At 39.2% G+C, this 121,784-nt stretch overlaps 5 non-coding genes and 1 pseudogene across 5 annotated transcripts; all 6 read right to left on the reverse strand.

Moving 5' to 3' along the window:
* Positions 1 to 3,967: 3,967 nt before the first annotated feature.
* On the reverse strand, positions 3,968 to 4,049 carry TRNAL-UAG (transfer RNA leucine (anticodon UAG)). The gene has a single exon. It is a non-coding gene; the product is annotated as a tRNA-Leu (tRNA).
* Positions 4,050 to 10,897: 6,848 nt separating this feature from the next.
* On the reverse strand, positions 10,898 to 10,979 carry TRNAL-UAG (transfer RNA leucine (anticodon UAG)). Its single transcript has one exon. It is a non-coding gene; the product is annotated as a tRNA-Leu (tRNA).
* Positions 10,980 to 21,290: 10,311 nt separating this feature from the next.
* TRNAL-UAG (transfer RNA leucine (anticodon UAG)) lies at positions 21,291 to 21,372 on the reverse strand. Its single transcript has one exon. It is a non-coding gene; the product is annotated as a tRNA-Leu (tRNA).
* A 10,310-nt stretch (positions 21,373 to 31,682) lies between these two features.
* On the reverse strand, positions 31,683 to 31,764 carry TRNAL-UAG (transfer RNA leucine (anticodon UAG)). Its single transcript has one exon. It is a non-coding gene; the product is annotated as a tRNA-Leu (tRNA).
* Positions 31,765 to 34,625: 2,861 nt separating this feature from the next.
* TRNAF-AAA (transfer RNA phenylalanine (anticodon AAA)) lies at positions 34,626 to 34,707 on the reverse strand. Its single transcript has one exon. It is a non-coding gene; the product is annotated as a tRNA-Phe (tRNA).
* Positions 34,708 to 42,510: 7,803 nt separating this feature from the next.
* LOC148541848 (nicotinamide N-methyltransferase-like) lies at positions 42,511 to 105,769 on the reverse strand (annotated as a pseudogene).
* Between the last annotated feature and the right edge of the window lie 16,015 nt (positions 105,770 to 121,784).

The following is a 121,784-nucleotide window of genomic DNA, read 5'->3' on the forward strand; positions in this document are numbered from 1 at the left end:
GTGGGATTTGCACCCACGCCTCCAAAGAGACTGGAGCCTTAATCCAGCGCCTTAGACTGCTCGGCCATGCTACCACATGTGCATGTTGTTAGGGTAGCTCACAGATCTAGAACATCAAAATTAAAGGGTTTTTTTGTTTTAAAGTATTAATTGAAAAGATGTCAGCAAAGGTTAAAAGAAAGTTCATTATTAAACATAAAACCGATGAGAATTTCATATTTTTTATTGAATTGCATTTTGTTTATTTTCATTGAAATAACAAAAGAAATTGAGATGCATGAAGTAATAAAATATTAGTTCTGATAGGGCACATAATTACTTCATGCAAAATTAAAATTTGAACATCTTTTTTGTTAGCAGATATCATTATTTTAAAGGTTTGAGAAGACTGTTGCAACTATGATGAACTGTTTAGAACTTGGTGGCTAATGCAGGGTACTATCACCAACCTTTTTCAGTTGGTTAATATCTGATCAATCATCAATTCTTTGGAAAATAAGCTTGGCAGCAGTGCGTTTTGAACCAACGCCACCGAAGAGACTGGAGCCTAAATCCAGTGCCTTAGACAGCTCGGCCATGCTACCACTGGCGCACATGGAGTTCTTATCTCACAGATCTTTCATATAATTAAGATTGCTGCAAATTAAATGTTTAATTTTGTTTTAAAGCGACACTTGGAAAGAAGTGTCATGTTAAAAGTCTATGAAATGATAAACAATACGCTAATACAAGAATTCAATGAAAGGTAAAAACATCCATGTTTTACTTGGTAATATTTAAGAGAACTGATTTTCTAATTTTCTCAGTTACTTTTTGTTTGTTTTAACTGACATATTTCAAAAATTGAGATGCTTGCTAGATGCATAATGTAGATCGCAGAGATATTCAAAGCCACTTTTTGAGAGCAACAATACATTTTCGATAGTTCTAAAAAAGGTTTGAGAAAACTATTAAAAACATGATAACTTGTTTTGAGCTACTGCATGTGACAGCTTATGGTGTGCTTCCATCAACCAAATTTAGCTTCTTTTATACCTTATCTACTTTAGGAAAGCACTTTGATATATATCACTGGATCTTCTCCTTGGAGAATAAATATGGCAGCAGTGGGATTTGATTCCAGCAGCTTGAATAGCTCTGTCATCCTACAACCTGCTGTACACTTTAAAATGTTTTAGCTCTCATATCTGGAATGTCATTCAAAACTTTACCCAAAGTCAGGAAAAGCTGAGATAAAATGCAAAAGAAGCCAGGTACATTTAACAAGTAATGATTATATTTGTCTTCAGATTTCCTTCATTTAGTGCAACTGATGTATCCAAACAATGTTGAAGTACTATTCAAATGCCTAAAATAGACAGCTGTGAGATTAAAATCCACAAAGATAGGAAAGTTAGAGAAATTGGAATATAAATCCATCAATTTATACCAATGAGTCACGTTGCCAACATTTCCATCTCTAATTGTATGATAAGACCACTCAGTAATTAAATATTAGTTATGATATTACTTCTAATTACTTCATGCCAACTTAATTTTGTCTCATCTTTACACTTAGCAGATAACATTTTTAAAACATTTGGGAAGTCTCTTGTAACAATGATGAACTGTTGAGTAGCTATAGGAAACTTCCACCAACCAACTTCAGCTGGGTAATATCCTATCAAAAGGAACAAAAGAATCACTTTGCCATCAATAACTGGCCTACTCTTTGTATAATAAAGATGGCAGTAGTGGGATTTGCACCCACGCCTCCAAAGAGACTGGAGCCTTAATCCAGCGCCTTAGACTGCTCGGCCATGCTACCACATGTGCATGTTGTTAGGGTATCTCACAGATCTAGAACATCAAAATTAAAGGGTTTTTTTGTTTTAAAGTATTAATTGAAAAGATGTCAGCAATGGTTAAAAGAAAGTTCATTATTAAACATAAAACCGATGAGAAATTCATACTTTTTATTGAATTGCATTTTGTTGATTTTCATTGAAATAACAAAAGAAATTGAGATGCATGAAGTAATAAAATATTAGTTCTGATAGGGCACATAATTACTTCTTGCAAAATTAAAATTTGAACTTCTTTTTTGTTAGCAGATATCATTATTTTAAAGGTTTGAGAAGACTGTTGCAACTATGATGAACTGTTTAGAACTTGGTGGCTAATGCAGGGTACTATCACCAACCTTTTTCAGTTGGTTAATATCTGATCAATCATCAATTCTTTGGAAAATAAGATTGGCAGCAGTGGGATTTGCACCCACGCCTCCGAAGAGACTGGAGCCTAAATCCAGTGCCTTAGACAGCTCGGCCATGCTACCACTGGCGCACATGGAGTTCTTATCTCACAGATCTTTCATATAATTAAGATTGCTGCAAATTAAATGTTTAATTTTGTTTTAAAGTGACTCTTGGAAAGAAGTGTCATTTTAAAAGTCTATGAAATGATAAACAATACGCTAATACAAGAATTCAATGAAAGGTAAAAACATCCATGTTTTACTTGGTAATATTGATGAGAACTGATTTTCTAATTTTCTCAGTTACTTTTTGTTTGTTTTAACTGACATATTCAAAAATTGAGATGCTTGCTAGATGCATAATGTAGATCACAGAGATATTCAAAGCCACTTTTTGAGAGCAACAATACATTTTAGATAGTTCTAAAAAAGGTTTGAGAAAACTATTAAAACCATGATAACTTGTTTTGAGCTACTGCATGTGACAGCTTATGGTGTGCTTCCATCAACCAAATTTAGCTTATTTTATACCTTATCTACTTTAGGAAAGCACTTTGATATATATCACTGGATCTTCTCCTTGGAGAATAAATATGGCAGCAGTGGGATTTAATTCCAGCAGCTTGAATAGCTCTGTCATCCTACAACCTGCTGTACACTTTAAAATATTTTAGCTCTCATATCTGGAATGTCATTCAAAACTTTACCCAAAGTCAGGAAAAGCTGAGTTAAAATGCAAAAGAAGCCAGGTACATTTAACAAGTAATGATTATATTTGTCTTCAGATTTCCTTCATTTAGTGCAACTGATGTATCCAAACAATGTTGAAGTACTATTCAAATGCCTAAAATAGACAGCTGTGAGATTAAAATCCAGAAAGATAGGAACGTTAGAGAAATCGGAATATAAATCCATCAATTTATACCAATGAGTCACGTTGCCAACATTTCCATCTCTAATTGTATGATAAGACCACTCAGTAATTAAATATTAGTTATGATATTACTTCTAATTACTTCATGCCAACTTAATTTTGTCTCATCTTTACTCTTAGCAGATAACATTTTTAAAACGTTTGGGAAGTCTCTTGTAACAATGATGAACTGTTGAGTAGCTATAGGAATCTTCCACCAACCAACTTCAGCTGGGTAATATCCTATCAAATGGAAAAAAAGAATCACTTTGCCATCAATAACTGGCCTACTCTTTGTATAATAAAGATGGCAGTAGTGGGATTTGCACCCACGCCTCCAAAGAGACTGGAGCCTTAATCCAGCGCCTTAGACGGCTCGGCCATGCTACCACATGTGCATGTTGTTAGGGTAGCTCACAGATCTAGAACATCAAAATTAAAGCGTTTTTTTGTTTTAAAGTATTAATTGAAAAGATGTCAGCAATGGTTAAAAGAAAGTTCATTATTAAACATAAAACCGATGAGAAATTCATACTTTTTATTGAATTGCATTTTGTTGATTTTCATTGAAATAACAAAAGAAATTGAGATGCATGAAGTAATAAAATATTAGTTCTGATAGGTCACATAATTACTTCTTGCAAAATAAAAATTTGAACTTCTTTTTTGTTAGCAGATATCATTATTTTAAAGGTTTGAGAAGACTGTTGCAACTATGATGAACTGTTTAGAACTTGGTGGCTAATGCAGGGTACTATCACCAACCTTTTTCAGTTGGTTAATATCTGATCAATCATCAATTCTTTTGAAAAAAATATTGGCAGCAGTGGGATTTGAACCCACACCTCCGAAGAGACTGGAGCCTAAATCCAGTGCCTTAGACCGCTCGGCCATGCTACCACTGGCACACATGGAGTTCTTATCTCACAGATCTTTCATATAATTAAGATTGCTGCAAATTAAATGTTTAATTTTGTTTTAAAGCGACACTTGGAAAGAAGTGTCATGTTAAAAGTCTATGAAATGATAAACAATACGCTAATACAAGAATTCAATGAAAGGTAAAAACATCCATGTTATACTTGGTAATATTGATGAGAACTGATTTTATTAATTTTCTCAGTTACTTTTTGTTTGTTTTAACTGACATATTCAAAAATTGAGATGCTTGCTAGATGCATAATGTAGATCGCAGAGATATTCAAAGCCACTTTTTGAGAGCAACAATACATTTTCAATAGTTCTAAAAAAGGTTTGAGAAAACTATTAAAACCATGATAACTTGTTTTGAGCTACTGCATGTGACAGCTTATGGTGTGCTTCCACCAACCAAATTTAGCTTCTTTTATACCTTATCTACTTTAGGAAAGCACTTTGATATATATCACTGGATTTTCTCCTTGGAGAATAAATATGGCAGCAGTGGGATTTGATACCAGCAGCTTGAAGAGCTCTGTAATCCTACAACCTGCTGTACACTTTCAAATATTTTAGCTCTCATATCTGGAATGTCATTCAAAACTTTACCCAAAGTCAGGAAAAGCTGAGATAAAATGCAAAAGAAGCCAGGTACATTTAACAAGTAATGATTATATTTGTCTTCAGATTTCCTTCATTTAGTGCAACTAATGTATCCAAATAACTTTGAAGTACTATTCAAATGCCTAAAATAGACAGCTGTGAGATTAAAATCCAGAAAGATAGGAAAGTTAGAGAAATCGGAATATAAATCCATCAATTTATACCAATGAGTCACGTTGCCAACATTTCCATCTCTAATTGTATGATAAGACCACTCAGTAATTAAATATTAGTTATGATATTACTTCTAATTACTTCATGCCAATTTAATTTTGGCTCATCTTTACTCTTAGCAGATAACATTTTTAAAACGTTTGGGAAGTCTCTTGTAACAATGATGAACTGTTGAATAGCTATAGGAATCTTCCACCAACCAACTTCAGCTGGGTAATATCCTATCTAATGGAAAAAAAGAATCAATTTGCCATCAATAACTGGCCTACTCTTTGTATAATAAAGATGGCAGTAGTGGGATTTGCACCCACGCCTCTGAAGAGATAGGAGCCTTAATCCATCGCCTTAGACTGCTCGGCCATGCTACCACATGTGCATGTTGTTAGGGTAGCTCACAGATCTAGAACATCAAAATTAAAGGGTTTTTTTGTTTTAAAGTATTAATTGAAAAGATGTCAGCAAAGGTTAAAAGAAAGTTCATTATTAAACATAAAACCGATGAGAAATTCATATTTTTTATTGAATTGCATTTTGTTTATTTTCATTGAAATAACAAAAGAAATTGAGATGCATGAAGTAATAAAATATTAGTTCTGATAGGGCACATAATTACTTCATGCAAAATTAAAATTTGAACATCTTTTTTGTTAGCAGATATCATTATTTTAAAGGTTTGAGAAGACTGTTGCAACTATGATGAACTGTTTAGAACTTGGTGGCTAATGCAGGGTACTATCACCAACCTTTTTCAGTTGGTTAATATCTGATCAATCATCAATTCTTTGGAAAATAAGATTGGCAGCAGTGCATTTTGAACCAACGCCACCGAAGAGACTGGAGCCTAAATCCAGTGCCTTAGACAGCTCGGCCATGCTACCACTGGCGCACATGGAGTTCTTATCTCACAGATCTTTCATATAATTAAGATTGCTGCAAATTAAATGTTTAATTTTGTTTTAAAGCGACACTTGGAAAGAAGTGTCTTGTTAAAAGTCTATGAAATGATAAACAATACGCTAATACAAGAATTCAATGAAAGGTAAAAACATCCATGTTTTACTTGGTAATATTTATGAGAACTGATTTTCTAATTTTCTCAGTTACTTTTTGTTTGTTTTAACTGACATATTCAAAAATTGAGATGCTTGCTAGATGCATAATGTAGATCGCAGAGATATTCAAAGCCACTTTTTGAGAGCAACAATACATTTTCGATAGTTCTAAAAAAGGTTTGAGAAAACTATTAAAACCATGATAACTTGTTTTGAGCTACTGCATGTGACAGCTTATGGTGTGCTTCCATCAACCAAATTTAGCTTCTTTTATACCTTATCTACTTTAGGAAAGCACTTTGATATATATCACTGGATCTTCTCCTTGGAGAATAAATATGGCAGCAGTGGGATTTGATTCCAGCAGCTTGAATAGCTCTGTCATCCTACAACCTGCTGTACACTTTAAAATATTTTAGCTCTCATATCTGGAATGTCATTCAAAACTTTACCCAAAGTCAGGAAAAGCTGAGGTAAAATGCAAAAGAAGCCAGGTACATTTAACAAGTAATGATTATATTTGTCTTCAGATTTCCTTCATTTAGTGCAACTGATGTATCCAAACAATGTTGAAGTACTATTCAAATGCCTAAAATAGACAGCTGTGAGATTAAAATCCACAAAGATAGGAAAGTTAGAGAAATCGGAATATAAATCCATCAATTTATACCAATGAGTCACGTTGCCAACATTTCCATCTCTAATTGTATGATAAGACCACTCAGTAATTAAATATTAGTTATGATATTACTTCTAATTACTTCATGCCAACTTAATTTTGGCTCATCTTTACTCTTAGCAGATAACATTTTTAAAACATTTGGGAAGTCTCTTGTAACAATGATGAACTGTTGAGTAGCTATAGGAATCTTCCACCAACCAACTTCAGCTGGGTAATATCCTATCAAATGGAAAAAAAGAATCACTTTGCCATCAATAACTGGCCTACTCTTTGTATAATAAAGATGGCAGTAGTGGGATTTGCACCCACGCCTCCAAAGAGACTGGAGCCTTAATCCAGCGCCTTAGACTGCTCGGCCATGCTACCACATGTGCATGTTGTTAGGGTAGCTCACAGATCTAGAACATCAAAATTAAAGGGTTTTTTTGTTTTAAAGTATTAATTGAAAAGATGTCAGCAAAGGTTAAAAGAAAGTTCATTATTAAACATAAAACCGATGAGAAATTCATATTTTTTATTGAATTGCATTTTGTTTATTTTCATTGAAATAACAAAAGAAATTGAGATGCATGAAGTAATAAAATATTAGTTCTGATAGGGCACATAATTACTTCATGCAAAATTAAAATTTGAACATCTTTTTTGTTAGCAGATATCATTATTTTAAAGGTTTGAGAAGACTGTTGCAACTATGATGAACTGTTTAGAACTTGGTGGCTAATGCAGGGTACTATCACCAACCTTTTTCAGTTGGTTAATATCTGATCAATCATCAATTCTTTGGAAAATAAGCTTGGCAGCAGTGCGTTTTGAACCAACGCCACCGAAGAGACTGGAGCCTAAATCCAGTGCCTTAGACAGCTCGGCCATGCTACCACTGGCGCACATGGAGTTCTTATCTCACAGATCTTTCATATAATTAAGATTGCTGCAAATTAAATGTTTAATTTTGTTTTAAAGCGACACTTGGAAAGAAGTGTCATGTTAAAAGTCTATGAAATGATAAACAATACGCTAATACAAGAATTCAATGAAAGGTAAAAACATCCATGTTTTACTTGGTAATATTTAAGAGAACTGATTTTCTAATTTTCTCAGTTACTTTTTGTTTGTTTTAACTGACATATTTCAAAAATTGAGATGCTTGCTAGATGCATAATGTAGATCGCAGAGATATTCAAAGCCACTTTTTGAGAGCAACAATACATTTTCGATAGTTCTAAAAAAGGTTTGAGAAAACTATTAAAAACATGATAACTTGTTTTGAGCTACTGCATGTGACAGCTTATGGTGTGCTTCCATCAACCAAATTTAGCTTCTTTTATACCTTATCTACTTTAGGAAAGCACTTTGATATATATCACTGGATCTTCTCCTTGGAGAATAAATATGGCAGCAGTGGGATTTGATTCCAGCAGCTTGAATAGCTCTGTCATCCTACAACCTGCTGTACACTTTAAAATATTTTAGCTCTCATATCTGGAATGTCATTCAAAACTTTACCCAAAGTCAGGAAAAGCTGAGATAAAATGCAAAAGAAGCCAGGTACATTTAACAAGTAATGATTATATTTGTCTTCAGATTTCCTTCATTTAGTGCAACTGATGTATCCAAACAATGTTGAAGTACTATTCAAATGCCTAAAATAGACAGCTGTGAGATTAAAATCCACAAAGATAGGAAAGTTAGAGAAATTGGAATATAAATCCATCAATTTATACCAATGAGTCACGTTGCCAACATTTCCATCTCTAATTGTATGATAAGACCACTCAGTAATTAAATATTAGTTATGATATTACTTCTAATTACTTCATGCCAACTTAATTTTGTCTCATCTTTACACTTAGCAGATAACATTTTTAAAACATTTGGGAAGTCTCTTGTAACAATGATGAACTGTTGAGTAGCTATAGGAAACTTCCACCAACCAACTTCAGCTGGGTAATATCCTATCAAAAGGAAAAAAAGAATCACTTTGCCATCAATATCTGGCCTACTCTTTGTATAATAAAGATGGCAGTAGTGGGATTTGCACCCACGCCTCCAAAGAGACTGGAGCCTTAATCCAGCGCCTTAGACTGCTCGGCCATGCTACCACATGTGCATGTTGTTAGGGTATCTCACAGATCTAGAACATCAAAATTAAAGGGTTTTTTTGTTTTAAAGTATTAATTGAAAAGATGTCAGCAATGGTTAAAAGAAAGTTCATTATTAAACATAAAACCGATGAGAAATTCATACTTTTTATTGAATTGCATTTTGTTGATTTTCATTGAAATAACAAAAGAAATTGAGATGCATGAAGTAATAAAATATTAGTTCTGATAGGGCACATAATTACTTCTTGCAAAATTAAAATTTGAACTTCTTTTTTGTTAGCAGATATCATTATTTTAAAGGTTTGAGAAGACTGTTGCAACTATGATGAACTGTTTAGAACTTGGTGGCTAATGCAGGGTACTATCACCAACCTTTTTCAGTTGGTTAATATCTGATCAATCATCAATTCTTTGGAAAATAAGATTGGCAGCAGTGGGATTTGCACCCACGCCTCCGAAGAGACTGGAGCCTAAATCCAGTGCCTTAGACAGCTCGGCCATGCTACCACTGGCGCACATGGAGTTCTTATCTCACAGATCTTTCATATAATTAAGATTGCTGCAAATTAAATGTTTAATTTTGTTTTAAAGCGACTCTTGGAAAGAAGTGTCATGTTAAAAGTCTATGAAATGATAAACAATACGCTAATACAAGAATTCAATGAAAGGTAAAAACATCCATGTTTTACTTGGTAATATTTATGAGAACTGATTTTCTAATTTTCTCAGTTACTTTTTGTTTGTTTTAACTGACATATTCAAAAATTGAGATGCTTGCTAGATGCATAATGTAGATCACAGAGATATTCAAAGCCACTTTTTGAGAGCAACAATACATTTTAGATAGTTCTAAAAAAGGTTTGAGAAAACTATTAAAACCATGATAACTTGTTTTGAGCTACTGCATGTGACAGCTTATGGTGTGCTTCCATCAACCAAATTTAGCTTATTTTATACCTTATCTACTTTAGGAAAGCACTTTGATATATATCACTGGATCTTCTCCTTGGAGAATAAATATGGCAGCAGTGGGATTTGATTCCAGCAGCTTGAATAGCTCTGTCATCCTACAACCTGCTGTACACTTTAAAATATTTTAGCTCTCATATCTGGAATGTCATTCAAAACTTTACCCAAAGTCAGGAAAAGCTGAGTTAAAATGCAAAAGAAGCCAGGTACATTTAACAAGTAATGATTATATTTGTCTTCAGATTTCCTTCATTTAGTGCAACTAATGTATCCAAACAATGTTGAAGTACTATTCAAATGCCTAAAATAGACAGCTGTGAGATTAAAATCCAGAAAGATAGGAACGTTAGAGAAATCGGAATATAAATCCATCAATTTATACCAATTAGTCACGTTGCCAACATTTCCATCTCTAATTGTATGATAAGACCACTCAGTAATTAAATATTAGTTATGATATTACTTCTAATTACTTCATGCCAACTTAATTTTGTCTCATCTTTACTCTTAGCAGATAACATTTTTAAAACGTTTGGGAAGTCTCTTGTAACAATGATGAACTGTTGAGTAGCTATAGGAATCTTCCACCAACCAACTTCAGCTGGGTAATATCCTATCAAATGGAAAAAAAGAATCACTTTGCCATCAATAACTGGCCTACTCTTTGTATAATAAAGATGGCAGTAGTGGGATTTGCACCCACGCCTCCAAAGAGACTGGAGCCTTAATCCAGCGCCTTAGACGGCTCGGCCATGCTACCACATGTGCATGTTGTTAGGGTAGCTCACAGATCTAGAACATCAAAAATAAAGCGTTTTTTTGTTTTAAAGTATTAATTGAAAAGATGTCAGCAATGGTTAAAAGAAAGTTCATTATTAAACATAAAACCGATGAGAAATTCATACTTTTTATTGAATTGCATTTTGTTGATTTTCATTGAAATAACAAAAGAAATTGAGATGCATGAAGTAATAAAATATTAGTTCTGATAGGTCACATAATTACTTCTTGCAAAATTAAAATTTGAACTTCTTTTTTGTTAGCAGATATCATTATTTTAAAGGTTTGAGAAGACTGTTGCAACTATGATGAACTGTTTAGAACTTGGTGGCTAATGCAGGGTACTATCACCAACCTTTTTCAGTTGGTTAATATCTGATCAATCATCAATTCTTTTGAAAAAAATATTGGCAGCAGTGGGATTTGAACCCACACCTCCGAAGAGACTGGAGCCTAAATCCAGTGCCTTAGACCGCTCGGCCATGCTACCACTGGCACACATGGAGTTCTTATCTCACAGATCTTTCATATAATTAAGATTGCTGCAAATTAAATGTTTAATTTTGTTTTAAAGCGACACTTGGAAAGAAGTGTCATGTTAAAAGTCTATGAAATGATAAACAATACGCTAATACAAGAATTCAATGAAAGGTAAAAACATCCATGTTATACTTGGTAATATTGATGAGAACTGATTTTATTAATTTTCTCAGTTACTTTTTGTTTGTTTTAACTGACATATTCAAAAATTGAGATGCTTGCTAGATGCATAATGTAGATCGCAGAGATATTCAAAGCCACTTTTTGAGAGCAACAATACATTTTCAATAGTTCTAAAAAAGGTTTGAGAAAACTATTAAAACCATGATAACTTGTTTTGAGCTACTGCATGTGACAGCTTATGGTGTGCTTCCACCAACCAAATTTAGCTTCTTTTATACCTTATCTACTTTAGGAAAGCACTTTGATATATATCACTGGATTTTCTCCTTGGAGAATAAATATGGCAGCAGTGGGATTTGATACCAGCAGCTTGAAGAGCTCTGTAATCCTACAACCTGCTGTACACTTTCAAATATTTTAGCTCTCATATCTGGAATGTCATTCAAAACTTTACCCAAAGTCAGGAAAAGCTGAGATAAAATGCAAAAGAAGCCAGGTACATTTAACAAGTAATGATTATATTTGTCTTCAGATTTCCTTCATGTAGTGCAACTAATGTATCCAAATAACTTTGAAGTACTATTCAAATGCCTAAAATAGACAGCTGTGAGATTAAAATCCAGAAAGATAGGAAAGTTAGAGAAATCGGAATATAAATCCATCAATTTATACCAATGAGTCACGTTGCCAACATTTCCATCTCTAATTGTATGATAAGACCACTCAGTAATTAAATATTAGTTATGATATTACTTCTAATTACTTCATGCCAATTTAATTTTGGCTCATCTTTACTCTTAGCAGATAACATTTTTAAAACGTTTGGGAAGTCTCTTGTAACAATGATGAACTGTTGAATAGCTATAGGAATCTTCCACCAACCAACTTCAGCTGGGTAATATCCTATCTAATGGAAAAAAAGAATCAATTTGCCATCAATAACTGGCCTACTCTTTGTATAATAAAGATGGCAGTAGTGGGATTTGCACCCACGCCTCTGAAGAGATAGGAGCCTTAATCCATCGCCTTAGACTGCTCGGCCATGCTACCACATGTGCATGTTGTTAGGGTAGCTCACAGATCTAGAACATCAAAATTAAAGGGTTTTTTTGTTTTAAAGTATTAATTGAAAAGATGTCAGCAAAGGTTAAAAGAAAGTTCATTATTAAACATAAAACCGATGAGAAATTCATATTTTTTATTGAATTGCATTTTGTTTATTTTCATTGAAATAACAAAAGAAATTGAGATGCATGAAGTAATAAAATATTAGTTCTGATAGGGCACATAATTACTTCATGCAAAATTAAAATTTGAACATCTTTTTTGTTAGCAGATATCATTATTTTAAAGGTTTGAGAAGACTGTTGCAACTATGATGAACTGTTTAGAACTTGGTGGCTAATGCAGGGTACTATCACCAACCTTTTTCAGTTGGTTAATATCTGATCAATCATCAATTCTTTGGAAAATAAGATTGGCAGCAGTGCATTTTGAACCAACGCCACCGAAGAGACTGGAGCCTAAATCCAGTGCCTTAGACAGCTCGGCCATGCTACCACTGGCGCACATGGAGTTCTTATCTCACAGATCTTTCATATAATTAAGATTGCTGCAAATTAAATGTTTAATTTTGTTTTAAAGCGACACTTGGAAAGAAGTGTCTTGTTAAAAGTCTATGAAATGATAAACAATACGCTAATACAAGAATTCAATGAAAGGTAAAAACATCCATGTTTTACTTGGTAATATTTATGAGAACTGATTTTCTAATTTTCTCAGTTACTTTTTGTTTGTTTTAACTGACATATTCAAAAATTGAGATGCTTGCTAGATGCATAATGTAGATCGCAGAGATATTCAAAGCCACTTTTTGAGAGCAACAATACATTTTCGATAGTTCTAAAAAAGGCTTGAGAAAACTATTAAAACCATGATAACTTGTTTTGAGCTACTGCATGTGACAGCTTATGGTGTGCTTCCACCAACCAAATTTAGCTTCTTTTATACCTTATCTACTTTAGGAAAGCACTTTGATATATATCACTGGATCTTCTCCTTGGAGAATAAATATGGCAGCAGTGGGATTTGATTCCAGCAGCTTGAATAGCTCTGTCATCCTACAACCTGCTGTACACTTTAAAATATTTTAGCTCTCATATCTGGAATGTCATTCAAAACTTTACCCAAAGTCAGGAAAAGCTGAGATAAAATGCAAAAGAAGCCAGGTACATTTAACAAGTAATGATTATATTTGTCTTCAGATTTCCTTCATTTAGTGCAACTGATGTATCCAAACAATGTTGAAGTACTATTCAAATGCCTAAAATAGACAGCTGTGAGATTAAAATCCAGAAAGATAGGAACGTTAGAGAAATCGGAATATAAATCCATCAATTTATACCAATGAGTCACGTTGCCAACATTTCCATCTCTAATTGTATGATAAGACCACTCAGTAATTAAATATTAGTTATGATATTACTTCTAATTACTTCATGCCAATTTAATTTTGGCTCATCTTTACTCTTAGCAGATAACATTTTTAAAACGTTTGGGAAGTCTCTTGTAACAATGATGAACTGTTGAATAGCTATAGGAATCTTCCACCAACCAACTTCAGCTGGGTAATATCCTATCTAATGGAAAAAAAGAATCAATTTGCCATCAATAACTGGCCTACTCTTTGTATAATAAAGATGGCAGTAGTGGGATTTGCACCCACGCCTCTGAAGAGATAGGAGCCTTAATCCATCGCCTTAGACTGCTCGGCCATGCTACCACATGTGCATGTTGTTAGGGTAGCTCACAGATCTAGAACATCAAAATTAAAGGGTTTTTTTGTTTTAAAGTATTAATTGAAAAGATGTCAGCAAAGGTTAAAAGAAAGTTCATTATTAAACATAAAACCGATGAGAAATTCATATTTTTTATTGAATTGCATTTTGTTTATTTTCATTGAAATAACAAAAGAAATTGAGATGCATGAAGTAATAAAATATTAGTTCTGATAGGGCACATAATTACTTCATGCAAAATTAAAATTTGAACATCTTTTTTGTTAGCAGATATCATTATTTTAAAGGTTTGAGAAGACTGTTGCAACTATGATGAACTGTTTAGAACTTGGTGGCTAATGCAGGGTACTATCACCAACCTTTTTCAGTTGGTTAATATCTGATCAATCATCAATTCTTTGGAAAATAAGATTGGCAGCAGTGCATTTTGAACCAACGCCACCGAAGAGACTGGAGCCTAAATCCAGTGCCTTAGACAGCTCGGCCATGCTACCACTGGCGCACATGGAGTTCTTATCTCACAGATCTTTCATATAATTAAGATTGCTGCAAATTAAATGTTTAATTTTGTTTTAAAGCGACACTTGGAAAGAAGTGTCTTGTTAAAAGTCTATGAAATGATAAACAATACGCTAATACAAGAATTCAATGAAAGGTAAAAACATCCATGTTTTACTTGGTAATATTGATGAGAACTGATTTTCTAATTTTCTCAGTTACTTTTTGTTTGTTTTAACTGACATATTCAAAAATTGAGATGCTTGCTAGATGCATAATGTAGATCGCAGAGATATTCAAAGCCACTTTTTGAGAGCAACAATACATTTTCGATAGTTCTAAAAAAGGCTTGAGAAAACTATTAAAACCATGATAACTTGTTTTGAGCTACTGCATGTGACAGCTTATGGTGTGCTTCCACCAACCAAATTTAGCTTCTTTTATACCTTATCTACTTTAGGAAAGCACTTTGATATATATCACTGGATCTTCTCCTTGGAGAATAAATATGGCAGCAGTGGGATTTGATTCCAGCAGCTTGAATAGCTCTGTCATCCTACAACCTGCTGTACACTTTAAAATATTTTAGCTCTCATATCTGGAATGTCATTCAAAACTTTACCCAAAGTCAGGAAAAGCTGAGATAAAATGCAAAAGAAGCCAGGTACATTTAACAAGTAATGATTATATTTGTCTTCAGATTTCCTTCATTTAGTGCAACTGATGTATCCAAACAATGTTGAAGTACTATTCAAATGCCTAAAATAGACAGCTGTGAGATTAAAATCCAGAAAGATAGGAACGTTAGAGAAATCGGAATATAAATCCATCAATTTATACCAATGAGTCACGTTGCCAACATTTCCATCTCTAATTGTATGATAAGACCACTCAGTAATTAAATATTAGTTATGATATTACTTCTAATTACTTCATGCCAACTTAATTTTGTCTCATCTTTACTCTTAGCAGATAACATTTTTAAAACGTTTGGGAAGTCTCTTGTAACAATGATGAACTGTTGAGTAGCTATAGGAATCTTCCACCAACCAACTTCAGCTGGGTAATATCCTATCTAATGGAAAAAAAGAATCAATTTGCCATCAATAACTGGCCTACTCTTTGTATAATAAAGATGGCAGTAGTGGGATTTGCACCCACGCCTCTGAAGAGACAGGAGCCTTAATCCAGCGCCTTAGACTGCTCGGCCATGCTACCACATGTGCATGTTGTTAGGGTAGCTCACAGATCTAGAACATCAAAATTAAAGGGTTTTTTTGTTTTAAAGTATTAATTGAAAAGATGTCAGCAAAGGTTAAAAGAAAGTTCATTATTAAACATAAAACCGATGAGAAATTCATATTTTTTATTGAATTGCATTTTGTTTATTTTCATTGAAATAACAAAAGAAATTGAGATGCATGAAGTAATAAAATATTAGTTCTGATAGGGCACATAATTACTTCATGCAAAATTAAAATTTGAACATCTTTTTTGTTAGCAGATATCATTATTTTAAAGGTTTGAGAAGACTGTTGCAACTATGATGAACTGTTTAGAACTTGGTGGCTAATGCAGGGTACTATCACCAACCTTTTTCAGTTGGTTAATATCTGATCAATCATCAATTCTTTGGAAAATAAGATTGGCAGCAGTGCATTTTGAACCAACGCCACCGAAGAGACTGGAGCCTAAATCCAGTGCCTTAGACAGCTCGGCCATGCTACCACTGGCGCACATGGAGTTCTTATCTCACAGATCTTTCATATAATTAAGATTGCTGCAAATTAAATGTTTAATTTTGTTTTAAAGCGACACTTGGAAAGAAGTGTCTTGTTAAAAGTCTATGAAATGATAAACAATACGCTAATACAAGAATTCAATGAAAGGTAAAAACATCCATGTTTTACTTGGTAATATTTATGAGAACTGATTTTCTAATTTTCTCAGTTACTTTTTGTTTGTTTTAACTGACATATTCAAAAATTGAGATGCTTGCTAGATGCATAATGTAGATCGCAGAGATATTCAAAGCCACTTTTTGAGAGCAACAATACATTTTCGATAGTTCTAAAAAAGGCTTGAGAAAACTATTAAAACCATGATAACTTGTTTTGAGCTACTGCATGTGACAGCTTATGGTGTGCTTCCACCAACCAAATTTAGCTTCTTTTATACCTTATCTACTTTAGGAAAGCACTTTGATATATATCACTGGATCTTCTCCTTGGAGAATAAATATGGCAGCAGTGGGATTTGATTCCAGCAGCTTGAATAGCTCTGTCATCCTACAACCTGCTGTACACTTTAAAATATTTTAGCTCTCATATCTGGAATGTCATTCAAAACTTTACCCAAAGTCAGGAAAAGCTGAGATAAAATGCAAAAGAAGCCAGGTACATTTAACAAGTAATGATTATATTTGTCTTCAGATTTCCTTCATTTAGTGCAACTGATGTATCCAAACAATGTTGAAGTACTATTCAAATGCCTAAAATAGACAGCTGTGAGATTAAAATCCAGAAAGATAGGAACGTTAGAGAAATCGGAATATAAATCCATCAATTTATACCAATGAGTCACGTTGCCAACATTTCCATCTCTAATTGTATGATAAGACCACTCAGTAATTAAATATTAGTTATGATATTACTTCTAATTACTTCATGCCAACTTAATTTTGTCTCATCTTTACTCTTAGCAGATAACATTTTTAAAACATTTGGGAAGTCTCTTGTAACAATGATGAACTGTTGAGTAGCTATAGGAAACTTCCACCAACCAACTTCAGCTGGGTAATATCCTATCAAAAGGAAAAAAAGAATCACTTTGCCATCAATAACTGGCCTACTCTTTGTATAATAAAGATGGCAGTAGTGGGATTTGCACCCACGCCTCCAAAGAGACTGGAGCCTTAATTCAGCGCCTTAGACTGCTCGGCCATGCTACCACATGTGCATGTTGTTAGGGTATCTCACAGATCTAGAACATCAAAATTAAAGGGTTTTTTTGTTTTAAAGTATTAATTGAAAAGATGTCAGCAATGGTTAAAAGAAAGTTCATTATTAAACATAAAACCGATGAGAAATTCATACTTTTTATTGAATTGCATTTTGTTGATTTTCATTGAAATAACAAAAGAAATTGAGATGCATGAAGTAATAAAATATTAGTTCTGATAGGGCACATAATTACTTCTTGCAAAATTAAAATTTGAACTTCTTTTTTGTTAGCAGATATCATTATTTTAAAGGTTTGAGAAGACTGTTGCAACTATGATGAACTGTTTAGAACTTGGTGGCTAATGCAGGGTACTATCACCAACCTTTTTCAGTTGGTTAATATCTGATCAATCATCAATTCTTTGGAAAATAAGATTGGCAGCAGTGGGATTTGCACCCACGCCTCCGAAGAGACTGGAGCCTAAATCCAGTGCCTTAGACAGCTCGGCCATGCTACCACTGGCGCACATGGAGTTCTTATCTCACAGATCTTTCATATAATTAAGATTGCTGCAAATTAAATGTTTAATTTTGTTTTATAGCGACTCTTGGAAAGAAGTGTCATGTTAAAAGTCTATGAAATGATAAAAAATACGCTAATACAAGAATTCAATGAAAGGTAAAAACATCCATGTTTTACTTGGTAATATTGATGAGAACTGATTTTCTAATTTTCTCAGTTACTTTTTGTTTGTTTTAACTGACATATTCAAAAATTGAGATGCTTGCTAGATGCATAATGTAGATCGCAGAGATATTCAAAGCCACTTTTTGAGAGCAACAATACATTTTCAATAGTTCTAAAAAAGGTTTGAGAAAACTATTAAAACCATGATAACTTGTTTTGAGCTACTGCATGTGACAGCTTATGGTGTGCTTCCATCAACCAAATTTAGCTTATTTTATACCTTATCTACTTTAGGAAAGCACTTTGATATATGTCACTGGATCTTCTCCTTGGAGAATAAATATGGCAGCAGTGGGATTTGATTCCAGCAGCTTGAATAGCTCTGTCATCCTACAACCTGCTGTACACTTTAAAATATTTTAGCTCTCATATCTGGAATGTCATTCAAAACTTTACCCAAAGTCAGGAAAAGCTGAGTTAAAATGCAAAAGAAGCCAGGTACATTTAACAAGTAATGATTATATTTGTCTTCAGATTTCCTTCATTTAGTGCAACTGATGTATCCAAACAATGTTGAAGTACTATTCAAATGCCTAAAATAGACAGCTGTGAGATTAAAATCCAGAAAGATAGGAACATTAGAGAAATCGGAATATAAATCCATCAATTTATACCAATGAGTCACGATGCCAACATTTCCATCTCTAATTGTATGATAAGACCACTCAGTAATGAAAGATTAGTTATGATATTACTTCTAATTACTTCATGCCAACTTAATTTTGTCTCATCTTTACTCTTAGCAGATAACATTTTTAAAACGTTTGGGAAGTTTCTTGTAACAATGATGAACTGTTGAGTAGCTATAGGAATCTTCCACCAACCAACTTCAGCTGGGTAATATCCTATCAAATGGAAAAAAAGAATCACTTTGCCATCAATAACTGGCCTACTCTTTGTATAATAAAGATGGCAGTAGTGGGATTTGCACCCACGCCTCCAAAGAGACTGGAGCCTTAATCCAGCGCCTTAGACGGCTCGGCCATGCTACCACATGTGCATGTTGTTAGGGTAGCTCACAGATCTAGAACATCAAAAATAAAGCGTTTTTTTGTTTTAAAGTATTAATTGAAAAGATGTCAGCAATGGTTAAAAGAAAGTTCATTATTAAACATAAAACCGATGAGAAATTCATACTTTTTATTGAATTGCATTTTGTTGATTTTCATTGAAATAACAAAAGAAATTGAGATGCATGAAGTAATAAAATATTAGTTCTGATAGGGCACATAATTACTTCATGCAAAATTAAAATTTGAACATCTTTTTTGTTAGCAGATATCATTATTTTAAAGGTTTGAGAAGACTGTTGCAACTATGATGAACTGTTTAGAACTTGGTGGCTAATGCAGGGTACTATCACCAACCTTTTTCAGTTGGTTAATATCTGATCAATCATCAATTCTTTGGAAAATAAGATTGGCAGCAGTGCATTTTGAACCAACGCCACCGAAGAGACTGGAGCCTAAATCCAGTGCCTTAGACAGCTCGGCCATGCTACCACTGGCGCACATGGAGTTCTTATCTCACAGATCTTTCATATAATTAAGATTGCTGCAAATTAAATGTTTAATTTTGTTTTATAGCGACTCTTGGAAAGAAGTGTCATGTTAAAAGTCTATGAAATGATAAAAAATACGCTAATACAAGAATTCAATGAAAGGTAAAAACATCCATGTTTTACTTGGTAATATTGATGAGAACTGATTTTCTAATTTTCTCAGTTACTTTTTGTTTGTTTTAACTGACATATTCAAAAATTGAGATGCTTGCTAGATGCATAATGTAGATCACAGAGATATTCAAAGCCACTTTTTGAGAGCAACAATACATTTTAGATAGTTCTAAAAAAGGTTTGAGAAACCTATTAAAACCATTATAACTTGTTTTGAGCTACTGCATGTGACAGCTTATGGTGTGCTTCCATCAACCAAATTTAGCTTATTTTATACCTTATCTACTTTAGGAAAGCACTTTGATATATATCACTGGATCTTCTCCTTGGAGAATAAATATGGCAGCAGTGGGATTTGATTCCAGCAGCTTGAATAGCTCTGTCATCCTACAACCTGCTGTACACTTTAAAATATTTTAGCTCTCATATCTGGAATGTCATTCAAAACTTTACCCAAAGTCAGGAAAAGCTGAGTTAAAATGCAAAAGAAGCCAGGTACATTTAACAAGTAATGATTATATTTGTCTTCAGATTTCCTTCATTTAGTGCAACTGATGTATCCAAACAATGTTGAAGTACTATTCAAATGCCTAAAATAGACAGCTGTGAGATTAAAATCCAGAAAGATAGGAACATTAGAGAAATCGGAATATAAATCCATCAATTTATACCAATGAGTCACGATGCCAACATTTCCATCTCTAATTGTATGATAAGACCACTCAGTAATGAAAGATTAGTTATGATATTACTTCTAATTACTTCATGCCAACTTAATTTTGTCTCATCTTTACTCTTAGCAGATAACATTTTTAAAACGTTTGGGAAGTCTCTTGTAACAATGATGAACTGTTGAGTAGCTATAGGAATCTTCCACCAACCAACTTCAGCTGGGTAATATCCTATCTAATGGAAAAAAAGAATCAATTTGCCATCAATAACTGGCCTACTCTTTGTATAATAAAGATGGCAGTAGTGGGATTTGCACCCACGCCTCTGAAGAGACAGGAGCCTTAATCCAGCGCCTTAGACTGCTCGGCCATGCTACCACATGTGCATGTTGTTAGGGTAGCTCACAGATCTAGAACATCAAAATTAAAGGGTTTTTTTGTTTTAAAGTATTAATTGAAAAGATGTCAGCAAAGGTTAAAAGAAAGTTCATTATTAAACATAAAACCGATGAGAAATTCATATTTTTTATTGAATTGCATTTTGTTGATTTTCATTGAAATAACAAAAGAAATTGAGATGCATGAAGTAATAAAATATTAGTTCTGATAGGTCACATAATTACTTCTTGCAAAATTAAAATTTGAACTTCTTTTATGTTAGCAGATATCATTATTTTAAAGGTTTGAGAAGACTGTTGCAACTATGATGAACTATTTAGAACTTGGTGGCTAATGCAGGGTACTATCACCAACCTTTTTCAGTTGGTTAATATCTGATCAATCATCAATTATTTTGAAAATAAGATTGGCAGCAGTGGGATTTGAACCCACACCTCCGAAGAGACTGGAGCCTAAATCCAGTGCCTTAGACCGCTCGGCCATGCTACCACTGGCACACATGGAGTTCTTATCTCACAGATCTTTCATATAATTAAGATTGCTGCAAATTAAATGTTTAATTTTGTTTTAAAGCGACTCTTGGAAAGAAGTGTCATGTTAAAAGTCTATGAAATGATAAACAATACGCTAATACAAGAATTCAATGAAAGGTAAAAACATCCATGTTATACTTGGTAATATTGATGAGAAGTGATTTTATTAATTTTCTCAGTTACTTTTTGTTTGTTTTAACTGACATATTCAAAAATTGAGATGCTTGCTAGATGCATAATGTAGATCGCAGAGATATTCAAAGCCACTTTTTGAGAGCAACAATACATTTTCGATAGTTCTAAAAAAGGTTTGAGAAAACTATTAAAACCATGATAACTTGTTTTGAGCTACTGCATGTGACAGCTTATGGTGTGCTTCCACCAACCAAATTTAGCTTCTTTTATACCTTATCTACTTTAGGAAAGCACTTTGATATATATCACTGGATTTTCTCCTTGGAGAATAAATATGGCAGCAGTGGGATTTGATACCAGCAGCTTGAAGAGCTCTGTAATCCTACAACCTGCTGTACACTTTCAAATATTTTAGCTCTCATATCTGGAATGTCATTCAAAACTTTACCCAAAGTCAGGAAAAGCTGAGATAAAATGCAAAAGAAGCCAGGTACATTTAACAAGTAATGATTATATTTGTCTTCAGATTTCCTTCATTTAGTGCAACTAATGTATCCAAATAACTTTGAAGTACTATTCAAATGCCTAAAATAGACAGCTGTGAGATTAAAATCCAGAAAGATAGGAAAGTTAGAGAAATCAGAATATAAATCCATCAATTTATACCAATGAGTCACGTTGCCAACATTTCCATCTCTAATTGTATGATAAGACCACTCAGTAATTAAATATTAGTTATGATATTACTTCTAATTACTTCATGCCAATTTAATTTTGGCTCATCTTTACTCTTAGCAGATAACATTTTTAAAACGTTTGGGAAGTCTCTTGTAACAATGATGAACTGTTGAATAGCTATAGGAATCTTCCACCAACCAACTTCAGCTGGGTAATATCCTATCTAATGGAAAAAAAGAATCAATTTGCCATCAATAACTGGCCTACTCTTTGTATAATAAAGATGGCAGTAGTGGGATTTGCACCCACGCCTCTGAAGAGATAGGAGCCTTAATCCATCGCCTTAGACTGCTCGGCCATGCTACCACATGTGCATGTTGTTAGGGTAGCTCACAGATCTAGAACATCAAAATTAAAGGGTTTTTTTGTTTTAAAGTATTAATTGAAAAGATGTCAGCAAAGGTTAAAAGAAAGTTCATTATTAAACATAAAACCGATGAGAAAATCATATTTTTTATTGAATTGCATTTTGTTTATTTTCATTGAAATAACAAAAGAAATTGAGATGCATGAAGTAATAAAATATTAGTTCTGATAGGGCACATAATTACTTCATGCAAAATTAAAATTTGAACATCTTTTTTGTTAGCAGATATCATTATTTTAAAGGTTTGAGAAGACTGTTGCAACTATGATGAACTGTTTAGAACTTGGTGGCTAATGCAGGGTACTATCACCAACCTTTTTCAGTTGGTTAATATCTGATCAATCATCAATTCTTTGGAAAATAAGATTGGCAGCAGTGCATTTTGAACCAACGCCACCGAAGAGACTGGAGCCTAAATCCAGTGCCTTAGACAGCTCGGCCATGCTACCACTGGCGCACATGGAGTTCTTATCTCACAGATCTTTCATATAATTAAGATTGCTGCAAATTAAATGTTTAATTTTGTTTTAAAGCGACACTTGGAAAGAAGTGTCTTGTTAAAAGTCTATGAAATGATAAACAATACGCTAATACAAGAATTCAATGAAAGGTAAAAACATCCATGTTTTACTTGGTAATATTTATGAGAACTGATTTTCTAATTTTCTCTGTTACTTTTTGTTTGTTTTAACTGACATATTCAAAAATTGAGATGCTTGCTAGATGCATAATGTAGATCGCAGAGATATTCAAAGCCACTTTTTGAGAGCAACAATACATTTTCGATAGTTCTAAAAAAGGCTTGAGAAAACTATTAAAACCATGATAACTTGTTTTGAGCTACTGCATGTGACAGCTTATGGTGTGCTTCCACCAACCAAATTTAGCTTCTTTTATACCTTATCTACTTTAGGAAAGCACTTTGATATATATCACTGGATCTTCTCCTTGGAGAATAAATATGGCAGCAGTGGGATTTGATTCCAGCAGCTTGAATAGCTCTGTCATCCTACAACCTGCTGTACACTTTAAAATATTTTAGCTCTCATATCTGGAATGTCATTCAAAACTTTACCCAAAGTCAGGAAAAGCTGAGATAAAATGCAAAAGAAGCCAGGTACATTTAACAAGTAATGATTATATTTGTCTTCAGATTTCCTTCATTTAGTGCAACTGATGTATCCAAACAATGTTGAAGTACTATTCAAATGCCTAAAATAGACAGCTGTGAGATTAAAATCCAGAAAGATAGGAACGTTAGAGAAATCGGAATATAAATCCATCAATTTATACCAATGAGTCACGTTGCCAACATTTCCATCTCTAATTGTATGATAAGACCACTCAGTAATTAAATATTAGTTATGATATTACTTCTAATTACTTCATGCCAACTTAATTTTGTCTCATCTTTACTCTTAGCAGATAACATTTTTAAAACGTTTGGGAAGTATCTTGTAACAATGATGAACTGTTGAGTAGCTATAGGAATCTTCCACCAACCAACTTCAGCTGGGTAATATCCTATCTAATGGAAAAAAATAATCAATTTGCCATCAATAACTGGCCTACTCTTTGTATAATAAAGATGGCAGTAGTGGGATTTGCACCCACGCCTCTGAAGAGACAGGAGCCTTAATCCAGCGCCTTAGACTGCTCGGCCATGCTACCACATGTGCATGTTGTTAGGGTAGCTCACAGATCTAGAACATCAAAATTAAAGGGTTTTTTTGTTTTAAAGTATTAATTGAAAAGATGTCAGCAAAGGTTAAAAGAAAGTTCATTATTAAACATAAAACCGATGAGAAATTCATATTTTTTATTGAATTGCATTTTGTTTATTTTCATTGAAATAACAAAAGAAATTGAGATGCATGAAGTAATAAAATATTAGTTCTGATAGGGCACATAATTACTTCATGCAAAATTAAAATTTGAACATCTTTTTTGTTAGCAGATATCATTATTTTAAAGGTTTGAGAAGACTGTTGCAACTATGATGAACTGTTTAGAACTTGGTGGCTAATGCAGGGTACTATCACCAACCTTTTTCAGTTGGTTAATATCTGATCAATCATCAATTCTTTGGAAAATAAGATTGGAAGCAGTGCGTTTTGAACCCACGCCACCGAAGAGACTGGAGCCTAAATCCAGTGCCTTAGACAGCTCGGCCATGCTACCACTGGCGCACATGGAGTTCTTATCTCACAGATCTTTCATATAATTAAGATTGCTGCAAATTAAATGTTTAATTTTGTTTTAAAGCGACACTTGGAAAGAAGTGTCATGTTAAAAGTCTATGAAATGATAAACAATACGCTAATACAAGAATTCAATGAAAGGTAAAAACATCAATGTTTTACTTGGTAATATTTATGAGAACTGATTTTCTAATTTTCTCAGTTACTTTTTGTTTGTTTTAACTGACATATTCAAAAATTGAGATGCTTGCTAGATGCATAATGTAGATCGCAGAGATATTCAAAGCCACTTTTTGAGAGCAACAATACATTTTCGATAGTTCTAAAAAAGGTTTGAGAAAACTATTAAAACCATGATAACTTGTTTTGAGCTACTGCATGTGACAGCTTATGGTGTGCTTCCATCAACCAAATTTAGCTTCTTTTATACCTTATCTACTTTAGGAAAGCACTTTGATATATATCACTGGATCTTCTCCTTGGAGAATAAATATGGCAGCAGTGGGATTTGATTCCAGCAGCTTGAATAGCTCTGTCATCCTACAACCTGCTGTACACTTTAAAATATTTTAGCTCTCATATCTGGAATGTCATTCAAAACTTTACCCAAAGTCAGGAAAAGCTGAGATAAAATGCAAAAGAAGCCAGGTACATTTAACAAGTAATGATTATATTTGTCTTCAGATTTCCTTCATTTAGTGCAACTGATGTATCCAAACAATGTTGAAGTACTATTCAAATGCCTAAAATAGACAGCTGTGAGATTAAAATCCACAAAGATAGGAAAGTTAGAGAAATTGGAATATAAATCCATCAATTTATACCAATGAGTCACGTTGCCAACATTTCCATCTCTAATTGTATGATAAGACCACTCAGTAATTAAATATTAGTTATGATATTACTTCTAATTACTTCATGCCAACTTAATTTTGTCTCATCTTTACACTTAGCAGATAACATTTTTAAAACATTTGGGAAGTCTCTTGTAACAATGATGAACTGTTGAGTAGCTATAGGAAACTTCCACCAACCAACTTCAGCTGGGTAATATCCTATCAAAAGGAAAAAAAGAATCACTTTGCCATCAATAACTGGCCTACTCTTTGTATAATAAAGATGGCAGTAGTGGGATTTGCACCCACGCCTCCAAAGAGACTGGAGCCTTAATCCAGCGCCTTAGACTGCTCGGCCATGCTACCACATGTGCATGTTGTTAGGGTATCTCACAGATCTAGAACATCAAAATTAAAGGTTTTTTTGTTTTAAAGTATTAATTGAAAAGATGTCAGCAATGGTTAAAAGAAAGTTCATTATTAAACATAAAACCGATGAGAAATTCATACTTTTTATTGAATTGCATTTTGTTGATTTTCATTGAAATAACAAAAGAAATTGAGATGCATGAAGTAATAAAATATTAGTTCTGATAGGGCACATAATTACTTCTTGCAAAATTAAAATTTGAACTTCTTTTTTGTTAGTAGATATCATTATTTTAAAGGTTTGAGAAGACTGTTGCAACTATGATGAACTGTTTAGAACTTGGTGGCTAATGCAGGGTACTATCACCAACCTTTTTCAGTTGGTTAATATCTGATCAATCATCAATTATTTTGAAAATAAGATTGGCCGCAGTGGGATTTGCACCCACGCCTCCGAAGAGACTGGAGCCTAAATCCAGTGCCTTAGACAGCTCGGCCATGCTACCACTGGCGCACATGGAGTTCTTATCTCACAGATATTTCATATAATTAAGATTGCTGCAAATTAAATGTTTAATTTTGTTTTATAGCGACTCTTGGAAAGAAGTGTCATGTTAAAAGTCTATGAAATGATAAACAATACGCTAATACAAGAATTCAATGAAAGGTAAAAACATCCATGTTTTACTTGGTAATATTGATGAGAACTGATTTTCTAATTTTCTCAGTTACTTTTTGTTTGTTTTAACTGACATATTCAAAAATTGAGATGCTTGCTAGATGCATAATGTAGATCACAGAGATATTCAAAGCCACTTTTTGAGAGCAACAATACATTTTAGATAGTTCTAAAAAAGGTTTGAGAAAGCTATTAAAACCATGATAACTTGTTTTGAGCTACTGCATGTGACAGCTTATGGTGTGCTTCCATCAACCAAATTTAGCTTATTTTATACCTTATCTACTTTAGGAAAGCACTTTGATATATATCACTGGATCTTCTCCTTGGAGAATAAATATGGCAGCAGTGGGATTTGATTCCAGCAGCTTGAATAGCTCTGTCATCCTACAACCTGCTGTACACTTTAAAATATTTTAGCTCTCATATCTGGAATGTCATTCAAAACTTTACCCAAAGTCAGGAAAAGCTGAGTTAAAATGCAAAAGAAGCCAGGTACATTTAACAAGTAATGATTATATTTGTCTTCAGATTTCCTTCATTTAGTGCAACTGATGTATCCAAACAATGTTGAAGTACTATTCAAATGCCTAAAATAGACAGCTGTGAGATTAAAATCCAGAAAGATAGGAAAGATAGAGAAATCGGAATATAAATCCATCAATTTATACCAATGAGTCACGTTGCCAACATTTCCATCTCTAATTGTATGATAAGACCACTCAGTAATTAAATATTAGTTATGATATTACTTCTAATTACTTCATGCCAACTTAATTTTGTCTCATCTTTACTCTTAGCAGATAACATTTTTAAAACGTTTGGGAAGTCTCTTGTAACAATGATGAACTGTTGAGTAGCTATAGGAATCTTCCACCAACCAACTTCAGCTGGGTAATATCCTATCAAATGGAAAAAAAGAATCACTTTGCCATCAATAACTGGCCTACTCTTTGTATAATAAAGATGGCAGTAGTGGGATTTGCACCCACGCCTCTGAAGAGACAGGAGCCTTAATCCAGCGCCTTAGACTGCTCGGCCATGCTACCACATGTGCATGTTGTTAGGGTAGCTCACAGATCTAGAACATCAAAATTAAAGGGTTTTTTTGTTTTAAAGTATTAATTGAAAAGATGTCAGCAAAGGTTAAAAGAAAGTTCATTATTAAACATAAAACCGATGAGAAATTCATATTTTTTATTGAATTGCATTTTGTTGATTTTCATTGAAATAACAAAAGAAATTGAGATGCATGAAGTAATAAAATATTAGTTCTGATAGGGCACATAATTACTTCATGCAAAATTAAAATTTGAACATCTTTTTTGTTAGCAGATATCATTATTTTAAAGGTTTGAGAAGACTGTTGCAACTATGATGAACTGTTTAGAACTTGGTGGCTAATGCAGGGTACTATCACCAACCTTTTTCAGTTGGTTAATATCTGATCAATCATCAATTCTTTGGAAAATAAGATTGGCAGCAGTGCGTTTTGAACCCACGCCACCGAAGAGACTGGAGCCTAAATCCAGTGCCTTAGACAGCTCGGCCATGCTACCACTGGCGCACATGGAGTTCTTATCTCACAGATCTTTCATATAATTAAGATTGCTGCAAATTAAATGTTTAATTTTGTTTTAAAGCGACACTTGGAAAGAAGTGTCATGTTAAAAGTCTATGAAATGATAAACAATACGCTAATACAAGAATTCAATGAAAGGTAAAAACATCAATGTTTTACTTGGTAATATTTATGAGAACTGATTTTCTAATTTTCTCAGTTACTTTTTGTTTGTTTTAACTGACATATTCAAAAATTGAGATGCTTGCTAGATGCATAATGTAGATCGCAGAGATATTCAAAGCCACTTTTTGAGAGCAACAATACATTTTCGATAGTTCTAAAAAAGGTTTGAGAAAACTATTAAAACCATGATAACTTGTTTTGAGCTACTGCATGTGACAGCTTATGGTGTGCTTCCATCAGCCAAATTTAGCTTCTTTTATACCTTATCTACTTTAGGAAAGCACTTTGATATATATCACTGGATCTTCTCCTTGGAGAATAAATATGGCAGCAGTGGGATTTGATTCCAGCAGCTTGAATAGCTCTGTCATCCTACAACCTGCTGTACACTTTAAAATATTTTAGCTCTCATATCTGGAATGTCATTCAAAACTTTACCCAAAGTCAGGAAAAGCTGAGATAAAATGCAAAAGAAGCCAGGTACATTTAACAAGTAATGATTATATTTGTCTTCAGATTTCCTTCATTTAGTGCAACTGATGTATCCAAACAATGTTGAAGTACTATTCAAATGCCTAAAATAGACAGCTGTGAGATTAAAATCCACAAAGATAGGAAAGTTAGAGAAATTGGAATATAAATCCATCAATTTATACCAATGAGTCACGTTGCCAACATTTCCATCTCTAATTGTATGATAAGACCACTCAGTAATTAAATATTAGTTATGATATTAATTCTAATTACTTCATGCCAACTTAATTTTGTCTCATCTTTACACTTAGCAGATAACATTTTTAAAACATTTGGGAAGTCTCTTGTTACAATGATGAACTGTTTAGTAGCTATAGTAAACTTCCACCAACCAACTTCAGCTGGGTAATATCCTATCAAAAGGAAAAAAAGAATCACTTTGCCATCAATAACTGGCCTACTCTTTGTATAATAAAGATGGCAGTAGTGGGATTTGCACCCACGCCTCCAAAGAGACTGGAGCCTTAATCCAGCGCCTTAGACTGCTCGGCCATGCTACCACATGTGCATGTTGTTAGGGTATCTCACAGATCTAGAACATCAAAATTAAAGGTTTTTTTTGTTTTAAAGTATTAATTGAAAAGATGTCAGCAATGGTTAAAAGAAAGTTCATTATTAAACATAAAACCGATGAGAAATTCATACTTTTTATTGAATTGCATTTTGTTGATTTTCATTGAAATAACAAAAGAAATTGAGATGCATGAAGTAATAAAATATTAGTTCTGATAGGGCACATAATTACTTCTTGCAAAATTAAAATTTGAACTTCTTTTTTGTTAGTAGATATCATTATTTTAAAGGTTTGAGAAGACTGTTGCAACTATGATGAACTGTTTAGAACTTGGTGGCTAATGCAGGGTACTATCACCAACCTTTTTCAGTTGGTTAATATCTGATCAATCATCAATTCTTTGGAAAATAAGATTGGCAGCAGTGGGATTTGCACCCACGCCTCCGAAGAGACTGGAGCCTAAATCCAGTGCCTTAGACAGCTCGGCCATGCTACCACTGGCGCACATGGAGTTCTTATCTCACAGATCTTTCATATAATTAAGATTGCTGCAAATTAAATGTTTAATTTTGTTTTATAGCGACTCTTGGAAAGAAGTGTCATGTTAAAAGTCTATGAAATGATAAACAATACGCTAATACAAGAATTCAATGAAAGGTAAAAACATCCATGTTTTACTTGGTAATATTGATGAGAACTGATTTTCTAATTTTCTCAGTTACTTTTTGTTTGTTTTAACTGACATATTCAAAAATTGAGATGCTTGCTAGATGCATAATGTAGATCACAGAGATATTCAAAGCCACTTTTTGAGAGCAACAATACATTTTAGATAGTTCTAAAAAAGGTTTAAGAAAGCTATTAAAACCATGATAACTTGTTTTGAGCTACTGCATGTGACAGCTTATGGTGTGCTTCCATCAACCAAATTTAGCTTATTTTATACCTTATCTACTTTAGGAAAGCACTTTGATATATATCACTGGATCTTCTCCTTGGAGAATAAATATGGCAGCAGTGGGATTTGATTCCAGCAGCTTGAATAGCTCTGTCATCCTACAACCTGCTGTACACTTTAAAATATTTTAGCTCTCATATCTGGAATGTCATTCAAAACTTTACCCAAAGTCAGGAAAAGCTGAGTTAAAATGCAAAAGAAGCCAGGTACATTTAACAAGTAATGATTATATTTGTCTTCAGATTTCCTTCATTTAGTGCAACTGATGTATCCAAACAATGTTGAAGTACTATTCAAATGCCTAAAATAGACAGCTGTGAGATTAAAATCCAGAAAGATAGGAACGTTAGAGAAATCGGAATATAAATCCATCAATTTATACCAATGAGTCACGTTGCCAACATTTCCATCTCTAATTGTATGATAAGACCACTCAGTAATTAAATATTAGTTATGATATTACTTCTAATTACTTCATGCCAACTTAATTTTGTCTCATCTTTACTCTTAGCAGATAACATTTTTAAAACGTTTGGGAAGTCTCTTGTAACAATGATGAACTGTTGAGTAGCTATAGGAATCTTCCACCAACCAACTTCAGCTGGGTAATATCCTATCAAATGGAAAAAAAGAATCACTTTGCCATCAATAACTGGCCTACTCTTTGTATAATAAAGATGGCAGTAGTGGGATTTGCACCCACGCCTCCAAAGAGACTGGAGCCTTAATCCAGCGCCTTAGACGGCTCGGCCATGCTACCACATGTGCATGTTGTTAGGGTAGCTCACAGATCTAGAACATCAAAAATAAAGCGTTTTTTTGTTTTAAAGTATTAATTGAAAAGATGTCAGCAATGGTTAAAAGAAAGTTCATTATTAAACATAAAACCGATGAGAAATTCATACTTTTTATTGAATTGCATTTTGTTGATTTTCATTGAAATAACAAAAGAAATTGAGATGCATGAAGTAATAAAATATTAGTTCTGATAGGTCACATAATTACTTCTTGCAAAATTAAAATTTGAACTTCTTTTTTGTTAGCAGATATCATTATTTTAAAGGTTTGAGAAGACTGTTGCAACTATGATGAACTGTTTAGAACTTGGTGGCTAATGCAGGGTACTATCACCAACCTTTTTCAGTTGGTTAATATCTGATCAATCATCAATTCTTTTGAAAAAAATATTGGCAGCAGTGGGAGTTGAACCCACACCTCCGAAGAGACTGGAGCCTAAATCCAGTGCCTTAGACCGCTCGGCCATGCTACCACTGGCACACATGGAGTTCTTATCTCACAGATCTTTCATATAATTAAGATTGCTGCAAATTAAATGTTTAATTTTGTTCTAAAGCGACTCTTGGAAAGAAGTGTCATGTTAAAAGTCTATGAAATGATAAACAATACGCTAATACAAGAATTCAATTAAAGGTAAAAACATCCATGTTATACTTGGTAATATTGATGAGAACTGATTTTATTAATTTTCTCAGTTACTTTTTGTTTGTTTTAACTGACATATTCAAAAATTGAGATGCTTGCTAGATGCATAATGTAGATCGCAGAGATATTCAAAGCCACTTTTTGAGAGCAACAATACATTTTCGATAGTTCTAAAAAAGGTTTGAGAAAACTATTAAAACCATGATAACTTGTTTTGAGCTACTGCATGTGACAGCTTATGGTGTGCTTCCACCAACCAAATGTAGCTTCTTTTATACCTTATCTACTTTAGGAAAGCACTTTGATATATATCACTGGATTTTCTCCTTGGAGAATAAATATGGCAGCAGTGGGATTTGATACCAGCAGCTTGAAGAGCTCTGTAATCCTACAACCAGCTGTACACTTTAAAATATTTTAGCTCTCATATCTGGAATGTCATTCAAAACTTTACCCAAAGTCAGGAAAAGCTGAGTTAAAATGCAAAAGAAGCCAGGTACATTTAACAAGTAATGATTATATTTGTCTTCAGATTTCCTTCATTTAGTGCAACTGATGTATCCAAACAACTTTGAAGTACTATTCAAATGCCTAAAATAGACAGCTGTGAGATTAAAATCCAGTGAGATAGGAACGTTAGAGAAATCGGAATATAAATCCATCAATTTATACCAATGAGTCACGTTGCCAACATTTCCATCTCTAATTGTATGATAAGACCACTCAGTAATTAAATATTACTTATGATATTACTTCTAATTACTTCATGCCAACTTAATTTTGGCTCATCTTTACTGTTAGCAGATAACATTTTTAAAACATTTGGGAAGTCTCTTGTAACAATAATGAACGGTTGAGTAGCTAGAGGAATCTTCCACCAACCAACTTCAGCTGGGTAATATGCTATCTCATGGAAAAAAAGAATCACTTTGTCATCAATAACTGGCCTACTCTTTGTATAATAAAGATGGTAGCAGTGGGATTTGAACCCACACCTTCAAATAGACTGGAGCCTTAACACAGTGCCTTATACCGCTCGGCCATGCTACCACATGAGTATGTCATTAGGGTAGCTCACAGATATAGAACATCACAATTAAAAGTTTTTTTTGTTTTAAAGTATTAATTGAAGAGATATCAGCAATGGTTAAAAGAAAGTTCATTATTAAACATAAAATCGATGAGAAATTCATATTTTTTATTGAATTGCATTTTGTTTATTTCCATTGAAATAAAAATTGAAATTGAGATGCAAGAATTAATAAAATATTAGTTCTGATAGGGTACATAACTACTTCATGCAAAATTAAAATTTGAATATCTTTGCTGTTAGCAGATTTCATTATTTTAAAGGTTTGAGAAGACTGTTGCAACTATGATGAACTGTATAGAACTCGGTGGCTAATGCAGGATACTATCACCAACCTTTATCAGTTGGTTAATATCTGATCAATCAGCAATTCTTTGGAAATGAAGAATGGCAGTAAGTGGAATTTGAACCCATGCCTCCAAAGAGACTGGAGCATAAATCCAGTTTCTTAGACCATGCTACCACAGGCACACATGGAATTTTTACCTCACAGATCTTTCATATAATTAAGATTGCTGCAATTTAAATGTTTAATTTTGTTTTAAAGTGACACTTGGAAAGAAGTGTCATGTTAAAAGTCTATGAAATGATAAACAATATGCTAATACAAGAATTCAGTGAAAGGTAAAAACATCCATTATTTACTAGGTACTATTGATGAGAACATATTTTTTTATTTTCTCAATTACTTTTCGTTTGTTTTCACTGACATATCCAAAAATTGAGATGCATGCTAGATGCATGATGTAGATAGCAGAGATATTCAAAGCCACTTTTTGAGAGCAACAATACATTTTAGATAGTTCTAAAAAAGGTTTGAGAAAACCATTAAAACCATGATAAATTGTTTTGAGCTACTGCATGTGACAGCTCATGGTGTGCTTCCACCAACCAAATTTAGCTTCTTTTATACCTTATCTACTTTAGGAAAGCACTTTGATATATATCACTGGATCTTCTCCTTGGAGAATAAATATGGCAGCAGTGGGATTAGATTCCTGTGGCTTGAATAGCTCTGTCATCCTACAACCTACTGTACACTTTAAAATATTTTAGCTCTCATATCTGGAGTGTCTTTCAAAACTTTACCCAAAGTCAGGAAAAGCTGAGATAAAATGCAAGGGAAGCCAGGTACATTTAACAAGTAATGATTATGTTTGTCTTCAAATTTCCTTCATTTAGTGCAACTGATGTATCCAAACAACTTTGAAGTATTATTCAAATGCCTAAAATAGACAGCTGTGAGATTAAAATCCAGAAAGATAGGAAAGATAGAGAAATCGGAATATAAATCCATCAATTTATACCAATGAGTCACGTTGCCAACATTTCCATCTCTAATTGTATGATAAGACATCTCAGTAATTAAATATTAGTTATGATATTACTTCTAATTACTTCATGCTAATTTAATTTTGGCTCATCTTTACTGTTAGCAGATAACATTTTTAAAACATTTGGGAAGTCTCTTGTAACAATGATGAACTGTTGAGTAGCTAGAGGAATCTTCCACCAACCAACTTCAGCTGGTAATATCCTAACGGAAAAAAAGAATCACTTTGACATCAATAACTGGCCTACTCTTTGTATAATAAAGATGGCAGCAGTGGGATTTGAACACACGCCTCCGAGGAGACTGGAGTTTTAATCCAGCGCCTTAGACCTCTTGGCCATACTACCAACTGTGCATATCTTTAGGGTAGCTCACAGATCTAGAACATCAAAATTAAAAGGTTTTTTTATTTTAAAGTATTAATTGAAAAGATATCAGCAAATGTTAAAAGAAAGTTCATTATTAAACATAAAATCGATGAGAATTTAATATTTTTTATTGAATTGCATTTTGTTTATTTCCATTGAAATAACAAAAGAAATTGAGATGCATGAAGTAATAAAATATTAGTTCTGATAGGGCACATAATTACTTCATGCAAAATTAAAATTTGAATATCTTTACTGTTAGCAGAAATCATTAATTTAAAGGTATGAGAAGACTGTTGCAACTATGATGAACTGTATAGAACTCGGTGGCTAATGCAGGATACTATCACCAACCTTTATCAGTTGGTTAATATCTGATCAATCATCAATTCTTTGGAAAAGAAGAATGGCAGCAAGTGGAATTTGAACCCCCGCCTCCGAAGAGACTGGAGCATAAATCCAGCTCCTTAGACCATGCTACCACAGGCACACATAGAGCTCTTACCTCACAGATCTTTCATTTAATTAAGATTGCTACAATTTAAATGTTTAATTTTGTTTTAAAGCAAACACTTGGAAAGTGTCATGTTAAAAGTCTATGAAATGATAAACAATATGCTAATTCAAGAATTCAGTGAAAGATAAAAACATCAATTATTTTCTAGGTAATATTGATGAGAAAATATTTTTTTACTTTCTCAATTACTTTTCGTTTGTTTTAACTGACATATCCAAAAATTGAGATGCTTGCTAGATGCATGATGTAGATAGCAGAGATATTCAAAGCCACTTTTTGAGAGCAACAATACATTTTAGATAGTTCTAAAAAAGGTTTGAGAAAACCATTAAAACCATGATAAATTGTTTTGAGCTACTGCATGTGACAGCTTAGGGTGTGCTTCCACCAACCAAATTTAGCTTCTTTTATACCTTATCTACTTTAGGAAACCACTTTGATATATATCACTGGATCTTCTCCTTGGAGAATAAATATGGCAGCAGTGGGAATAGATTCCAGCAGCTTGAATAGCTCTGTCATCCTACAACTTGCTGTACACTTTAAAATATTTTAGCTGTCATATCTGGAATGTCATTCAAAACTTTATCCAAAGTCATGAAAAGGTGAGATAAAATGCAAAAGAAGCCAGGTACATTTAACAAGTAATGATTATATTTGTCTTCAAATTTCCTTCATTTAGTGCAACTGATGTATCCAAACAACTTTGAAGTATTATTCAAATGCCTAAAATAGACAGCTGTGAGATTAAAATCCTGAGAGATAAGACAGTTAGAGAAATCGGAATATAAATCCATCAATTTATACCAATGAGTCACGTTGCCAACATTTCCATCTCTAATTGTATGATAAGACCACTCAGTAATTAAATATTAGTTATGATATTACTTCTAATTACTTCATGCCAACTTAATTTTGGCTCATCTTTACTGTTTCAGTATATATAACTTGACAGGAATTTCTAGTTTGTTTTTTTTCTAAAAAAATGATGTCCAATTATTTTCTTAAATTGACTTTTTTTTTACTTTCTAGGACGACAGTGAGCTGCTCTCCCCCTCCCCGGCCCACTATCCCTCCCCTGCCCACTCTTCATCCTCTGTCCTCTCCTCCTCCCCTGTCCTTTCCCCTTCCCCTGCCCACTCTCCTTCCCCTCTCCAGTCTCCCTCCCATGCCCACTCTAGTTTATCGGGGAGTCTACTTACGCCATCTCCTCCACCCCAGGACAAAGTGGTTTTTCTGAGCCATCCATGAATCTTGGAGACAACCAAAATGTGGCTTAAGGTACATGATAAAGCAGTCAAACTTTACACCACATGTATAAATAATATTTGCATTTGCAGCACTTACATTGGAACATGTATAGTGAAGATGCACACTTATCAGGCCTATCTAAGGGCCTGAGATGGACAGATTTGAAAAGCCACACACAAGCAAATCTATCCATCTCAGATGCAAATGTAGAAGGTGTCAGATACCTACTTGCTGCATCTGCCTAAGCCCATTGCTGTGACCTAGGTGGCAGCCTGGGATTACCATTGGAACACTCTCGACCATCGATTGAGATTGTTGTCCCTTTGGCCAGACTGCAGGAGCTAAAGTTTCCTGCAGCCTAGCCGGTGCCTGGTCTTGCAAGTGGCCAGGAATCTGCCTACATCAATGCAGACCCTGGCCTCTTCCCTCTTAGAAAATAAATACGACACACCTCGAATGGCACCCAGACACACCCCTATGCCGTGCCTTGTCAATCATGCTGTGGGATGGGGGGGTTCTGCAAGGAAGCTCATAGGACCTGTTGTGCACATGCACAGAACGGATCATGTGCAGACACAGACCCAAAAACATCATATATGTGTATTCATATTGGGGCGAATGTACATCTCTGAATGAGGCCCTTAGTCTATAGACAAATCATAATTTGCTCCTAAGGGCTTAAGTTATCACAGAGTTTGTAACATTCACAAGGAGTGTTCCAACTTGTTGATTATGATAATGGTGCTCCAGCTAATCAGCTACCAACTGCCATCTGTTTGCAAAATGACATTTTGTAGATGATTGCCTTCTGCACCATTTATCAATGCAACATATTTTATTACTCATTGTGAATGTTAAAAATCAATTATAAATGAGACCATAAGTTAAGTACTATACATGCACAAAAACCATTCTGAACATGTGCAGAATGGGTCCTAGCAAACTTATAATCTGTTTACACACAGCTAAATCATAGCTTTCTACTAGATATAAAAGTGGCAGCAATTTGAAGGCGGGATGTCCCAGGTCTGACCAGGTTTGGAACCTTCTTCAAATACTGGGTCTGACCCAGCAATTTAGTGTAAACCATGGATCTCAAAATTAACTGACAGACTTATTTAAACTGTGATATATATTTTTTAAAATAATCTTTCCAACAATAAATTGTATGCATAAATGTATATTTTATATTATTGTGTGCATTTGTAAATAAAATGACGAGCTTATTCCGATATTTTTTTGTTTTTTTTTCAGATGCTTAACATCATAGGCCTGAGGTGTAAAAAGCACTTTTGGCCGAAATGTTAAAAATAAAACAATATTTGAGCCAGATCCAGAATTCGGTGGACACAATTTTAAATTTAATGCAATAATTTATTTTTATGTATTTTAATAATTTTTTTACACAAAAATAATTTACAAAAATGTTGCACACTTGTTATAAATAAAGACTGTTAAATTTAATATATCATGTGTTGTGTGATTATTATAGGTTAGCTTAATATATCTTAGAATTATGGATCTAGTAACAATACACACAGCAAGAAAATAAAACATATTAGACACATAACTAATATTAAATTAATTAAAACAATATGCTTTAATTAAAAATAATATGGAGTTCTATCTACCTGTATCTTTTTTCTAGTTGTATATCATAATAACAAATTGCACACAGATTGTTCACATAAACAAATGTGCCTTTGTACAACTAGTCTTTTCATGTAGGTAATTAGGAACAATTGGTCAACTCAAAGGGCTCTAATTGCATTAATTATGTGTGCACAAACCAACAACATCAAATGTTGTTATAAAAACTGGTTCAAGTCCTCAGTTATGCAGGATCTTGATCAGTTGCTAGCATGCCTGTTTGCATTTGTATTTGCGTTCTAGTTTGCTATTGCGATTACATACGCAAGTGAGTACTGATGGGTTCTGTAGTGAGTACTGATGCAGTTCTGTGTTTGCTTGCAATTTTGTGAGATGGTTGTTGCATCTGCAAACATTGCTGAATTAACCGCTTGGTAGGAAGATATGAGGCAGGACTCGGATCAACTCAGAAACCCTAAGTTCGCTTGTTTGATTTTCTCAAAAAGTTAACCACTCATCTTTATAATAAACATAGTTCCACTTGTAATATGTCCCAATTATCTTCAGTACTGCAAAGTAGCAATAACGCAGTATTCAAATAAAATGGCTTCTACTCTTTATACTGACAAACTCAGACACTGCTTCTCTAGTATCTTAAACAAGCTATGTATCTCACTGTTCATGCAAACTTAGTCTCTTGCACAAGTATGGATTACAAAGTACTTAAGATATAGCAGATCTCAATATCTCTTAGCAAATCTCTTAGCAATTCTCAGTATCAGTCACTAATTCTCAGTATCTCATTGCACCTCAGAAGGAATGTATTCCTTTTACAGTCTTTTATGCACTCACAGTCTACATGGATCTCAACTGCGGCTCCTAGGCTGACACACTGTCTATGACTCTCAGGGGTCTATTTACTAAACTGTGTTAGGAGATAAAGTGAATGGTGATAAGGTTCCAGCCAATCAGCTCCTAACTGCCATGTCACAAGCTGTGTTTGAAAAATGGCAGTTAGGAGCTGATTGGCTGGTACGTTACATCACGTGGTGACCAATGGGTACTCAGTGGCTTCTGGCTTCTCACAACTTCAGCGATAACTCCTTATACAATTTCTTGTCTTTCCCAGCAGACCTGTGGCAGCTCACACTGGTCTGCACTCTGCTCCTTGACATTTCCCATCTGCACTGTGCATGTGCAACAACAAATACACTGTACTGACTTGTTTAAGTTTTGGCCAATAACAGCTCCACTTGGCGGCAGCCTCCTATATTGCAACATCCATTGGCGCCTTTCAGAGCCAGGGATATCACTTAAGGACATTTTTCATAATCTAAAGATGAAAGGTCAAAGATAGTCACAAGTTGAGATGTTTTCTATCTCAATTTGCGATATTTCACACTGTACATGCACATCTTGTCACATTTCATGTCTTTTGCTGTTTATTTATTTTTTCTCAATTGACTTGTAACTGTCTTTGAACAGAAGGCTGAGATCAGGGGAGAAGTGGGTATGCAAGTGTGGGAAGTGGTCATGAATTCAACTGTACAAAAGTACAGTAAAGGCATCTTCTGAATATGTAGAGTCAAGTTTAGATAAGGCTGCCAAAATGTCTCAAAAGCACCCTCCTAAATTGGTTGACTTGATCCTGGTGTAAATGTAAAGTTGTTAGTGATTACTGCAAAGCTACTAATGATAACTGCTGCCGATTGGTCAGAAAAACAGGCCTATTTATTCAAATACATGAAAACAGTAGGCGCAGTGGTTAAAAAAAATTTTTCATGACAAGGAATACTCATTTTTGAGAAATAAAGAATGATTCATGTACAATTGGGAAATTAGAAGCCTGGACATATATTTCTAAGTGTTGAAAAAAAATTGCATCTGCATCACGGAGCAATTCAGATGCTCCAAGCCACTCGGGTACTTATTAACTTCACAATCTGGCCATTAACTTTAATATATTTCCATATAGGATTTTCTGTATTGTCGGTGAAGCCATGGCTCCAGCTGTAATCCAGTCTCATCTCAGCCAGATACAACATGGAGATGGTGTTGCAGCTAAGAGGAGGGAGTTGCAGTTTGAGATCTAAGAATGCGACTGACCAGGGGTGTCTTAAGAGAGGGGGCGTCTGCATGCATTCCCCATGCAGTGCCCCCTCCTCTCTCCCCGGCGGCCAGCAGCCGACTGACGCGGCTGGCCAGCCACCACAGAACTCTGGGTGCATGCCCAGAACTCCGGAAAAATGGCTGCGGTGGCCATTTTCCGGTGTTCTCTGCAGCATTGACACCTGATGCAGGACCACAGATGGGTGAGTTTTAAGTAATATGGGTGCAGGGTGTGTGGTGCGGAGCCCCCCTGGACCCGGGGGCCCGTGTGCCCTGCACCCATTATAGAAACACCCAGGCCCGCCAAGAGCTGTGCCGGGTCCAGGTAACAGGGGGCATGGCCTAATCACAGGAGGCGTGGCCACACCCCCTTCCAAAAAGAAATTATTTTCAGGGCCATGAAGTGGCACTATGCACTGGTGAGGGGGCGCTCTGAGCCCCCTCAGCCTGGGGCAAAGCCAGGGGGGGCACGATCAGTGTGATCGCTCCCCCCCACATGCATAGGAGACTGCTGTTTCTGCTGCTCAGCAGCCACGAGCAGTCTGCCACTGCAGCTAAGCACACGCTGTGTGCTGGGCTGCTGTGAGGGAGGGGGGGCGGCGTCAGACCCGGGCCCCCACTGGTCCCCTCAGGAAGCCTGGGCCCAGGTCATTTGCACCCGCTCCCCTCCCCCTCTCAGCACCCATGGATACGCCCCTGCGACTGACCTGGAATAGGTAGAGATGCTACTTTTTGAAAAGTCACAAATTGTGATTACACTTGAAACTGACTCTAAATAAGTCCCCAAAAGATGTAATGTCCAAATATATTCTGACATTACTGCAAACATTCACACATGCTATATTTATTTTTAAAGATGGGTAACAATTTAAAATGAAACAAAACAGTATATAGATATGCCATTTTGTTTCAACATATAACTTGAACTGTCCACTCTTATACATATTGTATGTGCAAACTGATACTGTATTATACTTTTGCATGAATAAAAATTAAATACGTCACTATTTCCCTCAAAAGTTTTATAACATAAATTGATGCCTAATAAAGATCACCTAGTAAAGAAAACAAAAATAGGCATAGTTATAGGACCACAAAACCCCAAGAAATGTATTTTCAGCAATGACATCCTGTTTTTAAAAACCTTTATCTTTCTTCTTTCAGCATTAGACCCAAATCGCTCTGCTGGGAGAGAACTTTTCCCCTGACTAGATAAAAGGCCATCTTCAACTAGAGGGCCTGATTCAGATACATTATTGCATTTGCAGCTGCGATTTCACAAAGTACACAGCTGTGAAAATATGCTAATGCTTCCAAAGCTTATCCGAGCATAAAGATGCCCACTGCTGTCTTCCGATATCCGTCTGATTATATGCAACAGCATTAACATCGCTAACATCGGTGCAGATCAGGCACCCATGTAGCCTGTAAGTCAAGTCTGACCTGCCTCAAACACTACTCTCCTGACATGTAGAGGGCTCTCATTCTGTGAAGGAGATCACTATGGCTAATTTGTGCACACCCAAGAAACAGCATTTAAATGATCAGACATACCTGCATTTGCCTATCCCCCTCCATTACCTCCCCCAAACTTTGCCTACCTGTCACTCACTTTGTGAATGAATCCTCTATGTGAGTGTAATCACAAAACAACTGCTGTGTGTGCATTGTGCGGCTTACACGTGTGCGCAATGGCAATCGCTTGATTACCATAAATATTAGCATTGTGTAAATGTATGAATCAGGCCCAGAGTTAGTTGTCTCTAGAGGATGTGATATTGTGGCCAGGATAAGGTGCACTACCTTTTATCACACAAAGTATTCCAAACATGTGTTTGGGCCAGTATTGGGGAGATAGAGCACAATGTGCCCTCTCCCATCTATGGAAATTAAATGTTTCTATAGCAAAGGGTGATTTTGTCTGGTGCTAACAGATGATCACCAGACAATAGCTACTAAAGGGATTCATCATTTTGAAGAGGAGTGGTGTGCAGGTGTCATTATGAGGGTTATAGGCCCATGTACACAGGACTTATGTTTTCTATATGCAGGATAATATTGTCTGATGACAACTGATGAACAAAAGCAATAGGGAGCACATCATTTGAAAGAAGGGACCTCCCTTTTTTCACATGTGCTTGCCTCTAAATTCATGGAAACTTGGTTGGTGATAGTAGGTTTTATGGGTACACTTAGTTTGAAAGAGGGGTTACTAATAACTAATAATAAGCATGATTTAATAATAAAATAAAAATTATTAATAGGCATTAATAACAACTGTCTAGGCGCTTAGTGATTGTTAAAAGCTCTGTCACCTAAACAATGATTCCAAGATCCCTATGTGGCAAAAACAGTGTTGTTTCTAATAACACATCTCCTTCTTTCTTAGCAATTATAACATAATAAGCCATTACATCTGCTTCTTCCGTGGAATCCACTGGTTTGTTTGAAAGTATAATATTTTCAATACCAAACCCAGCTCAATTTAAAGATTCTTTAATAAAACCTTCACTCAGATGAAGAGCAGAGAACTTGCCAACCATGTAGAAGGTGTTGCCCAGAGCACCTGTGAGCACTAAGTAACCTCCAAGTTTTAATAATTTTGATAGATTTTTAAGAGCAGTAATATAGGCCACAGAATCTGGGCATGCATTTTCCAGGCGCTGACTGCTCAGGACACAGTCAGCCTGTGGGAGAACAACAGGCTTCACGGGATTGCTGTTGAAAATATCGCACTTCAGGATTTGTTTGATGGTTTTTCTCAATCGTGCTTCTTTTTCAGACCAAGTTCTCCTAGAATAGAATACAAATAAAATTAGAAAGGTTTATTTTTCCTACCATCTGGAGTGTTGTTCTGGTTGACCACATGTCTCTTACATCCTGTTCATGAGAAGAAGGATAAGAAGAGAGCACAAGAGACCAGGAGAACAAGTTTCTAATATTTGATGTAAACTGATTATAGTCTGAGCTCTCTCATGGACTCTGTAATAGAAAACTACTTATAAGTCTCAGACAATATAATGTAGCAAAACTGAATTAAAATAAAATTCTTCAAGTAAAGATAGAAGGTTCAGACTCAGTCTGGTCACTACAATTATATATGTAGCTTCCAAGTTTTAGAGCAGGGGTGGGCAATAAGTGCCCCCCCAGCTGTTTTAGGACTACACATCCCATCCACATGAGTAAAACTAGAAAAATGTATACATTTCCCCTAAAGTCTGAAAATCATTCAATAAGGGGCTGATGCACAGTTGACCACAGGTCTGGTGCATCAGCCCCTTAGTTCAGTGAAGACTTGTTGCCGGATTTGCTAGTGACGCAAAGTTATGTATATCAATGAATACATCTCTTGCACCAGAAGTAGAGTTATTGCAAAATAATGTTCAATGATGAAGACAGCTATGAAACCAAGTAGACTGAAAGGGGCAGTTTGGCTGCAGAGATGCATGCAGCATTGCACATAAATTGATACACGTATTTAATCTGTGTATGCAATGCAGGAGCATTTACGGGCTCACTTGCACCAGCCTCTAAATGTCATGTTGTGTTTCTTTTAAAATGAATCCTATCGAAAATATGACAACTGATGATAGTACATTAGTAGCAATAAATATACATATTGATACTTTATTACTATATGTTTTATTATATTTATAATTTTAATTATTCAGCAGCATCTTTTCCCAAATTGTGACCACTGCCAGCCCTCTTTAGATGCACAGACGTGGGTACCTTGTCCCTGTCCCACCACATTCTGGACACCACTGACAATACAAAACAACTATATTTGTCATGCTTTGGTATTGATGAATTAATGATAGATGTCCTACCTTTGCTAAACTAGTGAAATACATTGGTTTCAATGAAATAGCCCGGGATTGCTTTAAAACTATTTGCTGCTTTAAATCTAGTGGCTATATTGCCGAAATTGTGCTGGTACCCACAAATTGAGGGCTATTATATTCATTAATATTAAAAGCTAAAAAATTGCTTATTTGCCAAAAATATGAAAGGCAAAATTAGTACACTATAGTAAGGAGTATGTGAATCAAAAACAAAAAAATAAAATAAATTAAATCTCAATTACCAAATAATCATAGTTAATTGCATAGTCATAAAAATATTGTCCGAAATTAATTTAACTCTTGAAGAGTAATTACAAAACCATAGGTTCCAAAATCAAAAAGTGTATTGTATTCAAAATATAGATAATAATGTTTACTGTTGAGTACAAAGAAATATATATTTATTCAGCAACAAACAACAATAGAGTGAGAGACGTGGCTTGATTGGGGTCTGATGCCTGGCTCCGGCTTCTGGCATTGCAGTATACCTCTGAGTTGAAGCCATGGCCTCAAGTATGTCCCCCCACCTGGCATCCTCTGGCAGCCATTGGTGGCTTTGCAGACCCCTAGCCAGTGCTCCTTATGGTCCCCTTCTCCCCATGCTCCACTCTGGAAGACCCAGCCATTGGTTCCCTTATGATGGAGAGGATAGTGAAGACACAGCAGGACGAGGTGACCTAGCTCTGCTACCAGCTGCCATTTTGGAGTAAGGGACCCAGCTCTGCAGCAGTACAGTGGCTTCTGGTCCTTCTTCTCACAACAGACTCATCTCAGGGAGGATCCCAGCAGCAAGTATCAGTCTCTGGGAACCCTTTTAAGCCACTCTGTAGAGGGGTGCTCTTTAGCTTTACTGTCTCCTCCAGCTTCATCACCCCATCAGGTACTGGTGACTGGCTTTTTGCCCCTTAGGAATCCCTGTTAGTGGTCTGCATTTTTTTCACTCCCTCACTGAATTTCCAGCTACATCCTCCCTGACCTGCCCTGTTGTGCATCTACTTTCTATATAATATCTTTACTGCCTTCTTCAGACTTTTACCCCAAAAGGAGGCACCTGTCTTCTGGGAGTTATCTCTTGGGGTTTGTGGTGCATTCAGATGATGCCCCCATGACTCTTGGATGCACTGCTCTGTCCTGTGATGCAGGCCTAGTCACTACTTAGAAGGAAAGGAATAGTGACAGCCTTGTCTGTGGTAAACTTTGTCCTTTTTTTAACAGCCCTGGTACTTGCTTCTTTGATTTCTCAACTACATTGCCTGTTTACCTCATGAGGAAAAACAAGGGTTCCCAGTGGAGAGATTCTGCACATCCTGTCAACACACCATCTCACTCTACTATGTGTCAGTTTCTACAACCTTCTGGTGCCATTCAGGCAGGTGACTCTCAGCTCTCACAGGCTTCTGGCTTGCCTTCCCAAGCAAAGTGGCCCCCACCTGTCTCCAGATACTAATTTAGAAGTGGGGGGAATTTAACAGATTCTGCAGCTCCTGAGATCCATACCAACTAAAAAGGACTTAGAGTTGCTGGAAAGCAGAATCCAAGACATGGTCCATGCAGAAATTGCCTCTATTCAATCTGATGTGACACACCTTGGTACTCTACTGGCTTCCCTAGAAGATTTCACTGCTGATTCCATCATCTCTCACAGTACTCTTAGGGCAGATGTGCTTTGGCAGGTGATAGAATTCAAATATGTGCAGAGTTGGCTGGATGACTTGGATAACAGAGCTAAGAGGAATAACCTGCAAATCAGATTAATATTGGAGGACCTTCTGCCCCAAGGTCTCATTGAATTCCTTACTAGAGTCTTTAGTGATGTCTTAGGACAGGAACCCAGTTCATACATTATGTTTGATAGGTCTCATCAGTCCCTCCTTCCCAAAGGAGATCCTACTTATCATTCGAGAGGTGTTATTTGCCATCTGCACTACTTTGCTCAGAAGTAAGATATTCTGCACAAGACTCGACACCTGGATGACATTAATGTCGACGGACAGCACACCCAAATATTTTAAGACCTCTCCTGGGCAACCATCCAGAATCGGAGAGCATTGCAACTGCTGACCTCAGAACTTTGCAAACTAAACATCAAGCACCACTGGGGAATTCCATTTAGCCTACAGGTCTCACAATGGCATATTGTCTATTATCAAGGATACACAAAAAGAGAAGAAAAAAGCACTGTCTCTTTGTTGGCGCACGGAAAGAAAAGTAGATTAAAATATAACTTTTAATTATAAATATCTAAAATAACCTAGCCTTATTAGTGAAATATTCTGTAAAAATAAAAATCATGAAACAAACACATAAATGTATGTTATTCTGGTATTCCTTTGTCAAAATTAAACAATAACACAATAAATAGTGTGTTTGTCTCTGTGTCCTTATTGTTGTTGTTAATTGAATTATGGGAATTTCTTTTATTGATAATTCATTCTCAAGTGGATTGTGCCTATTACAAACCTACAGTTGTGGATAAATGGTAATGCTGTTGGATATCTCAAACTAATACTGCGTTCATGCAACTTATATGCTTGACCAGTCTCATATTGCCATTGATTATATAAAGTTAGTGATTGACACTGTAAACCAACAACTATTGCCACTGTAGTAATTATAGCGCCCTCTATGGGGAAAAGTGCTTCTTCAACTTGGGTTACGCCACATGGGAACATGTATCCATATCTCATTTCAAAGTATTGACTATCCCTCTTTATAAGGCTACATATTGTTCATCAATCGTATAAATTGCTACTTATAGAAATTGTATTGGGCAATTAAACATAACCCCTTAATATTTGGTATTATTCATACCATATACACGTATGGTCCATTCATCACATTGCATAAAAACCCTAGTAATACAGTACTAATATTGTGGCTTTCCCTGTGGGGTTGTGGAGTTTTCACATATATAAACGATTATGCATTTACTTATAGTTACATTATTATGTGCATGTATAGTTTATTTATTATAGCGCCCTCATATTTGAGTACTGTGTGGTTTACATTATAAACATAAGTAATATTTGTTTGCATCTTACACATGTGGATAACCCTATAACCCTACAGGGGGAGCTTTAATAATAATATTGAATCAATATAATTTCTCTGCTTTCCCATAGAGGGCGCTATAATAAATAAACTATACATGCACATAATAAACTATCAGGAGAAATTAGTCATGAGACAGTTAATTTCGTTGATTTAAAAATCAAGATGGAAACAGATGGCAGAATCTCTACAGATATTTTTAGAAAAAAGACTGCCACAAACAGTATTTTACACTCCAAAAGTGCGCACTTACCTTCCACCATTAGAGCTATCCCAAAAGGAGAATTATTGCGTACAAAACGCAATTGCTCAGACAATATGACTTATCAGGAAAGAGAAAATCAGGTATGTACAAGATTAAAACAGAGGGGTTATAGCAACCGAATAATAAAAAATGCTAAACAGAATGTCAAAGGATACACAAGAGACTCCTTACTAGTCCCAAAAATTAAATCGTACCAAGAAGAACCGATAAGATATATTGGGACATTCAACAGTGAATGGCAAGAGATAAATGCCATCCTGCAGAAGCACTGGTCGGTCCTACAAACAGACTGTAATTTGAGAAGTATTTTAACTACAAAAGTCCATACCAGTTGGAGACGCTCACAGAACTTAAAAGACCTCCTGGTACAAAGTCATCTACCATCTTTGAAAAAATCTAGTTACCCTGTCAAGGGCTCCTATAGTTGCAGAAACTGTAAAGCCTGTAAATTTATGATTCCTAAAATACATTTCCAGGATCATTATAATAAAAAGTGGACCATTGAAAATTACATCAATTGCAATTCAATTGGTGTGGTCTACCAATTGGAGTGCCCATGCTGATTACTGTATATTGGTAAGACCAAAAGAGCCTTGAAAGTGTTGGAACACATTGGAAATATAAGGAATGCTAAACGAGATAAAGCAAAATTCAAAACACTAACTTCAGTGGCAAATCACTTTTTGCAATATCATGACAGTAATCCTAATGGTCTAAAAATATTTGGCATGAGACAATTGCAACTTGGAATTAGGGGAGGAGACATTGACAGAGAATTACTTAAGTTTGAAACTAAGATGATCTTCTTAATGAACAGTTTACATCCTTTCGGATTGAATGAAAGTATCAGTTATTTACCGTTTTTATAAACTGAGTTTCTTTCTGAATGCTGAAGACCTGTCCTTACGCCTAGACCTAACTTTTAATATCATTTAAAAGAACAATATTATAAGTATTTTATGATTGAGATCACATAAAAATAGTCGGTTATGAAGAATGACCAATAGTTAACATATTGAAGTTGGATCCTAGTTATATAAGAAGGAATCCATTTAATTATGATTTTGGGTTCTTACAGTAATGAATCAACAGTATAATCATTATGTATATACCCCAATATTGGATCTATAAGATCACCAGGTGTTTCATATTTACGGGGGTTCACTCACATACCTTTATATTTGTTCACTTACGTATATCTATATACTATATAATTCATCATTATGAATATAATCATCGTAATTAATATATTTGGAGTTTATACAATCTATGTTAAACTATTGACATTTATTATTAATCAATATATCTTTTATATATGGTTTATAAGTGAGGTCGTATTCTGAAAATGAATGGTTGTTATTAACACTGAGGTAGATTTAAATTTGATATGGTGGGTCAACAGTAATGTTGACCCCTGGATTTCTTTAGATTATTCACCACTTCACCATTAACACTTTTTTATTCCTTTTTTCTTTTTTTACTTACACTTCACTTAACCCTTTTCATATCACTTTTAAGGTTGATCACTTAAGTATAAACATCCCTCCCTTTTTTCCTTAACTTGTGTTCAACAAAAATAAAAAAATTTTTTATATATTTTATATGCACTTAATTATTATGGAATTAATCACATCACCATATTACTTACCCACTTTATACTTATTACAACCATTACATTGAGAATATATATCCCACGACATACTTTTTAAATAATTCTTAATTTATAGATCATTTTATATGGGTGGAGAATTGTCTGTCTTCATGAGTGTTAATGTACACTATTTGATACACGTAACTTATAGGGGTATAATAAACACATAATATTACGTTTATTCATTTTATTAATATTATAGATAGTTTAATTATTGTCTCACATAGAGGGTTGTACAGTATAGAATTATTAGTGAATTTATATATAGCAAGCACTACAAATACAGTACTTGCTTACAATAATAATAAGAACCTATATTTGGGATCTTTAGATTGGCTATTTTGATTATATTGATGTGTAACAATTGAAATATACATAATCTGTAGGGGACAAAATAGATATTTGGTTTATCATTCTCTATATATATATTTATTATATTATACTTACCTTTAATTTTATTATAAATATTTTTAATTATATTAAATATATATAGGTAATCAATTCCCTCATATAGAGGGGCTCTAATGCAGAGATAATGATAAAATCCAAGATATACATGCTGTAAGTATTATGACTGCATTGTCTATCTGTCTGTTTATTTACTTATGCTAATGAGGAGGTGTGTCGGAGGTCCTCTGCCTGGATTGGTTAGTGGGACTGGTGATGCACGATGAGAAAACCCCGTGATATTTACTTAGCAGAGCATCCCACTGATTGGTCTAATGGTACATGTGATGACACTGATGTGTCGTTATTGGACGATACAGGGACGGTCAATGATTGGCGGCTGACACGATGATGCAGCAGCGCTCGGATTGGCTTACGAAGCACACTTAAACGGTGCTGTATTACACATTCGGGTTGCCTTGACAAAAGATTAGTGAAACGTACGTCGGCGTTGGCGGCTGTTGCCGCGTGTCATGTCCATGTTGTGACAAAATTAATAGGAAATTATCTTTTCCTTTTTTTGATTTGTATCCTCAACTAAAGTATTAAGAGATTGGCAAACCTATATGATGTGGAGATAATGATATAGGGCAGTAAAAATCCCCATAGTTTGAACACTGTATGGTTTACACGGTGAACATAAGGAATACTTGATTGCAATTTACATATGTGTAAAACCCTATAGCCCTACAGGGGGAGTCAAAACAACTAGTATTGAACCGATAGTTTTTTTGCTTTCCCATAGAGGTCATTGGAATTAACTAACTACAATATGCACAGGACAATACAGCTATGAGAAAATGCACAGTATCTAACATATATGTAAATTTCACAACCCCATAGGGGAAATTATAATACTGATATTGAATTAATACAGCCTTCTGATGCTTACGGCTGTTGCCGCGTGTCATGCCCATGTCGTGATAAAACTAATAGGTAGAATTTTTATACCCTCAACTAACGTATTGAGAGATTGGTAAACCTATATGATGTGGAGATAATGGCATGAGGCAATAAAACTCCTCATATTTGAGTACTGTGTGGTTTACATTATAAACATAAGTAATATTTGTTTGCATCTTACACATGTGGATAACCCTATAACCCTACAGGGGGAGCTTTAATAATAATATTGAATCAATATAATTTCTCTGCTTTCCCATAGAGGGCGCTATAATAAACTATACATGCACATAATAATGTAACTATAAGTAAATGCATAATCGTTTATATATGTGAAAACTCCACAACCCCACAGGGAAAGCCACAATATTAGTACTGTATTACTAGGGTTTTTATGCAATGTGATGAATGGACCATACGTGTATATGGTATGAATAATACCAAATATTAAGGGGTTATGTTTAATTGCCCGATACAATTTCTATAAGTAGTAATTTATACGATTGATGAACAATATGTAGCCTTATAAAGAGGGATAGTCAATACTTTGAAATGAGATATGGATACATGTTCCCATGTGGCGTAACCCAAGTTGAAGAAGCACTTTTCCCCATAGAGGGCGCTATAATTACTACAGTGGCAATAGTTGTTGGTTTACAGTGTCAATCACTAACTTTATATAATCAATGGCAATACGAGACTGGTCAAGCATATAAGTTGCATGAACGCAGTATTAGTTTGAGATATCCAACAGCATTACCATTTATCCACAACTGTAGGTTTGTAATAGGCACAATCCACTTGAGAATGAATTATCAATAAAAGAAATTCCCATAATTCAATTAACAACAACAATAAGGACACAGAGACAAACACACTATTTATTGTGTTATTGTTTAATTTTGACAAAGGAATACCAGAATAATATACATTTATGTGTTTGTTTCATGATTTTTATTTTTACAGAATATTTCACTAATAAGGCTAGGTTATTTTAGATATTTATAATTAAAAGTTATATTTTAATCTACTTTTCTTTCCGTGCGCCAACAAAGAGACAGTGCTTTTTTCTTCTCTTTTTGTGTATCGTTTATTACTGTCTGTGGCAGCACCCTCATGGGATAATCATACACTAGTGAGTTATCAACAAGTTGGGGTTATCTTATTTACAATTATTTTCAAATTAAACCTTGTGCAGAGATGCTTTCCAAGTTCCCCATTCCCAACTTATAACTATTATCAAGGAATCTGAGGATCTCCCATACTTTAGCACTGTCCTAGGACTCCCACAGGGACCCTGTCCAGATTGTAGAGATTATTTTCTTTGCTGTATTCCTCCTGAGCTTCTTCTCTATGGAGATGACTGCTAGCAAGTGGGCCGTAACCCAAACCCTCCCACATGTTAATGCATTTTGGCAGACTCTGCCCCACCATGAGGGACTGATTTCTTATGGCTCCTTAGCCATGTAGTTGCCTTATATTTCTGTTAAGGACATAGAGTTAGTCTTGGTCTGATGTAATTTGCATGGATTATTTGTAGACAAGAGGCTATGGGTGAGAGAAAGCCTTTGAGCTGTTGAAGCAGCCTTGAGGGCTGGTGTGCCTTGGCAGGCAGTGGCTTGAGGGCCCGGAGTAAGATGTAGCCATTGGGCTTGTGACGCAGCCTTGAGGGCTGGTTTGCCTTGGCTGATAGTGGTCTGAGGGCCTGGAGCAAGATGCAGACTTTGGGCTGGTTTAGCAGCCTTGAGGACTGATTTGCCTTGGCAAGTTGTGACCTGGGGCCCCAGGGTTAGATGCAGCCTTTGGGCTGTTGAGCCTTAGATGGTGGAAGCACAGGGACATAACACTGCTACCAATGTCATTGTGTTGACACTGGCAGTGGTGTGCCAGAATGTGCACTGGAGATGCTGAGCTGCTACCAGGGTCACCGGGATGACACTGGTGACAGTGTGCTGGTTTGCGCACAGAGGACGCTGAGTAGCTACCAGTGCCGCCGGGATGACACTGGTGATGGTGCACAGGTTTGAGCACTGGGGAAGCTAAGTTGCTACCAATGCCGCCTGGATAACACTGGCGATGGTGTGCTAGATTGCGCACCTAGAATGCTGAGTTGCAACCAGTGCCACCAGGATGACACCGGCGATGTTGCACTTGATTGCACACTCAGAATGCTGGATTGTGGCCAATGTTGCTGGGTTGACACAAGCCGCTGGGCTAGAATGGCACTTCAGGAGGAAGAAGCATACCATGCTGCCTAGATGACACAATCAACACATGCAAGTGGAATGCAGACTGTGCCGCCTGGATGATACATACGACAGGAGACAAATACAGTAAACTGGTTCAGGAACTCAACTGGGAATCAGGAGACTGGAACAACCAGAAGTACGAGAAACTCTATCATCGGCATGGAGTGAAGGGCTTGCTGAAATTTAACAGAACAGGGCCCAACCAGAGCAAGCCTTCCTTAATGACAGACTGGTGTGTATCGGGCTGTGCACAGACAGAAGAATCAATCAGTGTGCAAATGACACTACACACAGACAAGCAGTAATTAGTGCAGTGTCTCAGCAGCAAATAAAATGATCTGATAAGTGCAGACCCTAACAATTTCTTAGGTAAATTCAGCTATTCTCATTCCTTGAAGTAGAGAGACTTTTGCTTATGTATTTTTAGATTTTTCCATTCACTGCTAGTTGCTATGTTTTCTCAATGACTTATGTTTTTCTCCCATGCAATTGTATGTTATTGAGAATTAGCTGCTATGAGTTATTATGCACCTACTGCCATTGTTGGTCAGTGGTTATCTTTACTTGCTTGTTTAATAATGTATATTCTTACCTTCACTTAGTTTGAAAGATGTTATTTACTCAGTTTTCACTGTAAAAGCTGTTACTGTTACCAACCCCTAGTGAACTCTACATCACCACCATGTTTGCCCTTGATCTTTGTCATTTTTCTTTTTTATTATTTCTACTATTATTTCCTCTAGTATGCTTTTCAGTAAGTCCTGTGGGTCCTGCATTTCCTTATATCCCACCTTCCCAATTGTTGTTTCCCTTCCCTCCGCTGCATGCCTAGTGTCAATCCATTCTTTTGATGGTGTTTATTGTATGAGTAAAGACTAATAAAATAGTCTCACTTAACGGCAAAAAGGCTTAGATATCCCAGTTACATTCTTCAGGGCACTTTGTGATTCCTTTGCAGTTAAAGCAGATGTGATGTTCATCCAGGAGACCCACTTTAAAAGGGGGTAGTCCCTGTGCTACAGGACTGCAATTACCCCATCTCTTTTTTCAGTGTTTCAGCAAAGCTAAAACATTAGGTGTTGGCATTTTATTCTCTATAGCCTCCCATTTCAAGATATTGTTTGAACTACGCTGGAAGAAGGTCGGCTGTTCATGGTTAAATGGAAACTGTATGGTCAATCATATTCTTTTATTAACCTTTATGTCCCAAACAAGAATCAACCATCTTTTCTTGCCAGAGTTAAAGACCACTTGGAGCCTCTGGTGAAAGGTATTCCTGTCATTGGGGGATTTGAATTGGACTATCCAACTGGAGATGGACATTTTGGGGACCTCTGCTAGATGCTTCTGAAAATAGCATCATCAGGTGAGACACACATTACATGACCACCAACTGGTTGACACTTGGAGATTCAAATGCCCGGGAGGTAGGGACTATACATTTTATTCCAGTCTCCATTATATTTATTCTAGTATAGACTATTTCCTCATGCCACATAACATTTTACTTCTACTCCACCACACTACCATATGCCTTACCACTTGGTCCAATAACGCTCCTATCACCCTGACACTGTTGACCTCTTTTACAGGAGAAAAGTACAGAGACTTTCATCTTTTTGGGGGTACTCTTAGTAATAATAAAACTTAACCTTTATTTAGGTTATTTAAAAATTGCAATACTAGAACATACACATATACACACTTAAAGAAACATACAAAATAAAACATGCAAGCAAAATATTTTGTATAGTAGTAATAAAATTTATTGGAATAAGAGCAACAATTGTCAGCTATATCAGCAGCAAATGTATCTATCATGAGTTCTAATACTCCAATTGTAGGAATAAACTTATAAATACACATCAAAATAATGAAAAAAATGAATAAAAATAAACAAAAACCAAGTCTCTCTCTCTCCCCTCCCCCCCCCCCCGGAAGAACTCCACACCCTCCATCCTTAAACAGAGTTTGAATCAAAATCAATGGGCGGATCATTGTCGATTATACACAATAAATACCAAGAAGTACTATGTAAACCATGATAAATTTGGAATTTCATCTCTATAGATGGTGTAGAAATATAGCTTTCCCACATGTTAAAAAAAATTCTACTTTATGCTCCTTATCCATAGCTACTTCTGCCAAGTCCATGCAAAACAAATAGAAAAGCTTAGATCTACACAGGGACAATGATGGGGAAGATATAGAAATCCACTCTTGCAGAATTGCCTTATGGCCAGCTGCACTGATCGCTAAGAGCAATCGCCTTCCACCTTTACTAATCCTAGTAGTAACCGACAAAAGACCCAGTACCGCCCACTCTGCAGTGAAAGGCAAATAATTAATTAAATTGTCTTGAGCAGCCAGAACATTCTAACCAGCGGGCAGAGCCAAAAACAATGAAACAGGTATACATTTTCCTCTCCACACCGATAACATGCATGATAGGAGGAACATTCCATGAGGAAGCTCCTGCGAGGAGATAAATATGCTTGGTGAAAAATGTTTAGAAACATTTTGGTATACATAGCCGATGGTAATGTTCTACTGGAAACCACAAGCGCAGCTAACAAATCATCCACTGAAGTGAGGGGAATTGTGGCAGCCACTGTGCCATCCCCGTGGTGGAAATGGAGTGATCCATGTCCTCGCTAAAAAAATGGGAGATAGCCTTCTTCAAAACAGGAGGGTGTTACAGGAGCAAATCTAGGGGATTGTTACAATCCTTGAATGAAAAGTGCCTAACCAATGTATGAATATAATGTTTGGCCTGAAGAAAAGCCAGGGGATGACCAGTTAAAGTTGTATACTTCTCCACAGCATCTGCAAATGATAAGATTTGCTTTGTATCCATCTAAATTAAACAGCCTATACTAGCAATGCCCCAGAAAGGACTTAAATTTATCAGATTGATACAAATAAGCCGGAAAGCGCCAAAAGAATGGGCCACTCCATGCATGTCCCAAAGTAAATGTTTTGGACACTGGGGCATGATCTGACACTAGGATTGCATGGATCCCTATATCCTGAACTATAGAAACTAAAGTGTCAGAAACAAAAATGTTATCTACTGTATTTGGGACTACGAATTATGCACTGCTGAATGAAATGTAAACATTTTACCAGTTGGGTTAGAAGTCTCCAGACATCAGTGAGCTGAAGGGTTGTCGCGAGACCTTGAAATTGTTGCCATGCTGATTGCGATCTAGACAGCGGACTGGTTGTCTATCAAGAGAGGAGTTCTCCACCAAATTAAAATCTCCTGCCAATATCATCTGAAAAGTATAGCGTTGAGCCAGAATTTGTGTTAAGCATCAGATGAATTCATGAGGAGCAACATTGAGAGCATATATATTGACCAGGGTATACTTTTTCCCCAAAATCTCTATGTCCAGAATAAAGTACCTACCATCTGGGTCGGCTACCGTATTTAAAATGGAATAATGCAGATTTCTGTGGAAGAGAATGGCCACTCCCCTGACATTTCTGCAATAGCTTGCTGTCACACATTTTTCTATTCATGGAGCCCGTAATGTAGAACCACCATGTTCCAACCAGTGTGTCTCTTGAAAGAAAGTAACATCTGAATTAAACTTTTTTAAATGATTAATTACCATTTTCCTTTTATTTGGTGAGTTCAGACCTCCCACATTCCAAGAAATTAGTTTAAGTTTCGCATTTGGTATGGTTTGTACCAGTATACTCACCCCATCAGCCATGCTAAACCAATTCCTAATTTAGGGAAATTGGAAGTAGAATCTGGTACATAATTATCTAGCTGTTCTCCTTCCCAGCCCGCGGAGACAGCTTCAACCTTTCCAGCAGCCACTATGAGTGCAGGAACCCCCAGCAGAGAGCAGGGAAAAGAGAGAGAGAAAAAAGAAAAGAAAGAAACAAAAATAACAAACACATTCAATGCCTCAAACTCCTATTTCCAAATTCTCCAAAACCTACACATTGTGTAGCAAGCACCACCAGAAATAGATGGTGCATGCTAAAAACAATATAGTATAAATCAAGAGCCTAACTCTTTGTAAGTAATGTACATAACTAGAGGGTATACAAGCAGTAATTAATAGGTTTGTCATTTTTTATTTTATTTTAATAAATGAACTAAGTAAACAGTTGAGGAGACCATATGCTATGAAATATCAAAAGCTACAGGGCCCCTCCTTTATCCATTTTCATTGAACCCTAGATAGTGAGAGCCCAGAAATTACTATAACAGAATAATACGCATATTCAATAATACTATATTAAAGGAATAGTCAGAAACATATTAATAAACAGCATAGTTCCTATAGCATATCAGTCACAAATCAATCTCGTGCGGGAGACTGTGAGGGTGAGCGGTTCAGCATCAGTTTCTGTTTGGCTGTTACTGGATCATCATAGACAAATGACTGCCCATTGTCAAAAACCCTAAGTTTGGCCGGGTATAGGAGGGCAAAACGATGGTTATTGTCATGCAAAGAGAATGCCTTATGCTTCTGCGACACTGCTGCCATGAAGTCCTGAATTAAAAGGACATTGTGTTCCTTTACTGTAAGAGATTGTACCCTCCGATACCCTGTAATCCAAAAATTTTGCAATCACTGGCCTAGGTTTGCCCTGCATCGGATGAATATCTGAACCTAGTCTATGGGTCCTCTCAATTTGAGGTGTAGAGAACTCTCCTGTGATACCCAGAGCTATAGGGAGATCTACGCTCAAAAAATCCTGGAGCTGAGCACTGGTAATAGACTCTGGAATACCAATGAATCGGAGATTGTTCCGTCCATGACAGTTCTCCAAATCATTTAATTTTTCACGCATCTCCTGTATGAGAGTATGGTGAGAGGAGCCTTGTTGGTGTACCTCCTGTATCCTATTCTCCACATCACTGGTGTGTTGCTCTAATGTATTTATACGAGCTGTATGTGTATCAATTTTAGCCAGAGTCGCATCTAATTTTGCATTCATATCATCTAAATGCTTGTCAATTAGAGGCATCATGATTTTGATAATTTCTCTGGCCATATCCACAAGAGGAAGGGACTCTACAGGAATAACTGCTAGAGTAGAGGACCAGCCAGTCCCAATGTGTCCTCAGAGCTACTTGGAGGAGAAGCAGAGGAATTTTTAATGACATTAGCCTTATTCTGACCCATTGTGACTGAGGATGAATTTATAGGTGGGGACGATCTTTCAAACCATTTCTCCATGCCCCAAAGGCACCTTGTGTTTGACAATTAACAGGTCAAGGCAATTTTAAGAGAAACACTCCCCAGATGTAGATCTATTTGTGATTTTTGTTAGTGAAAATGGCAAACCAAGAAATTTGAGAAATAACCTCTCATTAGAAATTATATATCTCACATCTTACAACAGTTTTAGTAAAGGTGGGTTACTAAAAGAAAAAGATTGTATTATTAAACAGTACAATACGAGCAAATACAGTGAAAAAAGATGCAATTACTGATCTCACTACTAGATGGCAATGCAGGATCACAAATAGAAAAAGCACATTTAGGGGTAAATTTACTAAGAATCGAGTCTGGGAGAGTTTGCTTTCTTTTCAACTCGATTAGCTATACCGAAACTCGGGCAATTTGAGGCTCCTGAGACTCTCAAATTTACCAAGAAGAGTTTAGCTGAGAGTGAGATGTCCGATGGTGAAGCAGAATGAGATTTCTCCCCCAAGTAGCAGGTTTTGCAGGAGATTACTCACCCCAGATTGCAGTGTCTTCTCTCTGCAAAACTCTCTCGAGCAAGCAGCCTGCACATATCAGTGAGATATGTGAAGGCTGCTTGTATTCTAGCCTGTAAAAAAAAGGGTTGGAAGTTTAAAAAAAAAACGACATAGGCCCCCCCCTAAAGCTTAACCAGCCCCAAACTTGCCAGCCAGTCCTGGTTTCTAAAATTACTGAGAACAAAATGAGTAGGGTTCCACCATTATTTAGAAACCAACACCTGGCTGCAGGGCCAGTCTTGGTTTTAAATATAGGGGGAAAAAAATCGCAGGGTACCCCCTATATTTAAAACCAGCACCGGACCCAAAACGGCCGTGTTGTAATGCCACAGCCCGGAGACCATATTACTGGGTCTCCAGGGCCAAAGCATTATCAGTCCAAGCCACTCAGGCAAGCTGGGGATCTCAGGGGAAGTGGGGACACCCCCAAGAAGGCCCCCCCCCGAAACCCCAGGCTTGGACTGAAGCTCGGGGCATTTCCCGGCACCTCTGGAGCATTGGGAAAAGGGGTAAGAAAGTTAAAAATAGAATGAAACTATATTTTACAGTGGGACTACAGGTGCCAGCATGCCTGCCCTTTGGCACTTGTGGAACTACAAGTGCCAGCAGATGGGTGGCATCTGTACCCCCACTGTAAAAGAAATAGTTAAATAAAGACAAAACATACACACCGTGCACAAGTAAAAGTTTATTGTATACACCTACCCACTCACACATACTTACCTATACCAGCCCGAGGTGCCCAGAACAGCTCAGCAGCAGTGCTGCTGAGTCTGTAGTATTTAATCTGACCATCATCTCTGACCACCAGAGCTGACCAGCACCTGCTCACAATGGAGACAATGCTGCACCAGAAAACCAGCATCACCTAGGGTTGCCACTTTTCAAAAATACCAGGGCTGGACAATTCTTCCTGCCCACAGGCCTACTAGTGTTAACATACAGTCAGATAATGACTTTACTGTACATGCTTACTCGCATTTTTTGCAGTGCAAGTACAAACAGTCATACCACAGCCTCTAGCCAGCACCCACACTTAGCCAGCCCATGGTGGCCTGGCCTTTCCACAGGCACAGATGGTCACTCTCTCCATCCTCTCCATCAGCCTTATAGGTGGTCACTGCAGCACCACAGGTGCTGGTCCAGACCCAGTTTTAGTATCACAGTCAGTAAAGTGGGCAAGTGGCAGCAATGGGTCAAAGGTGGCAGCTGGTAGTCCAAGGCCTTTCTGGCTCTGCCTGGGGACTCAGGGAGAACACACGCACAGTGCCAGCCAGCCAGATCCAAGATGGCACCGGCCGGCATCTATGCATCTGCGTCGAGTGGAACTGCTGGAGCAGGTAGAGAGCTCCGCTCCCAGCTCACAGGCATGCACAGCACAGCAGTCAGATGATCAGTGGTATGGTTTATTGGCTAGATTAGAATCTTGCCACTAGATCTTTCGAAATCTGCAAAAGGATGGACACTATGCCCTTTGTCCGGGATCCTGGACAATGTATTAAAATCTGCGACAATCCAGCTGAACACTGGACTGGTTGTAACCACAGCACCACCCGATCCGGTAAGAAGGAGCCAGGTTCCGCCGCACTGTGAGGCAGGCAATAAAAAAACTCTCAGGAATTCCTGTAGCTCTGTTTTAAATAAAAACTATTCATTTATTGAACATTTTAGCTTATTCAATAATGCAATGTACCATAACTTTAATAATGATGAAGTGTGGAGAGCCATTAAAAAAAATACTTACCTGGGCAAGAAGCTGCGGCTCATTCTGTCTATTGGAGTAGAACTAGAGAAGTGAGTGGAAAAGAACTTAGTGGCAATCTCGTAGTATATTCATTACATTATCAAGACTGAGAGCTTTGCAGTGATTTCTCTACAAAGACAGAGGCATGGCAGCTAATTTTATTAGCCTCCAGGCCCATGGCAAAACTTCTGAGTGGTGGGACCAGTAGCAAAAATATTTTTTTGGGCCATCCAAGTCCACAGTATGCCACATGGCAGTGGGTGACAGTGAGAGGTAGAGGCTGACAGGTAGAGGCAGTAAGTGATGGGCAGAGGGAAAGTGTGATGGGGAGGCAGTGGCTGAAAGGGAGAAGCAGTGGATGACAGGGAGAAGCACTGGGTGACAGAGAAAGGTAGAGGGTGACAAGGAGAGGCAGTATGTGGGAGAGGGTGTCAAGAGATGGAGACAGGGAGAGGCAGATGGTGATGGCAAGAAACAGAGAATGTCAGGGAGAGGCAGTGGGTGACAGGGAGATGGTGACAGGGAGAGGCTGGCTGGAGATGGAAGTTAATCCAAAATGGTGGTGCCCTTGAAGTATTGCATGTAACACTGAGACTACTGCCTGGGCCCATCCAGAAGGAGCTGTAACCTGGTGAACTGTGCAGGAGAGAACAGAGGATACAGGGCCTGATTCAGCTTTGGGAATAAAGTACGATATTGCAAGTAACTGTGAACCTGGACAAACCATGTTGCAATGCAAGGGGTACAAATACATATATTTTATTTGCATGTGGGGTGATTACTGGCTGCTTTTGCATGTTCTATAGCCCACAAATACTGTACAGCTTTATTTTTACACTGCAATTTAGATTTCAGTTTGGACCCACTGCTGCCAAATGTAAATCTCTGTGCACATTTAAAATCTACCCCACCTGCAGTGCAGCATGGTTTTACCAAGATGCATAGTTACTTGCAATATTGTACTCTATTTCCAAAACTGAACAGGCCCACAGTGACCACATGGACCCAGTAAGAGATGACCATGGTCCAGCAGATCATGACACCATTGCAGTCAGAGGGTTATCTTCAGCCACTACCAGAGTGGAATTTCCATAAAACTGTAATTTTCTGTTATGAGTAGAGCCAAAGATGGTGGATGGGAGACACGGTCAATCTGGGGTGTCTGCACTGGGAGATAGGGCCTCTACCAGAGACTCATCAGGGAACAGAGAAGTCCTGGAGCAATGTGGGTCCAGATCATGACCTCAGTAATGTGAGGTCACAGCTGTAAGGTTGGCTGCAGGTGAGACTAGCACCCAGAAAGACGATGGATCCCTGGGAGCATAGCAACACAGCTCCCAGTGAGTATAGCTCTGGTTTGTATGGGAGGGTCTCTGAATCTTTGTCTATCAAGGAGGTGTGCTGGAGGTCCATTCAGATGAGACCACTCAGTATGTCCACAAGACCACATACCACAACATTGTTTTTTTATTATGTTTAGAATATGCCTTTTACCATTTGCACTGTAATGGAAATTCATACTGTAGATGAGTTAAGGAATAATACATATTAGGTTATCTCAAGTGATATGGATTATTTGTGTGCTGCATTTAGCCTGTATTTCATCTTTTCATTATCGTATTATATTTGACTAGTAATGTCAGGAAATGAATACATTTTATATAAAATATTTGCTATACTTACTTATGATTGCTGACTAATGCTGTATGCAAGCTCTGTAGCTCCTAGTGCTGTAATGGCAACACAGTCTGATTGTATTTTCTGACTAATGCCATCCCAATGTTCTCCTGCACCTTCTGATTATAATATGCTATGATAGTATAGACAATTTTAATTATATGTAGGTGACAGAGAAAACAAAAATGAAGTGTCTGTGCACGCCTATGGGCATGCTGTGTATTGCACTCTACCTGTCTCCTTCCAGGTGACATACATATTTCCCAATTGTGCTCCAGTCAAATGCTCCAGGTTGATTCATGAGCCATAAATTAAACTCCTCTCAGTTTTTATCAGTAAAGTCAGAGACAGTGATTTCCTTAAAGGCTTCACATGCTGACAGGAGCTGGTAGATGGTTGGACCGGTCCCAATATCTATCAGAGTTTCACCTGTCATTTTACCTGCACATGGGAAATTAAAAAGTTAAAAATAAATATGGATACAAAATTTTTCAGACATTGATATAACTTAATATCTTTGAAATTGAATGAAGTTAAGGGAACCTGCTTGCAGGTTCATTAAATAATTTCAGCAATTAAGGACCTTTCATCCCTTTCCTTCCACAGTGGCTAATACTTTGACCTGTTTTTCTCCCACCTTTGTGCTGTCACTTTTAATAACTGTCCTCCTCTCTCTGACAATGATCTTCTCTCCTTCAACATCTGTCATCCTTCTGCTCCTCTCCCCTATCTTTTGGCTACTCTCAGTAGGTGAATCTTGAGACAATGACCCCACCAGCTTCTTTTCCTTGTTGAATAGTATACCACGAAAAAAAAAATAAACACGGCGCTTAACTAGTCTCCCCTAGAAAAAGTATTAAAACATATATGTAAAATAATACTGCGCTGCAAGTCCAGATGGAACCTACTGTGAAAGTTCCAATAATAGATATCAAACAAAAAACACACACTGGACGTGCGCTGCTAAATAATAATAATAATGACAATATTTAATATATAAATGACATGGCCAAATGCACATATAAAATTATTAAAAGAAACAATGATGGCAATACAAATAAATTTACATACAATAAACCCCAACAATGGTCCTAAATCTGCAGATGTATCTAATAATGGCTGAGTGTCATGACACTAGGTAAATGCTATCCAATTACTGGTAGTTTAGTTCCTTGGAGGAAAAAATGTATGATAATAGGAACTCCACTTGTTGCCAAAAACTGTGACAGTAGCTATAGTTTAGTAACAATGTATCCTGTGTGAAGAAAGAAACACAAATGTCAATAGTGCTAATGCACAATAGCCATACAGCCTTCTGGATACCCGACAGTGAAGAAAAAAAGGTAATAAAAAATGGTCACTTAGACAACCAGCCTCAATGTATGGGCTTATAACTCATGGTTACAAATATAGATGAGGACGTCCGAGGTAAGCTGTATGACAGCAATCGCTATAGTAGCCGGAGAGCTCTCCCCACATAGGAACATGTCCAGCGGGTCAGTTACCATGCAAGTAGACGTGTATATCACGGCAGTAAATTCCGGGCATCCCCGGAGACAATCGTGAGCAGGGACTCCACGTGGTCTAGCACGGGCAAGTGCAAAGAGGCTTTCTGGAACAATCAAATGTCCTGGCATAGATGAACGTCCTGGTCCTAGTCAGGATAACCAGAGTGTAGTGTACCGCTATGTGTCTCTCCTGCTCAACTGCTTATGTTCAACAGCTAAATTCCTGTTTCATTATCAGTTTAATGAAACAGGAATTTAGCTGTTGAACATAAGCAGTTGAGCAGGAGAGATGCAGAGGAGTGGAGCTGGAGAAAAGGGTGTGGTGCCGCAGGTCTGTGAGAAAGGACTGGACAAGCAATGATGCTGAGTGAAGTATATAAGGAGCATTTCAAGTCAGTAGCCACACCTTTTTGAGAAAGTTACGTGAATGTGACGAAACGCGTCAAAGGGCTTCCTGACTTTTAACCAGTGTCTACCATCTGAACACCCGACTGTACCTGACGCTACACATAGCGGTACACTACACTCCGGTTATCCTGACTAGGACCAGGATGTTCATCTATGCCAGGACATTTGATTGTTCCAGAAAGCCTCTTTGCACTTGCTCGCGCTAGACCACGTGGAGTCCCTGCTCACGATTGTCTCTGGGGATGCCCGGAATTTACTGCCGTGATATACACATTTACTTGCATGGTAACTGACCCGCTGGTCACGTGCCTATGTGGGGAGAGCTCTCCGGCTACTATAGCGATTGCTGTCATACAGCTTACCTCGGACGTCCTCATCTATATTTGTAACCGTGAGTTATAAGCCCATACATTGAGGCTGGTTTTCTAAGTGACAATTTTTTATTACCTTTTTTTCTTCACTGTCGGGTATCCAGAAGGCCGTATGGCTATTGTGCATTAGCACTATTGACATTTGTGTCTATTTCTTCACACAGGATACATTGTTACTATGCTATAGCTACTGTCACAGTTTTTGGCAACAAGTGGAGTTCCTATTATCATACATTTTTTCCTCCAAGGAACTAAACTACCAGTAATTGGATAGCATTTACCTAGTGTCATGACACTCAGCCATTATTAGATACATCTGCAGATTTAGGACCATTGTTGGGGTTTATTGTATGTACATTTATTTGTATTGCCATCATTGTTTCTTTTAATAATTTTATATGTGCATTTGGCCATGTCATTTATATATTAAATATTGTCATTATTATTATTATTATTTAGCAGCGCACGTCCAGTGTGTGTTTGTTTTTTTCTTTTCCTTGTTGGACTATCTTCTCAGCCCCATCACTGCCCTCCTCTGCCCTGAAGGAAATGAGAAGTTTGATTCTTAAGGCCCCCATACATGGTGCGATTTGTATAAGATCCGATCTCGCATACAATTTCCCTTGAAAATTCTTCCCTTGACATTTTGTACAATTTGTGTAAAGTAAAGGAATGATTGTACAAACAACCATACAATTAGATGTATCTCAAATTATAGTAAATTGTTTAAGATGTATCATATGCAGCAAATAACCACATGATGCATCCCCTCCTCATGGAGGAGAGGAGTGGCCAGGGACATTGTATATCGTACATCAGCAAAAGTGCGAATGATGTGTGTGACATCGTACACGATCGGTCTAAATCTTTCTGCAAAACCATATGATCTGTGATGTATCGTACACAACGCCGGTGCACACCCACGCCTACCAATGACGTCAGCAGGGCCCAGCCGGCCCATAGTATCGAAGGTAACTAATGACTAAATCTCCAGTTAATGCTGTCAGGACCTTGGGTGCACAGCGGCACCTAAGGGGTTACCTTATTGTCAATTCTTGAGAGTAAGACGTATTACATCAGATGACAACAAAGTAGAACAGGCCCTGCAAGACATGCATGAATAGTTTGTCTGCAGAGATAAAAATTAAAGTGATACTAGTGCTTAAAGTATAAATAATGGTTAACATATGGTTTAATTGACAACATGAATATTCAACAAAATTTCCCACAAACTTTGGGAAGGCAAAACAAAATATATAAATTCAATACAATCTAAAAAAAAGATTTAAAGTGCATATAAGTAGGGAAGCGAAAATTGAAGTACATTGCAAATCAATAAACAGTAGATGACTTGGGTGAATCTATTGTAGCAGCAATACTGGTATATCCATAAATAAAAACACTGAATCATGGGATTCCAGTTCAACAAAAAAGTATAGATATAAATGTCCTGAAGGATGTATATAGCATACCATAGATGGTAGGTGAGTGTCTCTTTGGGTAAGGAGACAGTTGTTCCGGACAGCACCCTGATCCAGACACTCGCTGAAAATTGATGATGTCCTGCACACTGGTGCCGATGCGTTTCGAGCTAGGTAGCTCTTTATCAAGTTTGTGTGCAGGTCAAAGTCAGTTCTCCTTTTAAAGTGTATCTTGATTATGTCACTGGAAAGTGGTTCTCCCGTCACTTCCGGTTTGGCAATTCTGATGAAAAAACAATTTGAAAGGTTCCATCCTTCTCTTCTACTGGTGTTTGTATGCTCCCATACATGCATTTATATGATGCAGGAGGCCCAGAAGATCTGATAGACAAGCTCTGTTTTCTTGTCCACGAAAACTGGAAGTGCGCAGCCGTCCACTTCCGGTTTCAGCACTTAGGTCCTCTAGTTACAGGAAATGCTTTGTCGGCCATTTTCTTGGAGGATTTTATTCTTATGGACATTTTTCATGTAATATGGAAGTAAGTCATTTTGTGGTAGATTTGCCCATAAAAAATAAAAAGAAGAGATAAAGATTAATATTAAAACTTTATATAAAAAGAGGAAGTAAGGAGTAATATATAAAGCAGAGATAAATAAACAAGCTTCTTATTTATAAAAATGTATAAAAATATAGGTGACGCAAGGAAGAAATGGGGGAATGTAAAAAGGACAAAAAAGGCAGAAAATGGAAGGATGGTCACTTTAATTAGCTACAGAAACCATTTCAGTTCAAAGTCTTTGTTGAGACCGTCAGGAATTAGAGTTTTAAGTCTATGAATCCATTCCATCTCTCTTTGTGCCAGTCGTGTTTCCTTGTCCCTGTTTCTCAAATTGTTTTTTATATTCTCAATTCCCATAAAATATCATTCGTAGAGCATTCATGTTTTCTCTTAAAGTGACATGATAATGCATGTGTGTCCAGGCCTTTTTTAATATTCCGTGTGTGTTCGGCCATTCTTGTCTTGAGGGCTCTGGAGGTGCGGCCTATATAAAATAAACCGCATTTGCATTCAATAAAATATACAACATTAGTAGTGTGGCACATAATAAAGTCATTAATTTGATATTTTTTTCCTTTAACAGTAAAGCTGGTATATTTGTTCTCTTTCTTGGTACTGTTTTGCACATAATGCATAGTCCACAGCGATGAAACCCTTTGGTTCTTATAGGATTACTATTATTTTGATCAAGAGCACTTCTGACAAGTTTGTTTTTTTAGGTTGTCAGCCTTTTTATATATAAAAACAGGTATGGAGGGTAAAACCATAGATAAAACTGAATCTTTCTGTAAAATGTGCCAATGTTTTTTAAAAATATTCTCTAAAAATGAGTGGTGTGGTCCATATTGTGTAATAATAGCCTTATTACTTTCTGATTTTTCATTTCCTTTGGTTTAAAAAGGGTTTCTCTGTCCAAATTGGACACTTCTTCCTTTATTTCTGATAGTTTCTCTCTATCATATCCTCCGGACAAAAACTTCTCTTCCATCTTTTCCATTTGTTCTTTACAAGTTTCACCATCAATACAGTTTCTATTGACCCGCAGGAACTGGCTTTTAGGAACACCCTCTAACCATCTATAGTGGTGCTCATTGTGCCTGTGTATAAAACTGTTCGTGTCCGTAGGTTTATGGAAACATTTGGTTTTTGGTAAATTTTCTTCTTGGTAGATGGTCAGATCCAGAAAGTTGATGCTTTCCTTGCTGATATTGAATGTTAATTTAATATTCAGATAAATATTGTTCATATGGTCACAAAACAGTTCTAAATCTTCGACTGTTCCTCTCCAGAAAAACAGGATGTCATTAATATAGCGATTACAGGATACCAGGTTTGTCCCACATGTTGAGCGGTTGTTTTTTCATAAAAATTGCCAAACCGGAAGTGACGGGAGAACCACTTCCAGTGATGTAATCAAGATACACTTTAAAAGGAGAACTGACTTTCACCTGCACACAGCCTTGATAAAGAGCTACCTAGCTCAAAACGCGTCGGTGCCAGTGTGCAGGACATCATCCATTTTCAGCCTGTGAGTGTCTGGATCAGGGTGCTGTCTGGAACCCCTGTCTCCTTACCCAAAGAGACACACCTACCATCTACGGTATTCTATATACATCCTAACCATTAGGACATTTATATCTATACTTTTTCGTTGAACTGGAATCCCATATTTCAGTGTTTTTATTTATGGATATACCAGTATTGCTGCTACAATAGATTCACCCAAGTCATCTACTGTTTATTGAATCACTATGCACTTCAATTTTCACTGCTCTACTTCTATGCACTTTAAATCTGTTTTTTAGATTGTATTGAATTTGTATATTTTTTTTGCTTTCCCAAAGTTTGTGGGAAATTTTGTTGAATATTTATGTTATCAATTAAACCATTTTTTAACCATTATTTATACTTTAAGCGCTAGTGTCACTTTAATTATTATCACTGTGTTTTCTAATACTGGGAAAAGGGATTACCCCATTTGTAAAGTGTCTAAGCTGCTGAAGATTGTGCGCTAAGAGACCCACCATCCTATTTAGTTTGTCTGCAGAGGTTATAAATGACAAGAATTGGAGGTTATTAAAAATAAAGTGATGCATATGCCCCGTAGTGACCTTTTAGTTCCAAAAATCAGACAGAATACCAAGAAAGAACATTGTGTACCATGGGTTAACCAATTTAACTTGAACAGTACACATATAGTTAAATATGCAAAACAATGGTGGCCTATTGTTAATACTAATAAAGAATTGCCCACCCTACAAGGTACTAGACTACTCCCTAGCTTTTCAAGGCATAGGAATATTAGTGACCAATGACCATAAAGTTTGTTTAGACATTACTGCTTTGAGCCGTCAGGAAAAATATACAAATTTTTTGAGCACTAATATGGGTTGTTATCATTGCCTTGGGTGTGTTACCTGTAGGTCTTTATGCACAGGCAGCACATTTTGCCATCCTCATACTGGCAAAAAATACAAAATTAATTTTGCACTTACTTGTTCAACTACCTATGGGTTTTACATGCTCACTTTTCCCTGTGGCCTGTCGTATGTAGATAAGACTCAGAGACAGTTTAAAGAGCAAATGGCTCTCTATCACTCTGCCATACGACAGGCAATAGCAGGGGTGAAACTAGGATTTTTGTCACCCAGGGCAAAGCCATAATTTGCCCCCCCGCCCACCAAAAAAATACAACATAGAGGACGAAAGGGGTGTGTGGTTTTGTGACACAGTAATGCCCCATATAAGACATTTTGCCATACATTAATGACCCTTATAACACATTATGCCGCAGTAATGTCCCTTACAATGCATTATGCAACACTGTAATGCCCCTTAAAACACATTCTGCCACAGTAATGCCCCCTAGAGGATTAAATGAGTCTTTAGGACTCCAATGTTTTATTTAGTACTTGCTCATATATTTGTTGTGCATTTGATCACAGCCACAAAGTGCTACTGCAGGTGGACCCCCTTCTGTCTGGGAATGGGACTTCAGTCCCAGCATTCCCCCCCTGATGGCAGCCCTGCTAGACATTATCTTCAATGGTGGCCTGCAGAGTTATTTCAGGGGGTAAATCAGCTGCAGATGCAGTGGCAGGGATCATGCAGATTCCCAATTATCGAAGATCTGCACATGCTCCTGACCCATACTGCGCATGTGCAGTAAGGGTCTGTGATCCTGCATGCAGTCTGGCAGCAGACTTTCACTGTTTGACAGTCTTCTGCCATTTGTGGGTGGGGGTAGGGGGGTGGCGACAGTCTCCTTTTCCCTAAACGTAGGCATGTCACCGCCATTGGGGAGGAGTGGAGAGGTAAGGATCTCTGTTAGCTGACGCAGATTTCCTGGCCTCTTATACTCATCTGCGTCGGCTAGTGTGACCTCATGGTCACTTAGCCTGCCAACACAGATAATCTGATGCTGTATCCTTGGATGCAGATAGGATCAGTAATGCATGCAGAAGGCATGACGCTTCCTGCTGTATTACCATATTAAAGCTATCACAGCTACTAACATGTTAGCAGCTTCTATTGCATATTAGTCCGCAACTGAATAATCCCCTCTGTTCTGAAGTGAATTCTGAAACTCAAATGATTTTGGAATCTATACTGATTTCTGTTCTGTAAGCCAGTCTGCTTCTGATATACCCCATTCCAAACGGTATGAGAATATGCCTGCCTGTACTGTCCTTTACTCCTAATTTGCATAGTTAACCAGGATATAGGTGAGGATAATGTAAAAAAATTAAGGCTGCAAGTGTACTTTAGAATCCAGTCCTCAACCCGGACAATGCTTCGTATCCCAGCTAGTATATAATAAGTAAGAAAAGGTGAGTGTCTGTTTGTCCTTTATGTATGGCCAGAGGTTTGCACCTAGCTCCACCAAAATTTGCCTGGTGGTGCAGTTTAACTAGGAATAGGTTTGGCTATGTTTGAAGTTCGTCAGGGCCATGAGGTCTACATGGTGTCCACCAAGTAGGCCGTGGTGGAGTCTCCGATTTGAAATTTTGGTTTAAGCAAGTTCACTCAGGATTTCTTCCAGTCCCTAAAACTGCACTGATCGGAAAGCACAGGCTGATATGTACCAGTGAGGGGCAGACAGAGCTCCATCAGAAGAGCAGTGAATTGGAGGATCAACTGTCACACTGCACCTGAACTGACATTTACTAATTTTCTCCAAGCACAGTTTCATATGCCATGGTCTCCAATTCCAATGTTGGTCTCTAGAGATTTCTGCTCGGTAATGACTTCTGGTCTGCACTGACAAATGAAGGCTGCAGAGGGAATTCAAGGTCCATTCTTCAACCTGGGCAACACCAGGCATCCCAGCTAATATATATATATATATATATATATATGTATATATATATATATATATATATATATTTATATATATATATTTATATATATAGAATCCACAAGGGTGGCACTTCCATCAATGTATAGATTATGTGTAGGTGCCCTCCATTTAGGCTAAACAACTGTTGATACAAAATCCAGAAATCCACACAGGCAACACTCTGGACCTCATTCAGAGTCGGTCGTTGTGGGCGCATGGTCGTACGACCAATGACTGCAAAATCCGATCATACGGCAGGGCGATCATAAACAAAGTGACGCCCATTCGTTAGCACTGCACCTCCTCTAGCTACCGACTGATCTGAATGAACGAACGAGTCAATCATAGTCAGGCGCTGTCAGTCGCTGTATGCTAATTATGTTCTGATGTTTGCGGCTGTATGTGCTGTTTTGATGGTCACATGTCATGTTTACATGGACTATCGATCAGCTTGTTATTAGCTTGTTGTGAATGATCTAATTAAGTGTTTAACTCTTGCTGTTCTTTAAAACGAGTTTTTTATCATGTGTCAATAAACTTTATTGTTCATTTCGTGGTTGTTTTCTCCGTTTTTTTATTTTCACACAATTTTCAAAACAAAGTAAGGTTTATTAGCTGTGAATGTACGTTTGCTAATTGTGTTAACTTTATAAATGCATGTGCATTTTGCGTTAGGATCATTTGCACTCTTATGTTTGCAATTGCACACTGCGTGTTGTAGCCAATCAAATGTGACCTTATTTTTCGGGACACATGATTAAAGGATTGGCCAATAGTGTTTTTTTTGAGGAAAGTGTAAATATTTTAGCCAATCAGATTTTTTGTACCCCATGTATATTTCATGTTTTCTGTAAAATCGGCCATTGCCATCATGAGAGCCGCAGCCTTTACCAGGAGAGAGTTGCTTGTCCTGGTAAACATACTGGACAGGCGGATTACGTCCACAGAGCCACCCATTTCCAACCGCATAAAGCGGGCGGCCTATGCGGAGGTGAGGTGAGCCCTCCGATCAGCGGGGTATAGGCGCAATATTGCCCAATTAGAGAGGCGCTGGTCAGACCTGCACCACCGGTGCATGAATTTGTGGGCGCAAATACGCAGACGTAAGTATGCATTTGTTTAAAAGTAATAATTAGTGGATTGTTAAAAATGTATGTTCCTTTGCCAATTATTTTAGTCAATGTTAAAAATCCCTCCTGTATGTTGTCCCTATTGTCCAGAATGTGTAAAGTGTACTTGTATTGTGTAGCCGAAATTCTAAAATATTTTTATTTTGGGATTTTATGTTTACATTTTAGAAGCACAGCGGAGACAGAGAAGGGCACGCAGAAGGCAAAAACATGCTGGTGGAAACCAGCAGCCCTCACCTGCATCTCCTCAACCCAGTCCTCCCTCCCCACCACCATACTCCCCCAGTAACCCTCCCTCCCTCTTCCAATCCTCCCCAAGTCTTCCTCCCTCCCCTGCCCACTCATCCCAAATGTCTCAAATCTCCCCTCTCTGTGATCTTTCCTGCTCCATTTCCCCTTCAACCATTCCCCCCACTCCCGAATATTCTCCCTCACCCAAAGGATCTCCGGCACCATCTGTTGCTGTGTCAGAACACTCTGAGGGTATGTTTTATTTTGGTTTTTTGGGGGTTTTTTGGGTGTTGTTGTTATCCATGTATTTGTACAAATTTCTGACCTTTTTTTGTTGGTTTAAAAATTTGCTGTATGGGGTTCAACATCATTGCGCAGTAATGCTGCTTTTCAGAATTACGACCTTATGTTTAGTGGCTGGCCCTTTTTTTTATTGGGGACCACAAAAATATAGGTTTATTGGTTTTTTAAAAATGTTTTGGAGTTTTAGGAAATAATGATTACATTTGGATTAGTATTTTACAATGAAGAAAAACATGTCATCAAACTTGGCAAGGTGCTAGGAACCAGACTACCCTTGTTGATGTTGTGTACACTGTGTTTAAAATGTACTAATGTACTTAGGCAAAGTGATGTTTTCCATAGCAAACAAACACATTCTATTTTTGGTTTATCAACAACATTCTAGAAGTGAATACGTGCATTGTGTTTTAAGGATATGGCCATCATGACTTAAGAATACACCTCCCATTATTTGTAACATCATCATAGTGGATTTTGGTTTATGCCACATAGTTAGGGTTTCAAATTAGTTTAACAACATAAAAGTAGAAACCTATTAATAATGTTGTGTGTCTGATACTTTCAACCACACTGTAACATCAGTGTGTTTAAACACTTTTTGGTACATTGAATAATGTGTAATGTTCAAATGTTTCTAATTTTAATGAAGTATTTAATCCTCAAAATTGTTATATTTTCCACAGATCTAACCCACATCCTGAGGGAAATTTGGGAGGAGCTGAGAGAGACCTTGGGCTATTTAATGCAGGCCTACTGCTGCCTACAAAGATTAGTGGGGTGATTGGAGGATGTGTAGTTTGTTTGTTTTAATTTTTTTACATTTTTATGACACTTAAAAAAAAATATATAAAGTTTTTGTATTTCAAACATTTGTCCTCTTTTTTGCCATACATTAAAGGGTGTAATTCTGCATGTAAAAATTTTTTGGACCAAAGGTGGGTGCCTTTCCATTGTGTAAGAACTTAAAAAATGTATTAGTAAACCTTAATAACATTTGTAGTAATGTTGTATATTTTTTAATCATGGGTTGGCATACATTATCCACCTCAAAATGGCTTTCAAAATTTTTTTTTTTTTTTAAAACAACATTTGTATTTCATTTAAAACATTTATTAAATAACAAACATGTTGCCAACAGGCTTTTACTGGTAAAAAAAAAAAATTCATAACAGATTCACACATAACAAATGTCCTCATGGTTTGGCCAAATAAAACATCTGGCTTAGTCAAACATAAACAACTATAGTAAAAAAAAATAGATTTTTGATTGGGAAACATAGAAATTACTAAAACAAAAGGCAAATTAACTAAACATGTTGGGGGATATCCGTGCAAAATGTGTTAGTTGTCCAAAAACATACAGGGTATTGCCAATCGGTTCCATTTTTTTTGCAGGTTTTGGAAAGTGTTATGATTTGGTTGGTAGGAAAAGAAAACAAAAGAAAAAGGTACACATTAAAATACATTTGGAAAACATTTTTTTTACATTGTAAAAAAATTTAAATATGCCGACCTAAAAAAACGTGACACAACATCATCGCGTCTGGCCCCACCCGACAGCATCACAACACCTTCCTCCGGTGGGCCATCCTCTGGCAAGGCTTCCTCTGGCTGCATGGTTATTCGACTCCTTATTGCAATGTTGTGTAAAATCCCACACAGGACCACAATGCGAGAAACCATATCCGGCGAGTACATGAGTGCACCACCAGAGTGATGGAGACACCGGAACCGGCCCTTTAAAAGGCCGATACAGCGCTCCACCACCTGCCTGGTGGCAGTAAACACGGCATTATAGTGAGTTTGGGGCCCTGGTGTGGGAGTCAAATAAGGAGTCAGCAGCCAGGGCGTGCAAGGATATCCACTGTCACCTGGTGGAAATGGGACACTAAAAGATACATACATTTACCATGAGAACCTGTTTACACTATTTCTAGAAATACATACTGGATTTTTTCTTACCAAGAGTCCACGCGTCACCAGCTTGCAGTGTGCTTAATTTTGGCCAAATCCCTGAATGCTGGATCATGTACGCATCATGGCTGCAGCCTGGGAATTTTGCATTCAGGGAGAGGATCTGGAGGGAGGCATCACATAGCACCATTACATTTACGGAATGGTAATGTTTTTGGTTCCTATATATTTGTTCCCTGCATGCAGGGGGCTGAAGTGCTATGTGAGTGCCATCCACTACCCCTATGACGTGTGGAAAGCCTGCAATTTAAAAAAACTTCTGCTTTACCACATCAAGGGCTTCCGTATTCAAAGGCATACTAATAAAATGTGATAGATGATTGAAAAATGCATCTAGCACACGCCTCAGGATCCGTAAAAATGAGGGCTGGGAGAGGCCACCCACCAGCCCCACAGTGGTTTGGAAGGACCCTGAGGTGCAGAAATGTAGCACGGCCAACAACTGTGTAAGTGGTGAGATTGCTGTAGGAATGTTAATCTGACTTTCTAGATCATTCTTTATTATTGAAAGAGTGTCTAGGATAATATTTGGAGGCAGGCGATAAGTGGTTGCAACCACATCATCAGGCATTACAAAAAGGGTGACACGTGTTCTATATATCTTGGCCCTTGCACGCCTCCTATGACTACGCCCAGGAGGAGGCTGAGGAAGGTTGGTGGGGGTCAACATGGCCACTATTAGCTGTCCAACATCGCTCTTTAAAGTTAAATTTATATTTTTAATTGGTTCTACAGAGTGTTTTTTGATTATTTGTTCAAAAATACTTAGCTTTATAATAATGGTGCATGTTCTTACAGGGTCGGGCAGTGCTATCTTCGGAATTCACTACATGTGTATTTGTTGTACGTTTTTAAAATTAGAGGGAATAAAAAAAAATTCAATTTTTTGAGGTCAAACCAATATTACTACTTTTAGTGTTAAAACCTTAAGCTTAATTTTTAAAGTCGCCAATATGAATTGCTGTTAAATGTACAAATTTACATTTAAAAAATAGATCAATAAACAATATTCCAAGTAAAATTTTATCAAAAATTTAAAACAAAAATATAAATAAGTGTAGGTTTGAATAAATAGACACTTACCTGATTCAAGTCCAAAATGGAGTGTTAAACACCTTTAATAAATATTTTAACAAATATAAAAATTAGTATCAAAAAATTTAATTTTTTTATGATTGTTGATCCCAAAAAAAAACAAAATCAAAATGGTGTAGGCTTGCACACTTACTTGATTCTTCGAATAACGTTGGATTTTGGAAGAAGACAAAAGCCCGGCCAGCCAAACCAAACAAGTAACCGGCTCAAGCACAACAATTAACGGGGTTTGTTAAAAGTCCGAACCAATCAAATTTGACAATCAATAACCACCACCAAAAACAAAATACAAAAAATAATTAAAAAAAGGAACACAAAAACCACCACCACAAAAAATAAAAAATAAAAAAACACCAAAAAGAAAGGAACACAAAAAAGAACCACCAAAAAGAAATGAACACAAAAAACAAACACCAAAAAGAAAGGAACACAAAAAAACCAACCCCCCCAAAAAAACTAAATAAACCCCCCCAAAAAAAACCACAACCAAAATAAAATAAAATAAAAACTCACACAAGAACCTCTCAAACAACACACACAAGCACCTCTCAAACAACACACACAAGCACCTCTCAATCAACTTCAAACTATTTAACTACTATAAAACACCACCTGCACCACCAAACACTCCAACTACAACCCACAAGTAAGGGAACATTTGGCTTTGCCTTAAATAAAGAAACCAAACCCCAATTATTGAAACATGCAGGAAAGGTGTGCATTTGTAGTTAGGGAAATAAGGATGCACGGGTAACCTATCCAGGGATGCACTCACATCTAGCACAACCCACGCAGTAATTACGGAATGCAGGAAAGGTGTGCATTTGTAGTTAGGGAAATAAGGATGCACGGGTAACCTATCCAGGGATGCGCTCACATATAGCACAACCCACGCAGTAATTACAGAATGCAGGAAAGGTGTGCATTTGTAGTTAGGGAAATAAGGATGCACGGGTGACCAATCCAGGGTTGCGATCACATCTATAAAAAAGTCTGCACAAGCAGTATTCTTCATGCTCTCTCACAGGTTAGCAGAATGTCAACTGAGGAGCACGGTGAGCAGAGGCCAACTGAGCCAGGTAAGTGCAAATCACATTTTTTACACAACACAAGAACTGGTCATATTTCCCTAAAAAATATATTTTTTTTTTTACTATTTTAAAAATTGTTGTAGGTGCTGGGAATCAACGTCCAGCAGTAGAGGAGGAGGAGGCGGGCCCAAGCAGGCCAAGGCCAAGGCCAAGAAACCCTCCATTTTCACGGATCGAGCTTGAGACATTGGTGACCATGACAATGGAGAACCTAGTCAATGCACCCAGAAATATGGGGGTGGAGCCAAAGACAGGATTTGGGAGGAGATATCCAGGGCTGTTAATGCTGTGGGGACAACCTACAGAACACAGAAAGTCATAAAAAAACGGTAAGAAAATGATATTGTGAGTGTACTGAAGTCCAAAGCTTGATCTTATTTAAAAAAACTAACACTTTAAATTTCAAAAATAACATTGACAGCAGGACGGATTTCAAGTACCAACTGAAGAGGAAGCTACGGAGTAGGGTGGACCATGCTGCAGGGACAGGTGGTGGTCCCATCCCTGAGGAGCTGGCCTTGACAAGGTTGGAGATGTTGGATCAGGGATGTGTGACGGAAGAGGAGATAGTCGGCGTGTCCACTATGGACACTGACATGGCCGACTTCAATGCTCCACATGTGCAAGAAGGTAATTTCATTTTGTTAGACAAACAGTATAAAGCTGAAATGTCTATGTTTTTTTGGGGGGGAAAAACAAATAAAAAAAATTTTTATATTTCAGACTCAGAGGAGGTAGTGCCTGCTTCTGAGGTCAGGTCTGGGTCCAGCACAGATGGAGACTCTGCATGGGGAGGATCCAAGTACTCCATCTGGGGACCCTGTGGAGTCTACTCCAGGGCAACCAGCAGACCGAGCAGTGCCTCTCCTCACCAGGTTGGTCTCCCAAACTCAGGAGAACAGATGTGTTATTCTGAGGATGTAGACCACTCTGGTGAGGGTGGCGGTGGCCCTGGAGACCATTGCTGGGGCCCTAGATCATTTGGCCAATACCCAGGAGCAGGCCAACCCACCTGCCATGATGGAGCGAGACTCCCTTCCTCCCAGGACCACCACCTCTGGCAGCCCAACAGCCACCCCCGCAAGTATGGAGAGCCCTATGGCTAGGCCAGAGGAAATCCCATCTACTTCTGGACAGGCCAGTCGGCGTGTTACACGTCAGTCGGCTGTCCGTAGCTTACCTCTGCCTCCGAGCTGGCCCAAATGATGCAAGTAGCCCTGGATATCTCCTCCCTCACCTGTTGTCCAGTCCCCATATTTCTTGTCACCAATGTCTCAAGCTCTTTTATTTTTTGAAACAAAAAATTTATTTTTTTATTTTTTTTTAACATTATTTTAATTATATACAAATGTTGCCAAAACAATTATTATTTACATTGTGATGAAAGGCAAATTTAAAAAAAATAAAAAAAATTCATACCAAAAATGTCTATCTTTAACTATATCAATGTATACAAGGTTTAAAAAGTGTGGTATCTGAAAAGGCTGCTACGCAAAACACAATGCTAGATGTTTTAAAAACTGTTTTATCCAAAAACTGTTTAAAAAGCACAAAGAAACATTTGTGTTACGAATTCCCTAATGCACACGCAAGTGAAATGAGTTACAAGGTAATTAGCAGTGTTAATAGTTACAATGCAGCAATCTTAGCTGCTTGGTTTGTGTGGTTCCAAATCGAAACATTGCAGGTAACATCAGGTTAACGATTGTACTGTTGTGGCTTACGGACACTTCTTGCCTACCTTAGCCTGGACGATCAGCCTGTTCGTAGAGTGATGTTTGCATGCATCCGCAATTCTTGGTCGTACGAAGCAGGTAATTTATGTACTCCCCTAAAATGCCTGGAAACACTGAAGAACGCCTCCGTTTCCAGACCACCACCCACGTATACTCCCACAAACGGTCTTTCCTGTCAATCAACTTTAGCAATCCACTTCAGAAGCCCTACGACCTACAGTATTTTTGATCAGTAGAGCTCGTACACACATGCGCACTGCTAGCCGTGCACAGGCGCAGAAAGAAAAACATTGTATGCGTACGACCGCTTCGACCGACTCTGAATGAGGTCCTCTGTATCAATGACTGCAACACAGGATGTGTGAAAGAAATCACCGACGTATCAGAGCTTTTATTGCCCCTTCATCAAGGTAAAACATTAAACAAGCAAATTAAATATTTTATGTACTCACATATCCCCACGTGAGATCCGTGCTGTGCAGCATCCGGAGCCGAGTCGCCTGCTGATGACGGCATCACACATCTCCATCACACTGGTGCATGCCATTGGCCTTGTCAGTGCTTGGACAGTGGAGCCGCCCTCAAAAAATTGCATGACAATTACATACACAATACATTTCCCAAAACACTTCACAAAAGACAAGACTTTGAAAGTAGTTAGCTAAAACACTAGCAACAAATAGATCCACAAACTAAATATCAAATGTTGTAGACACAGCTCTAATACACTCATAACATCACATTTCCCTATACAGGGGCATCATAAGAAAGAGTTACACCAATCTTCACAAATAGATGAAATACACATCTAAAAGCTAGTTATTATTGACAATAAATCATCAGTTCATCCCCACTAGATGCTATAAAGAATCAAATAGAAAATCACATATATAATAAAAACTGACAGTTTGGGGAGAACATGTGAACTACACACCCTTGTTGTCCCAGTTTTTCCCATTAGCTACATGGACAATACATTGAGAATAGATTACTGGTGTTGTACCTTAATACTAACTATGGGTCTCATTCAGACCCGGGTCGATGGTACCCAAATGCACATGCGCACGACGGAGGGAGCTCCATTGTGTGCATGCGCGAGACCCGGCGAGCGACGGGGTAGCCGTCGCTTGGGGTCTCACACCAAAGGGGGCGTGCTGTCGATGGTGAGTGACAGCATGCCCCCTTTGGTGGGCGTGTCGGGGGCATGGCTGCCAGATGGAGGCATTCCCATGGGAACACCTACCGTCTGGGTCCGGCCCCACTGACATCACTAGTGATGTCAGTGGGAGTGATTTTGGCTCTGATAGAGCCAAAATCACTCCAGGGCTTGCGGTCACCGAGACCCTACCGCAGGGTCATCGCAACCATAATCATGGATGCTCGCATAAGCTGCGGGTGGTAACCCACAGCTATACGAGCGTCCAAGAGGCCGCACCAAGTTTAGGTAGGATGGCCCTGATTCAGAGCGAGCACTCTGGTCAGAGCATCCGGCTCTGAATCAGGCCCAATATGCAAGGAGCATTAGAAAAGCAATGTAATCCTTGATTTTCATTCAGGCCTCGCAGTGCTAATGCATCTAATCTAAAGATCCATTGTGATTCGCATTGTAATAATTTGCGGGATCTATAGCCCCCATGTGGAGAGTTTGGCACATGATCAATGATCATGTATCGTAGAGATGCAAGATTATGGCCATTAGTTGCAAAGTGGCAAGCCACGGGTGGTCACTGCCGCCTGAAGAAACTGCGGCCCGAATGGCCAATCGGTGCAACGCCATTTTTCTCTTAATGTTCTATCGGTCTTGCCGACATATACAAGTCCGCAGGGACACTTAATAACATACACAATGAACTTGGTGCCGTATGTTGAACTTATGTCCACTATATGGGTGGCAAAAACTATTGCCCACCGTTAGGGACCGACATGTCATACAATTCAGACAATTGAAGCATCCCAACTTGGGACATAAAAACTCTGTTTTCTCTGCATTTATTTTACTGATGTCTGTCAAGCCAATTGCGTAAGTTACGTCCCCTTGTGAAAATCCCGGGAAAAGAATAAACGTAGGCTTCCATGGGTGAATCATTTTTATACCCATAGTAATGAAATTAGAAGTTTCACTAGAAAATTGTGGTCCATTGTGGGCACAGACTCTGATTTGAACCATCATAATACTGACATCATGACGTGTTACACCAGGGGCCGTAACTTACGCAATTGGGTTGGGGGGTGGCTTCACTGCACTGATGAGGCCAATGGCATGTGCCGGTGTGAGGGAGATGTGTGATAACATCAGCAGCAGCTGACCCGGCTCCGGACGCTGCACAGCACGGATCTCACGTGGGGATATGTGAGTACATCAAAATTGTCTTTTGTTTGGTTAATGTTTCACCTTGATGAAGGGGCAATAAAAGCTCAGAAACATTGGTGATTTCTTTCACACATCCTGTGGTGAAGTCATTGAGACAGAGTGCGCCTGTGTGGATTTATATATATATATATATATATATAGACCAAAATTCCCCACTGAGCTGTATAGGTCCCAATGGAAAAAGATAGGCGGCACTCCATGGTTGAAATGAGTAAGATTGTATTAAGTCCACAACATGGTAACACAAACAGTGGTCGACGTTTCAAGGCCAACACAGGACCTTTTCTTCAGGACGTATGTGTGAAAAACGTCCTGAAGAAAAGGTCCTGTGTTGGCCTTGAAACGTCGACCACTGTTTGTGTTACCATGTTGTGGACTTAATACAATCTTATTCATTTCAACCATGGAGTGCCTCCTATCTTTTTCCATTGGGACCTATACAGCTCAGTGGGGAATTTTGGTCTATCTTATTTACAGGATGGCACCCGGAATCTACATGGTTTAGTGTGTCAAGTGCCGAACCATTGGAAGATATATATATATATATATATATATATATATACACAATTCTATTTATCCGGCACTCACAGTTAGGTAGATAACTTGATATTAATTAATATTAGTAGTCATCTATAGCCCGATACTATTAGGGAGCAGCGGGTTAATTCTAAAAGCCCCATGTAATAGTAGCAATATATGTTAAAATAGCTTCATTTAACTATATTGTAAGTAGCCACTATATGTCATGTCTTTGTTTTTATTGATTATTATATTTGTAGTATCTATGCAATGTCACATTGTTTATGGTTGCTAGATGATGGGTATAGGAATTAGATCATGTAGTGTGCGCTGTCTGCAAGAGCGTCATTGGAAGGCGCCGATGACGTCACTGCCAGGCGTCCCGGCTGAGATGCCGTAAATGGACAATTTGTTGCACTTGGTGATGGTGAAGGGTGTATTTAAGGTAAGATGTTTTACATTGTCTTTATATCCTGAGGACAGTTTGGAAGTAGTAAACTGAAACGTTGATATTTCACCGTGGTTCTGGTCATCATTTTGCAGTCTGAGTGCCGCAATTTTGGGGTTTATATATATATATATATTATAAGGGCACAGTCTGCCCTTATATGAAGGCTGCATCTAAAAAAAAATGGATCTCTCCATAGAGAATTCTGGAGGGGGGGCATGGTGTTTAAGGGGCTACACCTCAAAAGCTATAGGAGGTACCAGGCTGAATTTGGCAAGGGCGGGTAGAACTGTCGCTTTCAGGGCAAAAATATAAAAAAATGAGCATTTGGGAGTAATCTAAAACTCCAACTGTCACTTTTTTCTGACATTCTCAATTAGGACCCTTTTTCTGCTGTTCTCTATGTTTTTTTTAGGTAGGCATAACCCAGGGGGGAAGCCGGTGGATGCAATGTCGACAGCCGACTTCCCGAATGTCTAATCCCTGCAAGTGTCAAATGACAGTCGTCAAGAGCCCGACGCCTGTCATTAGACCTATGCCGGGGGCCCGACACCCGGCTTACCGATCGAAGGTAAGCCAGGTGCCGGGCACGGACAGCTGCGGGGACAAAGGTTAGGTTAGGGGCTCCCAGGAGGGACTTAGGGTTAGGCACCCCCCCGGGAGGTTAGGGTTAGGCTAGGGGAAGGGAGGGTTTGGGTTAGGCACCCCCGGGGGGAGGTTAGGGTTAGGCATTCCCCCGGGAGACTTAGGGTTAGGCTGTGGGGAAGGGGGGTAAGGTTTAGGCACTTTGAGGGCGGTTAAGTTTTGACACTTGGGGGGAGGTTAGGGTTAGGCACCCCGAAGGGAGGGTTATAGTTAGGGGATAGAATTAGGTTAGTTGTACTTACCTTAGGGACGATCAGATTTCCTCCTCTGTTGGGCTGCCTCTGTTGGGATTAGAACCGCCGGCCACTTGAATCATACTGGTTCCACTCAGGGTATGGGGTGAATTTAGACTTGGGGTTTGTTTTATTAAGTAGCTATTGTTCCAGGGTACGTGCTTTTGGGGTTCAGGTAAATTAGAAAGTTACAATTTTTTAAACTATAACCTCAAGAATGCACCATTGAATAGATAGGAAATTTCAACTTGTTGCGCAGCCGCAGTAGGAGCCTTTAGCAGGTGTACTCACTGTGGACTGGCTTCACTTGGGTGTACCAAGATGGCCGTCAATTGTGGGCTTTAGCGGTGGTAGGCTCGGGGGAAGGAAGCTGGTGGGACCTGGGGGAGAGGCACAGGGGGGCAGTGGGCATTAGCTGCAGCCAGGACCCGGGGGACAGTAGCGGGCCTTAGCAGTGGAGGTGCGGGTGGAAGTGCGGGCGGCGGTAGGGGCAGGTGTTTGGACCCGGGGATGCAGCAGCACACAGATGCAGGCTCAGATATGAAAGATCTGTGATACCTGCATCTGTGTTTAAAAAAAAATATGGCATTGCCCTTTCCCCCAAAAAACAACCAGCTCCAGGCTTTGGAGACCCAGTTCTGGTTGTGCTAAATACAGTGGATAAATGATTTAGGGGTCCCTGGTGTTAAGCACAACCAGCACCAGGCTTTTCAGAACTAGTCCTGGTTGCCAAAATACGGGGGACAAATGATGTAGGGGTCCCCCCGTATTCAGCGCAACCATCACTGGGCTCTGAGCTGGCCCTGGTTCTGGAAATACAGGGGGGAAAAATGCATAGGGTCCCCCTGTATTCACCAGAACCAGCACCAGACACTTTCTAGCAGGGGGGGGTGATGCCACAGCCAGGGGAGCCCTTTCACCGGGAACCCCAGCCAAAGCATCACCCCTGACTGCTGGTCAGCTCAGGCCAAGGATCCCTGGGGAGCTGGGGATTCCCCCAATAAAGGGGTCCCCCTCTCCAGGGCACCCCAGGCCCAACCTGATAGCCCAGGGCTATCCCCAGCACCCCTGGGCGGTGGGTGCCGGGTTGATTGTGTAAAGTGTGATGCAAGTAAAGTTAAAATATTGGCTTTGCTGTGGAACTACAGTTCCCAGCAAGCCTCTGCCGCATGCTGGTACTTGGAGAGCCACAAGTATCAACATGCAGGGCATTACGGGCCTGCTTGTGCCTATAGTTCCACAGCAAAAGCAATATTAAAAAACCACAGGACACACCGTTAAAAAGTACAATTTTATTAAAACATACATGCACACACACATGTACTCACACATGCACACACTATCTCACATACTCACCTAGTATCCCTGTAGCCAATCTGTCCTCTTCTCCAAGTAGATAATCCAATGGAGTACTTGTAATAAAAATTCCATACTAACCTCCTCCTATGCGTGGATCTGTCCTCTTTAGACAATCCAGGGTCTTGGCAAAACAAAAAAAAACAGAAATACACGGACCTACGGACATTAGTAGTGTCCTCTGAGGACACTACTACCCAAATTACTACTTAAACTAAAAACAGCAATTAAATTACGATAATTAAGGCTGACGCCTTAACGGATGTGTTCCACAGATATGGTATGCCATCACACCCTGTGGTTAACTGCAGATTCAGCACTCTCACAGAATGAGATTGCTGTCACTCACAAAATGGTGGAGCTGCTAATTCACAGAATTGTGTGCTCATTGGATGTGTGCGTGTGAGTGCATATATGTGTTTGTGTATGGGGTTATTGGTATTATTCTTGTATTATGTAAATTGTTGTTCATATTCTTTTATTAGATGGCTTTATTTATTTTTCTATATAATATGCATGTATTTTATCATTGATTTACTGATGGTAAGGTTGTTGTTAATACAATATTGACAGCATTATCATTACCATATATATTCTCAATATCATGTTTATATACCTATCAATATACTATATCTATTTTTTATTTTTTATATATTTATATGTGTGTATTTATGTGTATGTAAATATATTTATATGTATATGTGTGTGTATATGTATATATATGTTTATGCATATTTTTTCATTCTTCATATTTTCATTTTTATTTTGATTAAATCTTTATATCTCTATTTTTATTTTTATATTTACCTATACTGTTTGTTTCTGTAACAATTACAACCAATATATTTTATTTTATATACCATTCATTTGTTTTTCGCTGTGATGCCCAATATGTGGCTGATTGGTTGTATTATGCACTTTGAAATTGAAGGGATCTGTACACCTGCTCAACCAGATTTGCACAAGCCCCCTATATAAGGGAGAGACTTATGTTGTGGGAACTTAACTTGAAAAAGTCCCTTGATCAGGATGAAACGCGTCGCTGTTCCCTGTATCAACCTTGCCTGGATATTGGTTCCGTTGCTACCAGCTACCTCCACTTTCATTGTGCACCTGCTGCTCCCATCCACATGTGTGTGGTGTACTATTTTGCAAGACGCGGCCGCGCCTTCCACACAGTGGACTTGTACCTCCAGCGTTCCCTGAGGCAGTCCATTCATGGGCAGCTCTCTCACACATCAGTGAGTTAGAGCCGGCTACCGGATTCCACACGCCAGCCCTGGCATCAATCTTATGCTGGGGACACCTACTGCCTTTATTTTCGGTTGGGGATCATTACAGCAGCAGCAGATGGGGCGATCTGCTGCTAGACAGCTAGAGCGGTATTAACAACTGCATTAGCCCAGCTGTCACGATCCAGTGCAAGAATTCCTCTGTGGAGGACGGTGAGCCGAGGGGTTCGGGTGACTAGGGGAGTGACTAGACTAGGTCTCCTAGTTGCGGCCAAACCCAGGTTTGGCTAGACCTGCCCAGAGGCGCGGAGTCTAACTCACTTGGTGGTTTTCTCCAGTGACCCCTCCAATTGGGATTTGGTTTTCAGCTGCACCAAGTGAGCAGGTCGCGGCTCTCTGGACAGGTACCTGGGAATGGCAGAAGATCGGAAACTATAATAAATGCAATATGACTGGAGGTGAATGGAATGCATGAACTCTGGAAATGGAACTGAATGCTATAACACAGGCAATGACTGGAAACAGTTAAGTATGCAGAAAAACACAGAAATATACTGGGGATTGCAAAGGCAAGAGCAGAGTGGACTCAGGGAATATATGGAAATGCTGGAAATGATTGGCGCTGATTACCGGAGACAAGACACTGAGCAAAGAACACAGACATATACTGGAGATTGCACAGACAAGAGCAGAGTGGACTCAGGGAATATATGGGAACGCTGGAAATGATTGGCAGAGACAAGACACAAAGAGAAGTCAGGCATACACTAGGAGAGTGCTAAGTGCAAGTGCAGATTTGCACTGACAAGACACAGGGCAGATTGACACAATATGTGCTGGGAGGTCCAAATGTGGGCTAATTAATACCAGCAGGTAATCTGGCACCTCAGTGACACAAGGAAGCTGCAATACTAGCAGCACATATACAAAGACACACAGACATAGAAAACAAAACAGTCTGGATACTGGGAGAGAACTACTCTCAGACTAAGAATAGCTTGGAAGCTAATACTGGAAACTGGAGAACTGTGAAAAGGCTGAAGTAACTCTCTGAAAGATTAGCACAGAGCAACGCTGGTATCACTGGAACAGAGAAGAAGAAGTTGAACAGCAACTTCCTGGAGTTCTGGAGGCGGATTTATACCCAGGGGTAGCATATTACTGGAGCACAGCATCAGCTGACTGAAATCATGCTACCATAGGTTAGGAGTACTGTCACATGAGAGGAACTGTTATGGCGGCGCCCATGATGGGAACTCCGATCCCCAGCACACACAGCCGACCATGGAAGCTCGCAAAAAGCACCTAAGGCGGAATACTCAGCCCCACATCCATCACTGCACCAGATGTCTGACCGCAAGGAAGTCAGGGGAAGCCGGCAAGGAGGTGAGAGAGGCTGATCCTAGCTGAACCCTGACAGTACCCCCTCCTTTTAGGGTGGGCACCGAACACCCATAAAGGCTCAACTGGAACTCCTCAGAAAGACACAAAAAATATATTTGAAAAACACAGGAAACTCGAAAATCTTGATTGAAGATACAATAAGAACTGGAAAATTTAGAAGAACAAGGTTTCCAATACCAGATGGATTCTGAGACTAATAATTGGAAGAAATAGTCAACTTGGTCCAAGAAAGGTTGGTCACCAGGAAGTCATCGATTCTTCTTCTTTTTCCAAGACTTTTTCGAACCACTTGAAGAAGAAGACTTAAGTTGCAAAGTGTCTTTCATGGGAACTACCGAAATAGTTTTTTCATCGTACTCAGGATCATAGTCAGAATCTGTGTTATAATTCATCATCCTTATGCCTCCTTGAGTCTTATCCTTCTGGACAGGTTGTTTTTGTACTGGATCTTTTTGAGAAGGACTCAAAGAAATGCATCTGAGCTTAATAGCAGAGGGTGGTACCCCAGAACTTGAGACTTTGTTGAGATGAGTATCCTCGAGAGAACTGTAAGGATAAGTTGGACCAAATTCTTTAATGACTGCAGCAGTAAAGGCCACTAAATATGACAGCATCGGATCCTTTGAATCATAAATAGGCTCAACCCAGTCCCAAGCTTTACCTCGGAAAGATGAAATTATAAATTTTACTACATTAGTAGGCTTGATTTCAGGCCATGGAGAGGATTTCATAATAGTGATGAAATGATCCACCAAAGCATAATACTGCATTATATCTCCATCAAAAAAAATGGACATAGAAACATCAGATGGATCCTGAGGTATACCTTTAAATGTAGTGGTAGCATCATCTTGTGAACCTCTTAACGGATTGGGCACTAAAACATTTGACTTTGACACAACACTAGAAGATTCTTCCTTGAGTAAAGAACCAGAGATCTTTCCTTGGGATACAGATTTTGAAATCCCTTTTTGAGATGTAAAACTTGAGACTTTCCCCTGGACTATGAGACCTGATACCCCCTGCCGGGGTACATAACTAGAAACCTCCTCTGTAGGTATAATGCTTGAAACCCCATCTTGGGGAGTAACACTTGGAAACCCTTGTTCTTGGGGTACAAGACTTGAGATCCCCTCCTGGGGTAAGACACTTGAACTCTTCTTCGGAAATGTAATACTCAAAATCCCCCCCTGGGGGATGGCACTAGGAATCCCATCCTGGGGTGAGACACTTGAAGTCCCCTCCAGGGGAATAACACCACGAACCCCATCTTGGGATGAGGCACTTGAAATCCCCTCCTGGGGTATAACAATGGGAATCCCATCTTGGAGAATAACACCTGAAATTCCCCCTTGGGGCACAACACTGGGAACCCCATCCTGGGGTGAGACACTTGAAGTCCCCTCCAGGGGAATAACACCATGAACCCATCTTGGGGCATTACACTGGGAACCCCATCCTGGGGTAAGACACTTGTATTCCCCTCCTGGGGTATAACACTGGGAACCCCATCTTGGGATGAGGCACTTGAAATCCCCTCCTGGGGTATCACACTGGAAACCCCATCCTGGGGTGGAATACTTGAAATCCCTTTATGGGGAAGAATATTTAAGGCTCCCTCCTGGGGCGTAACACTAGGAACCCCCTCTTGGAGTATAGCATTAGAGGCCCCTCCTTGGGGTATGACACTTGAAACCCTCTCCTGGGGTATAGAGTCAGGAAACCCCTGTTGAGGTACTTGACTTGAGGCCCCTTCCTGGGAAACAAGATTTGAAACTTTCTTTTGGGGTGAGAGACTCAAGGCCCCCTCCGGGAGAACAGAACTTGACACTCCCTGTTGGAGTATGGGACCTAAAACCCCCTTCTGGGGAAGCTGACTTGGCTTTTCCTTTTGGGGTACGCAATATGAAACCCCCTTTTGGGATGCAAGAACACAGACTTCCTCCTGGGGTGAGTGGCTCAGAACCCCCTTTTGAGGTATGGAACTTGAGACCCTTTCTTCGGGAGTAACACTTGAAATTACGGCCCGCTCCTGGGGCATAACACTCGAAACAAAGGCCTCCCCTTGAGGCATGAAACTCGAAAGGAAGGCCCTCTCCTGGGGCGTGAAACTCGAAATGATGGTCTCCTCTTGAGGCGTGTAACTCGAAATGAAGGCCCCCTCCTGGGGCATGAAACTCAAAACAAAGACCCCTCCCTGAGGCGTGAAACTTGAAATTAAAGCCCCCTCCTGGGGTACAACACTTGTAACCCCCTTCTGGGGTGAGAGATTTGAAACCCCCTCCTGGGGCATGAAACTTGAAACAAAAGCCCCCTTCTGGGGGCGTGGAACTTGAGACCCCCTCCTGGGGTGCGAGACTTGGGACCCCCTCCTGGGGTGCGAGACTTGGGACCCCCTCCTGGGGTGCAAGACTTGGGACCCCCTCCTGTTGTGCGAGACTTGGGACCCCCTCCTGGGGTGCGAGACTTGGGACCTCCACTCGGGGTAAGGAAGTTGAGATCCCTCCTGGGGCTACTGACTGGAGTCCCGTATTGGGAAAAACAGAATCCGGACTGGGACCGATGGAAATGGAATCCGGACCGTGACCAGTAGAAATGGAATGAGTAGTGTTCCTGACTTTTGAAGGTTGAAATATTCTCCCAATATTTCTTAGATGAGGGTTGAAGCATCTTGTAGCAGGGCCCCAATCAAAAACTTGAACTTTCTTTTGCTCAGTGGACATCACCTCCTTATCTGTAACTGAAGAAATGGGAATCACTGATGGATGATGGGAAGCACTGAAAGCGCAGACATTGGGAGTCACACACTTGTCACCACTTCTCAGTGGGCGCAGAGTACAGTCCTTAAGAAAGTGATTGTCATAACCGCAATATAAACAGAGATGCAGTTCCCGGCGTCGCTGACGTTCAACCTCAGTAAGTTTAGGGCGCAGGAAACTTTCATGCTTTACTTTAGTTTGTTTGGAAAAGCTGTTAGTCAAGTCAGGAGTAGCACTAGAAAGCTTGGGAATAATTAGAAAAATTTTGGGATGGAGATTTTGTAGTTGTTCTAGAAGCCAGTAGAAACTCTTGAAAGGTTCAGGGTCATGCATATCAGAAAATTGGGGAACCAGAGGACACTTGAGAGGATCACTAGCTTGCACAAAAGATTTTTCAACTGTAGGTGTAATTGAACCTTCAGAACAAAACTGTGGAGAATTCACTGGTGGAACTTGTGGTGTGTCTGGGGACAAAGCAGCTAGAACTGAATGAATAACCATCATTTGACTAGCGAGTTCTTGCAGCTGCTGTCTGACGGATTGCAAAGCTGTCTCCTGTGCAGTCACACGAAAGAGTAAATCCTGAAACCCTGCATCACCCTGGAACCCGGCGGCTTTCATATTGGGCTGTTCAAACTGTCACGATCCAGTGCAAGAATTCCTCTGTGGAGGACGGTGAGCCGAGGGGTTCGGGTGACTAGGGGAGTGACTAGACTAGGTCTCCTAGTTTCGGCCAATCCCAGGTTTGGCTAGACCTGCCCAGAGGTGCGGAGTCTAACTCACTTGGTGGTTTTCTCCAGTGACCCCTCCAATTGGGATTTGGTTTTCAGCTGCACCAAGTGAGCAGGTCACGGCCCTCTGGACAGGTACCTGGGAATGGCATAAGACCGGAAACTATAATGAATGCAAAATGACTGGAGGTGAATGGAATGAATGAACTCTGGAAATGGAACTGAATGCTATAACACAGGCAATGACTGGAAACAGTTAAGTATGCAGAAAAACACAGACATATACTGGGGATTGCAAAGGCAAGAGCAGAGTGGACTCAGGGAATATATGAAAATGCTGGAAATGATTGGAGCTGATTACCGGAGACAAGACACTGAGCAAAGAACACAGACATATACTGGAGATTGCACAGACAAGAGCAGAGTGGACTCAGGGAATATATGGGAATGCTGGAAATGATTGGCAGAGACAAGACACAAAGAGAAGTCAGGCATACACTAGGAGAGTGCTAAATGCAAGTGCAGATTTGCACTGACAAGACACAGGGCAGATTGACACAGATATGTGCTGGGAGGTCCAACTGTGGACTAATTAATACCAGCAGGTAATCTGACACCTCAGTGACACAAGGAAGCTGCAATACTAGCAGCACATATACAAAGACACACAGACATAGAAAACAAAACAGTCTGGATACTGGGAGAGAACTACTCTCAGACTAAGAATAGCTTGGAAGCTAATACTGGAAACTGGAGAACTGTGAAAAGGCTGAAGTAACTCTCTGAAAGATTAGCACAGAGCAACGCTGGTATCACTGGAACAGAGAAGAAGAAGTTGAACAACTTCCTGGAGTTCTGGAGGCAGATTTATACCCAGGAGTAGTAGATTACTGGAGCACAGCATCAGCTGACTGAAATCATGCTATAGGTTAGGAGTACTGTCACATGAGAGGAACTGTCATGGCGGCGCCCATGATGGGAACTCCGATCCCCAGCACACACAGACAACCACAGACACAGACAACCATGGAAGCTCGCAAAAAGCACCAAAGGTAGAATACTCAGCCCCACATCCATCACTGCACCAGACGTCTGACCTCAAGGAAGTCAGGGGAAGCTGGCAAGGAGGTGAGAGAGGCCAATCCTAGGTGAACCCTGACACCAGCACAGTATCACCTTCTGGAGCTGACATTGACATATGGATATAAATTATCAATCCAGGTATTATTGCATACGGATACTAAATATCAATCCAGGTATTATTGCAACTAATGGATACAATTTTTACAATTGTTGCAGTCAAGTTTATATGAATTTTAGATAACCGATTTTTACTTGGTACTCTTGCCAATATTTATGTATCAAATACAGACTGAAGATTTGGGATATTCACTTGTCTCATGAATGCCAGTAAAGACTATCAATTGGGACCTACTCACTATGTGATGACACTCTTTTCCTGACATTGTTGATATTGTTCATCATCCTCATTGATCCACGACTGCCTTTTCAATTTTGTATTTTTTAATAGTATTGTTTTTGTGACATATATGGTTTATATTTATATGTGCTTATTTATACTATCATTCATTATTAAATATTTGTTATTATTGTATATTAGCGTGGTTTGTCTTCATCTGCGGTTATTGTGGGGTTGCAATTTTCCTCTTTTTTATTTACTGCTGCATATACATCACCAACGGTGTTTTTTAAGTGCTTGGAAATATATATTTTTTTTAAGTTTGAGTGGCACAACTTCAGTATGTTTTGTGAATTTTCAGATCATGTCTAAGAAGACTCAATGGGACATGTAAAACCGTAAGGTTTTTTGTCTATGGTATATATATATATATATATATATGTTATAAAGTGTGAAACAGTAGCGCCATCTAGTGTTAAAAGTTTCCAATTCACATCCAAACCATGGATCCAATTCTTTTCCAAGAGGACTCCAATAGGGGAATATTTAAATGTGTCAATCCACAGGAACATAAAAAAAATGAAGAACAAAAATAAAATAAATGTGCATTCATATACAAAGAAAACTATTTCTTATAAAATCCTTCACCTTTCAATTTAAAAAATGTTGTGCATATAAAGTGCACCTGTGTGGAAGAAGTCATGCTACAGTGATAGCTGACGAAATGCGTTGAGTTACTGCTGGTGCGAATGGTCTATACTTTGCTTTGAGGGGACCCCAAGCCAGATAAGCTGATCTCTCTACTCTTACATGTATGTTTTAGATGCTTTTTTTTCATTAAATGTGGTTTTATATTACTCATTGGGATCCATACCTTTTTTATGCTTCTCCATGAAATCTATATAAGTGGCTTTGTGGACGTCAAGGACAAAAGTATTAGTCCAATGGTATGAGCACTTTATATTTGCTGTGATTTTTTTGCACATAAGCACAGTGCACATTCTAATTTGCTGTGAAGTTGTGGCACAAGCATAGTGCACTTTATTTTGGCTATATTATTACACAGGTAACACACATTTAAATATTATGGGGATTATGGGATGTGTAGTTCTACAACAGTTGGGGGGGCACTTATTGCCCACCCTAATCTAATTCAATATAGATAGGTGAAGTCTGTATGTATTTGTTTTATATTATTTTATACAGTTTTATTATTGTGTATTTTGATTATGTTTTACACATGCTGTGAAGCACTTAATTACACCCACTCTATTATATATTAAACATAATAGGATTTATATCTTAATTTGTGGTTCTTCGTGATTAATATTGGTAAATATTTTTCTGCCTATAGTCTTATCTCCATAAATGTTTTCACTCCACTGAGTCCTTCTGTAGGAAATCACATCCTCTCACTGTTTTCCTAAATTTCAAGCAAACCCTTAAACCGGGGACTATAAATAAAATAAAGGTTTAGGGGTCTGCCTTTTCATTCCGGCTAATTTCTTGAACCACTGGATGGATTTTGATGGGGTTTTCACTATTCTATACAGCATTGGTCTACAAAAGTTTAGTTGTATGAACCATTCATCTGTGACAAAAGGGAGTAGAGTAGTGATGATTTTAGTGAAGCAAAGACATCGAAAAAAAACCTTGTACCAATCTTGTGTGTAGGAGCTGGTAAGGGTGATGAAACTGCAGTGAGACAGTGAGAGCCAACCAAAGATAGCAATGTTCCCTGTTGTTTAACATCAGCTTAGATGCCCTGATACAGACACAGTAGCCAGTAAGGAACCTGGAGATTAGCAGATGCCAGGCAATGGTTAACTGTAGGAATAATCAGCAGCAGAATGTGTGTATTGAAATCTACTACTGGGAGACTTGTTGGTTCAGATAGTAATAGCAGGATGGAGTAAGGAACAGTACCAGCTAACAGGATATGCTGGAATATAGCTGAGCCAGCTGTGCAGGATACAGGCTGGGTTGTAACAGTCCAGCTACTCAGGATGCAGGCTGGAGTTGAAACAGAACCAGTACTTGATATGATTGAATTGGCAGGGTGAATCCACAGGAACATGCTAGGAATGGACACAGACCGGAGGTGACACAGGAGGTAAGCTGGAGGGTCTTGGCATGGCACAGACATGGAGCTGGGATGTAACCAGGACATGGATACAGGGCAGAATCCAGCAGGACACAGGAGCAAGACTGGCAGGGACTACACACAGAGGCCTGAGGCAGGGTTCAAGGTTGTAGGTATAGAAAGGCAGGATAACTGGACACAGGACTAGAGCACACAGGCAAGGGTTCAGGGACAGAGAACTGCACAGCCTGCATTGACCGCGTGACCGTCCGCTAAGTGCAGAAATGTAGCAATATCACCAGTAGGCAGGAACTGACTGGAATCCCTAATGACAGGGAGACAGACCAATTACAGGAGTCAGCAGGCTGGGGTCAGGTAACAAGGTATTCCAAACAGGTGGGTTGCTGCATGTAGCAGCCAGTGTCCAAATGGCTAGGATACAGACAGGATAGAATGCAGCTAAGAGCTGCACACAAACTGACAGACAGGAATGCAGCAAAGAGCTGCAAACATACACAGAGTTACAGCTACCTGCAAGAGCCAGAACTGGAATCAAGGCATGATGCAGTGTTCCAATCGCCAAATACGTCTGGGACCTCACATCATGATGATTCTCTGCTGCAGATCATAACATGCATTAAGAATGCCTACCCAAATCACATTATGTTTATGTGGTCTGATAAGCCAGAAGTTGGTCCTATCTACTTTTTGAGGGGGTTGTTAAGTCATCTACACTAATGTACCAAAGTGTCCCATGACCATATTCTATGCATTTGCAGGATACTGCTGCTTTGCCTTCTCAGCTGAAGCCAGATCCTCTCTTACATTAACCCACTGATGGGCATCCATTGCTTGATTCACACTTCTACAGTTATCTTTACATTGAGTCAACTGTTAGTCACATAAGTTCTTCACATACTGCATGTTCTTATTTTCCAAACAGTAGCTACTGTAGCTAAATTTCTTGAATTTTAAATGTTTCAGGTACCTCCACTATGGTCCATTTTAAAAAAGAGACAAAATGACTTGCCACTTGCCCAACAGTGTAACAGGTCAGCCATTAGACTTCAGAGAAATGAAGCCTTCAGAAGACCCATCTTGAAATATCTACTATCCCAACCCCTTGGTATACTTGGAAGAATTCTATAAAAGAGGAAGTGTCCACTTTCGAATTAGTTCAACATTATCCTACTACAGTTAGGTTAAATTAAACCAAAAACATTTACCTCAATTTATTCAAATTGATCATACCCAAGATTTAACTGAAGATCTAATACCCACAAATAATGATTTTTGTTAAAAACTTGATACACTATAAGTTTAGCATAAGTTGCTGAATTACTGTGTGGCTTTGTAAAGGAGCTTACTAATATTATCATTGCCTAGAACACAGTAAAACTTACAAGGTGGACCTGCTGACACCTGACCTGCCTTTTCTGTAGTTTTGCTACCATTAATTTCTGATTTGAGGACTGGGTTAGAGGAATAATATCAATGTCAATTAGCATCAAGAATGAAGCTCTGGCATTCTGGAACTTTACTTTGTAACTAAGCTAGCCTAGGAGAATCCAAAGCAAGAAATAGGTGTACATTTATAAAGCCTAGTGTAAAAAGTGCTACATACTATACTCACAATCAATATATAGAGTATCTAGTAACATGTGCTGTTATGCTACATGTACCACCATTATTAGACCCAGGATTTCAATGGCACCCTACAGAATCCATTATGGGATATAAACTGATTGATTGCTTCCTGCTCCTCTGATAATGCAGAGCCCTCAATAGACATTCCCCTGCAATTAATTGCAGGGGGAAGGTGGCAACACTGGGTTTAATATTGGACAGCCACATTGGGCTACAGGAGAGATCCAATTCACCTCTGCCACTAAGATTTAAATCTGAATCAACCTGGTTGCATTTCATAATATGCTAGCTGATATTATATTGACATAATGCTAGATTCTGGAATTGGAAATGGATCAAGTAGACAGGGTTGCCATCAGGGGGGGACTGCTGGGGCTCTAGTACCGGGCCCAGAGAGAGAGGTGGCCCAGCTGACAGTGGCGAGGAATGCACCGGGTGGCAGGCAGGGAAAAAGAGCAACAGCACTGTGGCATTTCAACTATGGACTGAATCCGGCCGTGAGCTGTGATTGGCTCATGGAATGGCAGCCAATCAGGAGCAGCAGCTCCTGATCAGCCAATCAGGAGTGGCCGCTCTAGATTGGCTGCCAACCCACGAGCTGTGATTGGCTCACAGCCGGCTCCATAGTTTAAATGCTGCAGCGCTGCAGATGCTCGTGGCCGGCTCCAGTCCATAGTTGAATGCCACAGTGCTGATGTTCTTTCTTTCGCCCTGCCTGCCGCCCGATGCATTCCTCACCACTGCAAGCTGGGCCCCCTCTCTTTCAGGACAGGAGAACAATGAAGAAAACAGGTATGCTGACCCTGCCCTGTGCCCCCCTCTCTTGTCCAGCCAGCCTTCCCTGCACTGTTTCCCCCAGTCCAGCCAGTCAGCCTTTCCTGTGCCCCCCAGTTCAGCCAGCCAGTCTGCCTTGCCCTGTCCATCCACCAGTCCAGCCAGCTTGCTAAGTCCAGCCAGCCTGCCTTCCCTGCCCCTCCCTCAGTCCAGCCAGCCTCCCCTACGTCCCCCCAGTCCAGCCAGCTTGCCTTACCTGCCTTACTCCTCCCCCAATCCAGCCAGTCTTCCCCTAACTGATTTCTTCAGGAATAAACCCGACTAATATAATGGGTTATGTGTGCAAGGTGGATATTTCATACCCTCAGTTGTATCCTTAGGATAAAGAACATAAAAGGGAGAAAATAACAATCAAAACACCTACTTCCTTCATTCATAAGCCCAGCAAGATAAGATCATATCACATATTTTATGGCACAAATAGGGAATGTCACACTGAATTAGCCATCCAACATTTCTTTTATTGTCCACAGCATGTGATTCACCTCCCATGTCTTCTAAACAGAAATTGTGCACAAAGGTACATTTTATAATTATATACAGAACATGTCCTCAGTGTCCCAGCACAGATCTTCCAGGAACAATTTTGATGAATTGTGTCCCTTTCCAGTGTTTACAACATGAATAACTCTTAAAATGTTAATGTGATGATTTAACTGCATATTTGTACAAAATAAATAGTATCTTGTATTAGAGGATGGCATTTGTACATTCATGGCTTATCTCTCACCCTTTTATCACTTACATCTTCAGTTTGGTCAGAAAAAAACATGGGATTTATGTGGATAATTCAAGAAAGAAAAAAAAGTCTGAAGTTATAAAATAGTGTAGCTAAGGGGTTAAATAAGGCATATATCAATTCAAACCTCTAAGTCAGTGGTTCCCAAACTTTTTTGAATCACGGTGCCCTAGTGCATCAGAACTGTTTTCAAGGCACCCCTAAGCCAAAAGTTTGTTATTGAAAAATTCTGAAAAATGTAGTGAAGTAGTAAAGTGAAGTAAATTGTGCTTACCTGTCATCCTTAGGTTAATTTATGTAGTGGGTGACAGGTTTGCGCTTCTGTTTGTCCACATATTTACATTACATTGACCATAAATAATTTGATTTGGTGCTGAGCCACCAACCTGAGGCACCCCTGCAAGTGTCCCGAAGCACCTCAGGGTACCGCGGTGCACAGTTTGGGAACCACTGCTCTAAGTGAAACAGCATAAGAATATTTGTATTTGCAAGTCTGCATTGGCCATACTTGTGTGAGGGCATCCTCACTGAACTTAGCTTATATGTGAATGCCTCTTCACACCCCAATTCTGTTTCTGTAGTCACAAGGGTTGATGCACCCAAACAGCACACAAATCTGCATACTAGCATTTGTGTGTGCTCATTTCCTGACCATGCACAATCAGGGAAGGTGCTAGACTTCTAGGCACCCTAGGCAAAACTTCATGTGCCTCCACGCCCCCCTGGTACTCATTTGGCCCCTCAGGTGAAAATGACTCTGCACAGGTGGAGTGGCGGATGAGTTTTGTGTTAAAAAAATATATTTATAAATATATATCTATATATATATATATATATATATATATATATATATATATATATATATAAAACACAAAACTTATCCTCCACTCCACCTGTGCAAAGTAATTTTCACACACATATGTATATGTATAAATATATAAAATATATATATTGTGATAGAAGCACTGGAGAAGTGTGGAATTGCTTCTATGTATGTCCTAGGTTCCTGTTATATGTGTTCTGAAACCCCCAGGAGAAGTCTGTTTGGGAAAAACAGACTAGAAATGTTGGCTTTAGAGAAATGCCGGTTTGGGTCCTGGGGGTGTGGATGTGAGGAGCGGGAGGGCTCCATCCACAGGCCACTCCAGATTTTGGGCCTTTCAGCCTGGTAACAGGTTCATTAGGGCTTGCAGCTGGAAATGGCTAATATAAGCTGGGTTTGTTTGTGGCTGAGTGTCTCACACCTGGGAGAGCAGGCAGACTAGCCTGTTCAGAGACACTTGGTGATAATCCTTGTAAGTACTGTGCACGTGTTTTGTTGATGGTGAGGGCAATAGGCCCTACCATTATTATAGAGAGGGAATCTGCTGTGTTGCTAGTGCCCAGCCAGGCTAGGACTTATGTTTATGTTTTGTTTATGTTTATATTCATTTGGTACAATAAAGACTGGCACCGACCAGTTTGTATGAGAACCCCTGACTATTATCCTGTTTCTACGGCTGCTATGTGTGTAAAGAGGGAGTCCATCTACCCCAGGAGAGGGACCCCTATCCTGGCTGTGTCACATTTGGTGGAGTATGCGGGCAAGTACACACTGAAATTGCAGCAAGGAAAAATTTTTGTTTAAAATTTAAAGGGACAGACACCAATTCATCAGTGTAAGTATAAAGTTGTGTCCTTTGAAGTCCATAGAGGTGGTGTTCACAGATGCTTAGGGAAGCCAGATTCTGCTCCCAACCTACACCCCAGGACAAAATAGATGACATTGTTAAAGCCTTGTTCCAAGCTACGACAGCTCAGCAAGAAGCTACCAGGGCTCAGCAGGAAGCTACCAGGGCTCAGCAGGAATCCACCCAGGTGCAACTATTGGCCTTGGAGGCAGCCCAGAGGAAACAACAAGTCACCATCGAGGAAACCCACCAGGCCATAGTGGAAAACAGCCAGGCCATAAAAGAGGTGGTACAACAGCTTGTAGTCCAGTCTGGAGATGCTTTCCCTGCTCTTCTAACTAACACTCACACATTACAGGCCAGTCACTTTCTGCAAAAGATGACCCAGTGTGATGATGTGGAGGCGTACCTTATGGCCTTTGAAAGAACCGCCAAATGAGAGAAGTGGCCTAAAGAGCAGTGGGCAAGTCTTGTAGCACCCTTCCTGTCTGGAGAACCACAAAAGGCCTACTATGAATTATGCCTGGATGATGCCAAGGACTATGCAAAGTTAAAACAGGAAATCCTAACCCGCTTGGGAGTCACCTCATTTGTTCGGGCTCAACGAGCCCACCGCTGGGAGTTCCAAATGGAATAACCTCCACACTCACAGATGCATGACCTCATCCATCTAACCATGAAATGGCTGCAGCCTGAGACACTGACAGGACCACAGATTGTGGAAAGAGTCGTTATGGACCGGTATCTGCGATCGCTACCTGCGTCTCTGAGCAAGTGGGTGAGTCATGCAGACCCTAAGTCTCCAGACCAGCTAGTTGAACTGGTGGAGAGGTATGTGGCAGCTGAGGAGCTGATGAGTGTGCCCCACTGAGCCATGATGGCGCGTCGGCGAACTCCCATTGACACTGGTAAGACTGTTCCAGGGGAGAAGGGTGCTGGGTGGTGGAATGTACCTAAGACTAAGGGTGAGGAACCTGAAGACAGGCCAGCCAGGCCAGGAAGGTTCCTTCCCCAAAAAAGACTAGATTATATTATGATTCAGTGTTTCCGATGTGGTGGCTTTGGCCATATTGCAGCTAATTGTCCACTTACCACTGAACCTATGCAATGTATACCACAGGGGGTCTTTCTTTGCACAGCCAGCCTGTACTGTCAACCAGCGGGCTGAGACTGATAAGCACATGTGTGTACTTACTGTAGAAGGCAACTGTGTAGAGGCTCTGTTAGATTCTGGTAGCCTGGTGACACTTGTGAAAGCGGAACTGGTGAACCCCTTGAAGCGGAAGGGGAAAACTGTTGATGTGAAATGCATAAATGGGGACACTCGCTATTATGTTACTGCAGAAGTGAACATCGAGATATCATGTGGTTCCACGATAGTCTCTGTGGGTTTGGTACATGGCTTATTGTATGATGCAATATTGGGGAGAGACTTTGCTCACTTCTGGAAGTTGTGGGAAAGCCGATTTTTCACAGAGGTAAATCACCCTGACTCATTAGAGAGGGTTACTGATATAGTAGCAGAGTCAGAGATGTTCCCTTTTTTTAGTATGATTGGTGAACTAGAAAATGCAGGGCGTGATGGTGGCTCACCAAGTGATGTGCCTCCCACTGAGGTAGGTAGTGTTGTTGAGCCAGTTGATCGTCTGCCTGATTTAGAGGTCAGAAGAGAGGTCTTTGCCGTGGAGCAGTTAAATGACCCTACTCTGGTAAAAGCCAGGGAGAATGTCAAGGTGATCGATGGTAAACCCATAGACCCCGATAGTCCTTTGTCATATCCTCAAATGGCAGTATATCAGGATTTGTTGTTTTAGGTGACTAAGAAGGGGGAAGATATTGTGGAACAAATAATAGTTCCCAAAGCATACAGAAGAACAGTGTTAGATCTGGCCCATGGTCATATAACGGCAAGCCACCTAAGGGTAGAGAAAACTACTGAGCAAATTGTGCAGAGGTTTTTTTGGCCCGGGGTCCATAAAGAGGTATCTGACTATTGTGCCTCCTGCCCTGAATGTCAGTATCATGCTCCAAGGCCACATTTCAAAAGTCCCCTGGTTCTGTTACCCATTATTGAGGTTCCGTTTGAAAGAATAGTTATGGATTTGGTTGGGCCATTAATGAAATCTGTCTGGGGTCATCAATATATTCTGGTGATAATGGATTACACTACCAGGTACCCAAAAGCAATACCATTATGCAATACGTCAACCAAGACCATTGTCTTTAGCAGGTTGGGAATACCTAAGGAGATCCTGACTGACCAAGGTACCCCATTTATGTAAAAAATCATGAAGGAGTTATACCGCCTGTTTAAAATTGACCAATTAAGAACCTCTGTGTACCATCCCCCGACCGATGTGTTAGTGGAGAGGTTTAATAAAACTTTAAAACACATGCTAAGGAAAGTAGCGGACAATGATGGTAGAGATTGAGATTACTTGTTACCTTATTTGCTGTTGGCCATTAGAGAGGTTCCCCAAACATCCACAGGGCTTTCCCCTTTTGATTTATTGTATGGGAGACATCCAAGGGGTTACTTGACATTGCGAAAGAGACATGGGAGGGGCAGTCCAGTCCATATAAAACAGTTATTGAGCATGTTTCTCAAATGCAAGAAAGAATTGCTGCTGTGGTACCGATAGTAAGATAGCACTTGGAACAGGCCCAGCAGAGGGTATACAACCGCAATGCTCGCTTACGCAACTTTGTTCCTGGGGACAGAAGGCCTGATTCAGAGCTGCTCGTAAGTGGATGCTCATTCACTCCAAGCGATGTTCGCACATCTGCGCATGCGTATGGGTCATAATACGCATGCGCCAACCAGTCAGTGTGGTCAGAAATCGGGTGTTCGCAAAATAGCAAATGCCTGCTAATTTGAGTGACAGAATGAGGCGTTTGTGGGTGATAACAGGGGAAGGTGCTTGAAAACGGGGAGTGGAGATCCGAACGCAGGCGTGCCAAACAGTCAAAATGGGTGTTTTAAGGGTGTGCATAATTAACAAAGCAGCGTCATCGACCACGTCACTTGGTTGTCTTTTAGCCTGAACTGCTCGCATGATTGCGGTAGGAAAATGCTACCACAAGAATAGCGAGCAGTTCATATGCCTTTTGATGTACTCGATTAATCAAATAAATAGTGGAGATGACGTATGATGCGAGCAGCCAGGGGGCATCTTTACAAAATAGCTAGCGCATGTTTTGTTCGCTTGCTCAGACATAGAGGCGTCAACAGACCGCAAAGAGCGAGCACTCAATTTAAATAGCCAGCCCCTTTTTATGAACGAGTGTCCGCAAATAGCGTCCAGCTCTGAATCAGGCCCAGAGTGTTGGTTCCCACAGTAGAAAGTAAACTTTTGGCTAAATGGCAAGGACCCTTTGAAATCTTAGAAAAAGTAGGGCAGGTCAATTATAAAGTTTACCAGCCATGAAAAAGAAAGCCAGAACAGATATACCATGTAAATCTATAAAACCCTGGAAGGATAGAGCAGCACTGTCAGCCATCCGAGCCCCTCCATGTAAACCCAGGGCCCATGGTACCCAAAGTGATAGTGGCAAAAACCCTGTCAGCCAGTCAACAGCAGGAAGTTAAGGAATTTCTGATCAGAAATAGGGTGCTGTTTTCTGACCTATCAGGGAAAACCACAGTCATCAAACATGACATAATCACTGACCCAGGGGTTAAGGTTAAACTAAAGCCCTATAGGTTACCAGAACTCCAAAGAGAATCAGTGTCGAAGGAAATTTAAAAATCTTAGAGTTGGGTGTAATTGAAGAATCGCATAGTGAGTGGTCAAGTCCCATTGTGCTCATTCCAAAACCCGACGGGAGTGTGCGATTCTGCAATGACTTCCGGAAATTGAACAGTGTGTCAAAGTTCGATGTCTACCCTATGCCTAGGGTGGACGAACTAATTGAAAGGCTGGGAACAGCCAGATATTTAACTACTCTTGACTTAACCAAAGGGTATTGGCAAGTGCCGTTAACTGAGAACGCCAAAGAAAATACAGCTTTTTCTGCACAAGAGGGGTTGTTTCAATACAAAAAGTTGCCCTTTGGGCTACATGGGGCACCTGCTACCTTTCAAAGAAAGATGGAAAGGATTCTAAGGCCCCAAAGACAGTATGCTGCTGCTTATCTGGATGATGTGGTCATTCAAAGTCCTGATTGCCAGTCTCACTTGCCCAGAGTACAAGCAGTGTTGGACTCCATCTATAAGGCAGGTTTTACAGCCAACCCAAAAAAGTGTTGTCTGGGGATGGAAGAAGTAAAATATCTTGGGTACACCATTGGCAGAAGTTTGATAATCCACAGCTCAATAAGATTGAGGCAATCCAAAACTGGCCACGACCCCTGAATAAAAAGCAAGTGAGAGCCTTCTTAGGGATCACTTGGTATTATAGGAGGGTTATACCCAATTTTGCCACCATTGCAGTCCCACTGACTGACCTTACCAAAGGCAAACAGAAAGTCATGGTGGAATGGGATCCTGAAGCAGAGAAGGCTTTCCAGGAGTTAAAAATAGTGTTATGTACCCAACCAGTTCTGATGACCCCTGATTCTGACAGAGAGTTTCTTGTACAAACTGATGCATCATATGTAGGCATTGGAGCGGTCCTGTCCCAAAGCAAAGAGGGTGAAGAACACCCAATTTTCTTCTTAACCCGGAATTGAAATGTACAAGAAAGAAATTAGGCTATGGTCGAGAAAGAAGCATTGGCTATAAAATGGGCGTTAGAGACTCTCGGGTACTACTGGGTGGGAAGAAAGTTCAGATTGATCACTGACCATACCCCTCTGAAGTGGATGTCAGAAAACAAGGACAATAATGCGAGAATAATGAGATGGTTCTTGGCATTACAAACCTTTAAATTTATGGTAGAACACAGGCCAGGAAGCCAGCTGGTCAATGCAGATGCTTTGTCACTTGTCCATTGTTTGGGGGCTGCAGTTGTTCCGCCCCACAGGTCGAAACAAAGGAGGGGATATGTGATAGAAGCACTGGGGAAGTGTGGAATGGCTTCTATGTATGTCTTAGGTTCCTCTCATATGTGTTCTGAAACCCCCAGCAGAAGTCTGCTTGGGAAAAACAGACTAGAAATGTCGGCTTTAGAGAAATGCCGGTTTGGGTCGTGGGGGTGTGGATGTGAGGAGAGGGAGGGCTCCATCCATAGGCCACTCCAGGTTTTGGGCCTTTCAGCCTGGTAACAGGCTCATTAGGGCTTGCAGCTGGAAATGGCTTTATATAAGCTGGGTTTGTTTGTTGCTGAGTGTCTCACACTTGGAAGAGCAGGCAGACTAGCCTATTCAGAGACACTTGGTGATAATCCTTGTAAGTACTGTGCACATATTTTGTTGTTGGTGAGACCAATAAGCCCTACCATTATTATAGAGAGGGAATCTGCTGTGTTGATAGTGCCCAGCCAGGCTAGGACTTATGTTTATGTTTTGTTTATGTTTATATTCATTTGGTACAATAAAGACTGGCGCCGACCAGTTTGTACGGGAACCCCTGACTTGTATCCTGTTTCTACGGCTGCTGTGTTTGTATAGAGGGAGTCCATCTACCCCAGGAGAGGGACCCCTATCCCGACTGTGTCACAATATATATATATATATATATATATATACATACACACACACACACAGTATCAGGGGTGTAACCATAACTTTTTGGGCCCCATAGCAACATTTTTAAGGGTCCCCCCTAAATTAGGTCTTACACAATGCCCACAGTAGTAGTTCTCCTAAAACACTAAGGCCCTGATTCAGACCCACTCGCGAGCGGCTGTCCACTCACAAGTGGGTCGATGTTCTGCACTGAGCATGCGCACGATGGAGGGAGCTCCGTCGTGCGCATGCGCCAGACGCGACGAGCGAAGGAAAGTCCTTCGCTCGTTGTGTCTGATCAAAGGGGGCGTGCTGTCGATGTTGACAGCATGCCCCCTTTGGTGGGTGTGCTGGGGGCGTGCCTCCCTGACGGGGGCGTTCCCACGGGAATGCCTCCCGTCAGAAGCCGGCCCACTGACATCACTAGTGACCTGTGGTGACCCACAGCTATACGAGCGTCCAGGAGAACGCTCCATTTTTATGGAGGGCGGCCCTCATTCAGAGCGTGCGCTCTGCTCAGAGTGTACGGCTCTGAATGAGGGCCTAAATGTCCACTTGTAATGGTGCCCCTTACGCAGTGCCCCCAGCAGTAATAATGCCCCTAAAAGTAATTCCCCCAGTAGTAATGTCCCCTGCAGTGCCCTCAGTAGTTAAGGCCCCTGTAGTGCCCCCAGTAGTAAGGCCCCTGTAGTGCCCCCAGTAGTAAAGGCCCCTGTAGTGCCCCCATATGATGCCCCCAGTAGTAAGGCACCTGTAGTGCCCCATATGATGCCCCCAGTAGTAAGGCCCCTGTAGTACAACCAGTAGTAAGGCCCCTGTAGTGCCCCCAATAGTAATGCCCCCTGTAGTGCCTCCAGTAATGCAACCCCTGTAATGTTCCCTGTAGTGCCCCCAGTAGTGCGGCCCCAGTAGTGCCTCCAATAGTAAGGCCCCTGTAGTGCCTCCAATAGTAAGCCCCTGTGGAGCCCCCAGTAGTGCAGCCCCTGTAATGCCCCCAGTAGTGCCCCCAGTAATGCGGCCCCTATAATGCTCCCTGTAGTGCCCTTAGTAGTGCAGCCCCAGTAGTGCCCCAATCATAAGGCCCCTGTAATGCCCCCTGTAGTGCCCCAGTAATGTGGCCCCTGTAGTGCAGCCCTAGTAATGCCCCCTTTAGTGCCCCCAGTAGTGTGGCCCCTGTAATGCCCCCTGTAGTACCCCCAGTTATGCGGCCCCTGTAATAAGCCCCCCCATGCACGCACACACACATACATACATACACATACACACTCATAAAAAAACAACACTTACCTTAAACCACGCTCCAGTGCCTCCTGCCGTCCGTCCACGGTGCCCGCTTCTCGGAACTATGGGAGTGACGTCACTCCCATAGTGCACTGCGGGACCCGGAAGACGGAGCTCAGGAGTGAGCTCTGTCCTCCGGCACCGGGGGAGCTGGGAGGGGGGGTAGGGGTAGAGGAAGAGAAGGAGCCGGGTGCTCACTGCTAACACAATCTCTGCAGGCACCCGGCAAATGGGGGTGGGGTGATCGGAGGGCCGGGTGCCCTCTAGTGGCCGATGCCCCTAGGAAGCTGCTTAAGCTCGCCCAGTGGCAGCGCCGGCCCAGTGCACAATGCGACTATAAATAACATACGCTGCATAAACAGTACATGTTCAACTCTGCATCACTACTATCAAATGCTTTCCTACTTATTCAGCAGAAAATATGCACTATATAAATAAAAAGTTAAAGCTTTAAGCATATATGTATTCATATTTCATTTATAATATGATCTATGAAAGAGTAATCTAGTCCTCTGAAATGATTCCATCCTTAGGTCTGTATAGACTGGTATTCATTACTTCCCAAAAGTGTTTGTTAGTCTTGTGAATTTAAATTAGCATAGCACAAAAGCGATTATCAGGCCATATATTTGAAAGTGTGTCAGAGGATGTGTATGTGTACAGGGATTAAAGAAATGTGCCCACTTTTTAAAGGGAAAATCAATTTTAATTTACCAGAATTAAATACTTCAGCTAAGTGTTTAAGTACAAACTGCAGCAATTCATCCCCCATGCTCCCCGCACCAAAACGATAATAATTCTTTAAATATGCCTTTGAGTTAAATAATTTCTGGTAATCTTCCTTTCCCGTGAAGTTAGACATAGTTATCTTATTGTAGATTCTTTCTGAAATGATTGTGCTCTCACCACGGGAAATGTCCTCACTACAATGCTTGTAGTTCTAAATATATGCAAACAATTTGTTCTGCCAAGTTAAGTTAAAGATCACGTGATCCAAAATTCCAAAGTAACAAAGTACATCTGGACTCTGCTGGCACTTTAACAGTAGCAGATTTTGTAATTAAACATTTAACCATGAAGGACCTGCTTTTGTTTTAAACAAAGCTCCCCATGCACATACGATCAAAGATCATTTTGTATTATTTGAACTTTCAATACTTTATTTTGTACATGCATCTTATTACATGTGCAAACTTAAATCTACTGTTGCGATGCATGTGGAGCAAAGATGCAACAATTGTCATTATCAGTTCCAAAATTTGAACCGGGTCTATGTAAAAATAAAATTTACTTGTTGCAGCTAATGTTTTTTTTTGTATCTAAGTAAATCAAATTAAATGTTTTTCATCAGTTATACATTTCAATTTGCCTTACTGACTCTGTAGTACTTTCATACTTGCCTATTCTCAGAGAATGTCTGTGACTCTCCTTAATTTTGGGGATTACTTCCAGGAGAACAGAGAATCCTCCTGGATCCAACCCAATTCCCTAGTAAAATGGGTATGGGCTTGATGAAAATATTTGTTGTGAATCCCATAATCATGACCTCAAACCCCACTGCATTATGACCACTTCACCATGCCCCCTGCACCTGCCAGCAAAAAAAATGAAGGTATTAGACAATTTATACACTGACCATCTTTTATTACTAAGCTTAAATATTTGTTTAGTGTTCATTATAATTGCACTATTATCCCTTCTCTTAATATATACCATAATGACATGGATATAATACCCAGCTCACCAGTCAATACATGGTGATTTTAAATCTAAACATACTTTATTTATAACTTGTTTTCTTCCGTTTTCTTGATTTACAATGTTGTCTCTACCAATATCAGAGAACGCAATGTTCGTTAGATTCTTCCCAACACTGGTGTTAATTAGTATTTTTTTGTAAGCATGTGGGTATGTTCTGACCTCCACAGCCTTCCCTGTACTACTATACCCATCTTTGGAATCAAATTAGAGTTTATATATAGATTATAAAGTATTTTGGAATGCATTTTTCTGTTATCACCATCCTTAGATGTTGACAACATAAGAAGAGGGAGAATTATCAAGCTTTGGAGAAATATAATGTAGAGAAGTTGTTAATAGCAACCAATCAGCTTCTGTTATTTTTCTGGCACAACCTATAAAGTGGTAGTTAGTAGCTGATTGGTTGTAATTTTATCTCTCTCCACTTTGCCTCTCTCCAAAAAAATCTCACCCCAAGTGTTGAAAAAGTACAGGTACCAATGCAATACTATTTAAATGGCTTCCCTATCCAAAGGCAGGTATGACGTATGAGGATTTGTCTGAACCCTGACTGGGTTGTATGTCTGGAGCTGGGTTGGAGACACTGTGCAGGAAACTTGGCAGCTTTATTAGATTAATTCACATGTGGTAAGGAGGAACTAATACAGGACTTCAGGTGATCTACTAGATTTGAGTGACTGGAAGCTATCTTGAGTACAAGGATAGTGTAATGAGGAACAGACTTAGTGGAGATGACTGGAATGATGGAACTGGATTACTAGACTGAACTGGATTACTGAAATGGTTGGAACCGGTTTACTGGACTGGACTGGGACCGGGTTACTGAACTGGACTGCAACCAGAATATTGAACCAGACTGGAACCAGAATACTGAACAAAACTGAAACCGAAATACTGAACCAGGCTGGAACTGTAACCAGAATACTGAACCAATCTGGAACCAGAATAGTGGACTGGATTTCAACCGAAATACTGAACTGGGCTAGAACTGGGATACTAGACCAGACTGGAACCAGATTACTAAACTGGACTGGAATCAAAATCCTGGACCAGACTAGAACTGGATTTCTGAGCTGAACTGGGTCCAGAATACTGAACCAGACTGGAACCAAAATACTGGACCAGACTGAAACCGGATTGTTGGACTGGACTGGGACTGGACTGCTGGACCAGACTGGAACCGGAATACTGAACTGGACTGGAAACAAATTGCTGGACCGGACTAGAACAAGAATACTGGATCGGATGGATTGCTGAGCCGGACTGGGATCAGAGTACTGAACTGGACTAGAACTGGGTTGCTGGACCGGAATACTGAAAAGGGAACACAAATTATAACTACATTATCAAATAGGAGCGCTGCAATGGGTGAGTTTTCAATTAATTGGGAGCAGCTGGAAAATAGGGATAGTTAGTCCCTTAACAAAGAAAATAGCAATCAAATAGTACCAGCGCTCAATTAAAAATATAATCACATTAATTATACATCATATTTTATTCAAGAGCAATATAAAATATACATAAAAAATACATAAATGATAAAACAGATATGAAAAAACTTATATTAAAAAATTGCGTGCTGAGCAGTATATAAATATTGAGGTGATCCACCATATAGGCTGCATATAGTCTATTAAATGGATTAGTCTAGCAATTGGATAATCCGCATTGTCTCACTGCAGCCACAGTATTAGTTTCTTATACCGCAATGTTCTTAGGAGACTTAAGATCCCAAAGTGTTTAATGGTGAGGAGGGATGTGCACTCCCAATTTAAGCTATAATTACCAGTTCCAGTGTCCTAAATCATGTGGGGTCTTGTTTTAGCAATGCTCACAGAGCTGTCGCAAATTGATACTCCCCCTGGGCATGGTTCCTGGTCCAAAGTAGCAATCTCCAGTAATGGGTAATCTCACCAAAGTGTAGGGAAATACGTGAACTCCCAGCAGTTAAGGTGGCCACCTATAAGCCAAAATTCTGACGCGTTTCACTGTGTGGAACCGCAGCTTTATCAAATGTGATGTTGCTCTGGCATAACGCCCTTTTTATTCTAGTTAACCAAGATGTCAGCTGATTGACAGCTGATGTGCATTAGTGTCATTCAGTATAAAATACAACAAATCAGTACAACCAATAAATATAAAAAAATAAAATAAAATCAATCACATTCATAGGAGGCAAACCTAATTACTAAACATATATTTTATAACGATCCAATGGTTAGAATAACCTTAATTGTTCAATACAACTCACCAGCTGTTGCTGGAATGCAATTAATCACATACCTCTCCATCCGGAGTAGGAACGTGAAAATTATCTAAGTTCCGTCCATGTGATGGAAACAAACCATTAAACACTTTGGGATCTTAAGTCTCCTAAGAACATTGCGGTATAAGAAACTAATACTGTGGCTGCAATGAGACAATGCGGATTATCCAATTGCTAGACTAATCCATTTAGTAGACTATATGTAGCCTATATGATGGATCACCTCAATATTTATATGCTGCTCAGCACGCAATTTCTTTTTTATAATTTTTTTCATATCTGTTTTATCATTTATGTATTTTTTATGTATATTTTATATTGCTCTTGAATAAAATATGATGTATAATTAATGTGATTATATTTTTAATTGAGCGCTGGTACTATTTGATCGGAATACTGAAAAGGACTGAAACTGGATTGCTGGATCAGGCTGGGACCAGATTGCTGCACCGGACTGGGACCAGAATACTGAACAGGACTAGAATCAGATTGCTGGCCCAAACTGGGAATGGAATACTGAACTGGACATGAATTAGATTGCTGAGCTGGACTGGGACCAGAATACTGTACTGGACTAGAACCAGAATGCAGGCTGCACTGACTAAGCAGGAACAGCAGTAGACTGCAGACTGCTGTCAACCAGGTTAGCATCTAAAGAATCAATGTTGCACTGGCCACTGGCTAGTGCTCCAGGAAGTCTTTTTATGAGGGGTTGCTGACTCCTGGTTGGATGATGTGGTCAGCTGAGCAGAAACAGCACTCTGACTGGTTGGGTGGGAGCAGGTGGCCCAAGTGCCAGTACTGGTGGGAACTCCAGTGCGGAGATAGTCTGGAGGGAGGTCTAAGGCCAGTGAAGCTTGCAGACCTCAGGGACAGCTGGGACCGAATGAAGAGAGAGGTAACAGGGCATGAGAGCATGGTGCGTGACAGCAGATATCCAATTTCTTCCATTGAGCAAAGCAAAACAATGATCCCTTCAATATTTGAGGGCAGGCTGTACTAGTGCTAAAATGCGGTCAAAACTCTTAAATCATCTTCCCATATGTAAAAAACTCCAGAAAGTTAAACTTTCTTGAGCATGTACCCAATAGTTAACGTCTTGCCTAATAGAGCCCTATGTTCTTATTTTCAGAGCATTCCCCAAGAGGGATTCAGTAGGGTCCCTTCCAAGGTCCACCACAGCTTGCACATGCACTGGCCGATGGCCACACATGCACAGGACTCCCAGATCATAAACCAGAAAGTCCTCTTATCACAAAGGACAGCTCTTTTCAGGGGTTGGGTATGAGATCCCGGCGGTCGGGATGCCGCTGGTCAGAATACAGACAGCGGCATCCCGACAGTCAGAATCCTGACACCCATAAGGAACAAGGTTAAGCCAACTGTTACCCCTACCCCTCCCTCCCTGGTGCCTAAACCTAACTTCCCCCACTAGTGCCTAAACCTAACCTCCCCTCCCCACACCCTAAACCAAACACTACCTCCCCAGTGTCTTATCCTAACCTCCCCATTCCTGCACCCTAAATCTAACCCTCCCCCTAGTGCCTAACCCTAATCCTCCCCCTAATGCCTAACCCTCCCCCAACCCCCAACACTTTGGAATGCTGGTGGTCAGGATTCTGGTGCCAGGACACTGTTGGGATTTCAGCACCTATATTTTGGCAATCAGGCATCCCGCACACCTTTTCAGTATAGCTGTCGTTTGCAATTTTAATCTGATTTCCCATGCATAATGGTGTTATTAACACCGGAATGCATGCGATCAGTGGTGGTATGTATCACATCCAAAATGCGATGCTTGATACATTCTGCCTTGATTAATCAGCCTCTGAGTATAAACCAAATTTCAAAGTGGTAGTGCATCGAGATCTAGTTAAATTTATTTGAATTGTACTTGTACTACTGACCAGAATAGAAGACTGAACATAATAGGTTGTGGCAATGCAGGAACTCACAAGCTAATTTTTGCTGAAACTCACAATATGTAATAGGCAGAGATTTGGTGTATTTATTACCAAATAAACGGTAACTTCCTATGATTGGCAGAGTGTTTCCCCATAAAAATGAAGCTAATCTGCTGTGCAGTTATCTTTCTTAAAAAAGAAAGTTCTTATTGGTTCTTTACCTTAGAATGCTGTGATATTACCAGCCATATCAGCAGAGGCTTGTGCTTAGATCAGCTGAAAGGGTTAATAGGAGCTAGTTGTAGGAGACAGGAGAAGGCAGGTTACTGATTTGCAAAATGTTGATTTCTGTGTGTCCTGGTGAGTTTTGTATTTTTGGGGTAAACTTATAATTGTCACATACACAGCATCTGACGCAGATAATTCATTCATTCATCATTCAGAATGTCGTTGTAACTGAGACACTGGAGCCATGTTAGTGGCATACGAGATCGCTGATGCAGGATGTGACACCCCCCCAAATGATCGACACACACCTGTGTTTTTAGCTGACACTCCCTGCCTGTCAATCACACTGGAATTAAAGACTCAAAGGGGCTAATTATAGCGCTGGTTGTAATTCAATTAGCGGAGATTGCACGTGCGAGTGTCCCCGAGACCCCGCGCGCGAGTCCCCGCTGCCGGGCTTTACCTCGCACCTCATGACTAAATTAGTACCTCAGTCAATTTGATTGAATCATCTGTGCTCAACCTCAACCATGGATATCCTTAAAACCTGGACTTTTAAAGCCTTATGGATGGAGTTTGGGAACCTCTGATCTAGGGAAACTGATGACTTGGAAGGTAATCATCTGTTATTGGTTTTAACGTATACTGTATTAAACTCCTGGATTATGTATTGCTATTTATCTATCTAAATATACCTGTGGATAGATAGATAGACAAAACTTTCTTTAAAGTAACATATTGCATGCTTCCTTTTCTAATTACATATATATGTAAAATTTTACAATAGTAATAGAAAATAAACATAAAGGTTCTTAGAATTATCATAAAGAACCTCTTCAACTACATGCCCATGTGGGCTTAAGCTTACATCATCTCCCTGGGATATCGCTAGCTGGTATTCAAACCTCAGTCATTTTAAATAATTTTCTTAATGTTTTTACTATGATCACTGCATCTGATTAATACTTTACAATATTGAAAGAAACCATATGCATATTTTTTATTGTTTTAATATTTTTTGTTGTATTTATTTATAACTATGATGATATTATTATGCAATTTCTATAGACAAAAGTAACAATTGTGCTTTGTTCAGATGTAATTAATATGTTTATCATCCACATGAATAGTCTGTGATTATATTGATCAATGGGCCCTTAACTGCAAGGATCTGGTCAGCAACACTTTCACATTTGTATCCTTCTAATAAAAATGTGCAAGCGTTGAAATGTGTCAAGAATTCTGTCCACTGATCTCTTCAGTCAGCCCCCACTGCCTATGCCCCTCTATCTCACCAGCAAGCCCCCACTGTCTCTCCTGCCAGCCCCCTCTGTATTTCCAGTCAACCACCATTGCCATCCCCCCTCTCTCTCTCTCTCCAGCCAGCCTTTGTTGTGTCACCTGCCAGCCCCCCTCTTTTTGTGCCTTAAGATAGCCCCCACTCTCTCTAGCCAGCTGTGCATCCCTCCTGCTCCACTTACCTTCTCCCATGTCTTCTGGCTGAGTCTTCCCACTCCTCTACATGCTGTGGCTCATCTAACTGCCCCTTTGTATATCTGAAGGCACTGCCAGCAGCTGGTTCAATAAAGTTTTTTTTTTTTAATATTGCGACTCGCAATAAACAAAAAAAAAAAAACTGCCACTGGTGGTGCCTGAAGAGGAGACGGACCCCACTAATAGAGCACTCTATAACCATGAGCAGCAGTTATAGATGGATTTACAGTGCATCAAGAAAGTATTCACAGCGCTTCACTTTTTCCACATTTTGTTATGTTACAGCCTTATTCCAAAATGGAATAAATTCATTTTTGTCCTCATAATTCTACACAAAATACCCCATAATGACAACGTGTAAAAAGTTTTTTTGAGACCCAAATTTAATTAAAAAAAAATAAAAAATCACATGTACATAAGTATTCACAGCCTTTGCCATGAAGCTCAAAATTGAGCTCAAGTGCATCCTGTTTCCACTGATCATCCTTGAGATGTTCCTACAGCTTAATTGGAGTCTACCTGTGGTAAATTCAGTTTCTTGGACATGATTTTGAAAGGCATACATCTGTCTATATAATGTCCCACACTTGACAGTGCATGTCAGAGCACAAACCAAGCATGAAATCCAAGGAATTGTAAGTAGACCTCCGGTACAGGATTGTCTCGAGGCACAAATCTGGGGAAGGGTACAGAAAAATATCTGCTGCTTTGAAGGTCCCAATGAGCACAGTGGCCTCCATCGCCCATAAATTGAACAAGTTCGGACCACCAGGACTCTTCCTAGAGTTGGCCGTCCATCTAAACTGATCGATCGTGGGAGAGGGCCCTAGTCAGGAAGGTGACCAAGAACCAAATGGTCACTCTGTCAAACCTATAGCATTCCTCTGTGGAGGGAGGAGAACCTTCCAGAAGGACAACCATCTCTGCAGCAATCCAGCAATCAGTCCACAACTACAGCAAAAATCTGGCACTGCAACTATTAGGACAGATGTGATGGAAAGTAATTTCTACAATAAATATTAGACTTTTAGACTGCAGCCCATTTGACAATTAGTGGTAATATATAACACCAAAAAGTAGAAAAAAAGGGGAGGAAGTAAATAGGCGCTGTCTTATGTCAAATAATTTATTACCAAAAAATTATTTATAATTGAATGAATCACATATACAATATACACATGTCATATATAGTCTACAACATATACAATACACCAATCTGTCAATAAAATATCTAATATATAAGAAGACACAGAAATAAAAAATGAAAACAATAAAAAACACAGGTGGATATTCTGTTCAATTTGAACTGTCTGTTCCAAAGGTATTTTGCAATATGATACTTTTGTATCTATTTGATGATGACACTGTTATACATTTGTATCCTTTTGTATATATATATACTGTGAGGACATGGGATGTGTGTTACAAATTTACTGGCAGCATCTCAGTCCTTGCAGAGATCAATTTACTTTTTAGTCCTTTTGTGTCCCCCATCCGTCTCCTAGTGTATGTGTGATCATTCTCAGGACACACATTTCCATTAGCATGTCTATTATGTACTGTAATAATGTAAGTAATTGTAATGTTTAATACTGGATAAGCCTTGATGTTAGCCTGGTCCATATGTCTGTGTTATTCGTAACCACTAGAGCAAGGTGACACCTCCCAGAACAAAAGACCCTCTAAGTTAATTCGCACCTCCCCAGGGGACGCTCAGGATTTACTCCTCCTTCCATTTGCCTGTTTTGTGCCTCATGTGAATCTGGTAGTCTGAACGGAACCATCCCAGCAGGTGTTCGTCAGGGAAGTAATACCCAGAGGAGGTAGTAGAAAGTGACATCATAAGGGATGCGCACCAATCAGCAAACCGTGCAAACCCCCCCTGGGTGGTCACAATATCGTGGGAAATTGGAAGATTTTAAAACATGTCACCGAAGGCAACTCCACATGTTAGTCGCTGACTTTGGCTAAGAGGCCTCACTCTGCCATGGTACTAGTGGAATGCATCACCAGTTCTGTGGATTTATACTTTGGAAATTCTGCAAGGACCTATACGCTATTCATTGCTGTGTGTTCTGTGATTAGCTTCTACTGTATGGGGTCCTGGAAATGCTTGATTGTACCCAGGGACTATCACTGCTGTGTGATCTCTGATAGTTTCTACGTGTGGGGTCCTGGAAGCGATTGAGTGGACATACGCTATTCACTGCTGTGTGATCAGTGATAGTTTCTACTGTGGGGACTGAGGGTCTCTAGCTATTTTGTGGAATTGTTCTGGGACATTATACTCTACTGGGACTGCCTCTGTCTGGACTGCTACCTGTTTATTGCCCGTTCACTGGATTTACTGCTTGTCCTGACATATTATCTATTTCTGTGTGCTGTGGAAAAATAAACCATCACGTTGGTTTCATCTGCTCGGTGTCTGGGTGATTGAGAGAACCCCGTATCCTCACATATACACACAGAACTTTCACCACTGAATTGTTTGTACTGGAGAACAGTCTCTATCCCACTAGGAGATACACTAAAAAGTATAGATATATATCTATATGTGGGTATTAAATGTCCTTTGGAAAAATTACCATACATATATGAGACATCAAAAATAGTGTCTTATTGTATATCGGGCTCCTGTTCGAGTTAGTACAGCAATAAACGGCTCCAAAATACTTTTTGGCAATTTGCTCATAAGTATCTAAAAATGTGTTAGTCCCACAGGAGTGTGGTCTATTTGGCTCGGGGATACTTAAATCGATCCTGGTATTACTTATCCACAGCGGTGTTTAAAACTGCTAATATGCAGAAGAAAATAAGTTTATCTCACCGCTGTTTTTTTCTTCTCTCCCCCTTCACATTTTTAGATACTTATGAGCAAATTGCCAAAAAGTATTTTGGAGCCATTTATTGCTGTACTAACTCGAACAGGAGACCGATATACAATAAGACACTATTTTTGATGTCTCATATATGTATGGTAATTTTTCCAAAGGACATTTAATACCCACATATAGATATAGATATATATCTATACTTTTTAGTGTCTCTTCTAGTGGGATAGAGACGGTTCTCCAGTACAAACAATTCAGTGGTGGAAGTTCTGTGTGTATATATATATATATATATATATATATATACAAAAGGATACAAATGTATAACAGTGTCATCATCAAATAGATACAAAAGTATCATATTGCAAAATACCTTTGGAACAGACAGTTCAAATTGAACAGAATATCCACCTGTGTTTTTTATTGTTTTCATTTTTTATTTCTGTGTCTTCTTATATATTAGATATTTTATTGACCAATTGGTGTATTGTATATGTTGTAGACTATATATGACATGTGTATATTATATATGTGATTCATTCAATTATAAATAATTTTTTGGTAATAAATTATTGGACATAAGACAGCGCCTATTTACTTCCTCCCCTTTTTTATCCAGCAATCAGACCTGTATGGTAGAGTGGCCAGACGGAAGCCACTCCTTAGTAAAAAGCACATGGCAGCCCGCCTGGAGTTTGCCAAAATGCACCTAAAGGACTCTCAGACCATGAGAAACAAAATTCTCTGGTCTGATGAGACAAAGATCGAACTCTTTGGCATGAATGCCAGGCATTATGTTTGGAGGAAACCAGGCACCGCCCATCACCAGGCCAATAGCATCCCTACAGTGAAGCATGGTGGTGGCAGCATCATGCTGTGGAGATGATTTTCAGCGGCATGAACTGGGAGATTAGTCAGGATAGAGGGACAAATAAATGCAGCAATGTACAGAGACATTCTGGATGAAAAGCTGCCCCAGAGCGCTCTTGACCTCAGACTGGGGTGACGGTTCATCTTTCAGCAGGACAATGACCCTAAGCACACAGCCAAGATATCAAAAGAGTGGCTTCAGGACAACTCTGTAATTGCTGCCAAAGGTGCATCAACAAAGTATTGAGCAAAGGCTGTGAATACTTATGTACATGTGATTTCTTAGTGTTTTTTTTTTTTTTTTAAATTTGCAAAAATCTCAAAAAAACTTTTTACACATTGTCATTATGGGTCAATATTGTGTGTAGCATTTTGAGGACAAAAATTAATTTATTCCATTTTGCAATAAGGCTGTAACATAATAAAATGTGGAAAAAATGAAGCGCTGTGAATATTTTCTTAATGCACTGTATATTTGATTTGTTAATGTTTTAAATGTTACATGTATCACACTTGCCGACTCTTACGCTTCCCCTCACACATCCCACCGCTTACCGTCCCAAAGTGATGCAATTCGCGCTGCTTTGCAATGCCGGCATTGTATAGCGGTTGGTCAGGATGTGATGACATGACGTGATCACCACCACGCTCTGGCACCGCCCACCTATGACAACCACCACACCCCTTCTACACCAACCTGGCTGCCCCCTGTCTCAAATACTGCAGCTCTTCTCACACACAGAGAGGTCTTATGCTGTTAAAGCAATCGCAATGGCTAATTTATGAATGCCCACAGAATGGCATTTCAACGGTCAGATAAGCCTGCATTCACATAGCCACCCCCCTATTTCCACCCCCAAATGCTGACCACATAACATTCACCTTGCGAATGATTCATATGTGCGTACATAATCACAATAAGATCACGACGTGTATGCAGTGCGACTGCATGTACAATGGCACATAATTGCCCGATCTGCGTAAATAGCAGAATTGTGTTGCTGCTGAATCAGGCCCAGAATCATAAACTTGGTAGCTGCTACCATATCAGAATCAAACTTTAAATATGCCTCCTGATTTACAGCTCACTTGCAGTGGCAAACACAGGTTTTTCTAGAGGGGGGCTTTCCAAATGCTTGATTGTAGAGCGAGTGTGACCAGTCCATGAAAAGGGCATAATTTGCACATCCAGCCTTAATATACATCATATAAAGTGTATTGTGTATCATAATTCCGGCATATACAGGGCCAGCAATCACAATAAGCCATTAAATGCAGCAATAGGGCCATCCTGCCTAAGCTGAGTGTTTTTATTTAAGTTGAGTGGGCACCATTCCCGATCATGGGAGCAAGTCCGGGAGTCTGGGGGAACAGCAGAAGAACCTAGCACTGCCCTGGACATATATGTACATATTGGTCTCCTTACACACTGGATAGTGTGTTATGATGCAGTATTAATATTTGACTATCGATGGTCTATAGCAGTGCACCCCTAACAGTGCATGATTTCCAGATCTCCTAGTTGGTGCACAGGTGTATTTATTACAGGCTGGCACATGTTAAACGATCCACAGGCGGTGCTGATTATTTCATTTGTGATACTGAGAAAACCATGCAGCATTAGTAAGTTGATATTATTACTTTTTCTATTGTGGCCATGGCTTGGGCTGGAGAGGGGGGTTTATAGGCAACAGGAAACCCCCCTGCGTTTGCCTATGACTTGCACACTGTTTTTTAAAGGTGAGGCAGTCGCCAAGCATATAAGCCATAAAACTAGGAAAGGAGCTGACATAGTTTTGATTAAATGAGCTAATGCTAGGGTGCATGAGAAGACATAATCACAAAAAGATTAATTTAAAAAAAATCAAACAAACAAAAGGCATTAATCAACCACAATCACCAAAATCTGGGGTGCACGTAGTATTGTCTAAATATATAAAACACAGAGGTTCTGCACTCACCATAATAAAACATGTTGTTTTTTTTTAATAAAAAAACCCCAACATGCTATATTACACAGAACACATACACAGCTATACACATACTGTACATACATTTTCACTGACTTTGGGAGCCTGAAATGCTACAGGAGGTCATTGATGGTGGTGGGTCCGGTAACCTTGCAATTCACACATGTATGGGGAGTGGATTGGACCAAAATTATGCAATTCTCATAGAATTGCATCAGATATGCTTTGTCCTCTCCCCACAGACATGCAAATGGAGACATGATGCATCAAGGGGACTGGGCTACAATCGTGGGTCAAAATGATTTGGTCCTTCAGAGGGGGCTTCTGGGTACTCAGAAACCCACCAAACGTGCGCCACTGGGTTATGACTCCATTTGATGTTCACTGGCAAATGAATCACTGTCACAGTCTGGAATCTTATTGCTGTACTGCTTTCCGCATATACTGTACTATTTTAGATTTGGAATCTGACTGCAGTACTGTACTCCGCTATGCATCAGCTAGAACCATACTTGCCAACTTTTGAAAACTGGTTTCAGGGAGATTATATTTGTTAGTAACATGCACTGCGCGGTGCGCCATTGAGGGGACTCCTGCTGGGTGCTGTTATTGCTGCAATACTGCTCTCCTGCGTTCCTTTTCATCCCTCCGCCGCCCGGTTATCTCTCTGTCCGCAAAGCAGCTGCCATCACAGGTCACACCCTCCCGCCTGCACTACACTATGACTATCAGTAACTATTACTTACTTACTTGCAGAGGAACAAACAAAAATGGCAGCTGCTCAATCAATCTAGCAGTACTAATCAGGTGCATGAAAGGGAGGGGTCATACAAAGTAGAAAAAGGAGGGGGATTTAACCCCCTATTGTACCTCAGCACACTGAATAATATCTGCAACAATATATGAAGACTATATGGTCATAGAAATTCAGAGATATTAGTTGCATGCATTTGCAAATACATGGGAGGCTGCTGGGCCACGTCACGGCTTCTCTGTTACCAGCAGTCCCTAACACTAAGGGGTTCACGTCCGGGGCGCAGTGCACCCCAAAAAACGTCCAGCCCAGGACCCCCCCAGGGCATCACACGAAAATGGAAAAAGAGTGACAGTGCAGTGTAAAGTATAGCTGTGTGTGAGTAATCATTAAGTGTGGAATGAGAGGTTAAAATATATGTGAAAAAATACATGAATAATAAACAAACATAAAAGGTGATGTGAAAAGCAATTATGTGTATTAAGTGGTGATGCCCTGAGGAGGCCCAGCCAGACCAGTCCCGGGGTCCCTACGCCCAAACGCTCACCCCAAATGTAAAATATACCAATTATAAGGCCTCATGATAAAGGCACATATATCATTTTATCAAATGTAAGGCCTCATGATAAAGGCACATACATAAATGCATCCAAATTGAGAGCCAGCTTACCTGGGACACACCCCTGGGAACTCCAACTAGCACTACTAGAACCAGCATGCCCTACTAATGCTGGCTCCTTCATGCAACTCATAACAAACAAACAAAAATGGCAGCTGCTCAATCAATCTAGCAGTACTAATCAGGTGCATGAAAGGGAGGGGTCATACTAAGTAGAAAAAGGAGGGGGATTTAACCCCCTATTGTACCTCAGCACACTGAATAATACCTGCAACAATATATGAAGACTATATGGTCATAGAAATTCAGAGATATTAGTTGCATGCATTTGCAAATACATGGGAGGCTGCTGGGCCACGTCACGGCTTCTCTGTTACCAGCAGTCCCTAACACTAAGGGGTTCACGTCCGGGGCGCAGTGCACCCCAAAAAACGTCCAGCCCAGGACCCCCCCAGGGCATCACACGAAAATGGAAAAAGAGTGACAGTGCAGTGTAAAGTATAGCTGTGTGTGAGTAATCATTAAGTGTGGAATGAGAGGTTAAAATATATGTGAAAAAATACATGAATAATAAACAAACATAAAAGGTGATGTGAAAAGCAACTATGTGTATTAAGTGATGATGCCCTACTTGCAGAGGAAGAAGGAGCTGTAGCCGCTGCTGTCTGTCCCCGCTAAAGCAGGAGAGAACGGACATCTCTGCTTGTACTGACAAGTCACACAGAAGGCTCTGCTTGTTGGGGGAGGCGGCCAATGTTACCCACAACCCCGCGGTCCGTGGCCAGGCATACTGCTGTCATGTCCTTCCCCTGTAACATCCGGACCTGCGCATGCGCTGTCCAGGATTTCAGACGGAGCTGTGGGGAATGCGGGGGATTGAATAGTTTTGCGGGGCAGCGGGAGGCTTGTACAAAAAAACGGGAGCCTCCTGCAAGATGCGGGAGGGTTGGCAAGCATGGCTAGAACCCACACATGTAAATCTTTAGTGTCTGGTATTTGTTATATTCAATACTTCCTAAAAGTCTAATTATTATATTTACAGCCAACTGGTCAATGAAAACTATACATTTTAATCACATTTTCCTTTTTTTCACATTTTTTTCTTTATTTGCAGGGTACAGTTGGGTTGCATGTTTATCTATTTTTTTTTTAATTCTATATTTAGAAAGCTCACAGAGGAGTAACATAGAAAAACATACATATAGTGAACAATATACATGAGCCATTTTTTCAATAAAGTAAATAATAAGCACATGGGCGGGGGGGGGGAATGTCAGCAGAGGGGGCGGGAGGGTAATGGCGGGTTGGGAACAGGACTATAAAAAAATAAAAAATATCATAGAAAATGCCAAATGTTGGGCAAAATGTATTATGAAGCAGGAAGAAAAACGTGTTATTTGGAGAACAGGAGAGAAGAATATTTAGTTAATTAGGGAGGTTTGCATAGAGAAGTCAGATTGGGGGGAGCAGACTCAATCATCGTTCATGAATCACATATTGGTAGTGATCGCAGGGAACAGAGGCAGTGGAGTGTAGTCATATGAGAGCCATTGAGCCCATACTTGAGAAAACATATGGCCTCTATCATGAAGATAGTAGGTAATATTTTCAATTTCCGCTGCATGTCAGATATGTGATTTTAGGGCAGAGAGGGTTGGTGGAAGAGGGTTTTTCCAGTTATGAGCAATCAAGCTTCTAGGAGCAACTAAGATGTGGGACAACAAATTAACAGAGCGGTTGCTGAGATCAGGAGGGGTGTAACTTAAAAGGAAGGTCCATGGGTCTTTTGGAATCGGGTCTCCAAAGACAGTGTTCAGAAGAGTATGAACCAAGGTCCAAAAAGGCTCAAGAGCCGGGCAGGTCCACCAAATATGGATTAGGGTACCTCGGAGGCCACAGTTTCTCCAGCAGAGGGGTGAAGCAGAAGGGAACATATGGGAGAGCCGTACTGGGGTATAGTGCCAACGGTAATACAATTTGTAAGAGGTTTCTTTAAGGCAGGTAGAGATAGAGGTTTTAGCAATTGCCAGTCTCATGTCTTCCCAAGCCTCTTCGTTAGTTGGAGGGCCAAGATCCATCTCCCAAGAGGATGCATGGGGATTATTAGTAGGCAGAGCAGCATCAATGAGGATGCCATATATTTTAGAGATCATCCCTTTGGACATAGGGCAGTGTTTACA

This window comes from Taudactylus pleione, unplaced genomic scaffold, assembly GCF_031769625.1.
Source record: "Taudactylus pleione unplaced genomic scaffold, aTauple2 ptg000016l, whole genome shotgun sequence".
In the NCBI taxonomy this organism is placed as follows: Eukaryota; Metazoa; Chordata; class Amphibia; order Anura; family Myobatrachidae; genus Taudactylus; species Taudactylus pleione.